Below are 144,179 nucleotides of genomic sequence, written 5' to 3' on the forward strand. Positions count from 1 at the left end.
ACATAATTTTGCCTGTCTTCCAGCAGAGGGCCAGTTTCTTGGTCTTAATTTACTTCTCAGGATACCGTAGAATCACTTTACAGGACAAGAGTAGAAACCATGGCAATTGTTAAAACCATAAATGGAAGTCTGAAATTTGGAGAATCTAGAATTGGTACAAAAGCTTAGAGACAGTGGAAAGGCTTCAAATTTTTCATTCCTGGTGTGCCACACAGAATTGTCAATGTTGGTCATAATGCCTCAGGGTCTCAAGAGGGCTGCACTCTGTCTAAGCCTCAAGTATTTTTCTAACTGTTTCAGGAAAATTCAAGCAAATCTTTTCACCTGCCCTATTTTGAAATCTTTCCTAGCGCTTGTCCATCTTGATTTCTCCTGTATCTGACTTCTCAGATGGTCTCATTGCCCTGAAAATCCCTTCTCCTGCCCTGGGTTACAAGAGGCTCATGTGTGCTTTCCAAGCACAGCAGGTCAGAGTTGGTGCTTAATCAAATAAAAGAAAGAGGAGATGGCTGTTGTAAACACATTTAGTATTTAAAAGGCCCTTTTTACAGTTTCCCTGTGCCTCTACCTTATATTGAATGGAGAAGAGAGGGGCTGGGGATTTAGCTCAGCTGCAAAGCGCCTGCCTGGCAAGTGCAAGGTCGTGAGTTTGGTTCCCAGTACCGGAGAAAAACAAAAAAACAAAAAATCAAAAAAACAAAACAAAACAAAAAAATGAGTGGAGAAGAGAGATCTGAAGGAAAATTTTATCTGCTGGTGTTGGAACAAGCAGGACCAAGATGAGAACGAAGAAAAATCTACTTATCCAAGTGGCAATGGTGGTTTTAGAAAGTGTGGAAAGGGGGCCTAGGAATTCAAAGCCAGGAGAGCTTCCAGCCTGGAATGACATGGAGAGGTTTTCAAACAGGGTTTTCAAATAAGGGCTGACGTCAGCGCTGCTGTGCTGAGCGTGCTGGGCTCTCGCCCTGGCTGTGGGGAGCCAGCAGGGATCAGGGACCCTGCCCATGGCACTTGCCTCAATTCCAGAGTCTTGACTCACTCAGCATTTGTTCTGCTTAGAAAGATGAAGAGCATGTGTTGCACAAATAAATATGTAAATCTGATGGTTTATGTCTGCATGTCCCCCCAAATCCTCATGCAGTCATATGTCAGGCTTCTAGACTTTTCATTCATCCATAGTCCACTGCTGGGATTATGGGTGTGAGTGCTACACCTGCCCTAGGGCGAGTAGTTTGCATACAATATAAAGGAAGGAAAGAGGCTGCTTGTGCCAGTCCTCTCTTTGCATTGCTGCTTTTGCTGTCTTCTGCCACCATGAACTGTTGCTCTGTGCCATGTGCCACTCTGCCTTGGAGCCAGCCAAGTATGTACTGAAATCTCTACCAACTGTGAGCTAAATAAACCTTTCCTTCCTTAATTTTGGGCCTCAGGTATTTTGTCTCAGCAATGAGAGAAAAGTAACTAAGACACATACTTCTCTCCAATGCTTATTGCTCTATTAGACTTTCTCTTCATGAGTCAATTTTTTACTTGATTTCCTGGAGAGGTGGCCCAGGTTTTCAGGGGGTCATTTTAGCTTGAGAAGAAGACAGATACTGTAAATGCTTACCTGTACTTTTTCCAGATTTTGGATGCCCCAGAAGTATAATCGTAACAGGCATGGTAGGGTTAGGTTTGGGTTGACAGATATATGTTTTGAGTTCTTCAAAAGTTTGTGTTCAGTTTTCTTACTAGATAACAAATAAATATCCTGACAGTGAACTACAGGATAAGTTGTGTTCTCCACATTTCTGGCCAGCTGAAATGTTTCCACTTCACTTAGGCATACACATGGGATGTGTTCCAAATAATTCTTTGCATATAGAAAATTTTATATAGGGTATAACATCTTATTAAAAATAAAATTAATCAGAAGAATACTTTCCAAGATTCCAGCTGGAAAATAACCTTTTGGTACTAAATTTACCTTCATTTACCAAAGTGCTGGGCACATGTACATCTGAGCTTGTGCCACAGGCTTTAATCATGGTAGTGCTCTGAGCAGCCTCTGGGCTGCCAGCAGGTGCCCTAACGTGAGCTTTGACTTCTACTTTTGGAGGATCAAATCAAGCCTCAAAACCTTCCTCAGCCCCACACTTTCTGAACCCCTGCTGCTGAACACTAGAGTTCAATAACTGCATCATTGCTCTAATCATTTGGATGCCCCAGAAGTATAATCGTAACAGGCATGGTAGGGTTAGGTTTGGGTTGACAGATATAGGTTTTGAGTTCTTCAAAAGTTTGTGTTCAGTTTTCTTACTAGATAACAAATAAATATCCTGACAGTGATCATTGTTTAATGATCACTGTTTAATGATTTAATAAACAATGATTCTCTAATCATTGTTTATCATCCCCATGACTGCTGCAAACGCATAGCAAAATAAAATGGGAACAGCATGGACCCGACCTTCCAATACCAGTACTCTAAACATACAATGTCCCGCTCAGCCTTCAGCCACATGCCTGGCACAAACCAAGCTCACCTAAAGTACCATATGCATATGGACACCGGCACTCTACACACACATTTGCATGCACCCACAAACACACACTTAAATCACACACACTCACACTTACTTTCACACATACACTTTCTCACTCCCATACAGATACACAGGGACTCTCACCTCCTTTCTTTGGGTTCCTGAGGAGGTTCTGCAGGAGATGTGGCAATGGACCTATGCTCCTTGGTGAGGTGCTGTCGCAAACTCAAAACAGAGCCCTAAGGAGCATGCCTCAAGCTCCAGCTCCCTGACTTGGGACATTCAGAGGTCACTGCTGGGCTTCCTATCTCTGCAATGGTCTGCAGGGCTGAGAAAGCTTCTACCCCAGGCCCTGGCTTCTTGCTGGTTCCAGGGTCTAGAGCTGTGTCTTTGGGGCTATTCCCTCCAAATGGGGAGCAATGACTGATTCTACTGCAGGCGTAGAGAGTGGGGCAAGCTGAAGTTGGAGAGACTACCAGGGAGCATGTGGGGCCCGTGGACAGGCCAGAATCCAAGGCTTTCCTGTGTCTTGCTGCTTCCATTTCTCCCATCAAATTCACTTCTCCATCACCTCATTGGCCCTGAGCTCTCGGACCATTTCCCACTGCTACCTGCAGAACTCAGTGTTGACTGAGGGCACAGATTGTTCTAGGATTGGCCCCAAGCTCTGGATTGAGCAATAGGGCAGCTGTCTTAGCAAGTGGGCAATTGAGTCTTTTCTTTCTTTTATTTACGTTTCCTTAAAAATCCAAGCTCAATGCCCCCACATGGAGAAATCCTGCTGAAATCCCACTGCCTGAAACTCAGGTTCCATTCTAAGTCCAAAGAGCTGGATCAAGAGTAGCTTGATCCACACCAGTGCTGGTACAAACCAGTCTGGTCAGTCCAGGTGGGCTGTCCTCTGGAGAGAGGGCAGCTCAGAACAGGGAGAGAAACAAGGCCTATCCTTAGGGCATGTCTTAGTTACTTTTTTCTCCTTGCTGAGACAAAATACCCAACGCCCAAAATGAAGGAAGGAAAGGTTTATTTAGCTTACAGTTTGTGGAGGTTTCAGTCCATACTTGGCTGGCTCTGAGGCAGAAGCAAAGCAACAAGGGCAAAGGGGGGAATGGCAGCGAACAGTAAACAGCCAGAGCAAAAGGGAGAATGCCCCCAAGCAGCTTCTTTCCCTGCCTTACATTGTAAACAGGCTACCCCCACCTAAGGGGTGTGTAGCTCTCACATAATCTCCATGCCCTCCTCTTCCACAGGCTCAGGATGTATACAAAGTAAGCACCCAGGCTTCCTGCTGAGTTAATTAGCCAAACCTTTAGACTCCCAAGTTGACACAATGTATCAACCATAACACTCCAACCCTTGGCAACTTGGCAACCAGATACATTTCTTTAAACCAGACACAGATACATTTCTTTTCCAGACACAAAGACATGCTATTACATTAGAACCATACATTTCACCCCTCCAAAGACTCATGCACATCCCTTTACGCAAAAGGCATTTAGTCCATCTGCAAGAGTTGCCAAAGTCCTAACAGTTGCAGCATTGCTGAAGAGTCCAAGTCCCAAATCTCCGAGATGAAGGCAAACTCTTAGCTGTGACCCCCTGTACAAATGAAAAGTTAAACACTCCCAACATTCAGTGGGACAAAATAAGCAGTATCATTCCAAAAGGTACAAACAGGGGGATACAGAGCATTGGGACCAAACCAAGTCCAAAATCCAGCAGGGCTAACATTATGTCCTGTAATTCCACATGCAGCATCTGAAGCAACTTGTGGCACATTGTGAGCTCCAAAGGGCTTGCATGAGTCCACCCCTATGGCACTTCTGGTGGTTACAGCTTCCACGGCTTCTCTCTTAGGCCTGCTTTGCTCCCTCCTTGCAGCTTTTCTCAGCTGATCCACGGTCCTGGCTTTTCTAAACTTCTGAGGTCTCCAGGGCACCTTTTGCTTCACACTCACAGCCTCACACATTGCCCTCTCAGGGGCACACTGCTTGGCCTCCCAGGCCTTCTGAAATCTGGGTGGAAGCCTCTTAAATCTCAGAACTCCTGCATTCTCCATGTACCTAAAGCCAGGGCTATGGGGATGATGCCAAGATCTGCTGCCACCTGGAGCAGTAGCCAAGTTTTCTTCTCTCTTGGCCACAGGGGCCGAGTGCCTGGATAGCTGGGCACTCTGAATCCAATTCTGAGCAAAAAAATTTTCTATGCTGCCGCCATTCTGGAACCTGGTGCGGCCTCCGCCGCCATTCTGGAACATGGCGCTCAGCAGCTTTCTTCTCAAGACAAGGTCTTTCACCTTTGCAGTTTTGAGGCTGCAAAGGGTGGAGACTTGCTGCTTCCTGTGATGCCCTCAGGCCATCTTTTCTATTCTGTTCCTTCTCAGCAATGGAGATCTCCTCAGCTCCACCTTTGCAGTCCACAGCTTTAGTGGAGCCAAACTCACAACATTTTAAATCATCCTGCTGGGCTCTTTGCTCTTGATTTTTAATATAAATCTGGCTAAAAGCCCCCAACAATAGCCATGCCACTTCCCCAACATTCGACTGCCTTGATATTTCTTTTGCCAGATTAATCAGTCCATTGCTGCCATCCTTAATCTCAGTCTTAGGCAAAGTCTCTGGACAAGAGCAAAATGCGGACAAACTTTCTGCCAAGCCATAACATGCATTATCTGGAGTCCAACGACCAATGCAGTCCTTCTTCCCAACAGAAACCTCCTGAACCTGGTCTTTACCGGCACAATTTTTGTCGGCCTTCAGGGCTTCTGAGCTCTGACCAGAATCTCCCAGACAGAACAGCTGAAGCTGTTCTAGTGCTTCTCTTTCAGGCGACATCTCTGAACCTTTCCGAACACTTCCCACAAGCCATTTCCAAAGACTGTTGAACCACATGGTCAGATATAGTCACAGCAACGACCCCACTCCTGGTACCAAATTCTGTCTTAATTACCTTTCTCTCATTGCTGAGACAAAATACCCAAAGCCCAAAATGAAGGAAGGAAAGGTTTATTTAGCTTACAGTTTGTGGAGGTTTCAGTCCATACTTGGCTGGCTCCGAGGCAGAAGATAGCAAAGCAACAAGAGCAAAGGGGGAATGGCAACCGAACAGCAAACAGCCAAAGCAAAACAGGAGGAATGGCAGCAAGCAGCTTTTTTCCCTGCCTTACATTGTAAACAGGCTACCCCCACCTAAGGGGTGTGTAGCTCTCACATAATCTCCATGCCCTCCTCTTCCACAGGCTCAGGATGTATACAAAGTAAGCACCCAGGCTTCCTGCTGAGCTAATTAGCCAAACCTCTAGACTCCCCAAGTTGACACAATGTATCAACCATAACAGGGCAAGAACCAAAATTTGGTACAGCTGACTAAAGCTGAAGTATGAGATTGTAGCTACAGAGACTTCAAGCTCTAGGTCCTAGTACTGCATGTGAGATGCTGGGGAGGTGATCTCTTTTCTCTTGCCCCTTTTTTCTATTTGACTGAATGAAAAGATTGATCAGTTCCTGGCAGCCATGCATTCCTGGACTCCCTGAGAGTGTTTTGGGAAAGAACTATACTTGTGGAATGAGAGTGGGGAGATTGAGGAAACTTCCAGTGGGACCTGAGTCCAAGTAGATAAGGGACATCTCACCTGTCCATTCATGAAACACCCCAGGCTGAAACATTGCCACACCTAAGCACATGGTAGGGGGGAAAGCCGAACCTGGCATGGTGAATGTCACACTGGCTACCTCCTAAGTGTTCCTTGTGTTCATTGCTCACCACATCATCAATCCCAAGCACCTCGTCATCCTTGCATAGGCGACTCAAGTAGGGCAGAAGGCAATTAAGGCTCACACTCACCTGGATGTGCTTCCCCACCCTGGCTTGGGGTCCTTACCTGCTGGATCTCCCAGGAGTTCTGTGGGAGCTGGGTCATGGAGCCACAGCAAGGCACCAACCCATGCCTACATTGTACCTCTGCACATGGACACACTGTCCCTACAACCACCCATTTCACCAGATCAGTTGATTTGGTTTCTCTCTTTTATAAAGCTGAATCCATATCTGTCAGGTGGTAGCTCTCTCTGTCCCAGCTCAGAGGGCATTAAGTCCCCCCCGCCAGCTGACCATCTGTGAAGAGACAGTGCTGGCCTTCTGAAGAGCTGGTCCCAGGCAGGACCACAGTCAAGGCACAGCAGATCCAATCAGTCACAGTCCTGTGGTCAAGTTTGCAGTCATCTGGAATGAGCTCAGGTCCTCAGAATTGGCCGCAGCCTGTGTTAACCCTCTTGCTCCCTGTCACAATGTAGGTGGAGGAAACTTTGGACATACAGAGCTCCAGCAGAGCATCACAGATGCAACCCTGTGATTACACAGCATCATGGTGATTACATAGCAGGAAGTTAGCATGAATCTGGGTGTCTAAAAAATACACAAGTGCTGCAGAGAGTGAGACATAAATCCTATGTGAATGCATGGAACTGTGCCATTGGGGAAGATGTCAGTTTCAGAAGTCTGAGGCAAGCTGGCTCATCCTCTTTAGAAGGACAAGTAGTAGCACTTTGCACCTCCGAATAATGAGAAGCAAGTGCCATGTCAGGTGGGGCTTTGCAGGGTACTGGTAGGACACTTAGCACACCCTGGCAAACTGCATCTCACTTTACATCATTTATAAAAATCAACTAAAGTGCATGAAATATCTAAATAGAAGACATAACATTATAAAATACTTTTAAGAAAGCTTTAAATAAGACATTAATTACTTTAAAATTTGGAAATTTCTGCATAGATATGCACAAAATCAGACAACAGAATAAAAAGTAGTCAAATTGGACTTTATTAAAATTTGGTACTTTGCTGCATTAAAGAATGCTATTAAGAAAGTTAACAGACATAAAACTACTGCATGGCCTAAAATATTATAAAATCATATATCCAAGAAGTAGTTCCTATCCAGAATATACAAATAATTCCTGAAGCTGAAGACCAAAAAAATATAGGTTATGGACTTCAGTATACCTTTTTCCAAAAAAATCTCCAATGTAACCCAGCAAGGACAATGCATCTAAAAGTGTACTTTGACTTAGTACAATTTTCTTAGACCTTTTCTATGTTCTATGGCCTGTTCATCTGGTTTTCAATCTGTATAAATGGTAATTAACTTTATAAGGTCTCATGAATGAATGAATCTGATGCTGGAAAATAAAAGGGGGGGGGAGTGGGGAGTTGAGATGTGTTATGTGCGTGTACCAGTCCCCGACAGTGGATGCGATCCTTATGTACTGCAAATGTATACTAATGAAAGGAAAAAGAGAAAGAAGATATAAAAAGTGTCCATCAGCAAATAAAAAGAAGTTCAATCTAGCTACTCATTAAGGAAATGAAAGTCAAAGCCACAACGAAACAGTACTCCACACCTAACAGTAAGGCTACAGTTAGAAAATCAGCAGTGTGACTGAAGCTCAAGAGAAATTGCAAACATGTGCATTATTAGTGGGAAAGGAAAATAATGTGGTTTCTATGAAGGACATTCTGGAGTTAAATTGTTAAATATAAAACTACCGGGGCTAGGGGCTGGGGATTTAGCTCAGCGGCAAAAGCGCCTGCCTGGCAAGCGCAAGGTCATGAGTTCGGTTCCCGGTACCGGAGAAAAACCAAAAATAAATAAATAAATAAATAAATAAAAAATAAAACTACCATACAGCTTTAGAAATTCCACTCCTCCTCAGTATATACTCACAAGAAGAGAAAGCAAGGATTGAAAGCAGTGTGGATATTTGCATACTTGTGTTCATATCGTCATTATTTAGAGTGTCTAAAAGGAGATAAAAATCAGTGTGTGTGTTTTCTGCATGAGAACTTTAAAAGAGGCTATACCTCCTTGATCCATTGGTTATACTAAAGAGACAGTGTTTGGAGAAAGAAATGTCACTTTCATATGGGGATGAAGATTACCAGTAAATGAAGATATGCGGGGCACTGTCACCAAGGAGGACAATTCTGAAGGGACATTATTGTGTGAATAGTACTTCTCCATTTCAATGGCACAGCAACCTACAGGGCACCTTGCAAAACAGCAGGACTCTCCACAAAGTCATCCCTCCTGCAGTACGCCAGCACTGTGCGTTTATTAACACGCTTGAAGACCCGGGGCTTCAAGATCACACGGGTTTCACTTTGCACTCAAAAATGACCACAACTTTACCCCCCAACAGGATTACTTCCTCTCCTTCAAAGCTTTGAAACCTGGCATTGACTTGGCATCTTTTTGTGTAAAAGTCATTTAGGAATCTCTTTCCAGAATATCGAGGTTTTGCTCTGGCAAATAACAGATCTCTACAGTCAGCATCTCTGGAGCTTCCAAATGTCATTCATCTGCCTTCACATCAGCTCTCACAGACTCACCACTCACTTACACACAATGTAATGAGCAGTGATTGTTTAATCCTTAGAATCATTCAGAGTGATCCTCCTATTGAAGTCCGTCCTTTTCTCTGAAAATCACAAACACACTTTGGGCTTTGACCATGATTGTCGTGGCAGTGACAGGGATACAGTTCTGAGGCTGGCCTTCAATCTAAGTCCTTAGCAGCTTCTCCATATCTGAGACTGGCACATCTCAGTGCATTTTTGGTCTTGGTGCTTTCAGTTTCTGTTCCTAAAGGTCATAGCTCTGGTGGAATGGGACAGGCCTGACCAGCAATCAACAACTGTCAGTGATTTTCAACCTCTGTGGTACTTAATCACTTTTAACTTTGTTTCCACGTCAGTCTCCTGACCTAGCTTCTTACTACCAGCACTTGCAGTGGATTTTGTATTCTTAGTAGCCGTGACAAAGAAAATAGTATGAATTATACTTCAACGACGAGAGAAAATGACACAGTCAGTGTGAAGTAAAGAAGAGATGTGTGGGGCTGCTGCTGGAGTAACACAGCATGTTATTTACAGTGAGCTTTTAAATAAGTATAAAGATCACTATGTATAATAATGACCTGATGTATAGTATAAAAATACATAAACCAGTAACATAATCATTTTATGATCATTGTCAAGTACTATATGCTATGGGTAATGATATGACTGCCAGTGGTACATTTGATTATTCCAGTATCACTACAAATACATGAGTTATGCACTGTTCTATGACACTGACTACAGTATTGCTAGGTGATACGAGTTAAATGGCTACCTTGCGATCCCATGGAACCACAATTCTGGATGTGATCTGTCATTGACCAAAACATTATGCAGCACAGGACTATAGCCTACAATATATTTTCACCTTAAAAACTATCCTTCATAGATTATTCCACTGAAGAAAACACATTCTGTGACTCACTTATATTAGATTCCTAGAATACAAAAAATCCTGTGAAACAAGAAGTAGAATAGGTGACAGTAGGGAATGGAGAGAGGGGAAAGTGGAAGATACAGAGCATGAAAAGAGAGTTAAAAAGTACTTTCCTCCTTTCAGTGATCAGAAAAACAATTGTATAAATATGGGTGTAATTGTACCTTTGGTCCCAAATGATGGAGAAATATAACACATTTGACAATCACAGCGCACACAGAGTTGCACTGCAGTAAGGAGAAGACACCAGACAGTAACTCAGTTCTACATAAACAAATAAGAAGAACCATAAAGGATAAATTTGAATGTTGATAGAATTAACTAAATGAACTACACAAACGTATGCTTATTCTTTTATTTCTCAATTTCTTTATACATATAAAGTATTTTAGGCAGAAATTCTATTGTGAAGCTTCTATAACAGGTATAGCTGTAGACCCATGAAAACACAAAATTAAGGTAGAAGAAACTGAACAAGAATAACATTTCTATGTCTCATTGCAAATAAAACAGTATAAATTTGAATTATCCTCTTATGTTTGATATGGTAAACCATAGGTGGAAACACTATGAAAATAACTTCTACAGTGAAAATGAATACATTTGTCATAAATAAATTGCATCTAATACATTGAAGCAGCACAAAATACAAGACAATGAAGAGATTAAAAGACTAAAGGAAAAAACACCTCCCTGTTCAAGGATGTAGAGTCACAGCCAACTCTGTAACAGCAACTATCAAATAATAAATGGCTGGGCTGGGGATTTAGCTCAGCAGCAAAGCGCCTGCCTGGAAAGTGCAAGGTCATGAGTTCATCTCCGTACCGGAGAAAAACCAAAAAATAATAATAATAATAATAATAATAATAATAATAATAATAATAATAAATGGCTGTTTCACAAGTGCTGCTGCTTCTAATGTACTTTATACTAACAACATTTTTTCCAAGGCTCCTCTATATGTGTTTTCAGATTAACACAAACAAACCTAATCAAAACCCAGCAATAGTGCCACATGTCTGTAATTCCAGCACTTGGGAGGCTGCGGCAGGAGGATCATTGTGAGTTCAAGACCAGCCTGGGCTACAAAAAGAGCTCTAGGCCAGCCTGAACTGTATAGCAAGTCCCTGTCTCAACAAAGACAAAAAAATAATAATAACCTAATCAAAATAGGTGAGACTATCAACAGATCCTCTCATTGGATAATTTCTCAAATTATCAGAAGGATTATAATTGACAAGAAGTCTTCTCCACTGCTTTTAAGAAGAGAACGGCTCTCTCCCTCTCTCCATATATTATCTCTTGTATTGGCTGCCGTGCACACAGCAGAAGCAGAGATGTAGGAGGAGAGAGGGAAGTTAAGGGCAATGGGCGACAGAACTGTCTGTTTACCCAACGACCTCATAGAGAAGAATGCTTTGCCCTACCACGAGCACCTGCTTCCTTGTGGGCTGTTCTCTCAGAGACAGCAGAGTATCATTATCTTTAATTCGCTGAATTCTAAGGTTTCTTTGTAGCAAGCAATGTGATGATCATTTGAGTCTCCCGTGTATCCCCTTTCAGTTGTATGGAATCACTCATTTTTCACGTTTTTGTCTTCCTTTCAGAAGTAAGCATCTTGTAGATGTTCTACTACTGCACCTCACCAGCTTAACTCTTAATCTCATGTCATGCATCGCAGCAGAAACTTGAGGTCAGCTTTACACCATCCATCTTTCTTTTGTCCTTCTAAATTTCAAGCCCCAATTTAAAATTGTAAGAACCCCTCTTTCAACCAGCAAACAGTAACTGAGACAAATCAAACATGCTGGCATTAGAATCTTCTACCTATAATGAATTTATAAAACTCCATCTGAACATTCAAAAGGGAAATGGCATTACTAATTATCCACAGCATATTCTTCCTTAAGATAGGATGCTGCCTCAGAGATTTTAATAAGAGAATAAATAGTAAAACAGGTTATGGAACTCAGAAAGTGGAAAATATATTATTAAACATACTCCTATAAAAAATATACCCCACATGTGGAATTTTCGACATCTATTTAACTTCTGCAGCGTCAGTCTGCAGCAATTCTCTGGTTCTTATGCTGTTTCCATGACAGCTGTGGGCAGACAGGGAAGACCAGGATGAGCTGTTAGTTCGTTCTCCCTGTCATCATGGCTTGTTACTCACAGGGCACTTTTATTACCTCGCTGTCCCTCCTGCTTCAGGCACCCAGTGTGGTTGGAGGTGATGAGTCAGAGCATTCAGGGGCCTCTCGAAGTCTTCCACACCATCTCCCTGCATCGCTGTCAGTCTCCACCAGAGCAGGTGTGTCCATGCTCCTTGTGGAACTTCCCTCACTCTCTAACCTCACGTGCCCCATCCTGGAAGACAAAACCTGCTCATCTCACATGGGGACAAAACACATATGTGCAGCAGCTGGGCCCCAGAGCTCACCCCACTCACTGAACCTACTTCCTTATCTCCCTCTGTCCTTACTAGGGATCCAGAGCCATAACAGCCTCACGAGCTGAGTAGGGTCCCTGATTTTGAGAAGCTGAACTGAATAGTCTGAATAAATACAGCAAGATTATAACAGTTTTTACTTCAATCTTGCAGGGAAAGTCCTCCCTAGTGAGCACTATGCAAATCCTCTGCTGGGTGCAACAGTGTGTGAAGACCCAAGGGGATGTGGCAGCTCTCTGGCGAGCAATGTGACCGAAGGATCTTGCTCTTCCCTCCACCCTGCTCAAGTCCACCCCTTTGGCAAGAAGATGTTACAGTTTCCTCCACTTTGAGGTTCGTAACACTACAGTTCTTGTACACTGAGCTGAGACTGGAAGTGCCTAATTCCAACAAAGAAGCACAGTTTTCCTAACCCTATCCAAGGCCCCAGTACTTTTACAAGAATAAACACATCTAAGCTTGTTTCAGGCCTTTAGCAATTGTCACAGTTGCATGGAGTGAGGGTCTGAAGCACGAGCTCAGGGTGAGCGACAGTACTGCTGGAGCCCGTGGCATGGCTTGGCCCACAGGAGAGGTGGCTCCCACGTCTGAGTTTCTCTGCTACACGAGGCTGTGTAGCTTTAAAGGGGACCTGGTGATATGGGAACCAGACCCAGCCCCAGATGGCATGATTGTGACTTCTCTTGTTGTAGGCGGTGGTTATAGCAGTGTCTCTGTCTCTCTGTCTCTCTCTAGCTCTATCTCTGCCTCTGTCTCCCTCTTATTCTCTCTCCTCCACCCACCCCATGCAGATGCATGTGTGACAGCAGAAAGGAAAACTTTAGCTCTATTAAGGTTTAGATCTAAAATGTGCCCCTGAAATCTCATGTGTTCTCAGAGGGAGCTTTGGCAGGTGAGGGAAATGTGAGGTCTCTAACTCTACCCAATGATTCATCCCCTGATGAGATAGTAATTTGATAGAATTATTGGAAGATTATAAAAATTTAGGAGCTGAGGCCTACCTGATGAAGGAATCACCCTGGGTACTATATCTTGTCCCTTTCACTCTTCTCTGGCTCTTATCTTTTCTCTCTGCTCCCTGGCTGCTAGGAAGTGAGTGTCTTTCCTTTGCCATGCTATACGCTTACAGCAGTAGAGCTAGCTGACCCTAGTCTGACATCTTGAAACTTTAAAGTAAAATAAATTTTTCATTCTTTAAGTTATTTTTTAAGTATTTTTGTAAGAGGGACAAAAAGCCAAATAACACTGAATTCCAGTGGATTTTTGTTGAAATTGGAAAGATATTTCTAACATATTTTTTCAAGCATCCAATAATAGTCATCATATTCCTCCATACAATGTTTATAACTGGAGAACTAACATGTAAATAGCTACTGATGCTCTTTGACTAAGTGGATGGCCTTGAGCAACCAGTGGATGGCCTTGAGTTCACCTTTGTCTGAAGTGTATTCATTTAATCCCTACTGAATGGGGCGACAAGAATGACTAGGTGTACACTTTTTCTTTTTTTGCTTTTGTTTCACCTTTTGGGGAGTAAAGCTGTCAATGTCTTCAATATATTCATAGAGATAAAAAAGATTTTGAGGAAAATTGTGCTTATTCTATGAATACCACATAGTTTCTTTCTTTTTTTCTTTTTTTTTTTTCCAATACCAGGAATCAAACTCAAAACCCCACATTTGCCAGGTAGGTACTGCCCCACTAAACTAAATCCCCAGCTCCCCATGGTTTGTTTCTTATCTTTAGATTGAAAGGGAAGCACTGTTATAGTACAATGTACTTTGAATAGTTTGGAATTCAAATACTTTCTGGGAGAAAAACAGCCATGGTGACTCTCTCGTCCATGAGGTCACTAAGAATGCATGAAATTGTAAACCTTCAGAATGCTTACATTTAGTGATATTACATATATATATAATTTTTATTATTTTGTTATTATTATTATATGTAACTTGATGAAATTAAAAATTTGGTACAGTAAATCTCATACATGTATAATATAATTCATTTCTTTGGTTGTATTACCTTATTGTACTGGACATAAAATGTATATCTCATATGAGTCTGAACTGATACCAATAGCAGGGAAATGGTTCCTGAACATGGCTATGCAACTGGGTCTGAAGAAAATTCCAGCATTCAGTTGAAATCTTATTAGTTAGTTACTTTTCATAATCAAAAGATTTTCAGATTGAGGCAGAAATGTTACTATTCAGCAGATGCCACAGCAGCTGTCCATAAAGGAAACAGCTGGTATGAGCAAAACAATGACCATTGTCTTCTGGAGGTTTTTGTTTCACGTTGAATCACTGTGGGAACCCACTGTAATACTGGTAACAGTAATAAGTTGCAATATCTTCAGGCTCCAGGTTGCTGATGGTGAGAGTGAAGTCTGTCCCTGACCCACTGCCACTGAACCGGGCTGGGATGCCAGGGGCCCTGCTGGAGGCAGCATAGATGAGAAGCCTGGGAGCCTGGCCAGGTTTCTGCTGGTACCAATCTAGCCAGTTGCTAACACCCTGACTGGCCTTGCATCTGAGAGTGGCTGTTTCTCCTGGAGACAAAGCCAGGGAGGCTGGAGACTGAGTTAACAGGGTTTGTCCAGTGGAATCTGAGATTGAAAAATAAAACAGAAATGTCACCCATGTGACCTAGGTCATACCAATTGCCTTCTCAATCGAGCCAAACTCATTGATCTACATTGAACTTTAATGACTGTTCTTATTGAACAGAGATGCTACTGCTGTGCATAGAAGCCAACATTCAGTTTTCGCAGATATGCAAAACTATCCCACATAGCCCTCACCTTGGACCCAGAGTAACAGAAGACAGAGGAGTTGAGCTAGAGCTTCCATGGTGCACACTAGGTCCTCCCTGGTACAGATCTTCCCCGGAGCTCTGGCACAGGCAATGATATGGGCTCTGAAGAGCAGTGGGTGTTGGGAGGAGCATGCAAAGCAGCAGGAACCAGGTGAACTGAGCTTGCAGCTGCAGAAACACTGACCCCTCGTTGTCCACACTTGAGCAAGCCATGCCCAGGTGGTCAGAAGGCCCTTGGCTCAACCTGAGCATAGCATTTTTCCTCTGTGGTCACAGAACTTGCTATTGTTGTCTTCCTATCTTACCAAACCTGTAGACTCAGCCAGATGGTGTTCAACACCAACCTATTCAGAACAAGATAGAAGCCTATAGGGCTGTTTCTCTCCACCACTAATGTGTCTCATCATCTCCCTAGGTACATAATTGTGTCTGGGTGAAACAAGACTTTTTATGAAATTTGTTTTGCAGACATTCTTCTCCTTTGCAGTTTTGCAGTCTTTCCCAGGGCCTTAATGCAGCCTTACCTTTCTGAGAATTTGCAAAGGGCAGCAATCCTTTAGACTCAGTAGTGTAGGTCAGTGGACAACCACAACCACGCAGATGAGCAATACCGGGTCTCTCTTTCTTCAGCATAGTGATACCATTTCACTGAAATCAGAAGTAGAACTTTTGGTGCAGGCAACAAACGATTCCTTGGGTGATTCTCCATATTGTTTTATTACAATACATCAGTTAGCCCGAACCCTGGCCCTTTCACTTTAACAATCTTGGAGAACTCGGTTTGCACTAGTAATAAAGTCTCTAAAGGCAGCATATTCACCAATCAAATTTGAGTATTTTATCTTCAGAAAAGGAAAAATAAAGGCATGTCCACATTTATAACTTTTATTCAAAATTATACTGAAGGTGCTCAGAAATACAATAGAAGACAAAGTAATAAAATTCACAGATTGAGGGCGTTGACAGGAGATCCTTACTCAGAAGGCCGATGAACTGCTCTCATGTGTGGGCCCTCTCTGTGTGCGCCCAGCACAAAGTGAGCTACTGGACCTGGGGCGCTGGGAGCTGTGGCACCACGGCTCATGTTTGGGCTTTGCCTGTGCCTCAACCTCCTGGGCATCGCAGACACAAGCAGGCTCTGAGCACTGTTGGTGCGGCTCACATCTGGCCCCCCTGCGTGTTCTGAACTGACTGGAGATGCAGATTCAGGCAAGCTGTGACCCGCTGACAGAACAGTTCCCAGCCAAAAGCAACCAAGAGAGCCAGGTATTTCCCATCTACTTCCTGGAGGCAGAGAAGCTGATGCAGGACCCGCCACCATTACAGACTGAGACTCCACCCTCTGTGTGCCTGGTGCAGACCAGAGATCCTCACTCAGAAGGCCCGCAAACTGCTCTCAGTGAGGTTTGTGTGTGAGCCCTATCTGTATGCACTCAGCATGAAGTGAGGTACTAGATCTGGGGCACCAAGAGCTGTGGCACCATGGTTCATGTTTGGGCTTTGCCTGCACCCTGATCTCCTCAAGGTGGCAGACACAGACAGCCTGTGAGCGCTGTTGGTGTGGTGCACATCTAGCCTCTGTGCTGACTGGAGACACAGAATCAGGTGGGCCACAAACTGTCAACCCTGCAGTTCATGTCTGGGTTTGCCTGTACCCTGAACTACCTGGGGACACTGGTCCACTGGTCTGGTATTGTGCCACCAGTGCAACCTGATCCTGGGTTATACAAGTGCCCTGAACTACAAGAGGACACTGGATCAGATGGACCATCATCAGCTGGCATCATGGTCCACATCTGAGACCTGAGAGAACTAGATACACTTCACCATCTGCAGAAAAATCCTAGAATAAGTACTGCATCTCAGCAGACACTGAGAGGCAAACTTCACCACCAGGAAAAACTAGGGACACTAGCAGCCTTTTTTGAGCTGCCAGGGAAGAGGGAGACTGAGCTTTCTGCATCCAGTATCAAACACGACAAGAGGAAGGACTAAAACACAATCTCAGAACTGCACCCCACACAGAACAAGTCCAGGAGACATCAACATAGGAGAGCTTGGTAAACACACATCTGCAATTGCTGAAATGATTACAATGGAAGTGAAGAAACAACTTCATCAGTTCATAGAAGAGATCAGATCAGAAATAATCTCTCAGGCAAAAAATGAAATGACAATAATAATGAAAGAACCACTCAGCACATCTAAAGAAGAAACATAAAAGAAAATAGAACATAGACAATGGACAGAAACTTTAAATGAAAAATATAGAAATGAATTGGAAGATGTGAACCAGATTCAAAGAGACATCCAGGAAATCAAAGCTTCCATTGAAGGCTGCAAAAACTGCTTGAATGAAGCCAAAGATAGAATTTCAGATTTTGAAGACAGCATGGCAGCAAGCAAACTTGAAGCAAAGGATCTCTTAAACCTACAAGGAATCAGGAAAAATCAATTCAACAGCTGCAAGATGAGGCAAAGAGGAATAATGTATGACTAATAGGAGTCAACAAAACAGTAGGAGGCAACACAAACCACATAAAAAGAATATTTGCAAAATAATCACAGAAAATTTCCCTAGTATGGAAATGGAAACCGAAATACAGGTAAATGAGGTCTATTGAACTCCAACTAACCATAACCAAAATAAAACTACACCCAGACATACAATAGTCAAGTTCCCAGATATACAGCAAAAGAACAGAATATTAAAAGCTGCTAGAGAAAAGAAACAGATTACCTGTAAAGGAAAGCCTATCAGAATTATGGCAGACTTCTCAGCACAAACCATCCCATTGAGAAAAGCTTGAAGTGAAGTATTACAGGTCTTGAGACAAAACAGCTTCCAACCAAGACTGATGTACCCTGCCAAACTATCCTTAAAATTCAATGGAGAAATAAAATATTTCCATGAAAAAACAACAACTGAAGAACTTCATGAGTGCCAAACCATCATTGCAAAGAGTACTAAAAGATATTCTACATAGAGAAAAAAGTGACCACAAGTCCAAGAACAAAAATAGAAAGGAACCATCAAGAAGAACAAGCAATTAAACAGGTAGGAAAAGTAGGAAACCAACAGCAAGTAAATAACATGACAATGATAAGGCAACACATAACAGTTATAACCATAAATGTAAATGGCCTCAATTCACCAGTCAAAAGAAACAGACTGGCAGAGTGGATTAAGAAACAAAATCCAACAATATGCTGTATACAGGAAACACATTTTACTCAAAAAGAAATCCGTAGACTGAAAGTCAAAGGATGGAAAACAATTCTTCATGCAACAGGAACCCAGAAAAAATCAGGTGTAGCTATTATGTTTACAGACAATGTAAACTTCAAACCAAGAACAATCAAAAGAGATAAAGAAGGTTACCACATTCTTGTCAGGGGAAAACTGCAAGAGAAAGAGATAACAATCATAAATACGTATGCACCAAATATCAGAGCTCCAAACTATATAAGACAAATCATAACAGACATGAAAACTCATATAATTAATAACACTATAATTGTAATTGGGAACCTCAACACCCCTTTGACATGAAGAGATAGGTCAACTAGAAAAAAAAATAAGTAAGAAAATAACAGATCTGAACCAAATCTGTGAACAAATGGACTTAATAGATACATACAGAGTGTCCCACCCCACCACATCAGAATACACATTTTTCTCAGCTGCTCACTAAGATAGATCACATCCTAGCCCATAGAGCATACTTACCTAAATGCAAAAGAAGTGAAATTATCCCATGCATATTATCAGACCACAGTGCAATGAAATTGCAAATTAATGAAAAAAAGAATTCCAAAAACTCCATAAACACTTGGAAATTAAGCAACAACCTACTGAATAACCAATGGGTCACAGAAGAAATTAAAGAAGAAATTAAAATATACCTACAAATAAATGAAAATGTAAATACAACTTACCAGAATCTGTCAGATGCAATGAAAGCAGTCCTCAGCAGAAAATTTATAGCAATAAATTCACACATAAAGAAAACAGAAAGAGAACAAATAAATAGCCTAATGTTGTGCCTCAAACATTTAGAAAAGGAAGAACAAACCAAGCCCAAAGCCCAAGGAAGAGAGGAGATCATAAAGATCTGAGCAGAAATTAAAGCAATTGAGATGAAAAAAACCCTGCAAAAAAATAAATGAATCAAAGAGTTGGTTCTTTGAAAGAATAAATTAAATTAATAAATCCCTAGCCAACTTTATAAAAAAAAGAAAGAACTCAAATTCATGCAACAAGGAATGAAAAAGATGAAATTACTACAGATTCTACAGAAATTGAGAAGATCGTCAATACCTACTTTGAAAATCTTTACTCCCATAGGATAGAAGACTTGGAACAAATGGATAGATTCATAAATATGCACAAATTACCAAAGTTGAGTCCAGAAGATATAAAAGCCCTGAACAACCCAATATCAATTAATGAGATTGAAACTGTGATTAAAAACTTACCAACAAAGAAAAGCCCAGGCCCTGATGGATTCACAACAGAATTTTACAAGAAATTAGAGAAGATTTAATACCAAAACTCCTCAAACTCTTCCATGAAATTGAAAAAGAAGCAATTCTCCCTAACTCCTTTCTGGAGGCAAGTATTATACTCATACCAAAACCAAAGAAAGACCCAACAAAGAAAGAGAACTACAGACCAATCTCCCTAATGAATATAGATGCAAAGATACTCAATAAAATACTAGCAAATAGAATGCAGCAAATCATCAAGAAAATCATACACTGCGACCAAGTTGGACTCATTCCAGAATTGCAGGGATGGTTCAATATTCACAAATCAGTTAATGTTATACACCATCTCAATAGAGCCAAAGACAAAAACCATATGATCATTTCAAGAGATGCACAAAAAGCATTCGACAAAGTCCAACATGCATTCATGTTAAAAACTCTACAGAAAATAGGAATAGATGGTCTTTACCTCAACCTGATCAAAGCCATCTATGACAAATTAACAGCCAACATCATACTAAGTGGACAAAAACTGAAAGCTTTTACTTTAAAATCAGGAACAAGACAAGGATGTCCACTGGCACCACTCCTGTTCAACATAGTCCTGGAATCATTAGCCAGAACAATTAGACAAGAGAGAGAAATGAAAGGAATAAGGATAGGAAAGGAAGAAGTAAAACTATCACTATTTGCAGATGACATGATACTTTACATGGAAGACCCCAAAAACTCCATAAGAAGACTCCTTGAATTCATCAACAAATTCAGCAGTGTAGCTGGATACAAAGACAACACTCAAAAATCAATAGCATTCCTATCCACAAACAACACATAGACTGAGAGAGAAATTAAGGAAACCATACCTTTCACAATAGCATCCAAGAAATTGAAATATTTAGGAATCAATCTAACAAATGAAGTAAAAGATCTATTCATTGAAAACTACAGTGCTTCGAAAAAAGAGATTGAAGAGAATCTAAATAAATGGAAAAATATTCCTTGCTCATGGATGGGAAGAACCAACATTGTGAAAATGGCCATACTCCCAAAATTGTTGTAGAGATTCAATGCAATTCCCATTAAACTATCGTCAACATACCTCACAGATCTAGAGAAAACGTTCCTTAAATTTATATGGAACCAGAAGAGACCCACAACAACAAAAACAATCCTGGGAAACAAGGACAGGTCAAGTGGAATTACAATTCCTGACCTGAAATTATACTACATAGCTACTGTGATAAAATCAACATGGTACTGGCTTAAATACAGACTGGACAATCAATGGAACAGACTGGAGGACACAGCCACAACCACAAACACATTCAGCCACCTAATCTTTGATAGAGGGGCCAAAGAAACTCACTGGAAGAAAAATAGCCTCTTTAATAAATGGTGCTGGAAAAATTGATTTCCCACCTGCCAAAGACTGAAAATAGACCCAAGCCTATCACCATGCACCAAACTCAAGTCAAAATGGATCATGGATCTCGGTATTAAAACAGAAACACTAAATATTTTGGAAGAGAAACTAGGAAAAAAATCTTCAAGACATAGGGGTAGGCAGAGAGTTCATGAACAAAAACCAAACCACCCGTGAAATACTTCAAAGAATCAACAAATGGAATCTCATCCTACTGAAAAGTTTCTACATATCTAAAGAAATCACCAGCACAGTAAAAAGAAAACCCACAAACTGAGAAAAAATTTTAGCTGACTGTTCCTTGGACAAAGGTCTTCTATCTAGAACATATAAAAAATAAAAAAACATCAGCCCCCCCAAATTCAAAGACCCAATCCAAAAATGGACAGCTGAGATGAACACATACTTCTCAGATAAAGAAATACAAGTGGCAAATAAATACATGAGAAAATGTTCAACATCATTAGTCATTCGAGAAAAGCAAATTGAATGGACATTGAGATTTCGTCTCACCCCTGTAAGAATGGCTAGCATTAAGAAATCAACCAATAACAAATGTTTGCGAGGCTGTGGAGAAATAGGAAATCTCCTCCACTGCTGGTGGGAATGCAGACTGGCGAAACCACTGTGGAAATCAGTTTGGAGATTCCTCAGAAAACTAGGTCTAGAGGTCCCATTCAACCCAGCTATTCCCCTTCTGGGTATTTTCCCAGAATATCTGAAAACATCATATCACAGCTATATATGTGCACCCATGTTCATAGCAGCACAATTTGTAATTGCTAAATTGTGGAAGCAAAGCAAATGTCCATCCACTGAAGATTGGATTTAAAAACTGTGGTATTTTATATAATGGAATATTACTGAGCTATAAAGAAGGATAAACTCAAGGCTTTTATATGTAAATGGTCAAAACTAGAGACCATACTCACAAGTGAAATAAACCAGACCTGCATGTGTAAGCATCGTACTGTCTCACTAGTATAAGACCTGAAATAGTGAATAAAAACTAGGAGGCATAGATATTGTGAAATGAAAGGAAAATGCTCAAAAATAAAGGGCAACTGGGGTGTGGGAAAAGAGAAAAGAAAGCGGGGGAAATTATGTATGTATGTATATGTACAGGATAGCTAGAATAGTTGTACTGCTGTCATCTATTGCTCTACAGAAAGGAGCAGTTAAAAATTACTTGTTTGATCAATCTTGTATGTCTCTATTTGTTTTCCTGAGAAACCACTTTGAAGATATCAATAAGTAATACAACAACCATTGTTAATTTCCTACAGCTTTGTCTGTAACTCTGTTTTGTATGTATTGCTCTTATGCTTTTTTGTAAATGGATGTCTGTTTGTTAATATGCTTTCCTTCTTTTATTTTTTAAAATAAAAAAAATTTGCAGATTGAAAGAAAAAAGGGACATCTTCACATACTTAAAGCAGCATTTTTACATAAACTCCTAAAGACAGAACCAAAACTCACTAGATAAATAATTTCATTAAGGCTCTGGGTTCACTGTCCATACACTCAATATGTCTTGTCATTGAAAAGAGATTAAGATAAATAGAGATTTTTGTCCATGTTTATCAAGTAGAAAACTTGGTATTATTAAAATGTAATTTACTCAAAAGGTGTATGTATACAAATATACTTCATGCAATGAAATCCAGTCAATCTACAAATGATTTGTTTATATCTGGTGGACTGAGCAAGTTCACGGAAGATAAAAGTGTGTAATGTAGCAAACTTTGTTCATTTCTATCATTTTGTTTTGAGGCCAGATATTATTTTTGTTGTTTTAGTGTTGTTTTGATTTTGTCTTCATTGTTGTTTTGTTAGTTTTTTTAATCTTTAAAATAAAAAAAAAATAAAATTGATGAGCAGTTTTTTGAATATATAAGAAAAATCGAAGAACCTAGGATAGGCACAAAAATGTTAATGAATAAAAAAAAAATATGAGGGGCTGGGGATTTAGCTCAGCAGCACAGAGCCTGCCTGGCAAGCCCAAGGTCATGAGTTCTATTCCTGGTACCAGAAAAAAATGAAAAAATAAATAAATAAATAAATATAGAATATGAGGGCAGGGGATAGGGGTCAGTATCACAAGTGCCTGCCAGGCAAGTACAAGGTCCAGTACCAAAAAAAAAAAAAAAATAGAATATGAATCAAATTATATGTTAAGAATTTTATAGGGAATGGGAATACAGCTCAATATGCATCATAAAACCCTAGGTTCAACCTCCAGCATTGCAAAAGTGGGTGGGGGATTATCAAACAACTTCAGTAAGACAGTGTTCTGCACCATACGGTCAAAGATAAATAAACTGAACAAGCATAAAAGGAAGAATCAAGGACAAAAAGAGCCACATATACACATTTCTACAAAGATAGTAAAGTTAATTATACATTCATTTGCCATCTTTTTCCAGTAAATGAGGAGAAGCAATGGGAAATGAAAACTAAATTAAGTACATATTGGAAAAATTTTGATCCATATGACGTCAGGTAAGAATATGAATTAATGGAATATCATAGCCTACAGGTATGAGTTGGGAAGCTTTAGGAAAAAGGACAAGAGAATAACTTGAGGCCTTAAAAGTAGGCAAAAATTTAAATAGAACACAAACCTGCACACAATCACAGGAGAGAAATACTGGTAAGTTAGACTCCACTAAAAGTTATGAAAGAAATTACAGAAAACACAAATAAATGGAAAGATACCCCATGTTCCAGCACTGGAGGAATTAACACTGCTAAAATGTTCATACCATCCAAGGTGAATTACAGAGTCAGTGTAAACTCCATCAAAAATACACTGGGAAAATTCCACTGGAATAACAATTTATCCTGCAAAACCAAATCTTTTTCCTGCCTTTTTTTTTTAACCAATTTCCTCTCGACCCCCTGGACTCATCAAATTCAGTTCTATCCATTGCCACTAATATTAGATTTTCCTTCTCTAGAATTTCATACAAGAGAAATTATATAGTTTCTATTCCCTCGTGGCTTCCTACTTGTGCACAAACACATAGTTGTTTTTAGGTCAATTCAAGTTGTTCAGGTACCAATAATGTGACCTTCTTCTCTTCTGAGTACTATTTAAAGGATGGTGATGTCATAACTTATTGCTTCATGCTCTGCTGATGATTTCGGTGGTTTTCACTTCAGGCTATTATGAACAAAGCTAGTTTTAATAGTCTTACACAAGATGTTGAGTGAACAGTGTTTTCAAGCACATTTGTCAAAGGCCTGAAAGTTCTACTGTTGGATGTAACACTATAACAATAACTTTTAAAGACTCTGCCAAGATATTCTCCTAGGAAGTCATTTGGTCATCATTTCCACCAGGAATGGATGAGCATTTAAGGTGTTCACACTGACAGGTTTTTATAATTCCTTTAGAGTTGCTCTGGCACCACCTACGGGGGACTATATGCCATGGCCAATATGGCACTGGCCCTCAGAGGCCATATGCTAATGCCCACCCTTCTTCCCAGAGTCAAATTAGGACTTCCTACATCCCTTTATGTAATATCCTGTTTCATTTTCCCATGCTCCTACCCAATGCTAGCCTGCCACATCAGCTAGCCCTGCCCCTAAAGCTCGCCTCTACCCTGACCATATTTAACCATTGTTCCCATGACCAAGCCCCCAGAAGATCCTCTTTCTCTGTCATCTTTTCCGAGCCCTCCCAATAAAGGCATTTTATCGCTTTATTACTCTCTGTGTAGCAGGCCAAAATCTATTACTCGCCACGTTGCTTTTTAAGATTTTTTAAAATTGATACGCAATAGTAACTAGATGAGGTAGAGGTCATTAAGGCATGTGTTAATTACATTTTTCTGTGTATGGCATGCTTTAGAATACTAAGAGCTAATCTTAGTTAATACATTCTATTGAAAAGGCAAAAATTAGTAAAGAAAAAACTGGAGAGTAGGGATAAATAAAAACATCCCGTTAGTGAAATGAGGAAGTAGAGAATGGGCTATATAGAGAGAATGCTTTCTACTGCTGAATCTGAGATTTTTCTGGTAAAAAAAAAATTAGTATGAGGCTTGAAGACTGAGTCCCTGCAATGACTGCAACCTCCTCTGCTGTCACCATTTTGATTAGAAAAATAAAAGGCATGCTAGTGGCCCTATGTTAACCATGCCACATCCTGTTGTCTTCCCAAAGAATTAAGTCTTTTTTTCACACTGGGCTAAAATGTTGTTTATGGAAGGTGTTCAAGTGCCACAGTCCTAAAAATCACATATGCAGATGTGAAAATAAGGCAAGGCATTTTTTTTTGCAATACACAATGAAACCACCTCTTTTTTTCTTCACTTCTCAGAACACAGATCAGCAAGATCAAAGGGGACTTTCCTGACTGGTAGAGGAAGACACTGAGCTAGGTTCAGTGAACCACTGAAAGGATCTGAATGATATACAAAAGAACAGTGAGAGTTCCTATGTTCTACCTGTAAATCCAATTGATTGTATGGGCATCAGGATTTATATCAGGGATGCATCAATAAAATCAACTGGAAAGAAAAAAAGAATTTAAAAATTCCTCTGCATGTTTTAAAATTACAATAGACTCCTAACATTCAGGGCAAGTAATCTGTACCCTTCTGGTGACCTCTGAGATACAACCAATACTATGAAAGCACTGTCATATTGCATAGAAAGTATCTAATACCTTTACCAAGCCGGGATATGGGAGATAATAATAGATGCTATAAAGGGAGTCTTCGTAGTAGCCAAATGTTTTATTCATTATTTTATATTTCTGTGTTCCATAGCAGTATATTTTGAGATTAGCTTTTGAAAATCTTCCATACTGTAAATTCCACGATTTTATCTTTCCAGAAAAGGAAAAACTATAGGCATGGTAAGACATGATTGACTTAGAGAATTTGGAGGAAAAAGAAGATGCACAGGCAGAAGAAAAGGGTATTTAGGGCAGTGAAACAGCATTGGGTTATGTTGGATACATGACGTTATACAACTGTTTTCTGGTGAAATGTTCATCAAAAGTCAACCTTAATGTGAACTATGGATCTTTACTGGCTGCAATAGTGGTGCAATTTATTATGATGACATACTCTGTAGAGTAAGGGCAGGGATATAAAAGACATCTCTGCACTTTAAATATTTTTGTGACTATAAATCTCTAAAAGTGATGGAAGTCTTTAAAAATTATTGCTTGGAATCATAGCAGAGCTTCTCTGTTGCAAGAAGACTACAGAATAATACCACAATCCACATTGCTTCAGTGTACTTTGGATGGGTGTCTTTCATTAAAGCAGGACTGAGAAACCAAATAGAAAGTTATAGAATAGAGGAGCTCTCTTCAACACTTCACCAAATCCTTGCAGTGACCTTCAAAGCCTGGATGCATCTGAAGAACTTGCCCTGTTGTTGGAAACACCAAGAGGAGCAGCTGGGGCAGCCCAGCCTCACACTTCTGCTTCCCTGGGAGGTTTATGTCAGGGCTTGTATCACTGTGGGAGGGGTACTATTATCTTGTTGACAGTAATAAGTTGCAACATCTTCAGGCTGCAGGCTGCTGATGGTGAGAGTGAAATCTGTCCCAGACCTACTGCCGCTGAACCTCGATGGGACCCCAGAGGCCAAATTGGTTGCACCATAGATAAGGAGTTTAGGAGCTTGCCCTGGTTTCTGCTGATACCAGTTTAAGTATTTGTTAACACTCTGACTGGCCTGACAAGAGATGGTGACTGTGTCTCCTTCAGATGCAGGTAAGGATGGAGGCTGTGTCAACTGGATGTCACATCTGGCACCTGAAATTGTAAATGTAACAATACCATCACAGTTATTCATGATAAAACAAGACCTCCCTGAAACCTCAGGCAACTCTGACCAAGTGAGCTCAGGAAATTCCTGGTGCTGTCCTTCCTCACCTGGGACCCAGAGCAGCAAGAGGCCCAGAAACGGAGCGGAGACCCTCATGTCCACGCTGTGTCCTGACTGGGACTGACTCCTGCACAGGATGACAGCTGCAGCCTATTAAGAAGTCCTCAAGCAGCTGGCTGTGCTCCAGGGATATGCAAATGAGCAGGGCTGAGAGGGGTGTGGCCCAGCTGCAGGGCGGGCTCATCTCAGGACAGGCTCAGTGTTCTCTGGGGTCCCTGTCCAGACCAGGGCAGCACAGACTCTCGTTCCCAAACACCCTTTACTTGAGGACCACAGTGCTGTGTTATGATCCCTCTGAGAAGGAGGAATTAAGGGAAACAAATGGGCTGTTTCAAGCTTAGGCTATAAAATGAAAAGTAAAGACAGGAAGAGAGGTTAATTAATAAACTCTTTGAACTTGTCTGGGTTCCTCTACTTATCAGATGGCAGGGGAGGACCTATGTATACAATTATGCTTTCTAGCCCCAGGCTTCCCGTAGCAGACACACAAGCACATGCTTCTGCCTGTCTTCCACCAAAGGCAGGTCTACGGCCCGGCCAGGTTCTTGCTTTCCATTTACTTTTCAGAATAAATTAGAATTATTTCAGAAGCAATGCAAGAAATGGGATGTATTTAAAACTATAAACAGAAGTCTGGGTGTTGGAATATTTAAGAATAGAGCAGCAGCTTGGACCCAAATCCTTTCTGCCAGCTTTGACAATATGAACACATGGTCTTTACATGGTTGGGCCTAAGGCTTCATGATCTCAAGAGGGCTGCAGTGCTCTGTACCTCAAGGACTCTTAAAACAGTTTCTGAAAGAAATCCAAGCAAAATATTTCACCTCCTCCTCCCATCTCAGGTGTATGAAAATCTTCCCCAGCACCTGTGCACCGTCTTCTTTCCTCTCACATCTAACTTCTGAGATGCTCAGAAAAGCCTCCCAATCCCTGCTCCTGCTGAGGCTGCAAGAGGTTCATCTGTGTCTGCCATGCACAGCAGGTCCGAGCTGTTCCTGAATAAAGTGAAGAAAACAGAGATGATTGCTGGGAAAGGGATCAGTTTCTAATAGGCCCTTTAAAAATAAATAACCCTGTGCTTCTAACTTATATTGGATGGAGAGGAAAGATCTGAAGAAAAACTATGTGCTGTGTTAGGAACAAGCAGGACTCTAGGATAACAGGGAAAACAAATCCTCCTTCTCCAGATGCTGAGGGTGCGTCAGGAACTGAAGAGACATGGGCAGTGAATTAAGGGTCTTCATAGATTTTCAAGCACTGCAGGGAAAGGGAGAGGTTTGGAACAGGGGTCTGAACCCGGGCTGAGGTCAGACTTGCAGTGCTGAGAGCTGCTGAGCTGTATCTTGGGCTATGGAGGAAGCAGCTGCCCCCCTGACCCATGGGGCTGAGCACTTGCAAGACCAGAGGCACTGCTCATGGTGCCACCTGGCAGGGGATCTAGGGAAGAAAAGTACTCAGCACTCGGGGTGCTGACCAAGTTGAGAGTCCCAAGGAGGAACAACACCATAAGAGACCAGGACTTCAGAGCTGCCCTAGTTCTGTGAGCTGAAGGTTCTCCTGAGGCAGAACCTGAGCAGCTGATCTCACTGCTCCTGAGGGTCAGAGGCCAAGAAGAGGGTCAGCAAATATCTCCATCCTGGAGTCTTGAATCATTCAGCTTCTGATCTGCATAGAAAGATGAAGAGCATGTGTTACACAAATAAATATGTAAACTGCTTATCTGCTGTGTGCATGTAATACATTTACTGTTAATATCATGTGGTAAGAAATGATCACTTAATTGCTTATGTAACGTAGTATTTTAAATTCTGGCAAGTTGGACCTGAACAGTGAGACCCCAGCGTCAGCACGTTACTACCCGATTGTTCCCCACTGCATAGCTGAGCAGCACGAAGCTCAGAGCCCACCCTCAGCCCCTGTGGACTGAGCAGTGACCTATGCTCACTGCTGAGGACTCTGGAGGACAGCAGGGGACAGGTCTGCAGTCACAGCCCCTCTCCCCACCCCCCTTCCCCTCCTCTCAGGGATCCTGCAGTGCATCTCCTCTGCATCTCCGAATGGAGTTGAGTTCTGCAGGTTCTGTCACCTCCACCTCTGAATTCATGAGGCCACTTTATTCTTGCTTCACTCACAGCTGGCCACATTCACAGCTGTGGCCCTTGTTCTCGAACCCATTTTGCTTCATTGCTGACTAGAGGCCTCCTGGGAAGGTAGTCATAGTCAGGTGTACTGCCAATCACAAAGTAAAACAGGAAACACTAAGGAACTGCCAGATAGCGAAGACATGGTATTGTCCTCAGAGACCCCACAGCCACGTGAGTCCTATAAGCTGGGCAGAGAACTCCCTGCCTTAGTGGTTCCCTATCGGGAGAATATCACTTCTACTATCCCAGTGTTTCTAGGATGAGGCCTCAGAGCTTGTTTATTGTGGGGTTGTTCGCCATCTACTGGAAGTCCTGTAACATAGCACCCTCTTCATTTTGGTACCCTCAGGCCTTGACTGATATTTTCACTTGTATTCATGAAACTGATTCTATTCCATCAATTACCAGGAGAGATTCTGTAGAAAATTCAAGTAATTCCTCTTAATAAATCTCCCACCTACTAAGGACAAAAGTGTCAGATTAATAATCCATTTCTGTCCCGGGTGAGCTGGTCCAAAGAACAAGGTACCCATGGATGAATAGAAAAGTAAGAGAAATAAGAAAAACAAGAGAGGCATAATTCTGGGACCAGGGGGCTTACAGCCTCTTGGACTGCAGCCGGATTATCATTTTCAGTAACCTTTTGTTGAGAAAGAACAAAGGAGGCAGAAGAGGAATGGGAGTATATCAACTGTTTTAGCAAGGACAATACAACTCAATTATCATGGGAATGAGACTAGACTAGTTAGCCATCATGTTATCATTCCTTTGCTCATATCTCAGCAAAGCATTTAGTGCTGACCCCAGGGCTTTCCACAAGGACATAGGTACTGCACTCTTTTCCTTTCCACCAATGTTTTTGCTACACTTCCTCCAGAACCCAACAATCATGGCTTGGTCAGGCCTGAGGCAATACATTGAAAGAGTAACTAAAGAATGTCCTTCTCCACACAAAAGACTAACAGTTCACCTAGAATTCTAAAAAGATACTGGTCACAGGATAGTGAGCACGAGTTGTGTAACCCTCATGATATGACCACGATGTAGTTTTGGCAAAGACCACGAGCCCTTAAGACCTTGCAGGAGTTATTTGTAGATTGAAGAGTCATGGTATAGATCTGTAAGCCCAGCCCATCCCTCCTCTCCCAGGACCCCTTCCAGAGCAGCCTATGAGAACCCTAGCAGTTCCTGTTGCACACTCAGCAGTTGGCAAGTGGTTGCAGCTGTGGCAGCTAAAATGTGAGAAAGTCCCAGAAGTGCTAGGTTCCTGCACAGCACTCTCTAGCTCTCTCCCCAGTCTCTGTGCAGGGTGTGAGGAAGGGATCACAGCTAGCCTTGGGGCCCAGGCACATCCCTGCTTCCACCAACACCTCCTTCTTTTAAGGGCCTCCAGGATCACCAGATTTGTGTGTGACACTTTAACATCTCTCAGGTAACAATTGCTTTGACTTTTTATTGAAAACAATGAACATGAAGGATAGGAATATAATATTGCCACTGTGGGAGCCCCATTATTCATACACTGGTGACTCCGCTATGGCAGGTGTTGTTCACAGTATCACAAACATTAAGTCATTCCAGAAAACTTATGAAGGGACTGATGGCATCTTAACCGAAGGAGGAGGTGATAATACATAAAGCTCAAAACCAAAGGAACACTCTCAGAGTAGCACACATCTTGCCACAGATATTGCTGCTCCAGTTGAAGATGGTAATAAAACTAAGTATTATTCATGTTTATCCCTTCTTTTTAGCATATTTAAATGTTTATCCCTTCTTTTTAGCATATTTAAATGTTGATTCTTTAAAGGTTTATACTTGGGTTAATTAATTAGGCATATAAATCTGTATCATTTTATTCATTCGTGATAGTTCTATGTTTCTATTACAATTATACTTTGATCTGTCATGATATAAATTTTTGTATTTTTAAATATCCAAGTTTTAGTTGTTTTGTTGCATCTAGTCAGAGCTTTGTCACTGATGTAACATGTATTTCCCTTAAAATACTATGAACAAAAGAAACTAGGAATACATTCTTTTCATATTTACTGCTTATTCTCTCTAAGGTAATAAACACAATTGTAGATATATTGCTTGCAGGAAGAAAACTGAGTCACAGCTCAGGAACCACCTCCTGAGCTTAAGTTGTAACCAGTAGTTAACACAGTATCAAGATGAGAATAAAGCAAAGTAACCTCATACTTTCTCATTTACTCATTGCCAGAAAACTCTTGGTTAGGATAATATTTCCCTCTCTCCCCTCTGCCTCCTCTTTTTAATCACCATCACTTTGTAATATGCAAGCAGCGTTTGGATGATGGATTAAATGGAGAAATGCTATCAGGTAACCCTCATCCCACACATCTCTAAGGTGTACTCCAAGAAGAGATGGTGTTGTAAGCTATTTTTTTAACAGAACATCACTGCTAAAGGGAAGGGTTGACTCCTTAGATTTATTATGACACAGCACCTCCTGAGGTAAATATTGACTCAGTATGGGGGAGGAAGGAAGCAAAACAGCTGAACAACCAAGAGAATATCTGCGGCCACCAGACCTATTGGAGTGAATGTTGGTGAGGTTTCTGCTCTGGCTGTAACAGTGTGCATGACATAGGTAATTTGAACATCACTGACCAAAGTGATTTTCTAACATGTGGAAATGTGTGTATTTGTCTTGATCTACAGCCTGGCCCTGAGCCACACAAGTCTGTTCAGCACTAGAAATATACACAGGTAATCAAGGAACTAAGCTTTTATTTCTAATTTAGTTGTATCTAGCAATGTACTTCCTGCATTTATCACATGAGACAGCACAGATTTAGATGGGGTATTCATTAATATCTCCAGGAACAACAGGCTGGTAGACTTTATGAAAGGGTCTGTCCCTTACACTGCATCAGGCCGGGATGTACTACAGCCAAGGTACACATAACACATGGCTGGATCTAGTTTAAAAAACAGGGCAAATATTTAAAAATTCTTGCATGGAATATATGCATGCAAGGGCCTCTCTGCTGCTGTCAGAATCCAAAAGCTTGCCATAAACTGAGCTGTTTGGGGATGCTCACGTGTGCCTGCATTATGTCAAGACAAGTATCATGTCTGCATTGCTGGAAATGAGAAGGAGGAGAAACAGACTGCAGGGGAGCCTCGCTCCACCCTTCCACCCCAACCTCCCAGTGCCTGGCAGAGCTTGGCTGCATATGAGAAATGTGCTTAGCAGGTGGAGACACCAGGAGGAGCAGCGGGGCCACCCAGCCTCACACTTCTGCTTCCTTGGCTGGTTTATGTTATGGATGTATCACTGTGGGAGGATAACTGTTACTCAGTAGACAGTCATAAGTCACAACATCTTCAGGCTCCAGGCTCCTGATAGTGAGAGAAAAATCTGTCCCATATCCACTGCCGCTGAACCTTGATGGGACCCCAGGTTGTAAACTGGATGCATCATAGATCAGGAGTTGAGGAGCTTTCCCCTGATTTCTACTGATACCAATGTAACCATTTCTCAACATCCTCACTGGCCCGACAACTGATGGTGACTGTGTCTCCCTTAGATGCAGGTGAGGAGGATGGAGGCTGGGTCATTGGGTGTCACATCTGGCACCTGATAATAGAATCATAACAAATATCAGCACAGTTAATCATGATATAACACCTCCTTGAAAGGCCAGGCAGCACTAACCACACGGTGCTGAGTAAGTCCCCAGGCTGTCTCTTACCTGGCAACCAGAGCAGCAGGAACCCCAGGAGCTGAGCGGGGACCCTCATGTCCATGCTGTGTCCCGACTGGGACTGGGTCCTGCACAGGGTGTGACAGCCTATGAAGAAGTCCTCAGGGCCTGGGCTGTGCTCTGGGACATGCAAATCAGCAGGGTGAGCAAGGCTCTGGGCAGCTGCTGGGCTGCCTCATCTCTGTAGAGTCCTAGTGTCCCCTGGTGTCCCTGTTCACACATGAGCAGCACAGATTTGCCTTCAGAACATGTTTCTTCCTTGGGGCACAGGGGAGAATCAGGCTGTTCTCCCATGGATAGAGTAAACTATTGTTCTTTACACATTTTGGAACACACTTGGCTTGAGTTCCTTAACTAGTGCTCTATGTGACAGACTCTTGAGAAGGAGGAATTTAGCAAAACAAGGGGCTGCTTCAGGAATAGGATATTTTAAAGAAAATGGAGACAGGAAGTCACTAGAATCTATAAATCATTGAACTTGTCTGGGTTCCTGTACTTGTGATCACATCAGAACTAGATGGCAGGAGAAGACACGACCAAATGTGGTTTCTAGTCCTTCATATTTGAAACTCCCACAAAATACAGAGGAGGAGCACATAACTTTGCCTGTCTTCCAGTAAAGAGCCAGGTTCTTGGTCTTAATTTGCTTCTCTAGAAACCTTAGAATAGCTTTAGAGGACAAGAGCAGAAACCATGGCAATTGTTCAAACCATAAACAGAAGTCTCTGAACACAATTCAGAGTCTCTGAATTTTAGAGACTCTAGAATTGGTACAAAACCTTAGAGACAATAGCAAGGAATCAAATTCTTTACTCCTGGTGTGCCACACAGAATTGTCAGTGTTGGTCATAATGCCTCAGGGTCTCAAGAGGGCTGCACTGTGTCTAAGCCTCAAGTATTTTTCTAATTGTTTCAGGAAAATTCAGGCAAATCTTTTCACTTGCCCTATTTTGAAATCTTCCCTAGTACTTGTCCATCGTTTTGATGTCTCCTGCACCTCACTTCTGAGATGGTTGCATCATTGTGCAAATCCCTGCTCCTGCCCTGGGCTGCAAGAGGCTCATCTGTGCTTACCAAGCACAGCAGGTCAGAGCCTGTGCTTAATCAAATAAAGGAAAGAGGAGACGGCTGCTGTGAACACGTTACATTTTTAAAAGGCCCATTTTAAAGTTTCCCTGTGCCTCTAACTTATACTGAATGGAGAAGAGAGATCTGAAGGAAAACTTTATCTGCTGGCATTGGAACCAGCAGGACCAGGACAAAAATGAAGATAAATCTACTTATCCAAGTGGCAACGCTGGTTTTACAACGTGTGGGAAGGGGGCCTAGGAATTCAAAACCAGGAGAGCTTCCAGCCTGGAACAAAATGGAGAGATTTGCAAACCAGTTTTTGAAATCAGGGCTAAGGTCAACATTGCTGTGCTGAGAGCTGTTGGGCTCTCGCCCTGGCTGTGGGGAGGCAGCATGGGTCAGGGACCCTGCCCATGGCGCTTACTCCATTCCCAGAGTCTTGACTCACTCAGCATTTGTTCTGCTTAGAAGGACGAAGAGCATGTGTTACACAAATAAATATGTAAATCTGATGGTTTGTCTGCATGTCCCCCCAAATCCTCATGCAGTCATATGTCAGGCTTCTAGACTTTTCATTGATCCATAGTCCACTGCTGGGATTATGGGTGTGAGTGCTACACCTGCCCTGGGGCGAGTAGTTTGCATACAATATAAGGGAGGGAAAGAGGCTGCTTGTCTCCATTCCTCCCTTTTGCCCTTGCTGCTTTTGCTGTCTTCTGCCACCATGAACTGTTGCCCTCTGCCATGTGCCACTCTGCCTTGGAGCCAGCCAAGTATGGACTGAAACCTCCACCAACTGTGGGCTAAATAAACCTTTCTTTCCTTAATTTTGGGCATCAGGTATTTTGTCTCAGCAACGAGAGAAAAGGAAGACACATACTTCTCTCCAATGCTTATTGCTTTATTTAGACTTTCTCTTCTTAAGTCACTTTCTTTAGTTGGTTTCCTAAAGAGGTATCCCTGGGTTTCAGGGGGTCCTTTTAGCCTGAGAAGAAGACAGACACAGTAAATGCTTGCCTGTACTTTTTCCAGATATTGGAGGCTCCAGAAATATAATCCTAACACACATTGTAGGCTTAGGTTTGTGTTGACAGATATACTTTTTGGGTTCTTCATAATTTTTTATTGAGTTTACTTACTAGATAACAAATAAATATCCTGATAATGAACTACAGCGTAAGTTGTGTTCTCCACATTTTTGACCAGCTGAAATGTTTTCACTTCACTTAGGCATACACATGGATTGTATTCCAAATAAATTTTTGCATATAGAAAATGTTATATAGGGTATAACATCTTATTAAAAATAAAATTAATCAGAAGAATACTTTCCAAGATTCCAGGCCAAGTGGAAAATCACCTTTTAGTACTAAATTTACCTTCATTTTCCATACTGCTCGGGCACACATACATCTGAGCATGTGCCACAGGCTTTAATCATGGTAACGCTCTGGCCTCTGGGCTGCCAGCAGGTGCCCTAATATGAGTTTTGCCTTCTACTTTTGGGGGATCAACTCAAGCCTCAAAGCCTTCCTCAGCCCCACACTTTCTGAACCCCTGCTGCTGAACACTGGAGTTCAATAACTTCCTCATTACTTTAATCATTGTTTACGATCCCCACGACTGCTGTGACCACATCGCAAAATAAAATGGGAGTAGTATGGCACCTGCCCTTCCAAAACCACCACTTGAAACATACAATGTCCCCCTCTACCTTTTGCCACACGCCTGGCACAAACCAAGCACAGCTACGGTGCTATGTGCCTATGTACACCAGCACTCTGCTCACACATTCACATGCACCCACAGACACATGCTTGAATCACACACACTCACACTTACTTTCACACATACACTAGGTCACTCCCATTCAGATTCACAGGGACTCTCACCTCCTTTCTTTGGGTTCCAGAGGAGGTTCTGCAGGAGGTGTGGGCCGTGAGGTGCTGTGGTGAGGTGCTATGGTGAGTTGCTGTGGCCGTGCTCAAGACAGAGACCTAAGGAGCAGGCCTGAAGCCCCAACTCCATGACTTGGGATATTCAGAAGTCTCTGGGCCTCCTACTTCCACAATGGTCTGCATGGCTGAGACGGCCTGTGGCCTCTTGCTGGTTCCAGGGTCTTGAGCTGTGTTCTCAGGGCTATTCCCTCCAAATGGGGAGCAATGACCGATTCTGCCTGCAGAGGTAGAGACTGGGGGAACCTGGAGTCTGAGAGACTGGGGGAACCTGGAGTCTGAGAGACTCCTCTGGAGCATATAGGGACTACGGACAGGCCAGAGTCCAAGGCCTTCCTGTACCTGGCTGCCTTCCTCCTCCAAATTCACTTCTCCCATCTCTTTACTGGCCCTGAGCTCTCAGACCATTTCCCACTGCTACCTGCAGAACTCACTGTTGACTGAGGGCACAGCCTGGTCTAGGATTGGCCCCAAGCTCTGGATTGAGCAATAGGATCGCTGTCTTAGTAAGTGGGCAATTGAGTCTTTTCTTTCTTTTCTATGTTTCCTTAAAAATCCAAGCTCAATGCCCCCACATGGAGAAAGCCTGCTGAAATCCCATTGCCTAAAACTCAGGTTCCATTCTAACTCCAAAAATCTGGATCAAGAGTAGCTTGATCCACACCAGTGCTGGTCCACAATGGTGCTGGTCAACCCAGGCAGGCTGACCTCAGGAGAGAGCGCAGCTCAGAACAGGGAGAGAAACAAGGCTTTTCCTTAGGGCAAGAACCCAAATTCTGTACAGCTGACTAAAGTTGAAGTGTGAGACTGTAGCTACAGAGACATTGAGCTCTAGGTCCTGTGTTATAATTCTGACACCATCCCTAGTACTGCGTGTGAGATGCTGGGGAGGTGATCTCCTTTCTCTCACCCCTATTTCTATTTGACTGAATGACGAGATTGATAAGTTCCTGGGAGCCGTACATTCCTGGACTCCCTGATACTCTTTTGGGAAAGACCTGAAATTGTAAAATGAGAGTGGTAGGTTTAGGAAGCTCCCTGTGGGAGCTGAGACCAAGTAGATAAGGGACATCTCACCTGTCCATTCATGAAACCCCACATGCTGAGTTACTGCAACACCTAAGCACATGGTAAGAGGGAAAACAGACACCTGGCATGGTGAATCTACTGCTAACTGCCTCCTAAGTGTTGCTTGTGCATGTTGCTCACCACGTTATCAAACCCAAGCACCTCATCATCCTTTCATAGAGGACTCAAGCAGGGCAGAAGGCAATTAAGGTTCACACCCACCTGGGCATGCTTCCCTACCCTGGCCTGGGGTTCTGGCCTGCTGGATCTCCCAGGGTGTCCTGTGGGATCTGGGTAATGGAGCCCAAGCAAGCCTACCATCTCTTGCCTAGATTGTAACTATGCACATGGACACACTGTCCCTATGGCCACTCATTTCAACAGAGCAGTTGATTTGGGTTCCTGCTTTTATAAAGTTGAATCTACATCTGTCAGGTGGTAACTCTCCCTGTCCCAGCTCAGAGGGCATTAGGTCCCCCCAGCTGACCATCTGTGGAGGGGTGGTGCTGGCCTTCTGAAGAGCTGCCCCAGGTGGGACCAGAGTCAGGGCACAGTAGCAGAGCAGATCCAATCAGTCACAGTCCTGTGGTCGAGTCTGCTGTCATCTGGAATGAGCTCAGGTCCTCAGAATTGGCCACAGCCTGCGTTAACCCTCTTGCTCTCTGTCACAATGTAGCTGGAAGAAACTTTGGTCATGCAGACTTCCCACAGAGCATCACAGATGCAACCCTATATGGATGACATCATGCTGGTTACATAACAGGATATTAGCATGAATCTGGGCATCTAATGAATACACAACTGCTGCAGAGAGTGAGACTTACATCCTATGCGAACGCATGAACCTGTACATTGGAGAAGATGTCAGTTTCAGAAGTCTGAGGCATGCTGGCTCATCCTCTTCAGGAGAAGGACAACTAGTTGCACTTTGCACCTCAAATACTGAGAAGGAAGAACCATGTTAGGTGGAGTCTCTATTGCACTGGTGGGACACTTTTCACACCTGGGCCAACTGCATCTCACTTTACATCATCTGTAAAAATCAACTAAAGTGCATGAAATATCTAAATAGAAGACATAAAATTATAAAATACTTTTAAGAAAGCCTTGAGTAAGACCTTCATTACATTAGATTTAGAAAGTTTTGCACAGATATGCACAAAATCAGACAACAGATTAAAAAGTAGACAAATTTGACTTTATTAAAATTCAGTACTTTAGTGCATCAAAGCATGCCATTAAGAAAATTAACAGACATACAAGTACTGCACTGAATAAAGTATTATAAAATCGTATATCCAAGAAGTAGTTCCTAACCAGAATATATAAATAATTCCTGAAGTTCAACAACAAATGTATATGGGTTATGGACTTCAGTATTCATTTTTCCAAAGAGCGTTGTAATCCAGCATGGACAATGCATCTAAAAGTGTACTTTGACTTAGTACAATTGTCTTAGATGTTTTGTATGTTCTATGGCCTATTTGTCTGGTTTTCAATCTGTATAAATGTTAATTAACTTTATAAGGTCTCATGAATGAATGAATCTGATGCTGGAAAATAAAAGGGTGGTAGAGAGGGGGAAAAATGAGGAGTTGAAATGTGTTATGTGCATGTACCAGTCCCCGACACGGATGAGATCATTATGTACTGCAAAGGTGTACTAACAAAAGGAAAAAAAGAAAGAAGATATAAAAAGTGTTCATCAGCAAATAAAAAATGTTCAGTCTAACAACTCATTAAGGAAATAAAATTCAAAACCACAATGAAACAGTACTCCACACCTAACACTAACTCTACAGTTACAAAATCAGCAGTGCGACTGAAGCTCGAGAGAAATTGCAAACATGTGCATTCCTAGTGGGAAAGGAAAACAATGTGGTTTCTATGAAGGACATTCTGCCAGTTAATCAAGTTGTTAAATGTAAAACTACCATAAGGCTGAGCAATTTTACTCCTCCTAGGTATACACTCAAAAGAAGTGAAAGCAGGGACTGAGAGCAGTGTGGATGGTTGCATACTTGTGTTCATACCACCATTACTTAGAGTATCTAAATGGGGATTGAGAATCAGTATGTGTATTTTCAGCCAGAGAACTGTAAAAGCTCCTATACCTCCTTGATCCATTGGTTGCACTAAAGAGACAGTGTTTGGAGAAAGAATTGCCACTTTCATATGGGGATGAAGAGTACCAGTAAACGAAGATGTGCAGGGCACAGTCACCAAGGAGGACAATTCTGAAGGGACATTATTGTGAGAACAGCACTTCTCCATTTCAATAGCATAGCTACCCAGCAGGCACCTTGGAAGAGAGCAGGACTCTCCACAACATTATCATGCCTGTAGTACGCCGGCACTGTGTGCTTATTAACACACTTGAAGATCCAGGGTTTCAAGATCACAAGGGTTTCAGTTTTGCCCTCAAAACTGACCACAACCTTGCCCCAAACAAGATTACTTGTCTCTCCTTTAAAGCACTGAAATCTGGCATGGACTTGCATCTTTATGTGTGAAAGTCATTTTAAGAATCTCTTCAGAACACTGAGAATTTGCTCTGGCAAATAATGGTTCTCTACAGTCAGCATCTCTGCAGCTTCCAAAAGTCATTCAGCTGCCTTCACCTAATCCTTAGAATCCTTCAGAGTGATCATCCTACTGAAGTCCATCCTTTCCTCTGAAAACTGCAAACACACTTTGGGATTTGACCACGATTGTTGTGGCAGTGAGAGGGATACAATTCTGAGGCTGGCCTTCAATCTAAGTCCTTAGCGGCTTCTCAGTATCTGAGACTGGCCCTTATCAAACTTTTGCGGCTCCAGGTGTTTTCAGTGACACAGCTTCTGTCACTTGTCTTCTGTTCCAAAAGGTCATAGCTCTGGTGGGATGGGACAGGCCTGACCAGCAATTAACAACTCTCAGTGACCTCTGTGGTACTTAATCACTTTTAACTTTGTTTCCACGTCAGTCTCCTGACATAGCTTCTTACTACCAACACTTGCAGTGGATTTTGCATTCTTAGGAGTCGTGACAAAGAAAATAGTATGAATTATACATCAAGGATGAGAGAAAATGATACAGTCAGTGTGAGGTAAAGAAGAGATGTGTGGGGTTGCTGCTGGAGTAACACAGCATGTTATTTACAGGGAGCTTTTAAATAAGTATAAAGATCACTATCTATAATAATGACCTGATGTATAGTATAAAAACACATAAACCAGTAACATAATCATTTTATGATAATTATTAAGTACTATATGCTATAGGTAATGATATGACTGCCAGTGGTAGGTTTGATTATCCCACTATCACCACAAATGCATGAATAGTGCACTGTCTTGTGGCACTGACTACAGTATCCCTAGGTGATATGAATTTTCTGGCTCCCTTGTGATCCCATGGAACCACGGTCATAGATGTGATCTGTCATTGGCTAAAACATTAAGCAGCACATGACTATATCCTACAATATGTTTTCACCTTATAAATTATCCTTGATAGAATATTTCACAGAAGAAAGCACATTGTGTGACTCACTTATCTTAGATTCCTAGAACACAGGAAAAACTGTGAAGAAAGAAGTGGAATAGGTGACAGTAGGGAATGGAGAGAGGGGAAAGCGGAAGATACAGAGCATGAAGGAGAGTTAAAGAGTACTTTCCTCCTCTCAGTGATCTGAGAAGCAATTGTATAAAATATGCGTGTAATTGTACCTTGGCCCCATAACATGGAGAAATAGAACACATTTGTCAATCAGAACACAGACAGAGTTGTATTGGAGGAAGGAGAAGACACCAGACAGTAACTCAGTTCTGCGTAAAAAAATAAGAACCATAAAGGATAAATTAGAATGTTGATAGGATTAACTAAAAGAACTACATAAACATATGCTTATTTCTTTTATTTGTCAATTTCTTTATACATATAAAATTATATTAGACAGAAATTCTATTGTGAGGTTTCTATAACATACATAGCTATATATAGCCACAATAATACAAAATTAAAGTAGAAGAAACTGAACAAGAATAACATTTCTATGTCTGATTCCAAATAGAACAGCATAAATATGAATTATCCTCTTATGTTTGATATGGTAAATCATAGGTGGCAATTCTAAGAAAATAACTTCTATAGTGAAAATGAATACATTTATCATAAATAAATTGCATCTCATACATTGAGCAGTACAAAACCCAAGACAATGAAGAGACGAAAAGACTAAAGGAAAAAGCACCTCCCTGTTCAAGGATGTAGAGTCACAGCCAATTTTGGAACAGCAGCCATCAAATAATAAATGGCTGTTTCACAAGTGCTGCTCCTTCTAATGTACTTTATACTCACAACATTTTTTTCCGAGGCTCCTGTAAATACATTTTCAGATTAGCACAAAGAAATCTAATCAAAGGCAAGCATAGTGGCAGAGGTCTGTAATCCCAGCACTGGGGAGGCTGAGGCAGGAGGATCATTGCAAGTTCAAGACCAGCCTGGGCTACAAAGTGAACTCAAGGCCAGCCTGAACTGCATTGCAAGACCCTGTCTCAACAAGGACAAAAAAAACAAACAAACACACACAAAAAACCCTAATCAAAATTGGTGAGTCTAGGGGCTGGGGATTTAGCTCAGCCGCAAAAAGCGCCTGCCTGGCAAGTGCAAGGTTGTGAGTTCAGTTCCCGGTACCGGAGAAAAACCAAAAAAAAAAAAAATTGGTGAGTCTATCAACAGATCCTCTCAGTGGATAATTTCTCAAATTATCAGGAGGATTAAAACTGATAAGAAGCCTGAGTTTCACTAATTTTAAGAAGAGGGTGATTGTCATACTTTTATCTCTTGTGCTGGCAGAGGAGTGGATGCAGCAGGAGCAGTGATGTAGGAGGAGAGAGGGAAGTTAAGGGCCGTGGGCGACAGAACCATCTGTTCACCCAGTGACCTCATAGAGAACGCCTTGTCCTACAGCAGACACCTGCTTCCTTGGGGGCTGTTCTCTCGGAGACAGCGGAGTCTCATCATCTTTAATTCGCTGAACTTTAAGGTTTCTTTGTAGCGAGCAGTGTGATGATCCTCTGAGTCTCCCGTGTATCCCCTTTCAGTTGTATGGAATCCCTCGTTTTTCATGATTTTGACCCCCTTTGAGAACTGAGCACCTTGTATGTGTTCTGCTACTGCACCTCACCAGCTTAAGTCTTAATCTCACATCAGGTATCATAGCAGAAGCTTGAGGTAAACTTTATGCTGTCCATCTTTCCTTTTGTCCTTCTAAATTTCAAAGCCCATATTTGAAATTGCAAAAACTCCCCTTTCAGTCAGCAAACAGCGTTTGAAACATATCAGACATTCTTGGCATTAAAATCTTCTAGCTATAAGGGATTTATAAATGTCCATCTGAACATTCAAAGGGGAAAGGGCATTACTAATTATTCACAGAATATTCCTCATAAAGATAGAATGCTAAACCGGGCGTGATGGCGCACACCTGTAATTCCAGCACTCGGGAAGCTAAGGCAGGAGGATCACTTCGAGTTCGAGGCCAGCCTGGGCTACAAACTGAGTTCAAGGCCAGCCTGAAATGAATAGTAAGACCATGTCTCAAAAAAAAAAGAAAAAAAATAGGTGCTGTCTCAAAGATGTTAATAAAAGAATAGATAGTAAAGCAGGTTTTAGAACTTGGATAAGTGGAAAATACAAATATCTCAAAATTACCAAACCTAGTTCTATAAAAAATATATGCCACATGTGAAATTTTCAATATCTAACTTTTGCAGCATCAGTCTGCATAAATTCTCTGGTTCTGACACTGTTTTCATGACAACTGTGGGCAGACAGGGAGGACCAGGATGAGCTGTTAGTCCACTCTCTCTGTCATCATGGCTGGCTGCTCACAGGGCACTTGTATTACCTCGCTGTCCCTCCTGCTTCTGGCACCCAGTGTGGCTAGAGGTGATGAGAAAAAGCATTCAGGGGCCTCTCGAAGTCTTCCACATCATATCCCTGCATCGCTGTCAGTCTCCACCAGAGCAGGCACGTCCATCCTCCCTCTGGAACTTCCCTCACTCTCTAACCTCATGTGCCCCATCCTGGAGGACAAAACCTGCTCATCTCACATGGGGACAGAACACACATGTGCAGCAGCTAGGCCCCAGAGCTCACCCCAGTCATCACACCTCCTTCCTCATCTGTCCCTGTCCTTACCAGGGATCCAGAGCAGTAACAGCCTCAGGAGCTGAGTGGGGTCCCTCATTTAGAGAAGCTGAACTGAATAGTCTGAATAAATACAGCAAGATTATAACTGAGCTTTTACTTCAGACTTGTAGGGAAAGTCCTCCCTAGTGAGCACTATGCAAATCCCCTGGTGGGTGCAACAGTGTGTGAAGACCCAAGGGGACATGGCAACTGTCTGGTGAGCAATGTGACTGAGGGATCTTGCTCTTCTCTCCACCCTGCTCAAGTCCACCCCTTGGCAAGAAAATGCTGCAGTTTCTTCCACCTTGAGGTTAGTGACAGACACTACAGTTCTTGCACACTGAGCTGAGACTGGAAGTGCCTAGTTCCAACAAAGAACCACAGTTTTCCTGACCCTATCCAAGGCCCCAGTACTTTTACAAGAATAAACATATCTAGTTTGTTTAATTCCTTTAGCAAGGTTATAGCAGTGTCTCTTGTCTCTCTGTCTGTCTCTAGCTCTGTCTCTAGCTCTGTCTCTCTTGCATTCTCTCTCCCCTATCCACCCCATGTGGATGCGTATGTGACAACAGAGAGTATAACTCAAGCTCTATTATGGTCTAGATCTAATGTGTCCCCCTGAAATCTCATGTGTTCTCAGAGGGAGCTTTGACAGGTGAGGGAAACATGAGGTCTCTAACTCTACCCGAGGATTCATCCCCTGATGAGATAGTAATTTGATAGAATTATTGGGAGATTATAAAAAATTAGGAGCTGGGGCCTACCTGATGGAGGCATCACCCTGGGTACTATACTTCTGCCTTTCGCCCTTCTCTGGCTCTTGTCCTTTCTCTCCGCTCCCCGGCTGCTAGGAAGTGAGCAGCTTTCCTCTGCCGTGCTATAGGCTTAACAGCAATGGAGCCAGCTGACCCTAGACTGAAATCTTCAAACTTTAAACGGAAATAAATTTTTCATCCTTTAAGTTATTTTTTAGGTATTTGTAAAAGAGACAAAAATCCAAATAACATTGAATTCCAGAGGATTTTTGTTGAAGTTGGAAAGATATTTCTAACATATTTTTTCAAGCAACCAATAGCAGTCATCGTATTCCTCTAGACAATGAATAAAGCTGGAGTACTAACATGTAAACATCTATTGATGCCCTTAGACTAAGTGGATGGCCTTGAGCAACATTCAGCCTCTGTCTGAATTTTATACATCTCATCCCCACTGAATGGGCTGGTGAGAAGGACTAGATGTACGCTTTTTTTCTTTGCTTTTGTTTCACCTTTTAGGGAGTAAAACTGTCAACGTCTTCAATATATTCATAGAGATAAAAAAGACTTTGAGGAAAATTGTCCTTATTCTATGAATACTGCATGATTTGTTCCTTATCTTTAGATTGAAAGGGAACCACTATTATAGTACAATGTACTTTGAATAGTTTGGAACTTAAATACTTTCTGGGACAAACAAGGCCAGGGTGACTCAGGCATCCACGAGGTCACTAAGAATGCATGAACTTGTAAACTCTCAGACTGCTTACATTTAGTGACATTACACATATATATATAATTTATTATTATTGTTATTATTATTATTATGTATAATTTGATGAAACTAAAAATTTGGTAGGGTAAATCTCACATATGTGTAATGTAATTCATTTTCTTGGCTATTGTATTACCTTATTGTACTGGACATAAAATGTATATCTTATATGAGTCTGATGTGAAATCAATGGCAGGGAAATTGTTCCTGAAGATGGCTATGCAACTGACTCAGAAGAAAAGTCTGTCTTCAGTTGAAATCTTATCAGCAAGTTACTTTTCAGAATCATAAGATTTTCAGATTGAGGCAGAAATGTTAGGATTCAGCAGATACCACAGCAGCTGTCCATAAAGGAAACAGCTGGTATGAGCAAAACAATGACCAATGTCTCGGGGAGGTTTTTGTTTCACATTGAATCACTGTGGGAACCCACTACCATACTGTTGACAGTAATAAGTTGCAACATCTTCAGGCTCCAGGCTGCTGATGGTGAGAGTGAAGCCTGTCCCTGACCCACTGCCACTGAACCGGGCTGGGATGCCAGTGGCCCTGCTGGAGGCATCGTAGATGAGGAGCCTGGGAGCCTGGCCAGGTTTCTGCTGGTACCAGGCTAGGTAGCTGTAGACATTCTGACTGGCTGTGCAGCTGAGAGTGGCTGTTTCTCCTAGAGACAAAGCCAGGGAGGTTGGAGACTGGGTCAACAGGATTTGTCCAGTGGAATCTGAGATTGAAAAATAAAACAGAAATGTCATCCATGGACTCTAGGTCATACCAATTGCCTTCTCAGTAGAGCTAAACTCATTGATCTACATTACTGTGCTTATTGAACAGAGATGCTAGTACTGTACATAGGAGCCAACATTCAGTTTTCACAGTTATGCAAATCTATCCCACACAGCCCTCACCTTGGACCCAGAGTAACAGGAGACAGACGAGTTGAGCCAGAGCTTTCATGGTGCACGCTAGGTCCTCCCTGGTACAGATCTTCCCCAGAGCTCTGGCGCAGACAATGATATGGGCTCTGAAGAGCAGTGGGTGTTGGGAGGAGCATGCAAAGCAGCAGGAGCCAGATGAGCTGAGCTTGCAGCTGCGGAAACGCTGGCCTGTCCTTGTCCACACTTGAGCAAGCCATGCCCAGGTGGTCAGGCCAGAAGGCCCTTGGCTCAGCCTGAGCACAGTATTTCTCCTCTGTGGTCACAGAACTTGACATTGTTGTCTTCCTGTCTTACCAAACCTCTAGACTCAGCCAGATGGTGTTCAGTACAAACCTATGAAGAACAAGATAGAAGCCTATAGGGTTGTTTCTCTCCACCTCTAATGTGTCTCATCATCTCCCTATGTACCTAATTGTGTCTGGTTGAAACAGGGTTTTGGATGAAATTTGTCTTCCAGACATGCTTCTCCTTTGCAATTCTGCCGTATTTCCCAGGGTCCACAATGCAGCCTTACCCTCTGAGAATATGTGAAGGGCAGCATTCATTTAGGCTCAGTAGTGTGGGTCAGTGGACAAACACAACTGCACAGATGACCAGCAATGCATCAATCTTGCAGAACTCTGTTTACACTTTTAATAAAGTCTCTAAAAACATCATGTTCACCAATAAAATTTTGAGTACTTATTCTTCAGAAAAGGAAGAATAAAGGTATGTCCACTTTTGTCACTTTTATTCAAAATTATACTGAGGTGCTAGGAATTACAGTAAGAAGGCAAAGTAATACAATTCAAAAATAGAAGGAAAAAAGGGATATCTTCACATATTTACAACAAAATTTTTACATAAATTCCTAAAGACTGAAAAATCACTGGAAAAATAATTTCATAAAGGCTCTGGGTTCACTGTCAATATACTCACTGTCTTGTAAATTAAAAAATATTGAGATAGAGATTTTTTTTCCATGTTCATCAAATAGAAAACTTGGTATTATTTAAGTTTAATTTTCTCAAAAGATGTATGTATACAAAATATACTTCATGCAATGAAATCCAGTCAATCTACAAATGATTTATTTATGTCTGGTGGACTGAGCAACTTCATGGAAGAGAACAGTATGTAATGTAGCAATCACTGTTAATTCCTATCATTTTGTTTTGAAGTCATGTATCGTTTTTCTTCTTTTAGTGTTATTTTGATTTTGTCTCCATTGTTGTTTTGTTGGTTTTTTTAATCTTTAAAATAAAGAAATAAAAAAATAAATTGATGAGAAGCTTCTAGAATATAGAAGAAATGTCAAAGAAGCTAGAATAGGCACAAAAATTTTAAGGAATAAAAATATAATATGAGGGCAGGGGATATAGGTCAGTGGCACAAGCACCGGCCTGGAAAGCACAAGGTCCTGAGTTTGATTCCTGGTACAAAAAAAAAAAAAAAAAATAGAATATGAATAAAATTATATATTAAAACTTTTATAGGGAATGGGGATATAGCTCAACAGTATAGCATAATACTGTGTTCGACCTCCAACATTGCAAAAGTGGGTGGGGATTAACATAGAACTCCAGTAAGACAGTGGTGTGTACCATAGGAACAAAGATAAATAAACTGAACAAGCAAAAAAAGGAAGAGTTCAGGAAAAAAGAGCTGGATATGCACATTTCTACAAAGATAGTAAAGTTAATTATACATTCATGTGCCATTATTTTGCAATAAATGATGAGGAGCAATGGGAAATGAAAATGAAATCAAGCACATATTGGAAAAATTTTGATCCATCTGACATCAGGTAAAAATATGAATTTATGGAATATCATAGTCTACAAGTATAAGTTGGGAAGCTTTGGGAGAAAGCACAAGAAAGTAACTTTAGGCCTTAAAAGTAGGCAAACATTTAAACAGAACACAAACATGCACACACAATCACAGGAAAGAAATACTGGTAAGTTAGACTCCACTAAAAGTCATGGCAGAAATTACGGAAAACACAAATAAATGGAAAGATACTCCATGTTCATGCATTGGAGGAATTACACTGCTAAATTGTTCATACCATCCAAAGTGAATTACAGAGTCAGTGTAAACTCTATCAAGTTTACCCTGGGAAAATTCCAGTGGTATAAGCAAAGCAAAGCTTTAATAATAATAAACAAAGCTTTTTCCTTCTTTTTTTTTAAAGAAATTTCCTCTAGACCTCATGGACTTACCAAACTCAGGTCTATCAGTTATCACTATATATTAGATTTTCCTTCTCGAGAATTTCATTCAAGAGAAATTATATAGCTTCTTTTCCCTACTGGCTTCCAACTTGTACATAACATAGCTATTTTTAGGTCAATTCATGTTGTTCAGGTATCAATAATGTGATGTTCTTTATTTCTAAGTATTATTTAATGGGTGGAGATGTCATAATTTATTGCTCATGCACTGATGACGATTTATGTGGTCTTCACTTGAGGCTCTTATGAGCAAAGCTAGTTTCAATAGTCTTACACAAGATGTTGAGTGAACAGGTGTTTTCAAGCACATTAGCCAAAGGCCTGAAAGTTCTACTGTTCGGTGTGACACGATGACAATAAGTTTTTAAGACGCTGCCAAGCTATTCTCCTAGGAAGTCATATGGTCATCGTTTCCACCAGGAATCAATGAGCATTTAAGATGTTCACACCACTTGCTTTTTAAGATTTTGTTTGATTGATACACAGTAGTAACTAGAGGAGGTAGAGGTCATTTGCTATTTTTCTGTGTTTGGCATGCTTTAGAATACTAAGAACTAATCTTAATTGATACATTCTATTGAAAAAGCAAAAATTAGTAGAGAAAAAACTGGAGAGTAGGGATAAATAAAAACATCCTCTCAGTGAAATGAGGAAGTAGGGAACACACTATACAGATAGAATGCTTTCTACTGGTGAATCTGAGATTTTTCTGGAGAAAACATTAGTATAATGCTTGAAGACTGAGTCCCTACAATGACTGCAACCACCTCTGCTGCCACCATCTTGACTAGAGAAATAAAAAGCATGCTAGTGATCCTGTGTTAACCGTGCCACATCCTGTTGTCTTCCCAAAGAACTAAGTCTATTTTTCGCATTGGGCTGCAATGCTGTGTTTATGGAAAGTGTTCAAGTGCCACAGTCCTAAAAGTCGCATGTACAGATGTAAAAGTAAGGACAGGAGATATATTTCCAGTACACAGTGAAACCACCTCTTTTTTTCTTCACTTCTCAGAAAACAGATCAACAAGAGCAAAGGCACTTCCCTGACTGGTAGAGGAAGACACTGTACTAGGTTCAGTGAAAAAGTGAATACATCTGCATGATATAAAAAAAAAAAAAACAGCAAGAGTTCCGGTGTTCAGCCTGTCAATCCAAATGACTGCATGGGCATCATAATTTGTATCAGGGGTGCATCAATAAAATCAACTGGAAAGAAAAAAGAATTTAAAAATTCCTCTGCAACTTTTAAAATTACAGTAGACACAACATTCAGTGCAAGTAATCTGTACACTTCTGGTGACCTCTGAGATACAATCAATACTATGAAAGCACTGTCATATTGCATAATAAAGTATCTAACACCTTTACTAAGCCCAGATATTTGAGATAATAATAGATGCTATAAAAGGAGTGTTGGTAGTAGCAATATATATTATTCATTATTTTTTATTTCTGTGTTCCTTTTCAGTGTATTTTGAGATTAGCTTTTGAAAATCTTCCATACTGTAAATTTCAAGTTTTCATCTTTCTAGAAAAGGAAAAACTACAGGCATGGTAAGGGATGATGGACTTACACCAATTGGAGGGAGAAAAAGATGCACAGGGAGAAGATAGTGGTATTTAGGGCAGTGAAACAACATTGGGTCATGTTGGATACACGTCATTATACATGCATTTTCTGGTGAAATGTTCAACATCAAGAGGCATCCTTAATGTGAACTATGGATCTTGACTGATTGCAACAGAATTGTAATTTATTGTGATGATATACTGAATAGATGTAGGGGCTGAGATATAAAAGACACCTCTGTACTTTAAATATTTTTGTGACTATAGATCTCTAAAAGTGATGAAAGTCTTTAAAAATTATTCTTTGGAATCCATAGAAGAGCTTCTTTGTTGCCTTGTGAATACAAAATGATGCCACAATCCACATGACTCCAGTGTACTTTGGATTGGTGTCCTTCATTAAACCAGGACTGAGAAAAAAAAAGAAATTTATGGAATAGAGGTGCTTTCTTGAACCCTTCTACCAAATCCTTGCATTGACCTTCAAAGCCTGGATGCATCTAAAGAATGTGCTCTGATGTTGCAGACACCAAGAGGAGCAGCTGGGGCCGCCCAGCCTCACACTTCTGCTTCCCTGGGAGGTTTATGTTATGGCTTGTATCACTGTGGGAGGCCAACTGCTACTCTGTTGACAGTAGTAAGTTGCAACATCTTCAGGCTGCAGGCTGCTGATGGTGAGAGTGAAATCTGTCCCAGACCCACTGCCGCTGAACCTGGATGGGACCCCAGAGGCCAAATTGGTTGCATCATAGATAAGGAGTTTAGGAGCTTGCCCTGGTTTCTGCTGATACCAGTTTAAGTATTTATTAACACTCTGACTGGTCTGACAAGAGATGGTGACTCTGTCTCCTACAGATGCAGGTAAGGATGGAGGCTGTGTCAACTGGATGTCACATCTGGCACCTGAAATTGGAAACATACCAAATATCATCACAGTTATTCATGATAAAACAAGACCTCCCTGAAACCTCAGGCAACTCTGACCAAGTGAGCTGAGGAAATTCCTGGTGCTGTCCTTCCTTACCTGGGACCCAGAGCAGCAAGAGGCCCAGAAACGGAGTGGAGACCCTGGTGTCCATGCTGTGTCCTCACTGGGACTGACTCCCATGCAGGATGAGACCAGCAGCTTATTAAGAAGTCCTCAAGCAGCTGGCTGTGCTCTTGGGATATGCAAATGAGCAGGGCTGAGAGGGGTGTGGCCCAGCTGCAGGGCGGGCTCATCTCAGGACAGGCTCAGTGTTCTCTGGGGTCCCTGTCCAGACCAGGGCAGCACAGATTTCACGCAGAGAATGTGTTTCTCCATTGGGCCACAGGACGGAATCCAGCTGCTCTCCCACGAGCGCAGTGAACTTGTTCTCACATTTCAGAATGCACTTTTCCTGAGGACCACAGTTATATATTATGATCCCTCTGAGAAGGAGGAATCAAGGGAAACAAATGGGCTGTCTCAATCTTAGGTATAGAATGAGAAGTAAAGACAGGAGAAGAACAGAATGAATAAACTCTTTCAACTCGTCTAGGTTCCACTACTCATTATCCAGCATGACTCAGAGGGCAGGGGAGGACCTAGGCAGTTATGCTTTCTAGCCCCAGGCTTCCCCAGGCAGACACAGGAGCACCTGCTTCTGCCTGTCATCCACCAAAGCAGTTCTAAGGCCCAGCCACGTTCTTGCTCTCCATTTTCCTTTCAGGACAAGTTAGAAGTATTTCAGAAGCAATGCAAGAAACGGGATGTATTTAAAATCATAAACACACGTCTGGGTGTGGGAATATTTAAGAATGGAGCAGCAGCCTGGATACAGTAGAAAGGACCAACATCCTTTTTTCCTGCTTTGACAGTATCAACACCTGGACTTTTCATGATTGGGCCTAAGGCCTCATGATCACAAGAGACCTGAAGTGTTTCTATGCCGCAAGGACTCTTAAAACAGTTTCTGGAAGAAATCCGAGCAAAAGCTTTCACCTCCTCCTCCCATCTCAGGTGTATGAAAGTCTTCCCCAGCACCTGTGCACCTTCTTCATTCCTCTCACATCTCACTTCTGAGATGCTCACAGGAGCCTCCCAATCCCGGCCGTTGCCAAAGCTGCAAGAGGCTCATCTGTGTCTGCCATGCACAGCAGGTCCGAGCTGCTGCTGAATAAACTGAAGGAACCAGAGATGACTGCTGGGAAAGGGATCAGTTTCTACTAGGTCCTTTAAAAATAAATAACCCTGTGCTTCTAACTTATATTGGATGGAGAAGAAAGATCTGAAGAAACACTGTATCTGCTCTGTGAGGAACAAGCAGGGCTCCAGAATAGCAGGAAAAACAAATCCTCCTTATCCAGGTGCTAAGGGTGCTTTTCGAAACGGTGGAGATGGGGGCAGTGAATTAAGGGTCTTAACAGATGTTCAAGCACTGGAGGGAAAGGGAGAGGTTTGGAACAGGGACCTGAACCCAGGGAGAGTTCAGGCTTGCAGTGCTGAGAGCTGCTCCCCTGACCCATGTGGCAGAGGGCTTGCAAGACAGGAGACACTGCCCATGGTGCCACCTGGTAAGGGGTCCAGGGACAGAAAGTACTCAACACTCTGGGTGCTGACCAAGCTGAGAGCCCCAGGAGGAGAAACACCGTGAGAGACCAGAACCACAGAGCTGCCCTGGTTCTGTGAGCTGAAGGTTTTCCTGAGTGAGAACCTGAGCAGCTGATCCTCCTGATCCTCATGAACAGAGGCCAAGAAGAGGATCAGCAAATATCCCCATCCTGAGTCTCAGATCATTCAGCTTCTGATCTGCTTAGAAAGATGAAGAGCATGTGTTACACAAATAAATATGTAAATTGTTTATCTGCTGTGTGCATGCAATACATTAACTATTAATCTCATGTGGTTATAAATGATCCTTTAATTGCTTGTGTAACATACTATTTTCAATTCTGGCAAGTTGCACCTGAACAGTGAGACCCCAGCGTCAGCATGTTACTTACTGATCCTTCCCCACTGCAGAGTCTGAGCAGCACGAAGCTCAGAACCCACCCTCAGCCCACCCTGTGAAACAAGCAGTGACCTGCACTCACTGCTGAGGACTCTGGAGGACAGCAGGGGCAGGTCTGCAGTCACAGCCCCTCTCCCAGCCCCCCTTCCCCTCCTCTCAGGGATTATCCAGTGCGTCTCTGAATGGAGTTGAGTTCTGTGGGTTCTGTCACCTCCACTTCTGAATTCATGAGGCCATTTTATTCTTACTTCACTCACAGCTGGCCACATTCACAGCTGTGGCCCTTGTTCTTGAACCCATCCAGTGTCATTGCTGACAGAGGCCTCGTGGGAAGGTCATCATAATCAGGTGTACTGCCAATCAAAAAGTAAAACAGGAAACACTAAGGACGGCAGATGGGGAAGACATGGTCATGGTCCTCAGAGACCCCACAGCCACGTAAGTCCTAAAGGCTGGGCAGAGAGCTACCTGCCTTAGTGACTTCCTAAAGGGAGATATCACTTCTACTAGCCCAGTGTTTCTAAGATGAGGCCTCAGTGTTTGTTTATTGTGCGGCTGTTCGCCCTCTACTGGAAGTCCTGTAACATAGCACCCTATTCATTTTGGTACCCTAAGGCCTTCACTGATAGCTTCAGTTGCATTCATGAAACTGATCCTATTCTATCAATTACCAGGCAAGTTTCTATACAAAATTCAAGTAATTCCTCTTAATAAATCTCCCAACTACCAAGGACAAAAGGCTAACAGTTCATCTAGAGTTCTATAAAGATAATGGTCACAGGACAGTGAACATAACATGTAACCCACACGATATGACCAGCATGTGGTTTTGGCAAACACCACAGGCCCTTAAGACCCTGCAGGAGATGGTGGTAGATGGAAGAATCATGGTAGAGATCTATAAGCCCATCCCATCCCTCCTCTCCCAGGACACCTTCCAGAGCAGCCTGTGAGAACCCCAGCAGTTCCTTGTTGCACACTCAGCAGTTGGCAAATGGTTGCAGCTGTGAAAGCTGAAATGTGAGAAGGTCCCAGAAGTGCTAGACTCCTGTGCAATACTCTCTACCTCTCTCCCCAGTCTCTGCACAGGGTGTGAGGAAGGGATCACAGCTAGCGTTTGGACCCAGGCACATCCCTGCTTCCACCAACACCTCCTTCCCTGAAAGGCCTCCAGGATCAGCAAATTCGAGTCTGACAGTTTAACATCTCTCAGGTAACAACTTCTTTGACTTTTCATTGTAAACAATGAACTTGAAGGATAGGAATATAATATTGCCACTGTAGAAGCCCCATGCTGGTACATTGGTGACTCTGCTATTGCAGGTATTGTTCATTGTATCACAAATATTAACTCATTCCAGAAAGCTTATAAGAGGATTGATCATGTCTAAACCAAAGAAGGAGGTGATAATAAATAAAGCTCAAAACCAAAGGAACACTCTCGGAATAGCAAATGTCTTGCCACAGACATTTCTGTTCAAGTTGAAGATGGTACTAAAACTAAACATTCTTCAGGTTTATCCGTATTTTTAGCATATTTAAATGTTGGTTCTTTAAGGGTATATAGTTGGGTTGATTAATTAGACATATAAATCTGTGTCATTTGGTTCGTTTGTGATAGTTTTATATTTCAATTGCAATTATACTTTTATCTGTAATGATATAAATTTTTGTACTTTTAAATATTCAAATTTTTTTATTTTTTATCGCATCTAGTCAGAGCTTTGTCACTGTTGTAACATGTATTTCCCTTAAAATGCTATGAACAAAAGAAACTAGGAATACTTTCTTTTCATATTTACTGCTTATTCTCTCTAAGGTAATAAACACAATTGTAGATATATTGCTTGCAGGAAGAAAACTGAGTCACAGCTCAGGAACCACCTCCTGAGCTTAAGTTGTAACCAGTGGTTAACACAGTACCAAGATGAGAAGAAAGCAAAGTAACCTCACACTTTTTCATTTACTCATTGCCAGAAAACTCTTGGTTAGGATACTATTTCCCTCTCTTCCTCTTGCTTGCTCTTTTTAGTCACCATCACTTTCTAATATGCAAACAACGCTTGGATTATGGATTGAATAGACAAATGCTATGAGTAACTCTCATCCCACGCATCTCTAAGGTGTACTCCAAAAAGGATGGCGTTGTAAACTGTTTTTATAACACAGTAACAGTGCTAAAGAGAAGGGTTGACTCCTTAAATTTATTATGACACAGCACTTCCTGAGATAAATATTGACTCAGTATGGGGGAGAAAGGAAACAAAACAGCTGAACAGCCAAGAGAATATCTGGGGCCACCAGACCTACTGGAGTAAATGTCAGTGAGATTTTTGCTTTGGCTGTAACAGTGTGCATGACATAGGGTAATTTTAACAGTGCTGAACAAAATGATTTTCTAACATGCCATAAATATGTGTATTTGTATTGATCAACAACCTGGCCCTGAGCCACGCAAGTCTGTTCAACACTAGAAATATATAGAGTATGATCAAGGAACTAAGCTTTTACTTCTAATTGACTTTTATCTACTAATGTACTTTTTGCATTTATCATGTGTGACAGCACAGATTTAGATGGAGTATTCAGTAATATCTCTAGGAACAAGTAGACTTTATGCAAGAGTCTGTCCTTCACACTGCACCTGGCTGGGATATACAACAGCCAAGGTACACATAGCACATGGCTGGATCTAGTCTAAAACACGTTGTAGACATTTTAAAATTCTTGTGTAGAATACATGCAAGGGCTTCTCTGTTGCTGTCTGAATCCAAAAGTCTGCCATAACCAGAGCTGTTTAGGGATGCTCACGTGTGCCTGCATTAAACCAAGACAGGCATTGTGATGTCTGCATTGCTGGAAATGAAAAGGAGGAGAGATGGTTAGGGTGCAGAGGAGTCTCCCTCCGTCCTTCTACCTCAACCTCCCAGTGCCCAGCAAAGCCTGGCTGCATCTGAGAAATGTGCTTAGCAGGTGGAGACACCAGGAGGAGCAGCTGGAGCCACCCAGCCTCACACTTCTGCTTCCCTGGCTGGTTGAAGTTATGGATGTATCACTGTGGGAGGTTCATCCCGTCTGTAGACAGTGATAATTCCCAACATCTTCAGGCTCTGGGCTGCTGATGGTGAGAGTGAAATCCGTCCTGGATTCACTGCCACAGAAGAACCTGGTTGGGACCCCAGGCTGTAAACTGGGTGCATCATAGATCCAGAGTTTAGGAGCTTTCCCTGGTTTCTGCTGAACCAGTGTAACCATTTCTCAGCATCCTCACTGGCCCAACAACTGACGATTGTCCTATAGACAACTGATGGATCCCCTATGGATGCAGATGAGGAGGATGGAGACTGGGTCATCTGGGTGTCACATCTGGCACCTGATAATGCAGACATAACAAATATCAGCACAGATAATCATGATAAAACACCTCCTTGAAGGGCCAGGCCACACTGACACACTGTGCTGAATAGAAGTGGCAGAGAGAGCAGCAGGAGCCCCAGGAGCTGAGCGGGGACCCTCATGTCCGTGCTGTGTCCTGACTGGGACTGACTCCTGCACAGGGTGTGAGCAGCCTATAAAGAAGTCCTCAGGGCCTGGGCTGTGTTCTGGGTACGTGCAAATCCAGAGGAGGGGACATCGGCACAGCTGCCGGGCTGCCCCATCTCAGTATAGTCCTAATGTCTCCTGGTGTCCTTGTTCAGACCAGAGCAGCACAGATTTCCCTTCAGAATATGTGTCTCCCTTGGGGCACAGGAGAGAATCAGGCTGCTCTCCCGTGGGCAGACTGAACTGTTGTTCTTTACACGGTTGAGAACACACTTTGCTTGAGTTCCTTCACCACTGCTCTCTGTTATGGACCCTTGAGAAGGAGGAATTTAGCAAAGCAAGGGGCTACTTCATAGGATATTTTGAAAAAGAAATGAAGACAGGAAGTGAGTAGAATCTATAAACCATTTGAACTTGTCTTGGTCCTCTACACATGATCACAGCCTGACTGAGATGACAGGAGAAGACATGACCAATTATGGTTTCCAGTCCTCCAGATCTGAGACTCCAACAAAATACACAAGGAGCATATAATGTTGCCTGTCTTCCAGCAAAGAGCCAGGTTCTTTGTGTTAATTTGCTTCTCAGAATACCTTAGAATTGCTTTAGAGGACAAGAGTAGAAACTATGGTAATTGTTAAAACCATAAATGGAAGTCTGAATTCTGGAGAATCTAAAATTGGTACAAAAGCTTTGAGACAATGGAAAGGCTTCAAATTCTTTATTCCTGGTGTGCCACAGAATTGTCAGTGTTGTTAATAAGGCCTCAGGGTCTCAAGAAGGCTGCAGTGTCTCTAAGCCTCAAGTATTCCTATAACTGTTTCAGGAAGAAATTCAGGCAAAGCTTTTCACCTGCCCTATTTTGAAACCTTTCCGAGTACTTGTCCATCTTCTTGATTTCTCCTGTATCTAATTTCTGAGATGGTTGCATCATTGTGCAAATCCCTGCTCCTGTCCTGGGCTGCAAGAGGCTCATCTGTGTTTACCAGGCACAGCAGGTCAGGGCCAGTGCTTAATCAAATAAAGGAAAGAGGAGATGGAGGTTGTGAATACATTAAATTTTTATAAGTCTCTTTTTAAACTTTCCCAATGCCTCTAACTTATACTGAATCTTCAAGAGAGCTCTGAAGGAAACCTTCATCTACTGGCATTGGAGCAAGCAGGACTAGGATGGTAATTAAGATAAATCTACTTACCCAAGTGGCAATGCTGGTTTTAGAAAGTGTGGAAACGAGGCCTAGGAATTCAAAGCCAGGAGAGCTTTCAGCCTGGAATGAAATGCAGAGGTTTGCAAACAGGGATTTCAAATCAGGGCTGAGGTCAGGTTTGCTGTGCTGAGAGCTGCTGGGCTCTCGCCTGGGCTGTGGGGAACCAGCAGGGATCAGGGACCCTGCCCATCGCACGGCTTGGCAGGGGATCCAGGGAGCAAAGTTGCTCGGCACCTCTGGGTGCAAAAGCAAGCTGAGAGTCCCTGAAAGGAGAAGGACCGTGAGAGGCCAGAACATCAGAGCTGGGCCTGGCTCTGTGGACTGACTGTTCTCAGTATGAGTGGAGGCCAAGAAGTCAAATTTTTAAAATGCCCCATTCCCAGAGTCTTGACTCACTCAGCATTTGTTCTGCTTAGAAAGACAAACAGCATATGTTACACAAATAAATATGTAAATCTGTTGTGTGCATGTGATACCTTAGCTATTAGTTTAATGTAGTAACGATTTTTATTATTTGTTGACATAGTAGTATAAATTCTGGCAAATTGAACAGGAACACAAGAACTCTCAGTGGGTGCATCACCATCTGGTCCTGCCCCAGTGTAGAGTCTGCACAGCATGAAGCTCAAGATCCATGCTCAGCCCCTGTGGACCAAGCACTGACCTGCGCTCACTGCTGAGGACTCCAGGGAATGGCAAGGGATCAGGCCTGAAATCACCGCCTCTCTCCCTGCCTAGAGTCCTCTCTGCTATGGGACACCACTAGCGCACCCGATCTGCATCTGTGAATGGAGATAGCTTCTGTGGACTCTGCTTCCCACATCAGTTATGGGACGTATTTTCTCACTGACTCTGGGCCTCTGCTCACACATAGTTTAGCCTGAGAAGCTCCCTGGAAAGGTTATCATAGCCAGTTGCATTACCAATCACAAAGTAAAACAGGAAATATTAAGAACTGGCAGATGGGGAAGACCTGGCCATTACCCCTAGAGACCCCAAACCTTGTGAGCTTAGAGAGCTGGGCAGAGAGCTCCCTGCCTTAGTGGCTCCCTAATGGGAAAGTATCACTTCTACAGTCCCAGCGTTTCTAGCATGAGGCCTCTGGGCTTTGTTTATTGTGGGCTTTGTTTGCCATCTCATAGACTATTTATAACATAACAAGCCTTATGGTTTGGGGCCCTTATGTCTTGAAACAATCTTTTCACCCATGTTCATGAAGCTGATCCTATACTACTAACTACCAGGTAAGAATCTGGAGAAAATTGAAATGATTCTTCTAAAAAGGTCATGCAACAGTTAAGGACAAAAGACTAACAGTTTACCTGATGTTCTGAAAAGACAGTGAGCAAGCACAGTTAGCTCTAGGCATCTGACCCACATGAAATGATGAAGATGTAATTTTGGCAAAGGGGATGGACTCAAACACCCTGCAGGGGGGGGTGCTAGGAAGGGTTGGGAGTCTGAGGGCTCCTGATTCAGATCTGTGAGACCAGCCCCATGATTTCCATCCTAAAACCCTTCCAAAGCAGCCTGTGAGAACCCCAGCAGCTCCCTTGTTGCACACTCAGCAGTTGGTGAGTGGTTGCAGCTGTGGCAGCTGAGCTATGAAAAGGTCCCAGAAGCGCTGGGCACACCACCTGCACACCACCGTCCACTCTGTCTCCACAGTCTCTGCACAGGGTGTGAGGAAGGAATCACAGCTAGCCCAGGAATGCCTAGGTGCATGCCTGCTTCCACCAACACCTCCTTCCCCTAAGGCAGTGATGGCAAACCCTTTAGAGACAAGTACACAAACTGCAACCCCCAAACCACTTATTTATCAAAAGTGCCAGTACTGCAGTTAAACCTGACTACTGAGGCTTTAGTGTAGAAAACATACAAAACATAATAACACAAATAACACCAATGCCACAGGTTCCCTACCACTGCCCTAAGCGCATCCTGGGTCACCAGATTCATGTCTAATAGTTTTAAAATCTCTCAGCCAACAACTGAATTTACTTTTTGAAAGAAAATAATGAACCAGACAATTGCTAATACGGAGCACAGCAGTCTTCGCTTGGACAGGAGCTTACCTGCTAATAAAATGGTGATTCCTTGGTGGCAGGATTGAGTGATAACTCACACCAGGAAATGACCAAGAGGATTGATGGGGCCCACACAGAAAGAGGAGATGATAATACATAAAGCTCACAAAGACAGCGACCTTCTCAGAATAGCAAATACTTTGCTCCAGACATTGGAGGTCAAGCTTAAGATAGCAAAAAATCCTAAATATTATTTAAGATAAGCCCTCATATTTTAGAATTTTTAAATGTTGGGTTTTTAAGTCTATATCTTTTGGTGAGTTTGTAACTTACATCTGTATAATTTGGTTCATTTGTGACTTAGCTTTAATTTAACCTACAAGTATTCTATTATCCATAGTGATGTATATTTTTTGGCTTTTTTGTCAAATTTTTAAGCCTGAGGTGTTTCTCTGCTTCTACTTAGAGCTTTGTAACTTAGGTATAAGTAGTTCCCTTAAAATATTGTCAACAAAATAAACTAGCTGTGCATCCTTTTAATATTTGTTAGTTATTCTGGGATTACTCTCCAAGATAATAAACAAAATTATATTGTTGGCAGGAGGAAAATTTCTGAGTTACAGCACAGGAAAAGCTTCTTAAATTTACATTTGATGCAGTAGCTAACACTATTAAGATGAAAAGAGAAACAAAACTAACCTCGTATTTCCTCCTCTCCTCATTCCAAGAAAACTCCCTTTTTTTTTTTTTTTTTTTTTTTTTTTGTATCGAGAATCAAACTCATGACCTCAGGCTTGCCAGGCAAGCATTTATGCTGCTGAGCTATATTCCCGGTTCCCCAAGAAAACTCCTAATTGGAATAACATTATTTCACCTTTTCCACTTCCTCTTTTCCTACTCAGTTGCACCTTGCAATAGTCAAATGTCAGGTTATAGATTTCAATAGAGAAACGCTATCAGATAATCCCCATTCCACAAAACTCTAAGTTATATTCACAGAAGGAATGGAACATAATAGCACTGTCATAGAAAAGAATTGAGTCCTTGACAAGGCACATTCTGAAACAAATACTAATTCAGTATAGAGGGAAAATGAACAAAATGAACACAGCCAAGAAAACATCTGGGGCTACTGGACCTAAGGAATTATGGTTGGGGAAGTTATTGCTCTGGCTATAGCACTGTGAGTGACATATGCAATTTGAACTGTGATGCCAAAATGATGTAAAGGTATGTATTTGTGTTGATCAATCACCTAGCCTTGAGCTACATATTTTTATTAACTGCTGGAACTGAGTCTAGTATAATTGAGGAACTATGCTTCTAATTTTAGTTTAGTTTAGGTACTTTGAGCATGAAATCTGTGTCCAAAGCACAATTTACACAGAACCAAGCCAAGGCAGACACGGCACATTGCTGAATCTTTGGAAACTTCCCTGGATTCTGCTGCTGCAAGGAAAGTGATGGAGACCATTTCCCTTAGCGACAATGAAAGGGAAGCTGGACCCTAGAACCTACAACATTATGACTAGAATGTAAATGTAGAAATAAGACACAAATATGCCCCACAATTGGTGATGTCCCACACCATGGTCTTCGCAGTAAGAGTGATGCTGGCTGACCAAGTGGACAGTGCATAGTGGGCACGATGAACATGGTCTCAACCTCAGACTCCCGGGTCCTATGGACCCTGTCACACAAGCCTCTCTACATGCTGCTGTCTCACCTGGACCCAGAGCACCAGCACTCAGAGGGCCATAACTCCATGTCTGCAGTTCACTGTTACACCTGCTTCAGGTTGATCCTTGTCCTGAGATAGCGACCAAATTCTTTTAAGAGCTTGTGACAGGCAGGAGCTCTGGAGAACATGCAGAGCAGCAGCAAAGGGTGCACAGCAAGGCCTCCAAATTCTGAACAGAGGGCAAAGTCTGTGCCATGCATGTGGCCCAGGACATGTTTGCTGAAATATATGATGATAATTTCCACCCTTAAGCAAGTAAAATCTCCCAAGGATCTGATTCTTATATTGCTGGTTCATTTTTGTGTTGCCTATGAGACAAAAAATATTTTTTCAGTAAATACTTCATGGATTCGGTGTAATCTTCTAATGTTTGCAGGTCCTGTGATTGTTCCCTTGGTCCTTGCAGGTTGACTTCAACTATGTGGCCACAGAGCGCATGTTGAGGGATCACAGAGACCTTCCCTGGTCTCACATCTCCAGATATTGTATCCAGTGCTTGAAGTTTTTGCTAGTTAACAATTTCAGACTCCACTCTATTAAATATCATTTATGCCGATATTGTATCCTGCATTGGTCCCTCAATTACTACTACAATAATAGGTCCGGCCACTGAAAATTGTCCTTTTTATTCGTATAAACTTATCACTCACATGATGGCTGTAACTCTCTTTTAGAAATCTTAACACTCAATGAAAAACTGTTAAATGCAAAACTAGTACATTTCTTTTTTAATTGGAAAAATTATGGCCCATTTCACTTCAGTGAAGGCACTTCTTTCAGGTTGAAAATGTTTCATGGGGCAATTAAAAATAAGTTTATAAAAATAAGAAGTTCTAGAAAATTAAGTATATATTGGTTCTACAAAATACAAACATGATGTTTTATTGTATTGAAGGGAGGGAAAGACCTCACAAGGGGTGGTGCTTGATGCAGAGGGAAGAGCTTGTGATTGGACATGGATCGCAGTTTTGTGAAGGAGGGGCTGTGTCCCAACACTTCCTACAGCACTACAGTTAAAAATGGTGAAGACTCTCAAGATTGAAAATCCCACCAGGTGGCATATGCCATCCTGCCCCAGAGGAAATTGAAACCATGGCAATGCCAGGAGGGGGTATAAAAGAAAGGGAGAATAAAATATGCAAAGCACAATACAAAAATGGATAAAGGTTAAACATTAGAAAACCAATGAAGTCAGCAAACAAAAGAAGTAATTATAAAAATTGTTTAGAGCAATTCATTTTGTATAGATAATGTGATCTTAATTTCTGAGTACTATTTAACAATGGTAATACTATAATTTATTCCTGAATGTGCTGATGGGGATTTGGGTATTTTCCACTTCTGGCTGTTATGAATAAAGTTAATTTGACTAGTCTGACACAACCTGCTGTGTGAACTGTTGTTTTCAAGGACCTTACTCAGAGGCCTGGAGGGCATCTGTTAGGTAGGATAGTAAATTTCTAAACCTGTGCAAAACAGTTCCGCTAAGAGGTCATAAGTTCTTCATTTTCATCAGGAATTGATAGTTTTAGGTGCTCCTGGTATTTTATTTGTTTGTTTATTTGTTTATTTGTTTAAGATTTCCCTTAATTGACATTTGACACTAACCAAAAGAGATAGAGTTCATTAAGTTATGCATTGTCACTTATTAATTACCATTTTCTTGCAATGTTTCTGTACTTGACATGTTTAGAATTTATCTTCATTAATTCAGCCCTTTGAAAAGGCAAAAGTGAATAGAGAAGAAATGAACAATTACTGCAAAGTAGGAGATAAATAAGAACACCATATGCCTGGGATGAGGAAGCGGGAAATGGGGTAAGAGAGGGGATGCATTCTATGTCTGAATCTGAGTTTTTCTCTGGAAAAAAAATAGTACAGAACTTGAACACTGTGTCTGTGAAGTGGTTGACACCTCCACTGCTGCAACCATCTTTGATGGAAAAATAAACAGCATCCTGGGGATCCTGTGTTAGGTCACCTCCATGGTCTTCCAGAAGATTTAACTATTGTTCACACTGAGCTGAGATACTGTGTTTATGGGAGATGTTCAGATGGTGCAGTCATAAGAATCACATGGGAAGATTGACAATGAGGATAGGAGGTATTTTTCACCATGAAATGAAGCTGCCTCCTTTCCTTTAAAATGCTCAAGACCAAAGGTAGCCTGCTGGAGACTCTCCTGAGTGATAGAGAAAGACCCCAAGCTAGATTTAGAGAAATACTGAATGGCTCTAAATGATACAAAAGAAGAACAGTGAGAGTTCTAAATTTCCACCTGAAAATCCAGTTAAAGATAGGAACAAAAGATTGTGAAAATTCTTCCTCATGTTTTGAAAATAGCAGTAGACTCTCCATCCAATCAAATCTGTGTATTTCTGGCGGCATCTGAGACACAACCAATACATTGAAAGTTTCTGTTTCAAAGCCATCACTAAGCCATGATATCAGGCTAATCATAGAAGGTATAAAGGGAGTCTTGTCAGTAGTAAGATGTTATTCAATATTTTTAAATTATTGTATTTCTTAATACAGTGTGTTCTGAGATTACCTTTCTAAAAGCTTCTATACTGTAAAAGCAAGACTGTCACTCTGGAAAAGGAAAAACTACAGTAACAGTAACACACAAATGACTTACAGGAAATGAGGGAAAAGACAATGAACGGGGAGAATGCAGAGGATTTTTAGGGCAGTGACACGATATTACATCAGATCAAAATGCTGTGTATGTGTTACTACATGTTTCTAAGACTGAACCTCCGTATTTATGTGTTATTACACCTTTGTAAGAGTGAACCTTCATGTGAACGATGAACTTTGCATGTCTATAGATCTTGATGGTTTGCAACAAAACTGTAATTGGATGCTAATACTAGACTGCATAGCCATGTAGGCAGAGCCACCTGTGTATTTTAAATTTTTCTGTGGCCTTAAATCTACTCTAAAAAATGAAGCAAGCTTTTAAAAATTCTTGCTCAGAATGCATAGAAGGGCTTCTCTGTTATTGTCTGAATCCAAAATGATGCCATCACCCACCCTGCTCAGAGGTACTGGTCTGTGTCCTTCATTAAATCAGGACAGGTGCTGCAATGTCTATGCTGCTGGAGCTGAAGCAAAGGAAAGAGAGGGTGTAAAGGAGAATCTCTGGCCCCTTCTGCCAAAGCCTCCAAGTGAACTTCCAAGCCTGGATGCATCTGAGAACTGCTCTCAGCAGTTGGACACAGCAGAGGTGGCAGCTGGGGCAGCCCAAACTCACACTTCTGCTTCCTTGGGTGTTTGTGTCATGGCTTGTATCACTGTGGGCGGGAAACTGTTACTCTGGTGACAGTAATAAGTCGCAACATCTTCAGGCTCCAGGCTGCTGATGGTGACAGTGAAATCTGTCCCAAATCCACTGCCGCTGAACCTCTGTGGGACCCCAGATTCCAAATAAGATGCACCATAGATCAGGGGTTTAGGAGGCTTCCCTGGTTTCTGTTGATACCAGTTTAAACCATTACTAATATCCTCACTGGTCCTGCAAGTGAGAGTGACTGTGTCTCCTACGGATGCAGACAAGGAGGATGGAGTCTGAGTCATCTGGACGTCACATCTGGCACCTGAGATTAGAAACATAACAAATATGAGCACAACCATGGGGAAGCAGAACCTCCCTGAAAAGCCAGGAAACTCTGACCAGACATCTCTAAATAGACTAAATTGCAAGATCAATCTTTCCTCACCTGCGAGCCAGAGTAGCAGGAGCCCCAGGAGCTGAGCGGGGACCCTCATGTCCATGCTGTGTCCTGACTGGGACTGAGTCCTGCACAGCGTGTGACAGCCTGTGAAGAAGTCCTCAGGGCCTGGGCTGTGCTCTGGGGACATGCAAATCAGCAGGGGAGGGCCGGGGCTGGGCGGGGCTGGGCACAGCTGCAGGGCGGGCTCATCTCAGCCCTGGCCCAGTGTTCTCTGGGGTCCCTTTCCAAACCAGGGCAGCACAGATTTCCTGCAGAGAACATGTTTCTCCCTTGGGCCACAAGGCAGAATCAGGCTGCTCTCCCATGAGTAGAGTGAACTATTGTTCTCTTTATGGTTCTGAACACACTGTGCCTCTCTGAATAAAGATAGGTTCTATAAATTCTGTCCTTCATATCTCTGAATTCTCAGTGTCTTCATCTCTGTTTCTCTCTTGGCTGCCCACATTCATAGTTGTGCATCTTATTCTCTCACTCCCTCCCGCCCTGCTTCAGTGCTGACCCAGAGTTTGGACTCTTAAGAATCCTCCTGGAAGAGGCATCAGAGTTAGGTGTATCACCAGTCACAAAGTAAAACAGAAAATACTGAGGAATCAGCAGATGAGTGAGACATGGTCCAGTGTGTCCAGAGTCCCTGCAGCCATGTGAGCTTAGAGAGCTGGGCAGAGAGCTTCTGCCTTAATGGCTACTGAATGGGAAAATTTCAGTTCAACATTCCCACTGTTTCTAGCATGAGGCCTCTGTGCTTTGCTTAATGTAACATAGCAACCTTTTTGGTTGGGGGCCCCAGTGTCTTCACTGAATCCCCCCTCCCAGCCCCATATTCAAGAATCTGATCTTATTCCACCATGAGCAGGCAAGATTGTGTAGAAAATTTAAGTGATTCCCCTTCTTAATAAATCATGCAACTATTAAAGACAAAAGACTAACAGTTCACCTGGAATTCTGAAAAGACAATGGTCACAGGTCAGTTAAAGTTTAGGTATTTGACCACAGGAAATGACAAAGATGAAGTTTTGGGAAAGAGTAAGAGGCCCAGAATACCCTGCAGGGTGCAGTTCTAGGAAATGTTTCGAGGCTGAGGACTCCTGGGCCAGATCTGTGAGCCCAGCCGCATGCTTCCTACCCCAGGACCCTTGCTAGAACAGGCCCTGAGAACCCCAGCAGCTCCCATGGCTTGCACACTCAGCAGTAGGCCAGTGGTTGCAGCTGTGGCACCTGAGACACAGAAAGGCCCCAGAAGAGCCCCATCTCTCTTTCCCCAGTCTCTCCACAGAGTGTGAGGAAGGGAACCCAGGCGCATCCCTGCTTCCACCAACACCTCCTTCCTCTAAGACCATCTTGATCACTAGATTCATGTATGACAATTTCAACATCTGGCAGGCAACAACTGCCCTGAATTTTTAATGAAAACAGTGAACTTAGGGGATAGAAGAATACCATTGCAGCTATGGGACACAGCAGTCCTAGATTTGTCAGGAGCTTGATTGCTGGTACCCTGGTGATGTTGCTGCTTCAGGCATTATTAATTCACATGTAACTCCTTCAGAACACATCCAAGAGAATTGATTTATGATATCCCCAAAAATGAGGAGGTGATAATATATAAAATTTGTGAATAAAGGAATCCTCTTAAACTAGCAAATACTTTGCTCCAGATATTTGAGGTCAAGGTGAAGATGAAAGTAATCTTCAATATTGTGTAGATTTATCCCCCGTTTTTTAGTATTTTTTAAACTTGGGCCTTCGAGGCTTGATAGTTTGGTTAGTTAAGTAGGGATTTATATCTGTATCATTTGGTTCATTGATGTTTAACTTTATATTTAACCTACAAATATTCTTTTATCTCTAGTGATATAATTTCTGGCCTTTTTCCTAGTTTTCAATTTTAGGTACTTTGTCCATCTGTTGAGTGCTTCATTACTAATGTGTATTTCTCTTAGAATATGGTGAATAAAATAAACCACAGATTCATTCTTTTCATATTTACTATTATTATGAGATTTCTTCCTACGTCATGCATCAAAATCTCAATATTCAGCACCTCCTGAATTCTCAGGCACATGTTCCAATGGTGAAAGGAAGCCCTGATGCTAATCTATCTTGATAAATATCTAGTGTAAGAGATCTGCTCAGGCAGTGGGACCCATTTCATTTCTTTAAAGTCATGTTGATGAAACCTGAATCAATGGTCCCTTCTGTCCCCACAGCTCCAGGGAAATGCTTGGTCATTTCACAATATTCTCCCTTTAAGATAATTGTGCCTTACTGACTAATTGGAGCCCCAAAAGAAATCTCCAAAATTTGACCAATTTGTAAAGGACAAGTTAGGAAAATCCTTAGATGGATAAAAAGAGAGTTTATCTTTAACAGCTGTTCATTTATTTTGAAAAATTCCTGCAAATGAAATTGCAACTGATATATGAAGCAGTGGCTCTGAGGTTTTAACTCTGCTTGGTTGACCAAACCTCATGGCATTGGTGAGGTCAATGATCCATCTGCACCTGCAAAGATCACAAGAGCATGGTAGCACCCAATCTCTCCGCTCATCCAGGCTGAACTAGTTTTTGTTCTGGTTTGCAGCATAGTGTGAAGAAAACAATACCCTTGCTGACAATAATAAGTTGCTGCATCTTCAGGCTGCAGGTTGGTGATGGTAAGGATGAAAGATCCACTGCCACTGAACCTCGAAGGGATCCCAGATATGGACTGGAAGGCCCACTTAATGAGGATCTTTGGAGCCTAATTTGATTTCTTCTGGTACCAGTATGGGTTGGTGGCAATGTTTTGACTGGCCTGGCAGGTGATAGTAGCTGTCCCCCCTAGCATCATAGACAGGACAGCTGGAGACTGGGTCAGCTTCTGGAAGCTGAAACCACACATCAGCAGAACATGACCATGTGCATCTGAAAATCACCACTAACATAGTTTAAAAAGAAAATAGAGTATTCCTTTTTTAAAAATCAGATTCAAAAGATCATATACACATTTGTTTCAGGGCTACCAAAAAGAAAGAAAGAGAGACAGAGATGAAAGAAAGAAAAAGAAGGAAAGAAAGAAAGAAAGAAAGAAAGAAAGAAAAAAAGAAAGAAAGAAAGAAAGAAAGACAGAGAGAGAGAGAGAGAGAAAGAAAAAAGAGAGAAAGAAAGAAAATTAGGGAGTTAAGTAACACTGCCATTTTTAGCTTTGTCCAAGTAGTCTCACCTGGGACCCACAAGAGTAAGAACCCAAGGAGCCGTAATAAGGACATCATCTTGCTTTTGGCATATCTATTTTGCCCAGGCCACATCACAGAGAAGAATGTTCTTACAAGATCCCAAAATTAAAGATACTTCAGATGTAAGAGGAAAGATAAATCCAAATCAAGGGGATTTCCTATTGGTTTAAACATTAGAATTTATATGTCTCTGCTGAGTGTTTTATGTCTTCCCCTGCTGGTCACTGCTGAGCACTCTTGAGTTTTGAAAGAGCTGCAAGATCCCTTGCAAGATCAGAGGCAGGGATCAGCAGCAGAATGGAGACACAATCTGTTCGTGTACTCTGGTACAGTTCTCAGTCATCTGGAATGAACAGTTGCTCAGGTCTTCAACTTGGTCCTAGGATATGTTAACTCTCTTGCTCATTGTCACAAAGTTGGCTGAAAAACATGTATCACGTGAACTTTCCACAGAACATTTTCCCATTCAACATAATTGTCATGGTTACTTTTTTCTCATGGATGAGACAAAGTAAGTACCCGATGCCCAAAATTAAGAAAGGAAAGATTTATTCAGCTCACAGTGTGTGGAGGTTTCAGCCTACAATCAGCTGGCTCCAAGGCAGGGTGGCGTGGCACAGGGGCAACATTTCAAGGTTGCAGAAGACAGCAAAAGCAACAAGAGCAAAAAGGGGGAGAGCAAGATTCTTTTCCTCCCTTATGTTGTATACTGGCTGTCTGTCCATGCTCACACCATCTCTGTGCCCTCTTCTTCCACAAGCTGAGGATGTTACAAAATAAGGCCCCTGGCCCTCTGCTGAATCACTTAGTTGAACATTTAAAGTTCACAGGTTGACGCAGTGAACAACATCTTAGAGTGAAAAGCCATGTCCTTTTCAACCAGGATGTAAGACTGCTGAGTTACTTAGTGAAGCATCTAGGCTCCTCAAGTTGACACAATATATCAACCATAACAATGATATTGGTGGCAGCAGGTTAATTAGACATGATGGACAGGGAATTATAACAATCTTGTGTGTCTAATGAAAGCACATGCCCTTCAAAGGATGGAATGCAAAGTCTACAAAAATTCATGGAGTTCTCACATTGGTGAAGGTCTCAAATGTCATGATGTCTAAAATAAGCTGGTTCACCCTCTTCCAAGGAATGACAAGTAATTGCACCTTGCCATATGCTTCAATGTTGTGGGTGATTTGCTTTACACCATAGTATCCAACTAATAGAATGCCAACTAATGATTATAGCAAGATACGGAAGTAGAATGTCATGTACTGATGGTAAGTAAACATAAGTAAAGGGTCTGTATTCCTTACAGTATCTTTTCACTTTTATCTCTGACAGTATACTAAAATAAAAAGTTAGCATAAATTATGTGTAAATGTACAAAATGCCATTGACAAGGAAGAAAGAGATCTCCAGGAAATTATAGAGTATACCACAGTGATATATGAAGTAACTTAATATTCTAATACAACTTTCTCCAAATTAATTCAATAAAGTGACAATCAGAATTTGTTATGGTTTAGATCTAAATGTCCTCTGAAAGTCACAGTGCACACAGGTGGAATTTTCAGAAAATGACTGGCTCATAAATTCTCTGACTTCATCTGTGGATTAATCCATTACTGAAATCATAACTTGATGGAATTATTAGGAGGTCGTGGAATCTTAGGAGATGTGGCCCGGTTACAGGAGGTGGGTGATGGGAGTGTGACTGTGTGAACTATGTCATATTTCTGGATCCTCTGGCTCCCTGTGTCTCTGTCTCTGTCTCTCTCTTTCCTCTCTCTCTGTCTCTCTTTCTCTGTCTGTCTCTCTCTCTGTCTCTGTCTCTCTGTCTGTCTCTCTGTCTAGATAGATGGATAGATAGATAGATAGATAGATAGATAGATAAATAGATAGATAGATAGATATAGATATATCTCACTCTCTGTGTCTGCTTCCTGGCTATGCTGAGATAAGTAGAATCTTTTTTCCAATCCTTCCTTCTATCATGGCATTTTTATATCATCACAGGCAAAAAAGCATTGAAGCCAGCTCACCATGGACAGAAATCTCTGAAACCTTGAGCTGTTTGTCTCAAGTATTTTGCCACAGCAGTGGAAAGCTAAATAACACAGAGTCCCAGAGAATTTTCATTGAAATTGAAAAGATGTTTCAAATATATTCAAGGTGTAATTGACAAATGGGGTGAATGTTTAAATTTTTAAAAAAATTATCACAGTAAAAGACACATTTCCACTGATCCCCCTCAAAGTACTCCCCATTGCTTTGTTAGATGGTCAAAGGTGTGGTCAAAAATCAGTGAATGCTTCTGTCAAGAGCCATCTAACAAAAAGACACACTCTTGCATATATTATGATCTTTCCTAATCTACCTGATTTTTTTTTCAGACAGGGTCTCACTATGTAGTGCAACCTGATCTCAAATTCATGGTGATCTTCCTGCCTCAGCCCCCTGAGTGCTGTGATTACTAGCATGCACCACCATGGCCAGCTCACAGTGTAACTTCTGGCTGTTCCCCAAAGTCAAAAATGACCATGAAAAGTAAACATTTTGAACTGATTCAGGACATCAAGGAAGCCACAATAGCACAAAGACACCCACGAAAGAGGACTTCCGGAACTGCTTCAGAAAATGGCAAGGACAATAGGATGAGTATGTTTAAAGCAAGGGGGAATATTGTGAGGGAAAGTAATGGCAAGGTGTCCTCTATTGTAATTTTTTTAAGTGTAAGTATTTACCACATTTTAGACCACACCTCACATACATCGTTCATATGATTTCCTTTTCAGAAAGCTCTAAACACACACATCTTAAAATATTGGCCTGGGATGTAGCTATTGGCACAGTGCTTGCCTGGCAAGTGCTAGATCCTGAGTTCAATTCCTGGTACATAAATAAATAAATAAATAAATAAATAAATAAATAAATAAATAAATATTATGTGGTGAATACATATACAAGAAATAAGCTCCTGAGAAAAGGTCACATTATACAGAATATAATATTCATAATTGAAGGGCTGGGGATTTAGCTCAGCGGCAAAAGCGCCTGCCTGGCAAGCGCAGGTCGTGAGTTCGGTTCCTGGTACCGGAGAAAAACCAAAAAAAAAAAAAATATATATATATTCATAATTGAGATTGACTATGTAGGGGAAGGTAGGCATATGGAACTGTGAAGATCATCAAGCCAGATAAATGTTATTGTCCTTGCATTGTGCTTGCTGGAGTCACAGAAGCTGATTATCTCACTGAAATTAATAGATGAATGAGTGAGTATGTTAATAAATTAGTAAATAAGATACAGTCATCATTGCTGATTTTTATTATAATTGTTGCAATCATTTTACTGAGTTTAAGGCTATTTTAAAAAGAAAGGGAGGGAAAAGGGAAAGATAAAAAGGAAGAAAGAAAAGTAGCCATGAGAACAAAACCTCATGCAGATTTGTATAGCCAGCTGAATGATGGGAAAGAAATACCAGGATGCACATGAAAATGGGACAAACATGTAGTAAGTGAAAATGTAAGTATAGTTCTAACAGCTGTGCTGACATATAAGAAAAACTTGATCTTCGCCAAAACACTGAGAAGTGATGAGAAAAACAAAACCATAAATGTACCATTTTTTTAAAAAGCTATTTAAGGTAATAGCAACAAGAATTGGCACTGCAGTGAATCAAATTAATACTATAAAAATTGGAGAAATTACTTCTGTTCAGAAAGCAGAAGTGTAACAAGTTAATCTTACACATGTATGTCATAATTTTGTTCTTGGCTGTTGTATTGCCTTATTTTATTGGCAATGTAAATAGATAGCCACTCAGAGACATTTAAACTGAGCCTGATCTGACGTCATTAGCTGGCAAACTATTCCTAAACATGGCTGTGCAACTGACTCTGAGGAAGGATCCAGGATTCAGTCAAAATCTTATCAGTAAGTTACTTTTCAGAAGGACGAGACTGCCAGATTGAGGCAGAGACATTTAAACTGAGCAGCTGTCCATTAAGGAAGCTGCTGCTATGAGCAAAATAATGACAACAGTTTTGGGACGGTTTTTGTTTCACGTTGAATTACTGTGCGATACCAGCTATAACACTGGTAACAGTGATAAACTGCAACATCTTCAGGCTCCAGCCTGCTGATGGTGAGAGTGAAGCCTGTCCCTGACCCACTGCCGCTGAACTGGCCTGGGTGGCCCGTGGTCCTGCTGGAGGCACCATGGATGAGGAGCCTGGGAGCCTGGCCAGGTTTCTGCTGGTACCAGGCTAGGGAGCTGCTGACAGCCTGACTGGCCTTGCAGCTGAGAGTGGCTGTTTCTCCTGGAGACAAAGCCAGGGAGGCTGGTGTCTGGGTCAACAGGGTTTGCCCAGTGGAATCTGAAATTAAAATATAGAAAAGAAATGTCACCCATGTAATTCAGATAATACCCATGGTCTTCTCAATAGACCCCAGCTCACTGATTAACACAGAAGTTTAATTACTGTGCTTGCTGATCAGAGGAGCCAGGACACAAGACCCAACAACATTGAAAGTGTTTCCACAGATGTGCCGAGCCATCTCGTAGTCCCCTCACCTGGGAGCCACAGTACCAGCAGGCAGAGAAGCTGAGCTGTGGCTTCCATGGTGCACTCTGCGTCCTACAGCAGCAGACCGCGCAGCAGAAGGGGGCATTGATATGGGCACTGGGCCACTGGGTAGGCTGGGAGGAGCATGCAAAGCAGCCAGAGCTGAGGGAGCTGGACTCCAGCAGCAGAGACATTGGTCTGCTCTTCTACACACTTGAGCAACTTCTCCCCAGGTGCTCATGTCAGAAAAGATCCTTTGTTCAGCCTGAATATAGACTTTCCTTTTTGTGTTTACAGAATTTAATCTTTGTGACACGCTGTCTCACCGAACACTGAGACTCAGCCTGGTGGCATTCAGTACAAACCTATTAGGAGCAAGACTGAAGCCTATCGGGACATTGCTTCTCTCTTCCTCTACTGTGTCTAATTACCTTCCTAGGTGCATGACTGTGTCTGTGTGAAATAAGTCCTTGTATGAAATTTGTCTTCCAGACATTCTTCCCTTCACAGTTTTGCAGTCTTACCCAAGGTCCCTGATTCGGCCTTACCCTTGCAAGAATTTGCAAAGGGCAACATTCAATTAGGCTCTGTAGTGTAGGTCAGTGGACAATCACAACTTCACAGATGAGCAGCGCTGGGTTTCTCTTCTTTTCCTGTACTGATACCATTTTCCGGAAGACAGATAACAAAATTTTCCCCGCAGGTCAATGAATGGTAGACAAAGGCTCCAAAAACACACAGTAGGGAAAGGAAAGTATTTTCAATAAATAGTGTTGCAGGAAAATGGATACACTAGCAAAACTATCGGTAAATATTTTTCCCACACTATCTAAAAAAATTAATTCAAAGTTTATTAAAGACTTACATATAAAATCTCAAACTATAATATAAAAAATGGGGAACTGACATTGGGGAATCCTTGGCATTGGTCTGGGTAGTAAATTTTCAGATATAACACAAAAGTCACAGGTAACAAAAACAAAACTAAAGAAGTGGGACAAAAAGCCTTCTGCAAAACAAAGAACGTATTCAACAAAAGGAAAAGGAAAAGAAAATCTACAGAATGGGAGAAATTATTTATAAGTCAAACATCTAATAGATAGTTAATATCTAAGATGTATGTCCGCACAACTCAATAGCAAAAGCAAAAAGTAAACACAGAATAACAAAATTTAAAAATGAACCAGAATACAAATATTTCCAAAGGAGAAATAGAAAGATCAATAGATATTTAAAAAGGTGCTCGTGTTGTTAATCATGCTAATCATCATGGAAATACAAATGGAAACCATAATGAATATCACATTTTGTCTATATGGATGATTATTTCAAAAAGATGAATACTAGCTATTGTTGAGGGTGTGGAGAACAAGGAAACCATGGGCTACTATTGGTGGAAATGTAAACTGATACAACTATTATGGAAAACAGTTATGGAGGTTTCTCAAAATTTAACAATAGGAGCACTATATAATCCCATCTGTGGGAGTATCTCCAAAGGAAATGAAGTTAGAATCTTGGAGCAATATCTGCACTCTTATGTTCAGTAAGCATAATTCACAGTAGCCAAGATGTGGAAGCAGCCTATATGATGGAATATTATTCAGTTATAAAATAAAATGAAAAACCTACCATTCCTGACAACATGGATGAACCGAGTGGATCACATGCTAAGTGAAATGACCCAGGCGCTGTTGGTTAAATACTGTATGATCTCACTTATATGTAGATTCTAAAATGTCCATACTCATAGAGGCCTGGGGAAGTCCCACCCTGAATAAAAATGTAGAAGGAGAAAGATATTCGTTTCTCTTTTGCTCTTCCTTCTGAAGTGGGTGCATTTTAGGATTCTGTTGCCTGTGGATACCAGAGTCTGCTTTTCAGCATTTGAATGTGGATTTGTACCAGTGAACCTATCTCAGGAATTCTTCAAGATTTTGTTATGAATTAGGGTGGTGTACTGGTTCCTTTCATTCTGAGGTTTCCAGATCCTTGGACAGAATAGGTACAAACTTTCCTGACCCTCCAGCTTGCAGCCATTGTGGACCATTTCAACTTCTATGATCATGTGAACCAATCTAACAAGTCCATATTTATTATAGATATAAATGATTGATAGATAATAGACAGATAACTCTACTAATTCTATCTTTCTGGAGAACCCTAATCAATACACTGGTAAAATTTATTTCAAGATGTATAAAAACTACCCAACAAAGTAAAAAACTATGTATTAATTTGTGTGTGTGTTATTTTCTTTGATCACAAGTCATCCCTGCCAAATAATACCCAAATGACTAAAAAAAATAAAAGATATAGATAGTTAATATCTAAATATCTATTGAGCACCACTACTCATCAAAGAAATGTAAATTTTAACCACAATACCACTTCAAGGCCTACTAACATAGCTATAATTTTGAAAAGTCAAACAATACCAAAAATTAGAAAGGCTTTAGAGCAACGGACATTTTTATGCATGGCTGGTATAGTGTAAATTTGTTCTTAGTTTTACAGAACTATCTGGCAGCATTTACTAAAGATAAACTAGTCCTAACCATCTCTATAATCCAGTGCTCCCAGTACAAAGAATATAGTCAGAAGAAGAGAATGAACAAGTCTATAAAAGAAGTGAAAAACCCTAAAACTTAATAACAACTTCAAACCTAAAACAGCTCATGAATCCAAGAATGAATACATTCATTGGCATGTTCATATAACAGAAAACTATTCAACAATAAAAAGAACAAATGACTACCCAGGCAAACACATAGATAAATTTTAAAAATCATGTTGATCAAAAGAAGCAATAAGCCAAAGACGTACAAGGATTGCGTTGATATGAATTTGAGGAAATATGGCTCACACTGAGAGCAAATGGAGACTTGGGAGCCTCAGGTGATGGTGGATGAGATAGGATGTCACTAGCAAGAAACATAAGCGGGTGTGTGAGCTGCTAGAGAGGGGCTGTATCTTACTCTGAGTAGCGGTACAAGGCAAAGTGTGTATAAGGTCACCAGTGTGTATAAGTAGGTATAGGTTGAAATGGTCCACAGTGACTGCAAGCTGGACAGTGAGGAAAGTTTATACCCATTCTGTCCAAGGAGCTGGAAACCTTAGAATGAAAGAGACCAGTGCACCCTAGTTCATAACAAAATCTTGAAAGATCCCAGATACCAGCTGTACACTTTGCATTGTTTATTTACAATAGATAGACTTTATTGCACTTAATTGTATCTAATCTCAGTGAATGAATGAATTAATGAGTAGAAGTTATGGGGTCAGAGGAGCAGAATGTGTTCCCATCTTCTGGCCTATAATCACTGGTACCCTCAGCAAGAGATGCTGCAAGAACCTCTGATTTCTTACCTGTAGAGGATTCACATGGGATTAAGTGGACCAACGGAATACACATTCAGCGCAGAGTTCAATATATAGCAAGCTTTCAAGACTTCAGCAATTGGCAGCTGCCACAGGAGTAGTTTTGCTCTTTATTATTATTACTAGACTTGTGGTACTAGAAATATCTCCCATATTTCATTGGGAATGGCTTCTTATTGTACATCAATTCTCTGCCTTTAAAACACATTTTTCAGAATGTGTCTCAGAGAAAGGATTCCACAGAAAAGTCCTTTGCAGGCCTGACACGGAGATCTCATTTTTAGACTTCACTGAGGGTTTGGGAGGGTTGTGCTATTGAGAACATATATTTTAAAAGACGGAAGTCCTTCCAACCCTTACCATTGAACCATGCAGCACCGCCCCCCACCCCCGCACGACCACAGAGGCTGCAGTTGTGAATGTGGCACAGGGGAATGGCAGCTACCACAGACCCTCCCCACACAGCCAGCCTGGGAGGATGGTTTATGTACGGGACTGTAACACCGTGAGAGGGACTGCATAGTCCTGCTGGCAGTAATAAGTGCCAGAGTCACCCACCTCTACACTGCTGATTTTGAAAGTGAATTCTGTCCCATCCTGTGTGCCAGTGAAGCGGTTAGAGACACCGGGATATCGGTTATCAGCATCATAGATGAGAATCCTAGGAACCTGGCCTGGCTTCTGCTGATACCAGGTTAAATAATCACTAACACTCTCATTGGCCCTGCAGATGATGGAGATGCTCTCTCCTGGAGTTGCCCTCAGGAAGCCTGGAGACTGTGTCAGTGCAGCACTCCCACTGGTGACTGAGAAGGAAGGAAAACACACAATCACTGTTATTAAGTGGGTCCCAGTCTGTTTTCCTCCAGCAGACCTTGGCTCTTCTGGTCACTTAACCTAAGAGTACCTAGGTCTCTGAATAAGCACATGGGCCAGAGAGTCATAGATATGCGGGGAGGATCTCACCACAAGACAAAGGGAACTCCTATCATCTTGGGTGTATTCCCTGCAGCCGGCCTCCCTCACCTGGGCACCAGGGCAGCAGAAGACAGAAAAGCAGAGGCAGGACACCCATGTTCAGTCTAAGCCCTGCTGAGACTCTTTGTGCAAGGATCCACCAAGCACCCTTTCATGAGCACTCTGAGGGGCAGAAACAGCGTCTAGGGAAAACATGCAAATCAGTGAGGCACTGGGCAGATCTGGGTGGAGCTGGAGACCCTGAAGGGCTCAGTTCCTTCTGGTGACCACATTCAGTCCCAGAGGAATTTCTCCTTAGTGTTTGTAAGACAAAACCATCTATCTTTTCTGATCTTCGCTTGTCCTTGGTGTCTAGGCAGTTAGAATAAGGTATCCTTCTTCCAAGAATAAGGAAACAAAGAACTTGGGTGATTACCTACCCAGCCCCCAAAGACTTGCACTTTAATATGAGTACATAGAATTGCATGAGATATCATCTTCTGGAGCTGAAATGATGGTTCTGTGCTGATAAGTTGCTTAGATTAGATACTCTGGGCCATGGTGGGTCACGGAGAAGAAAATGTCTTTCAGCAAATCTATGTCACACCTCTTGGAACACCGTGTAGTAGAGAAGAATCTCAGTTTATTAGAATATATTTCTATGGCCAGAGTAACTCTCTATTTTGAAGATTAGTGCATGTATCAACTTTTTCATTTGCTATAGTGACTTTATTCTCATTTTTCTCATTAACATTCTCTCATTACATTGTCGTATCTGAGGATGACTATGTTTCCCTTCTTTGCCTGGTAGAATTCCAGCATGATCATTAATAGCATTCTCTTTTCTTTCTCACAAATGATTCAGTTTCCATGGAAACTTTGTAATCACCTTATACTCTGGGTTTTTTCTCTTCCTAGTACACTGAGGTATTTAACTAAAAATTTGTAACATATGTAAAAATGTAGGAAACTACAAGTGTTTTAAATCTTCTGTCAACACAATGGATCTTGTCTCCTTCTGGAATCCAGTTTTTATTATGTTCAATCACATTACAACCATTCTACCTGCTATGGTTGATACATTGTGTCAACTTGAGGAGTCTAGAGGTTTGGCTAAGTGACCCAGCAGTTCTGCATCTTGGGGTGAAAAGGACATGCCCTTACTCTTCTGGGATATTGTTCATTGTGTTAATTTCAGAAATTTAGAAGGTTAACTATGTGATTCAGCAGGGAGCCAGGTGCTTACTTTGTATTCATCCTGAGCCTGTGCAGGAAGAGGGCATGGAGATTATGTGAGAGTCACATGCCCCTTAGGTAGAGGTAGCCTGTTTACAATATAAGGGAGAAAAAAAAAGCTTGTCATTCCCCCCTTTTACTCTTGTTTTTTGCTGTGTTCTGCCACCATGAACTATTGCCCTCTGCCATGTGCCATTCTGCCTCAGAGCCAGCCAAGTTTGGGTTGAAACCTCCACAAACTGTGAGCTAAATAAACCTTTCCTTCCTTAATTTTGGGCACTGGCTATTTTGTCTCAGCAATGAGAGAAAAGTAACCAAGACTCTGCCATCACTGAGGCTTCTGGGTGTCATCTACTACAGTTAAGCACACACAACCCTGTAGCTACTCTCCTTAGAAGACAGTTTATAAAGATGTTTCCTATTCAGAGAGCAACTTGATTGGAGGTCACTTCATTAGCAGACATTTTAATACCTTACTTGAGCCCTGTTAGTAAAACCTATAGGTTTTTGTTTTGTTTTGTTTTTTACTTTGTTTGTTGTTTGATGGGGCAGGGATGCATTTTTCCCCATTTTTTTCCTTAGGTAAAATCTATACCACTTCCTCTGTATCGTCTCCCTAGCGGCAATCTCAAGGGATGCTCATTAGTTTCCACACAATTTCTCAGTACGTGGCTGCTATTCTTCAAGCTGTCTTGCCACAGCTATTAAGGGGAATTTCAATTGCATCATACAATCAGTGCTTTAAAATAGACGTGTGAGCTGAAAGAGATCAGCCGTCTGTGCTGACTGTAATGATTTATCTTTTTTTTTTTCTTTTTTTGGTTTTTTTTTGTTTTGTTTTGTTTTGTTTTTGGTTTTTCTCTGGTACCGGGAACCGAACTCACGACCTTGTGCTTGCCAGGCAGGCGCTTTGCCGCTGAGCTAAATCCCCAGCCCCTGTAATGATTTATCTTGATTGGCAGCTTGACTGGACTGAGAAGTCGCTAGGTAATTAGTACAGCACAGCTCTGGGTGAGTCTGTAAGTGTTTACAGAAATGACTTGGCAAATGGGACAGCAGCATGAAAGGAGACCTACCCGGCAGGTGCGTGGCACCATCTAATGGGCCTGGGACATGATGCCTGGTTCAGAAGACCAAACTATTAAAAGTAACTACAGCTACAATAATTTGTTAAAGATAGCAAATATACCAAGTATAAAAGGTGGTAAATTATTGACATCAAAAGTATAAAGTATGGCGGGGAGAAGGGTAAAAAACGTGTTCAGTTTTTGCATGTGATCAAAGTTTGAAATAGCCTGCTATGACTAGATGTTTTACATAGGTCCCATGAAAAACATGAAGCAAAAGCCCATAGTAAATACACAAAAGATGAAGAGAATGGAATCAAACCATGATGTCACAGAAAATCATCAAATCACAGAATATACCAAAAAAGAGAAAAGAAAGGGATGAGCAATTACAAACCAGAAAATTAATAAAATCGCAATAGCCAAGTCTTTATCTAGTAATAATTACCTTTAATGTAAATGGATTAAAATCTCTAATCAAATCACATGAAATAGAGTGGCCTGAATTTGTTAAAAAGCAAGAACCAATTATATACTGCCTACAAGAGACTCACCTAGGATTTGAGGGTGCACATAGACTGTAAATGAAGATATTCCATGCAAACTGAAACCAAAAGAAAGCAGTCATTGCTACAAGTATAACAGAGAAAATAAATTTTAAGACAAAGACTGAATAAAGACATGAAAATAGTCACTGAATAATGATAAAGGGGTCAATTCAACAAGAGGATGTAAGAGTTATAAATATATATGTACCCAATGTTGGCACACCTACATATGTAAAGCAGATACTGTAGTAAGAATCCTGAAGGGAAATATAAAAACAGAAATATCATAATAGCAGCAGATGGCCATGTCTGTATAGATCATCCAGACAGAAAATCTATAAGGGCATATTGGATTTAAACTACATTAGATCAAATAGCCTGAACCCACATATGCAGAGCCTTCTTTCCAACAGCAGCAGAATAGATTTTTCTCAAGCACCCACGGACTATTCTCTAAGACAGGTCCTATGTTAGGTGACCAAAATAAACCTTGAAATTTAAGGAGACTGAAATCATACCAAGTATCTCCTCAAACCACAATGGTATGAAACTATAGCTCTGTAACAGGAGAAATTTTATAAATTTCACAATATAGCAATTTATACCACTTTCAAAACATGCCCCTGAACTAACAAAGTGTCATATAAAAAAATCAAAAGAAAATTATCTCATTTTGGGACAAATTAAGATGGAAACACAAAACCCCAAAACTTTTGAGGTTGAGCAAAAAAGATTTTCTGAAGAAAGACTTTATAGAAACAAGTGTGTACATTAAAAGACAAAAATTTCAAATAAAAAATATTAGACCTATAGAGACTAAAAAAAGAAGTGAAAATGAATGAAGCAGTGTGCAGAAGCAATGGGCCTGGTCATTCCAGTAGGATGGAGTATTTTATTTCTGTTATGGTTCAGACTTGGTAGAAATTTGTTTGGAATTGTTAGTGCTAGTGTCTCCTTGTACTACAAAAAATCATTTCATTATTTTAAAATGTATACCGAGAATATACCATGAATGCCTGAGGCCAAAGTGGAACATTCTCAACACCCCTCCAACTAGCATATCAGTAAGAGGAAAACCAAGGCAGCCCAGCTGATAGTCAACTCCAGCTGTCAGGTGGGCAAATGATACAGCTGTACTGGTGACACAAGTGGTCCAGTTGCCTGCAGTTGCATGAAGCAGCCCATGCAAAGCAGTAGAGAAGCTACTCAGACAATTCACAAAATCACAAGAAACAATAATAAATCATTCTTTTGGTCCTCTAAAGTTTAAGGTGCTGCATTATTCTGCCATGAATAATGGAAGTGTCAATAAATGGACCAATTTAAAGCACCTGTCTAGACCACAACATGGCTCTAATTCACCTCCCTATCCACTTTTCCTCTGCATAGATCTGGTCTACATGAGAGGCAACAACTCCACCTGCCTCTGCTTCATCAGATCATAAAACACAGGCTCTGAGAATGTGGAGACTTAAGATAGGGGCTGATTACACCTCTCATGTTGTCCCTCCTGCAGGGAAAGGTCTACAGCTGAAAAAAGGGTATTTTGGTTTGGGGAGCAGTCACTGTGCAAGGCTGGCTGTTGTGCTACTAGCGGTAAATCACTACGTCTTCAGTTTCCACTCCATGGGTAATGTGGTAGAAGCCATAGCCAGAGCTACTTCCCTAGAACCAAGAAAGGGCTCCCAAAGAACCCCTTTGGTGCAGAAGCCCAGTAGATGAGCAGCCCAGGAGACTCTTTGGGTTTCTGTTTGTCCCAGGATGTGGAGGTTCCTACTGCCATGCTGCTTACACAGGTGATGGAGACAAAGTTGTCTGGAGATGCTGCCAGGGTCCCTGAAGGCTGAGCCAGGGTAACCTGTCCTCTGCAGCCTGCGAAGACACCACATCCAGGGAGCACAGCATATTGCTTGACTCAGAGGATTAGAAGGAAAACAGCACCCCATGGTGAAGACAGGGGCAGGTTTAAAGCTGCTTGCACCCCTGCCTCCTTGTTTGCCTTTGACTCTCAATTCCTAATAAGAGCTGAGACAAAACAACTCTTCATGTCACTCTGCCATTTCCAAAGCATATTTAGAGCATCTTATCTCTGCACCGAGGACTAAATCTCCTTGAGAATGGCAGAGAAAATGTGCTTACCCTGAATACCTATCATCAGGAGGTAGAGAAGCTGGACCAGGAATCTCAACCTCGGGCTGGGGATTTAGCTCAGCGGCAAAGCGCCTGCCTGGCAAGCGCAAGGTCGTGAGTTCGGTTCCCGGTACCGGAGAAAAACCAAAAAAAAAGGAATCTCAACCTCAAGTGTCCACGGAATGCTCTGCTCCTGGACATAAGGACAAGGGGAGTGGGATGGGGCAAAGGTTACCTGTCAGGACTTCCAGGAATTAGAGCCTTTGTTGAGGGAGTTAAATAAGCACAGGTTGTTTTGGAGACTGCATGTGTGATGGCCTGAACCAGAGCTCTTCTCTAAGGGTCCCTCAGGTCAGATAGGCTCACCTCACGGCAGCTTAAGGAGGTGGTGAAGGTGATGGAGACACCTGGATCCTGTGGAGCCTGGGCTTAGAGAAAGAGAGAGACAGAGAGAAGGAGAGAGATAGACAGACAGACAGACAGAGATAGAGAGACAGTGATGCTGCCATATCCCCATGACTCCTCTTGAGAAGATACAACTGCGGTCTCCCTGCAGCCAGCCACCTTTCAGCAGAGGGGTCTCTGTGAGTTCTGTTTTCACGCAGATGTGGAGTAGCTCTACTTCTACTCCAGCTAGAAGCCAAGTTAGTTGTTGATCAGCCAACAGGTTTCACGGGAGTGGCCAGCTAACCTGTGAGTCCAAGAAGCCTACTGGCTCTGCAGACCTTCTTCATCGCTAAATTCAGTTAGGAGACAACTCCACAAATCCTGAAACTTTCCCTGGTGAGGACAATGTGAGAAGCAGGTGGAAAAGTGGATCTCCCTAACAATCCCAACAATAAGAGAGATAAAGGCCAAAAGAGAGACAGACAGGCAAACACTCAGAGGGTTTTTGGTTTAAATCATAGACACAGTTGAGCATTTACATTCCTAAATCAGAGTTTCCTCTCTTCCGCTGAGTCAAGTCAGTCCTAAAAAATTGATTCCCATACGGTATGTTGCAAAACATTTCAAAATGCCTCAAAAACTTAACTAAGAAAAAAAATTAAATTCATTTCCATACTTTGATAAATTTAGTCCCTACAATCAGCCCATAGTACATGGACTTTCCACAGTAGGAGGAAAGGGGAGGCAGAGATAGATCCTATTGAGCCAGAGCCACCCACACCCTCCAAGAAGGTGAAGATCAAGCATCCCTGAAAACAATCACAGCTTCAGAGACTAATAGCTCATGACTCTCTGTGGAGGCAGTTTCTCCCCGTGTGGGTAACAGCCACGTGTGTGCTTCCTTCTGTGTGATGATAGGGGACAGAGCAGGTCTTTAAGCAAAACCCAACCAAGGCCTCCCTATGTGAGCCTTTGCAGGGGAACTGAATACATTTAAGGAAGAGAAATGGTTTATAATCATGAGGAGAAAGAAAGAGAAAGGGTGAGGGAGACACAGAGAAAGATGGTTGTGTGTGTGTACAGAGGAAGAGTTGACACGATAATGTTTAGTAGACCAAGTATGGTCACCATGACATCAGGTCCTATTCTGTGGAAGGTAGGAATTACGTTGTGGGGGTAGGAGCCCTTGTGGGTAAATTAAGCATAGTTAGAAGGGGAGATTCTGAAGGACGTACTAAGTGTGATCTCCAGGGTCCTTATGATGTGAGGGTCATCATGGATAGAAAAGGGAGAGGCCATGTGAACACAGAGAAGAGACTGGTGCGATGTGGCCATGGCCAAGGGGAGAAGCAGCTGCCAGAAGCTGGGAAGGACAAGGAGCAGAGGCTCCCCCAAAACTTCTGCACACCGCACCCCTGCCCACACCCTCATCTTGGCTCACTGAAGCTGATTCCAGACTTCTCTACCCCCAAACTGTAGTAAAATAAGTTTCTGTTATTTTAAACCAACAAATTTTGGGTAATTTTTGACAGCGGCCTTGGAAGCTGGCACAAATGTGTCTCAGGGGAAACTGAGACTAAAGGTGCTACAGTCCTTTGGAATCTTATTCATCTTTCTAATGCTTCTAAGGCTACACGTCTTTCTAATGCAAATGTGAATGGGTTGCCGGAGTGCTTTATGGTAGAAAACATGCACAGAAAATCCCACAATGTGTGATAGTGAGCGAGAGTTCACGGCCTGACACACAGAAGCCAATATTATGGCACCAACTTTTTTGCAAAAAGAAAGAATTTTATCGCAGGTTAATTGACAAGAAGCCTCAAATCTGGGCCCCCAGTCAGCTCAGCCAATGAAGGATTTTAAGGGCTCTGAAGAGTTGACAAGTCTGGTCATGTCTTGGATCTTGATTGCGTGTAGTTGTATCTTTCAAAGTTTTCACTTTTTCCATCCTGTATTGTAAGTTCATAGTCAGCAGCCCTGCTCCTATTGTAGTCTGGGAAGCTCCCAGTCCTGAACCTAAGCTTCTGTAGATTTGAGTCTGTTAGGTCCCTCCAGCTTGGATTGCCCTTAGGTCCAAATTCAAGGTAACTCCCAGGATGCACTCTATAAAACATCTTACAGTACAGTTGGGAATAAAGATATTTTTTTAAATGCCTAGTAGTATGGAAACAGCTTAGCTCCATTCCAGTCTGGGTGATTTTGTCATTGGAGGCTGGTGCATGGCTGGGACAGTTGGGCATTACCCACCAGCTGAAGAGAGACACTGACCATGGATACAGAATGGCAGCACCCAAGCCTGACAAGATTGAGCTGAGCCCTGCACCAGGTACCAGTCATCTGAAGAGCTCACCAAATCTGGCACCTGATGTCAGCCTTCCAGCCACAAGATCAAGTGGGACCACGGGGATCCACTACTGAAGAAGACATAAAAAGACAGCAGCGGCTGATGTTGGGGCCACCATCCTCCTGCTCTTGCACTGGTCCTTCCTTCTGTTTTCCTTTGAAGCACCCTTGTCTCCTTGAGCATTTCTTTTCCTTGAGCTTCTTTTCCTTTTTCTCTTTGCTTTTCTTATTTCTTTCATAAAATAACAGTAAACTTTCACATCTACCAGTTGTCCTGACCAACTCACTGAAAGGGACAATAAGAACCTGGGAAACACTGTTGGTCCCCACCCTGTCCCATGACAGTGTGGAGCCAGAGGGAGTGGGGGCTGGGTACAGTCCAGGAAGTAAAAGCACAAAGGAGCAGTTAGTGTGCATGACATGGGCCTGGCCATGTTTGAGGGCAGCTCATTCCCAAACTCTAAAGATCGTGTCCTCTCATAGAGCCCTGGTGACAGAAGTCTCAGTTTCTGATCATTTGATTCTTGGAAATGGCTCTAGGGTCCATAAGAGGTGATTCTGAGTTAAAAGAGGTACATATTCAAAGCTCCCAGCCCATTTTAGTAAATGCCTAGAAAGGAGACGTTCTGGCCTGTTCAGCAGAGGCTGAGTCACATACAGTGAGGAACCACTCACTGAATAATAATTATTGGTGACCTTTAGTTTAAAATGACATCTGGCCAGCCAAACTTCACACAGCATCCATTCTAAGATATTCAAGGGTGCATAAAGCAGAACATGGGGGACCCTTCTCCAAAGAAAAACTGTACTTCTTGGCCCATCATGTGGGAGAGTCCCCCATCCCCAGGACACCCCTTGGACCCATAGGGCTCCGTTTCACACAGGATCAAACCTTTCACACCTTGCATGATTTTCCCAAGGTCACATGGGCAAATCAGTGAGGGCTGGGGCTGGGATTTGAACCCAGGTCTGTCTGACATCAACTTTTCCTTCCAAGTAGGCATTTTTACCTACGTAAAGAAGAAAAACCAGGAGGATGGTGCGAGAGTCACAGACCCTTGCTGCCTCTCCTCCATACCATGATGACCTTAACATTAAACTGAGCCTTTTTTAATCCAAGCTCAGTCTTTACTCATCCAAAGGACAGTACTTTGGGTTTCTTGCATTGCTTCCGCTTTTTCCTCCTTGCTTCTGTCTGTTCCTGTGTCTCTGACTCGGTCTTTCCTCTCAGATAGTATCTGTCAGTCTAACTGTCCTGCTACTGTGAAATCTACGCTTTTCTCCAGGGCTTGAGCTCTGAGCCCTGGACTCTTGGACATCTCCCACATAAAGAGCAAAGGAAAGCGCCTCACCAGGAGACTCTCATCCTAAGAGGAATTCTGTTTTCTTTCCAGTAACTGTTTCTTGTCAAAACTGACCAAAAGATCACTATGTGGAAAGGGTTAGGAGAACAACCATCCACTCAAGGAGGGAAAAGACATTCTCTACCCTGTGTGGCTTTCCTGTGGCTGCTTAACAAATCCTGCACCTCACTGGCATCAAACCACATAAACACATCACCTTTCAGTTCAGAGAGGAGAAGTCTGACCCCAGCTCACACGGAGGTTTCCTTGGGAACGCTGCAGGGGACAACTGGTTTCCTTGCCTTGTTCAGCTTTAGACACTACCATCCTCCTTTCTTGGCCCACAGCTCCTTCTTTACATCACCCCAGCCTCTTTCTCCACTACCACATCGCCGTTCTAAATCTGACCACTTTGCTCTCCTACCCTAAGGACACTTGTGATTCGATGGGGCCACCCCGGGAACCCAAGCTCATCTTCCAACTCAAGGTCCTCAGTGGAACCACAGCTGCCAAGTTACTTTTGCCATATGAGGTATCATGGGCTCCAGAGACTAGGGTATGGATGTCTTTGGAGAGAGCCACATTATCTAACTTTCCAACCCCTCTTACCATCCCCCTGTCCTCCCCTACAAAAGAGTCCAAAATCACATGGCTGGGAGAGAGAGAGGACAGGGGAAAGTAAACAGATTCATGAAGACTCGGGAAGTGAGAGCTGGATGTGAGACTCAGGGCAGCTGGCCTTCAGGTGTTAGAGGCTGGGGGAATCTTCATCTACCACTGCCCCTGTTGTGGATCCATGGGGATAGCTGTGTAGTGGTTCCTCGATTCTGTGACCCAGACGAAAAAGGAAACACTGCTTAAACTTAATCCAAGAGGGACTGGTAAAGGAAATTAATCCAAGAGAGACTGTCACGCAGCACAGGCTGGTTGTAGCAGGTTGCAGGCCTAGAGTACAGCAAGGAAGGGCTGGCTTTGAGCGTAGGCAACTCTCCAAAAGCAAGATGTGAAGGAAGAGAAAGAGATACGTGGTGGCCAGAAAGAATTGCAAGCCAAAGGGCGGAGGGCTGATATTTGATACTGAAGTCAAAGTGTGGGTGTGGAAATCACTGCAGGAAAGCCCTCCCCAAAAAAATACAGGAATTGCAAAAATTCAGTATATGTGCTGCTAAAGCCAGCACAGAAATTGCAAAAATTCAGATGAAAATTACCCTCCAAGAATAAAGATTCATTTACTCTCTTAAGTTGGGTCCCCAAGCAACAAGATTCCCATGCAGGAAGCATGTTTGTGAGCTGAAGAGAACCCTGGGAGGAAAAGAGGAAAGTGAAACAGGGAGAAAAGATGGATGGTAAAAGGCACCACAGCAGATAAACTAAAAATGAGAACAAGCGGAGTTCCCACTCCACTTGGAAATACAGGGAAAATGCCTCTGGTTACCGCAGCTGAAGCAAGAGAGCTGGGTTGTGAATGCACCTCCTCCTGCCCTCATCCTCTGAGGCTGACCTGGGAAATGCTCGGTCCAGGCTCTGTGATCTTCCAAGTTTGCAGGGAAAGCTGCCATCCGCAGCTCTAGAGAGCCTGGTACAGGGCAGACATGGCCATTAGAATTCAATAGAAATACAGTAAACGGGGAAGATACAGAGGAAACACAGAGACTGCTGTCTGCTCAAAAAAGAAGAGCTCCTGAATAAGGTGCATATCTCTGGAAGAGGATCCAGGTCAGCCAGGTGCAGCCTGGCAACTAGCAATTTAGTCTCTGGGACGCACAGCAGGAGATTCGTGCATAGCCGGCACCACTGTGGGTGGCCACCCGCAGTCATGCATGCAGTAATATTCCCCAGAGTGCCCTGGCTCCACAGGGCTGATGCGCAAGACATAGCTGGTTCCACTTCCTTTGCTACTGAACCTGGCTCGGACACCGGGAGCCAAAGTGGTGACATGAGATATAAGGGGTTCAAGTCTTTGGCCAAGTTTAATTCGGATCCAAGACATCTCGCTGTGTACATCAGCGCTGGCTTGACAGGAGATGGAGATGGTCTCCCCTGGAGATGCAGACAAGGAGGCTGGGGTCTGGGTCAGGATGATGTCTGCATTCACAGCTAAAGAGTAAAGAAAAAAGACTTGGCATTTACAGTGCACGGCATTGGGCATTGTTATGCACCAAGCAGCAGCTGTCTTCAACTAGGACCCAGGGCTTGCTGAACTGGCCTCTCCCGGGGGCCGCCCTCCTCACCTGCTCTCCAGAAAGCCACACTCCAAAGAAGCCACACCGGAGCCACCGGGGACATGCTGGCAGGGCGTGGTCAGAGCCTGGGTAGTGCACAAGGCGCCAGACCTTTATAGGGATGGCTTGGGGGTTGTGTGAGGAGGAGACATGCAAAACAGAGGCCCCAAGAGAAAGGCTGACAGTCTTATGAGTCTTCATCCAGTTTGGTCCATTCAACCTCCTCCAAGGAACCTGACAGCCATGGCTTTGGAGGCCATGCGGACCCACCATCAAAGGTGAGCACTACTTTGTATGGCAGACAGGGGTGGTGCTGATGCCAGAGGACTTCCTGGGAATGCGGTGCAGGTCCTCAAGACTCTGACTCAGGGTCCTAAGACAGCAGCCCTGTATGAAGCCAGGGTGAATTTGTCCCTGAATTCAGAGTAAGAGGGGGACAAAGCCTACTGATAGTGTCATCCAGACATTAGTGCGAGTGTTGAAATATCACTACATCCCATTAATATATGCAATTATAACATGTTAATAAAGCATAATTTAAAGGAAGAAATTGTCAGTCCTTTTTGCCCTTTCTTGCTGGAGTTCACCCCAGCTTGGTCGGATCATTTGGAGCTCAGAGGATCCAATGAGCTGCCCGGACAGAGCCTGGGGAATCCAGGAGGTGAAGATGTGTCCCCTGTTACTCACCCCTACCATTTTCCTCTCACAGAAGACTCTCTCCCTACCCCTGCTACCTATCACCCCCTGCCTGCAGCATCTTCAACGCCCACCACTGACTTCACTATCAAAATCGGCCCTCCTTCCTTTGCCTGGCAATTCCTTCTGGCCTCTGCACCTTTCTCTCCCTTCACGTTTTGCCTTCAAAGAGTTGCCTACACTTGAACCCCGCTTCCTTGCGTCCTTTGCTCTTCCATCCACTACAACCAGCCTTCTGCCTTCACCACATGATGGAAATGGTAAATTATCACCGCCAGATCAGCCGGACGAAGCAGTCACCAGCTCCAGCATCTTAACCTTCTCTTAAGGGCCAGACACTATCGCTCACTGCCCTCCTAAAATGTTCCCCTTTTGTTTGTGTGAACCTGTCCTCAGTTCTTCTACCTGCCCAATTGCTCTTTCTTTTACTGTCTAGGATTTTTCTGTCTGCCCTGTGAATGTTGGAGAAGTCCCAGCAATCTCACATCCATCCTCTTCTCATTCTTCTTTGCCTCAAGTGGCTGACACATGTGAAGAGTCACTTGCTGGTAATCATGGTTATGAGCTGGACAAGGGTCTGCGAGGGGCTCTGTGTGGGAAGCTGAGTCTGTGATCCTTGGAAATTAACCTCAACTGAGCCTGAGGAAAGTCTCTCACTGTGATTCATTAATATTTCATGGATATACAGATGCTTCATGACTTCTACCTCAATAAATCCACTATACTTTGAACATACCATAAGTGGGAAAATGCATGGAATCTTGTACATCTAATCTACTGGACACTGTGACTTAGCTTCACCTGTCTTACATGTGCTCAGAATACCTACATCAGCCTACACTTGGGCAAAGTCATCTAACACCCACCTGTTTCATAACGAAGTGTTATCTCATGTGCACACACCAGGGGGGTTTATGGACATGACAGGATGCAAAAATACAAAGCATGATGTCCAAGCACTGCGGGCAATGCTGTGGTGGTTGCTTCCCCTTTTGATCATGTGGCTACCTGGTAGCTGCTGCTGCCCAGCATAGCAGAGAGTATCCCACGGAACAGTGTCTGGCCAGGAAAAGACCAAAAGTCAAACTCCGAAGTATGGTTTCTACTGACCGCATACTGTTTCCACACCAGCAATAAGTCAGAAATCATAATTTGACCCACTGAAGCTGGGGACTCTGCAATCTTTGTTAAGTACAAGATCATTGGGTGAACTGCTGCTTCCATTTGATGCCATCTAAAAGACGTGGATCCAGAACTCAGTCCAGAGGTCCAGGGAACACATGCAACCCTCCTCCTGAGGGCCCTGCCTCTGAGAGCTGCTCTGCAGCCATGGCAGAGACAGGACGGCAGGAACGACCCACTGAGTGACCTCAGCCACCCTCAGTGTCACTGTCCACAGGAATGCAGGACAGTCGCTGTCACATTGTGAGGGTGACAGTCCCAGGAAACATCAAGAGGAGGAGTCTGGGACAGGTTGGGGTGTGAGTGTAGAAAGGAAAACTGCAGGTGCGCATGTGGTGCGGGGAGTTAGAGAGGAAGGACTCCTTTGTTCATGGGCTTTATACACACCGACTCACGCACGCACGCACGCACGCACGCACGCATGCACGCATGCATGCACATACACCCTGGATTCAGGGACCGTTGGAGGGGAAAGCAGAGACATACTTGGAATACTTGCATCTTCCAGGGTGGAGCTGGGCCTGCAGGAAACATTAATCAGCGCAGCCAGAAACCAGAGATCTTTTCTAAGCTCAGTTTGTAAAGTCTTGGGCAAGTCACTTCCCTATTCTAAACTTAGGTGCTTTTTTTTTCCTTTGATAATGAGGAAATCGAACCTCTTGGTCTCGCAGACTCCTCCCAGTTCCTCATCCCCTGAGACTGTAAATTAAGCAACATCAGTTTCCATTGGAAACGCTGCACGTACCCATTTTAGCCACAAGAGGGAGACACGTGATCGCTCCATGGCTGAGATTTTAATTTAGTTCTTTATTGTAGATTTGGCCGCTAGAGGACACTCCTGTTCCGCATGTACAGCTGACTAAAGCAGCAAAAAGGAATACCTGAATTTTTAGATTTTCCAAACCTGTGATTGTCAGAGACAGGCAGGGGCAAGACGCCCTTGCCGTTTTAACAATAATTTATTAAAAACTTTAAGAGTAAAAAGTGTATATCATCTAATTCCTATAGAACATATACTGTATAAGGAAAAGTACTTAAAAAATAATCTCTAATTATTTCAGAGATTAAATAAGAGAACGCACCTCCCATCCCCCCATAGAGAGGTCTGGTCAGGCCCACCCCACCCTGCACGCTGCGAGGACAAAGACTGCTTCATTAAAAATGTTTTCTTCCTCCCTCCGACCACCCTAAAGACCCAGCCCAGAGCACGGGACAAGCATCATGGCGAAGTCCCCTTGGGTGGGGAAGTAGGTGACACCCACACCATCTGAGGAGTGCTGAGTAGAGCAGAAACACCGCCCAGCTCCGTTTAGACAGGAGTCTCCGCTTCTCTTTCGGCCTCAGCAGTGAAGCCAGGACTCAGCGAGGCTTCCATCTTCAAGGCGCCATGTAAAACGCAGCCGCCCACCCTCGCTCCTGGGAGCCCTCCATTGCCCATGACGTCATCACTCGGCGTCATTGGCCCATGATGCAGTTCTTCAGCTACCGGTCTTTACTTCTGTGTTCATCAACTCAATTATTTGCACAGGGAAATGGAAAGTGTGGTGTAAAATCGATCCCAGACCCCCAGCCTTTTGTCTTTGCCGTTAGATGCTATCTGCTGCAGTGTGAAGGTGCCCGCCCACCAGTTCAGGTGCTGCCAGCCTAGTGGTATTAAGAGGCAGGCCCCTCAGGAGATGATTACGCCAGGAGGTCTCTGCCTTGGAGAATAAGATCAGGAGCCGCATACCCGGGCCCCTCTTGCCTTCCACCTTCCGCCACATGAAGACATAGCACTTACGTATAGCACTGGAAGATGTAGCCTTCACATCACCATCTTAGAAAAAGACAAAGGATCCTCCCAGATACCAATGCTGCCAGTGCCTTGACCTTGGACTTCTTAGCCTCCAGAACTGTAAGAAATAAATTCTCAGCTCAAATGCCCAGGAAAAGGGAGATGTGGGTTTTTATACAATGGAATGCTACTGTGCCATAGAGAAGGATAAGCTTGAGACAGTTCTAGCTAAAGAGAGACACTTTAGGACCACACTCTTAAATGAAATAAATCAGACACACACATGTAAACACCACTTTGTTTCTTTGGTGTGAGAAACCAAAAGTGAAAATAAGGATGGAAATGCACAATAGATACTGTAAGATAGAAAGAAAGAAAATGTTCAAATGGGAAGAGGAACTATGGAGAGAGGAGGGGAAAAGAAAAAAAAGGAAAAAAAATGGAACAAAGTTTTTATAAATAAGGAGAGGGGGAAGTTGAAGGGAGGGTAGAGGAATGGATAAAAAAGAATCAGTTACATCATGCACGGGTACAAATTCCCTATGATGAGTGTAATCACTATGTACACCTAACATGCACCCGAAAACTTAATGAAAAAAAAAGAAATTCTGTAATTCTGTTCTTTACCAAGTGTGCTGTCTGTGGTATCGGGTTGGAGCAGCGCAGATAGGACGCTGTCCTCTGGAGATGCTGCAGCCCGTGCAAGCGTGTGCGGCGCACTTTTTCCTGCAGGTCGGAGCAGGCATGTGTGCCCGCCCGGAACTCGAAACAGTCGGGAGGGAATAGACGGACTGCAAGCTCTGAGCACAGAGGCAGTTCCCGCACAGGTAAGCACCGTGCACGGGGGAGTCCATGCAGCCAGCCAGGGGCGGTGAGCTGCATCTCGGTAGGATCCTGGCAACTGTGGGAGAGGCAGAGGTTTGCATCTTGATGGGCACCGGGGGTTCTGGTTCTGTGCACAGCACAGATGATCTGTGCAGCCTCCCAGGAGTTTTTCACAAACTAGGCACGCGGGGTAAGGAAAGGCGGCCCAGGGGTCGCTCTTGCAAATTCCTTCTAGTCTGACTGCAGGTGCCAAGTTGCACAACGCCTGCAGAGAATCCACCACCAGTGAACTGGGAAAGACAGATGGAAATATCTTACGTTTAATTTCAAAAATTTAAATGTACACTAATGTAAATAAGGAAAAACCCAGTAAATATCTAAATACCTTAACTAACCAGGAACTTGATATATAACCACAGTGTGGCGTGGTTGTAGGCTAAATCCATAAACATTTCATGAGAGACATTATCTAATCCCCATAACTCTGCTGGATGTGTTTCAAGCCACAAATTTCCATGTGCGCTGTGCTTTCAGGAGGGTGAAAAGCTTGTTTGCCTTGTCATATAAAGGCCAGTATTACCAGCTGCAGATGCTTAAACAGAAGACTAAGCTGAAAGAGAAACATGATATTGGGCTTCAGCTGGTGGGAAGGGCATTCAGCAGGATGTATGATTTATTTGACATTATTCCAAATGATAGCACTAGTTGAAAGGATGAAATTTACTGGGCATTATGGCTTGAATGTGTGCCCCAAAATTTATGTGTTAAGAACTTCATCCCTAATAAGCAGTCTTAGGAAGGGGAGCATTGGGGGAGATGTTTAGGCCACAGGGACTCTGTCATTATAAATGCATTAATACCACTACTTTTCTGCGGACTTGTTAGGGCTTGTGGGATTGGGTTCGCTCCCTCTGCTCCTCTGTTCTTCTGCCACGTGAAGAACAATGTTCCTCCCTTCTGGGGGACGCAGTGCTCACGGCCCCATCTTGGGAAAGGAATCTGACCCCCATCAGACCCCAAATCTGTCTCCCTGATCTTGGACTCCCAGCGCCCAGAACTGTGAGGCATAAATTTCAATTTATAAATTGCTCAGTCTAAAGGGGCCAGGATTTAGCTCAGTGACACAGTGCCTGCCTGGCACACGTATGGTCCTGAGTTTGATTCCCAGTACCCCCAAAAAAAGTCTTTAAATAAATTTTTCAGTCTATAGCATTTATGATATAACAGTATAGAACAGACAAACAGCCTGGTAAACAGTTTTTTATTCTACACACTGATAAAATTCCTTATAAGTAGAACCATCCAGTCACTGACAAGGGACCCATGAGCAGAGGACCCATGAGCAGGTGGTTTGAGGAACAGACTATGATGGGGCATACAGGATCCTACTGGAAGGAGATAATTCCATAACCACATGTCAGGAACTGTATGAGTTTCTCATTGTGTTTTTCCTTTCCCCTCCCTTTATTAAATCAAGAACCTGACTATTCTGATACCTGGAGAAGGTGTGCATTAAGGCCAAAAAAAGAAAAACTTTCTCTCCAAAAGCACAAACTGAAAGAAAAAAGAACTTGCAGGACTACAGAAAAGGAAAAAAAAAAAAAAAAAAAGCAGAAAGGCGGGTTTATTTACTGTGTTACCTGGCAGGAGAGGAGACACTTTCAGTACTCAAAGAAGCAGCACAGCAGAATTTCCCTCCCGCAGTACTAATGAAATTAGTAGCAAGTAAAATGTAAAATCAAAACAAACTGACTGAGCAATCAAACAAGGAAAGGGCCATAACCCATACAACAGAGTCCAAAACAAAACAAAAAGGCAACAAAGAACTGGTGGCCAAAGGTGAGGAAATAAAATTCAGGGGGAAAAAGAAAAACAGAGCAGGACAGCAGTGCTCAGTAACCCACTTCCGGCCCCACCATCCACACCAGCTCCAAATCCTGTGCATCCTTCCTGATGTACTAAAATACGGGGCTCAGCAAACCAGATGAGGTCTCCTCTCACCGATGACTGTGGGAATGGACGCTGAGGAGGGACATGAGGAACAAGGTCAATGTGGGCAGTGTGCAAAGCCCACTGGGGTGGACTCTTTCTGTAACAGTCACAGCTACATATGGAATCAGGAAAATGAGCCAGAGCCAGGGACATCTTGTGGCACTCACATCTAGAGGAGTGAGATGCATGCAAGACTCCTACCCATACTCGGGCCTCCTCGGCTGGCCATGCAGTCTGTAGACTCCCCATCCCACTAGGCAACCAGCTGAAAGAATGATGCCAATGTGCTCCAATCAAAGATCCCCAGGGAGACATCCACCCCTGAGCAAGGTGGGTGCATTACCAGTGAGCGAGGGAGAGTGCACAGTGAGGTAACTAAGAGAATGAGGGAGAAGACTTCACAGACTCGAGGTTGTGTAGGTGATGATTTCAGAAGACGGTTTAGGGAAATGGGATTTATTATGGATTGGACATTGTCAGAAAGCAAGGATAAGTCTAAAACGGGGTGTCTTCACAAATCTTATCCAGAAGGACATAACACGATAGTAAAGTTGCAATGGGTTGAAGCTGCAATTGCTGAAGAAGGAAAAAGCTATCACTGGTCAAGAAGGAGAGGTCACTCATTTGCCAGATGGGGAGACACATGGTCCCTCTAGGGATCTGAATGATATGCCTGCCTTATTTGAGCTCTGGCATGACCATGGAGCAGTCTTTGGTCAAGATAGGTCTGGGCACAAAGTGGCCTTGTCCAGTGTTGACATTCTGTGAAATTGTTTGTATACAACAAGAGAACACCGTGGTCCAATTATGGGTGGGTGGCAGTCAGCTCCCATCCACACGAAGGCCCAGTGCACACAGCAGGGCCAGCTCTGCTTGTCAGTTCTTCTGTTTCTCAAGGAAATTCAAATGATACTCAGTCCAGCGTCACTCAGCAGAACACACAGTTCTCAGGTGTGCTGGAAAAGAGTCAAGACATCACCCCATAATGACACAAAATCCAGACACAATTTTAAAAGACTGGTAAATATAACTGCGTTAGAGAGAAAAATGGAACAGAAACAAATAATTCTTCACGTGTAAGAAAAAAATGACTATAGTCACTGTCAAAAGACAGATGGGAAAGTGGGAAAATACATTTGCAGCTTACAATACAGAAAAGGCTACGATCTCTAGGATACAAACAGCCCACACATTTAGGAAAGAATGGATGAAACCTTGAAAAAAAGTCTTAATGTACAAAGAGTTCATTGAAAAGATTGTAAACCGAAGAAAATTTCTCAATGTGGCTCATAACAAGGTCAGCACAGATTAAAAAAAAATACACCTAGATGTCACCCCTTACCTATTACACGTTGACAATACAGTGTCAGTGAGTCCGTTGGAAGACAGGAGCTCATATACATTCCTAGAAGTAACACACAGAGTGTAAGCCTTGTGCAGGGGAAATTTCAGTGTGTCTGAAAACGTGTGCACTTACTTTTTTATTCTTAGTCTCTGTTTCATCTCTCTATCTCTGTCTCTGTCTCTCTCTCTCCCTCCCTCACTCTCTACAGTAAGCTCTTAGATTTCATATAGTCAATTTGTTTTAATCAATTGTTTTCATTATTCTTTTTTGATGTCCATGTTGTCAGCTTCTTAATATGAAAAGTATTCCAAGATCATCGTGTTTCCTGCCCAGACCTGTAATCAACAAGTGTTTTAATTGTTTAATTGATTTCTTATCCTGTAAAATATGTTGATTTCCTTTTTTGGAGACTAGAATGAAACGGGCCACTTAATGGACCTGAGCACATTTGTCATTGCACATGGATCCTTGCTGCTTCTGGGCTTTACAACAGAGAGAAGAACAAGGAAACAATTCACTGGATCTCAAAGAAAGCAATCAGCTCACTAATGACTTACTATGAAATTGGTGGTTTGAAGAGGAACAGCAAGCATTCATCCCAACTTTTCTGTGTAGACTATAAGAACAAAATAGCTCCAGATGTTGAGGAGAACAAAACAAGAATGAGCAAATTAGAAAATACTCAGTATTTTTAAAGTCTAATGAAGTAAAGTATTTTCCAGGCAACAATATTAAGCATGTAATCATTATCTGCCAGCACCAGACTGTAGTTGCTAAGTTCGGCACCAATAAAATGTGAGGCGACAGACATTGGGGGCCTGTTTAGCGATGAAACACAGCACAATTTTCAGAAAGCATCTTCCCACTCGTAGAAGCTAGCATGAATTTATTAAGTCTGGAGCGCTAATAAGCCAACTTCCTTTCCAAAAACGATATGAAATGGAGAAAGAAGTTAATGACACTAGAAAGAAGCACACAAATACATCAGGTAGTAAAACAACCACCCTGGTTAGGACAATTAACCTGATGTCCAGAGCAGGTCAGCGGTGTGGGGGCAAAGAGGGCAGACAGGCCACCCTAGATCAGAGGCTCAGTGTTTGTGATGGCCAGATTTAATGTCTTGTCCCATGTTAGACCTTTAAGCTCACAAACCAACTCTAATAATACTTTTGATGTAGTGAGGGGAGTTCAGTTATGATCAAGTTCATTAACGATACCAAGGAATTAATGTTACTTTTATTCAGCAGACTAACCAAGATCACAGTAGGATTTTTGTGGTCTCTAGGACTTATTGTCTTCGCAGGACCCTTTCTCCATAAAAATAATACAAAAGTACATATATATTATGATCATATTGGCATAAATGTTGATATGGTCTAATGTAGATTTATAATATATATTTAATAGTAAGTGTTTTTCTGACTCTAAAAGTGATAAAAATGTGAGCTACTTTTCCCAGGTTCTAATACTATGATGGGCCATAGGGACTGTGTCTACACATGTGTGGACCAGCCCTGATGATAATGCCACAAAGAACTGGAGAAAACCCTTCACAACTGTCCTATACTCTGGAATAAATTAATAAGAATCTAGTGTACAAAGATGGGAGCTCAAAGATAAGAACATAAGACAGAATAAGACCAAAAAGGAGATTACCAACCTAAGGGGACCACGGAGAATCCACATAATTCTTATACAAGTTAAAAGTAAAAAGAAAAAATAAGCATCATAATAATTATTTTGCTGACAGAATAAACAAGGGTGACAATCACAGAGAACTTATAAAAAAAGGCTAAAATGAAAGAAATGAGTCTAATAGCTACAATTTTGTCTTCTGATCCACAGTGAAGTGGAGGACCTACAGGATCTGAGCCATTCTTCTCTGGATGAGCTCTGGATGGCCTGTATCTTCTCATAAAATATGAGACTAGACTGAAGTACAATCTCCCTGTTACCATCAGACCCACAGGCAGTAGCACTCTGATGGTCCTTATTCCAAGTAGGATAAACCAATGCTGATAACTGGTATAGCTAGATCAATCAAGGAGATGAACTCCAGCTGGGAATCTCAAAGAAGGCCTTGCTATTCAGGCATTCTGCTTATAGTATGGTGGCTGGAAAAGCAGTATCAAGAACATAATCTTGCACAAGAGCATTTCCATACAGATGAATATCAAATGCCATTTGCACCAGGCACATCTTTTCCAATACAGCAAAACCTCATCCAAGTTTGTTTACTCATTTACGTTACTTTCTTAACTTCTCTAAGAGATAAACAAGTGAAATTTTCATCCTCTTTATGAAATAATTTCTGTAAATACATGATAAAAGAAGGAAGCCAGTCATAGTGCAGGTAAAGGTATCAAATATACCCCTCCTAATCTGATCAATTACAAAACTGAGCAACCTACATAAAACAAGAATTTTGCAGGTGATGGACAACAGACAAGTAGTGCTTTGATCCATGAAAGAAAAAACACTCAATGTAAATCCTAAATCTACCTCAGCTTCCTATGCAGGATAAATTTCCAAAATGCAGACCAAGGAAGTAAAGCCCAGAGAATAAGGAACAGAGATCAGCAATGAAAGCAGCTAAAGTAGCTGGAGTTTGACAATCAGAATAACAGAGAGAAGGAAGAAAAGAGGCCCTAGAAATCTGCATTAGGTTACCTTGAAACTTTGGCCAAGTACTAAAACCTACACAGAGAATATCCATTGGGGTTGAGGGAGGAGGTATTTACTGTGAGCTGAATAGAGACTCCAGAGAAAACAGGTATTGTGAGACTTTAGTGTTCTGACCACCTGGAATGAAAATATCTTCCCGAACACTCTGGGCACTCAATTTAGATCCAAGCAAAGACCTTAGGAGTAGGTTTTCTCTGATATACTAAAGCTCACTTTAAGGAAGTCTAAAGCCAAGTCTTAATATGATCAAGCCTATGAGTATCCACCAGTAAATTATTAAAGTCCATTTCTCTTTAAAGGAAAATAGTAAAATCCAGACCCCCAAAACAGTGCTACAGTTTGGATGAGCGTCTGAAAAGAGCTATGTATTAAAGGTTTAGTCCCCAAGGTGGTGCTCTTGAGAGGTGGTAGAACTTTTGGAGGTGGGGCTAGGGGAGGCTTTTAGGTCATTGGAGCATGTCCTTGAAGGTGATGAAGAGACCCCAGTCTTTTCCTCTTCCTTGCTCTGCTTCCTAGCTTATGCAGTAAGTAGTGTGTTCTGCCACACTCTCCTGCCAAAATATGCCCTCACCAGAGGCCCAAAGCAATATAGTCATTCAACCTTGGATTTGAACCTCCACAGCTGTGAGCCAAAATAAACCCTTTCTCTTTGTAAGTTAATTACCTGCACTATTCATTGTATGATACACATGATATTTACAGAGTCCACCATGAAACATAAAATTACTAGACATGTGAGGAAGCAGGTGAATGAGGCCCATAACTGAGAGAAAGGTGTCTAAGAGAAACAGATTCAAAGATGATGTTAGAAATAAAAAACAGGGATGTTAAAGCAGTATAATCAGTGTGATGGAGGCCTTAAAAGAAAGAGCAATTGTAATGATTAATTCACTAAATCTCTATAGAAACACAATAACTCTAAAAAAGAATCAAGTAGAAATTCTATAACTGAAAAACACAGTGTCCAAAATGTTAATTTGAATATTTGTTTATTTTTGACTCTTTACTTCTCTGATTGTCAAAACAGACAAATGCACCAACCAAAAAGTAACTGAAGTCAAAACAGCGAGACAAAAATTTAGGCCTAAAAGAGCCCTGCCTGTTCTCCTTCCTCAAAGAAACTTTCACACAAGACAAAGTGATCTGTTGTTCCCAAGCAATGTGCTGGATTTTCCCAGCTTCAGCATGAGGAGCTGAGACCTCTGGAACCCAGGGAAGACCACAGATGGAAAGCAGCCTTGTGAAAGTGGAGTCACCACTGAGCCACCCTCCCTCAGAGAGTGGAACCTGGGATACTAGCTATGGGACAGGAAGGGGTAGCCATCAAGTGGACGGCAACAAAGGTCCTGTGATTCCCCAGACCCCAGGGCCCCTGCCTTGTGTGACCTCCAAGTTTGGGCAGCATAAATCTTCCTTATCACCCAAGGGCTGGGCTTTCTGAAAGTCTGGATTCTCAAGTGGTTTAATTTAATTTGCACAGTAATTAATAGCAGTTACAGCTACATGCACGGGCATATAGCATTGAGAAAAATATGGTTTTTTCTATGATGATAATTACCTTTTTAAATGATGATAATTACCATTTTAAAACAAGTTAATAACCTCATAATATTCTTTCTCTTTTGTTGGTTGGTCAAGCCAGACTATTTAAATCATACTTTTAAATAAAGAATCAAATCTTGCTTCCCATTCTTGGGCTAATATTTCTTTATGTTTCAATTTTTCAGATTTTTTTACAGTTGCAATTACTTTTCTGCAAGGGCTGACTGATTTGTTGATTTCCTAACTCTTTTAATTACGTGGTTAGGTGTTCCATGTAAGATTTTATTTTTCTTTTTTGGAGTAATGCTATGTATTTTAGACTTGTGACTGCTTCTCTTGCATCCTCTCTGGTTACCTGTTTTATCTCTGGTCAGTCTATCATCTCCAGATAGTTAAGTGCCTTATTCTATTTATTCGTGAGGAAGTCGTAGAATATCCATGTTCTGCCTTGGTATGCTCATTTTTTGTGCTAACATTTTATATCGGATTATGACCACATCAAAAACAAGCAAGCAAACCAACAAAAGCAGTCACCCTCCCTTCTGCCTATGGAACTTCTCTGTAGGGGTTCTCAGTAGGAGGTAGGACAGACTGTTTCTCAGTCCACCAGGTTGAGACACCTTTTGACATAATATGGGCAAATGGCATAGGTCAAAGAGGTATCTGTACTCCAGTGTTTGCTATGGCACTATTCACAATAGCCAAGACATGGAGCAGACCTAGGCAACCACAGACAGATGAACAGACAAAGGAAGCTTTTAGTGATAAAGAGAATAAGACCCTATCACTTGTGGCGGTATGGATGAAAGTGAGACCATTATGTTAAATGTGCCAGGCACAGAAAGACAAATAGTATAAAATCTCACTGACATGTAGAAGCAAAAATGTTGCTATCTGAGAAGGAAAAACTAGAACAGTGGTTATGAGAGCCTGGGAAGGATGGGGATGGAGATGGAGAGTGGGAGGTTAATAGGCACAGGAGTGCAGTTGGAATGTGGAGCCCTGGAAGGAATAACTTGTAACACCTATTGCACTGTAGCACAGGGGGGTGACTATGGTGGACAACCACTAATCAAATGTTTCCAAGTAGCTAGTAAAGAGTTTGAATGTACCCAACACCGAGAAAGGATAAATGTCTGAGGCGATAGATACGTCAATTACTCTGAGTAATTACCTATTAGGTACATGGATTGAAATGTCACGCAGTACCCTATAAGTTTTATATAACTGCTATGTGTCATTAAGAATAAAAACATATTTTTTTAAAAGTGAGGAAGAACGTGCATCCTCACATATAGTTTAACAAAGCCCTCACACAAAACTGCACCAATGCTCCTGAACTTTACAACAGTGAATTATAAAGATTAAACCCCTCAGGGGGCCAGAGAGGTTCTAACCCTCAGGGCACATCAGAATCACCTGTGGGCTTCAGGAAGGTCAACACCTGAGTTTTACCATGGATGCCATCTCTAGGGGTGAGCTCAGCTTTCCAGGTGATTCTACCCCGCTGCAAGACTTGGGCACCAACTGGCAAAACAAGGCAAGATCAACTTGGAGAAAAATTGCTGATGAAATCCTTTCTAACACCTAAAATCATGAGGCAGGTAGAGTTGGCACCAATGGAAAATAAACAGTGGGAATGGACAAACAGGAGAAACTTCTGAAAGAAAAGTAGGGAGGATGACCACAGAGAATCTTCTGGAAGAATAGGAAGAGTGAGGAAGGACTACAGAGAACCTTCTGGAAGGATAGAAAGAATGGGGAGGGTGTGATGCCAAAATTTGGCTCTACTTTATAACCCTTCTTATTAGAGAAGGAACAGAGAATAATTTGTCACACATACATATGGCAAATTGGCAATGACAATAGATGTACATGAACCTGATTATTTTGAAAAACATACTGGTTATTTATTGAACCCAGGACCTTCCAATTGCCAGGAAGGTGCTTGTGCTGCCGAGTTATACCTCCGGCCCTGCTTTAGGAGTTCTTATAACTTGAGGCTTACTTCTCCTTGACAAACTTTCAAGGCTGTCAATATGGTTGTTACTTGCATGTCAGTCACCTGCCTTCTGCTTGCCTCTTTTCCCTGATTCCCTAGATCTGTATGTTGTTACCTTTATTCAGCTGCTAATGACTTCTAATTTGTCTGAGGTTTCAATTATATCCTATGGAACAGCTTTATCACTCTGTAAGGTTTTTAGGTAGAAGAGGCACAAATGCCCTGAGCTTATTGGGTGATCTTGGTCAAACTCCCTTCTCTATGGGCCTCTGTCCCCCTCAGGCAATGGGTTGGGTGGACAGTTGATGCTACCCCAGGGCAGGGCAGGGAGCATGTAAGGAGAAGAGCCGTAAGTGTCCTGCTAAACTTGGCTTCTTCAATTTAATTCTGTGTTTCTGCTGTGCTGGGGACGGAACCCAGGGCCTCAGCATGCTGGGCAAGCACTCCACCACTGCACCCTAGCCCACTGTCTTCAGTTTTAAGTCAGACACTTCCATGTGTGGAAAACCTGCAATGACAGCGTCTCTTCACTTTCTCTTTCCATGCTTGCTTATTTTCCTCCCTGTCACCTGTTTCTTTTTTACTTTCTTTCTGCTTTTTCTTTTTCTCTTTTTCTGCCTTCTCTATTGAGTTTGAAACACTGAAGTAAGGAATCTGGCTGCTTGTCTGAACCACTGGCTGCTCTAGTGAAAATCTCTTAATGTTCTTTTTCCTTTTCTTTTTTTTCTCCTGATCTCTGAGTACATATCTGGACTCATAAACATTATCTGGAGGAAAATCCAGGTATTTTCTTTCCTATTTGGCCTGGGCCAAAGCATTTCAGAGCGATGCCAGCAGTAAGGAATCCATCAGTAATGACAGTTTAAGCCCCTGCTGTGTAACAAGCGTTATCTCAGTGTTCTGCATTAATCCGGGTCCTGCCCCAGGCCACAGGCACAATGCAGCCACCTCCAGAAGCTATTTCCTGCTCCTGACCTTGAGAACACTCTTTAAATCTAAATAATTGTAATTGCTGGTATTAAACTGAGCCTTGCTGCCTCTTCTCATTAGCTCTGCATAACCTTCATCATTACTAAATCTAGTCCCAGGGTGCTCAGTCTATGCTTCCATCATACCCTGTTTGCTCCAGCCCTAGCAGCAAAGATTTAGAGTATTTCTGGTGGAGGAAAAGACATTCAAATATTCAGCGTACATCAAGAGATGTAAATTGTGTTGTATGCATCAAGAGAATGAAGAAACAAGCCACAGACTGGGAGGAAATGTTTGCAAAAAGAAAAAAAAAATCTCTAATGAAGAATTGTTGGGGCTGGGGATTTAGCTCAGCGGCAAAGCGCCTGCCTGGCAAGCGCAAGGTCGTGAGTTCGGTTCCGGGTACCGGAGAAAAACCAAAAAAAAAAAAAGAATTGTTACCTAAAATGCACAAAGAATTTTTAAAATTAACTCAGTAGGAAAACAATCTGACTGTAAAACTGAGCCAAAGATCTGAATAGGTATCTCACTAAAAATAGTAAATAAGCATATTAATAGATGCTCCACATCATATATCCCCAGAGCACTGCCAATGAAAACAACAATGGGAAATAAACACATCCTTATTAGAATGACTTGAATCCAGAATTATAAAATAATGGTGAGGCTATGGAGCAACAAGAGCTCTCATTAATAGGTGGCTTGGCAGCTTCACACAAAACCAAATATGCTCTTGCTCTACAGTCCAGCAGCTGTGCTCCTTAGTACTTACCCAAAGAGGTTTAAAAAGTATACCTACACAAAACCCTTCAAGTGATGCTGGTAGCAACTTTCTTCATAACTGTTAAAATTTGAAAGTAACCAAGATGTCATTCAGGAGGTGAATGTATAAATAAATTTTACATCATATCCAGGAACTAAAATATAACTTAGCATTAAACATGTATTATCAGTCTATGAAAAGAGATGGAGGAAGCTTAAGTGTATATTATCAAGTGAAAGAAGCCAACCTGAAGACTATAAACTGTATGATCTCAGCTAAAAGGCAAGACTATGGAGACAATAAAGAAGGCTTAGCGATTGCTGGAGGGAGGAGGATGGGAGGATGAATAGTCGGACACAGGGAAGGATTAGGGTAGTGACAGCACTCTTACAAGGCTGCAGTGGTGATGCATGTCACCATACATGTATTCAAACTCACAGCCTGGACAACACCAGGATTGAACTCTAATGTAAACAACAGACCCTGAGTGACAATGGTAGACAATGTCAATGTAAGTTAATCGGTTTTGTCACCTGTACCACTCTGGTAAGTTGTGTTAACACTGACAGAGGTTGTAGGGCAGAGCTAGGGAGTACATGGGAATCTGCAGCTTAATTTTGCTGTGAGTGCAAAACTACTCTTTTAAAATGAAGTATATTTAAACCAGGTATGGTGTTACATGCCTGTAATCCCAGCACTCAGGAGGTTGAAGCAGGAGGATCTCTAAAAGTTCAAGGCCAGCCTAGGCTACAAAGTGAGTTTAAGGCCAGGTTGAGTTACATAATGAGACCCTGTTTCAAAAACAAAAACAAAAACAAAAAAACAAACAAAAAAAAAAGTGAAGTATATTTAGAGGGAAAAACATGCGTACAGGTCACCCTAACCATGGAGTGGAGTAGGGGGTTAATCCTTCAGTCCACTCCTCAGTACCATGGATGGCATATCTTTTCCCCAGAGAATCACTCTATTTATGGGGTAGAGGCTGCATGGGGAAGGCAAGCAAAACAGCCATTCTCCAATATGTATCTGTCACTGGAGGACAGTCAGGTCATCTGGTGCTTGGACAAGGGCCATTTACCATCCCTCAACCAACATGAGGCTATGGCCTCAGCACTCCTCAAAATCTTCAAGCTCAGCCAACAGCTATACACGCTGGAAGATTACAAACTTCATACTCTTCCTCCGTATTATGGAACTGCTCCCATTGGTCCAGCATAACTCAGGCTTGACCCATCAGAGCCCTGTATTCCCACTACCGTGATTGGTTCCAGGGACCAAACAGCTAAAACTACAGCCTTAAATTCTTCTGTCATTTGAGCCTATACATTGCCTCTTTGCTGAAGCAGCTTTGAGTTAGGCTTGCTACCACCTGCCACCGTAAGAGGACTGAAGATTCATCCACATGGTATTTTGACTGGAAGCTTCTGGGAAGAGAAGATGTGATAGATTGACAGCTGGTGGTCAATTTGTAACACCTAGGTGAACTGAACCAGTGTGATGCTGGGTGTGGGAGGCCCACCTGAGGGCTATTGCTGCAGTAGAAGAGGCAGAACTGGAGAAGAAGCGAAGCTGTTGGGAGCTGCTGGAACTGTTGATTTTCCTGGGGTTGCTGTTGGTTCTTTTGTTGCTGTCTCTCTTTGTCATGCGGCTTTCCTGATAAACTCATCTATTCTTATCATCAGAGGAGCTCAGGACCCTGGTGTTGCTGGGAATGGCTACAGTTCATTTTGGTGGGGGGCTCTGGTCCTTGCTTTGAGCAGCACTTCTGGCTCCAGAAAGACGGTGCAATGCTGTGTCTCCTGGAGAAGCTTGTTGCGCTGGCTTTCCTGATAGGATCTCAACTGTTCTCATCCTCGGAGGAGCTCAGGACCTCACTGTTGTTGAGGATAGCTGTGGTCCTTTTTGGAGGAGCTCTGGTTCTTACTTTGAGTGCCACTTTCTGGCTCCAGTGCAGATCCCTCAGCCTGCTAGCCCTGAGCCTTTATCCCACTGGCACAGACTTTTTAGCTTCCACCACTGACCTTTGGGCCTTTCCAGCACAGATCCATGAAACAGGAGTACATGAGACATTGTCATGGGCTCTTGGCCTCCAGTCGGACTCATGGGGGGCATTGTTATGGGCTCTAGGTCCTCAGCTGGATTCATGTAGGTCATTATGCTGGGATCCAGGCCCTCAGCTGGATGCTTTGGTTTTCAGTGTGTGGACAGATTTCCTTCACTCTTTTTGTGTATGACTCTCTGGGTGACTATTATAATGTTATAATTAAGTGTCCTGTATTGTATTGTTCCCCTTGCAAAATCCCAAACTCCGACAGAAGAAATAGCTAAGAAACAAGGTAGAGTGTAGATAGGGCAGGTCCACAAGTGGCCCCCATGCTGAGCCCCAGAGCTACCTGCCTGCCCCTGCAGGACTCTGCCCTGACTCCTTTCCAATCTGGGCATTTTCTGGACCTCTTTTCCCTCCAGTGCAATAAAAAACAAGCATGTTGCCATGTGCGTCACTTTCACATCCAGCCCAGACACAAGCCTGGGGCTTTCTCATGAATACTCGGGGCTTTGCAATCCGCATTCTACTTTTCCCTTCACAGCCCACAAGTGCGATGACCAGCCCACTCACACCCCAATCCACCACCCCAGAACCCCTCAAGCCTACGGAGCCCTCACACTCACAGGCAGGTTCTCACTGGGCGCCCTGGGCTGAGGCCGAGTTACCCGCTGCCTGGCAGTTCTCAGCTGTACCGTGCACTGGAACCACACACAGCTACTGCCCGTCTGCCCGTGCCTGGGCCATCTCCAGCTCTTCCGATTTAACTGCTTGTGGGTGGGGCCCAGGCATCAGCATTTTGTAAAATTCTAAAGGGTTCAGGGTGAGTCACTGTTTAGGCTGTCAGAAGGTGCGACGGGCATGGCTGCTTCTGGAGTTTAATGGAAAGTCGCGGCACAAACACAAAGCATCTCACAGGACCTCTCCGACTCACTCACCCTTTTTCTTAAAGCTTTTCAGAGCTTTTCGCTGTTCATGGGGTGTTCTAGAAAGCTCTGCTTGATGTGACCCCCGCATGCCTCTCAACCATCGTCTGAAGCTTTCTGCCATTTCGGCCTCTGAGACCTGAGGTCCCTATTCTACTCCCCTCCCCCTCTGAGAAGACAAAAAATTGTATCCTTCTTTCACCTGTGTTGCCAACTGGTGAGCACAACTGGCGCTGAATCCTTGCGTTTCCTCCTAGCGGAAAAAAGACCCGAAGATACTAAGTTTTACCGCAAGAGGGCAGCATACGCACAGTCAATGGCGCACTCTGGGCGTCTCAGAACAGGGAGAGAAATTATTAGCCACCGTCTGGCCTGTAAGTGTAAAGTCCTTTGATTTATTTTATAGATTTGTCCCATGTGTTTGGGAAAAAGAAATGAGTATCTGAAACGTGCAAAAGTGCTAGAATGTGGTGGTTTGCGTGGGCCAGCAGTGCAGCTTGATCCTTAGCCAACAGTTTAACCAGGAGGACCTGGTTTGGGTGCCCAGTTACCTGGCCCACACAAACTTTACTTTCACAGTAGTTAGCACTACCTACTCCGGACGAGTTTGTCCAGTAAATGAATCTATGGGGGGATGATAATAATAATGCTCTGCCGTTGGGAGGATTATATGAGATAATGAATTCAAACAGGCTTAGCAATTCATAAAAGGCTGTGCTATAGAGTGTATTATTAAGGCTAATTGTGTAACTGGCAGCAAGACAGCTGAGGTAGGAGTGGAGGGTCACTCTGCACTGGCCACCCTGGGAAGGCTTCTGGGAGCTGGAAAATGGGAGGGGACACAAAGCTTCAAAGCATTCTTCTCTGTCATTACCAGCTGTGTCTAGGAGACACTCTCGAGGCACCAGGAGCCTACCTGGCTTCTCACGGGGGGACACGCGTTCTTCTCTGAGAACATGTCCAGTTTGAGGGCCAGAAACACATGCCTCCTGGCTAGGTCCTCTCCACACAGCCGAGAGTTGTTCCCAGCCAATTGGATTGCATCCTTTCTGCAGGGCCCCTCCCACCCCCACCTCTCACATGTTAGAAGAAAGGCTCTCAATCCTCGCCGAATCATATTATTGCCTCTGTAATTATTATGGTTATTACTATGACCATCATTAGGAAGAAAATAATACAAATGTAGGAAAGCAGAAGAACGTGGGGATTCTACGGCTCTGTGCGAAGTTAAAAGGCCAACACACACAGAAGCACCAGCACCCCTCCTGCCAGGCTATATCAGTGGGAAGGGGGCTGTGTGGACAGGGCTTGGGCCAGTGAGGCCATGGTCAGGGAACACTTTCCCGTCTCCCACTGCCCATGACGGGTCCATTCCCCTCTGCTGATGTTGTTAGTGCCCCACACTTCCTCTCCACCTCCTCTGCCAGGACCCTGGGCCAGGCCAGCCTCACCTGGCACCTGGATTCTTATAACACCCCCGTTCGCACCTCTGGGCCTTCCCAGTCCCTCCAGGGCACCCTGCCAAGATCTTCCCCAAATAGGTGGTGTCACGGCGTCACGACAGCCATGTAGACAGGGGAAGTAGGCCACTTGCCAGCTCAAAACTAGCAGCGTTTCTGTTGAAGTCTTCGTTGTGGCTCAAACCCTACAAGGACAGGTGCTGAGATCTGAATATCTGTGTCTCCCTCACACACACATGCACACACATTCACCTCTGACCCCCCAAGATGATGGCATTAGAGGAGAGGGCCCTTGGGAGGTGATTTATGTCCTAGGGGTGGAGCCTTCATGACCGGACTTAGTGACCTTAGAAAAAAGGCCCTAGAATGACCTAATCCCTTCCACCGTGTGAGGATGCTGCAAGAAGGTGCTGAAGCAGAAAGCTGGTCCTCACCGCACAGCCTGGGGGTTTCCCAGACACTCCAGAGTGTAAGAATACATTTGTTGCCTAGAAGCTTCCCACTCCAATGTATTTTATTATGTAGCTCAAGCACACTATCATCTGGCCACAGCTGCTTCTAACAAGCTCCTTGCAGACATACGCTAGCACCTGCACCACACCGCACATTAGGTCCACAGTCAGTTTATTCTCATAGGCTGATTAGCAGTGGAACCTCACCACCCTACCATCTGACTGGCAAAGTCTTCCCAAGCCAGGCTCATACCTCCTCTTCCAAATATTTCCCAGTGTTGGATTTCTCTTCTCCTTCACCTCTCCTGGGTATTCATATCCAGAATCCCTTTTCTCAGCCTTGGGCTCCTCAGTCGACACTGCTAGTTTCCTGAGTCTACAACCCCTGTCAAGATCTGTACCTGGTCACTGGTCCCGCCAATACTCAGCATCAGAAAATGATTGGGGCTGAATGACTGTCCTTTGATTTGTTCTTGCAATGGCCCTGCAAAGTGAAAACCTCCCTGAACTGGCCACATGAACAAAAAAACCAAATACCAGAGGGACAGAGCATGTAGAGTCTAGATCTGTACAAAAGAAGCCACAGGAGGCTCACCCAGAATGGCACTCTCTGCTGAGAACATGCCCTGGGCCGCTCCAGGAGTCATGAATAGTAACATAGTGAGTAAGATTACAGATCTTGTATCTGGATCCTGGTTTCATTTCCACGTGTACAATCCCAGGAAGATGTCTTCCTTTCTCTGAATGTCCATTCCCTCAATTGTAAAATGGAGGTAATCAACTCCCTCAGAGGATGGCAAAGGGTAAAATGGGATATTAACACTGAATCAGGCACATACTGATACAGAGATGGAGCTCTGTAGGATGAGATTAGCACTAAGCATTGAAAGCCAAGACTTCAATTTCTCTTTAGTGCCTGGGAATAATGGTAAAGTCCAAAGTAACATCCCAGGAATGAGGAGGATAAGGAGAGGTTGGAAAAACATCCCCTGGTTGTTCAAGCACATTCCCAAGATACCAGGCCACCCATCAGCATTTCCCAAGCAACAAGTCACTGTCTTTTCCTCCCCCACTCCCTGGGAAAGTGTACAAATTGAGCTCATTCCACAGGCCACTCTCTCCTGGTTCTCAGTCCCAGTCGTGACCCTCACGTGCTATTTGATACTGAAAGAGCCAGGTATCAGCCATGTTGGATGTGGCCTGTGGACATACTTAGGCACCCAGGAAGTGAAAGCGGCTTACCCGGAAGGAATAGGGATCATGCACAGAAGAGACGCCACTGTACTTCCTTGTACCCAGGAAAGTATTACCTAATAGAGAATCTAGTCTTCTAGGTAGAATGGAGAAGACAGTGAAAACAAAAAAGGAAGTACAGAGGCAACTGAGAACAAGGGTGGACCTGCTGCCCAAGTAGTAGTAAGGGAATCTGAAGAGTTCACATTAGGAGCCAGCTTGCTGGGTCTAGATGTCTGCCTCATTACTGCCTAACTGGGAAAGTTACTTGAGAATTGTCCAGTTCACGTCTTTATCTACAAGGCACAAGTACCACCAGTGTCTGTATCACAGAAATATTTCGAGGACTCCAATTGGGTACTTCATGTAAAATGCTTAGTACATTGTATGTGATAAACGCCCACTGGGTGAAGAGGATTAGCAGTGATGATGATGGCGGTGATGGTAGTTTGGTCCTGATGCAGACTGGGTGAGTATTTTTATCCTCATTTCATGGTTGACTAAAATCAGGTCCAAGAAGTTAAGCGTCTTGCTCAAGGTCGCATAGTCGGTACAGGGAACACCTAACTCAAGTTCGGTTTTGGTGCTACCAGGAACTCAACGAGCAATCCAGATGCCCGAAGGAGGAGGACTGGCACCAGAATGGACATGCTTTTTGGGGAATCAGAGCACAAGGATTATCCAAACTGAAACCAAGTTGTATCTGACAGCTAATTCCAAATCATTACGTGGAACTTGAGAAGAGCACACTGAGACAGTCTCTGCCATCTTTCTCTGAAGTGGCCACAACACCTGCAAGATTTTATCATTCTTCCTGGTCCCAATATTTGTCTACATCTGGGGTCATTTAATTCATGGGGAGTCTTATTACAAGCACAAGGAATCTCTTAAAAGGAAGCTAAGTCAGTGGGTTTTAGCAGCAAAGGAAGAGAGGCCCCAGGGCTATTTCAAGAGGACCTGGGCTGTGGGAAAGCCTACTTGTCTAGCGCCCTTCCTATAGGCTATTGTTTTACTGCAGGTGAAACCTGCTCAACAGCAGCATTTAGAGCCAACTTACTCAAGGGCCAAAGTTCCAAACTCCAGCTCGCGTTTGACTGAGAGGAGGGAGGACCTGGGCAATTACAAGCTATGGCACCCCTCACTCTTTGCTTATTATGATGTTGCTGAGATCTCACCTTTGACTTGTCTTTGGTGTGACCCCAGCACTCGTGTAATGGTACAGCAGGTGCTTCATAGATACCTGCTGAATGAATAAATAGAAGTCACTATCGTTTGCGTGGAGCAGAGTGACGCCCCCTCAGCAGCCAGACCTCTTTGCTGCTCCTGTCATCTGTGCATCTGCCTCAGCAGGTATTTCCATACACAGGAGGCCCTGGGGGCCTCTCAATAACAAGCAGCAGCCACTGGGCTCTTGAGACTGCATCCTGTGAGTTTCCCATCATGCCACACTGGGAGGTACAGGACATGCTGCCTAGTGCGTTCTGAAGCAAGGACCAGCCCTCTGCTTCCTTCCCCCCTTTCTCCTGCACCAACTTTAGGGAGTACCAGCTATTTGGGCAATCTGTGGCCTCCTGTCCTAGATTGTTCTGCCTGTCACTCTCTCTGACCTCTCTAATCACCAAGAACCCAAGGAGACATTTTTCAAACAGTATCAGCTTTTGAGTAGGAAGATCTTGACTCTATGACCAAGCAGCTCAGCTCCTTGCTGGCCATGGGTCCCTGGCAAGTGTCAAAACACTTAGTTTTTGCTCCTTAGTTTCCGCCTCCATCCTCCAGGCTGCGATGAGGTGGATTAAGTGAAATGGGAATGTTAAAAGACTTGGAGATGCTTCCCGGCATTAAATAGGTTTGGGAAAAATTGTGAGGAGGGACAAAGGGGAAAGTACTTGCCAAACAGGCTTCCTAGGCCTGAGTGCATACACAGTGCATACAGTCACTGTTTCTGGTCTGTGGTAGTCCTGGTCGGGCTGGCATCCTCACACTGGAGGCTGCCCTCCCTGACCGCCTCCTTCCCAGCTCCCAGATGACCACCTCCTCGCTTCCTGCCCTCACCAGACTCCTGCGTCTCTGTGGGCCTCCCATTCCCCAGGGAACCAAGCTTGCATCGTGTCAGGCCGGATTTGGGGTCAGGACCCCCACCATCCTCACTGGACTACTGCAGCCCCTGTCTCTTCAAATTCCACCCAGTTATGGCAAAGCCCCAGGCCAGGCAAAGTTTGGATCATTTCACAGCCATTTGGACACTCCCTCTCTTGTTGACCAAAAGCTCGCCCAGCTGTCTGGAGCCCGATTCCATGCTCATCTTCCTCTCCAGAGAGGGACTTAGCATCCTTGTCCTGATAACCCAGGCCCTGGGCATGAATCCACCACACGGCCCGTCTATGTGGGGGCAATGGAGACAGCACAGGAGAAATGGGGAAGGTAAAGACGCACGACGTCACACGAGGGGAGATGTGCAGTACAGTGATCCCAGGGACTCACTGGCCACAGCCCTTGAGGGCAGAGGCGAGGCCTGGCCCTGCGTCTGGCTCGTCGCAGCTCCTCAGTAAATATCCAATTACGCAGGCCCAGGGTTGACACGTAATAAATATTTTTTATTGTTTCAAAAGTATCCCACGAATGTTGGTATCCAGGATCAAGTTGCCCACACCTCTGCCTTTGTTTTGTTTTGTTTTCGGACTACATGTTTAAACAGGAATCAGAGAAGGGCAATGCTACCCAGCTCCGACACCCGCAGCTAATAGGTCAGGGATGCCCCACGGCACCTTGGTGAGGCTACCGGTCTACTTGGTGCAAGGGAGACTTTGGCCTCACTCCTTTGAATGAATTTTTCCTGGAGAGAAAGATCAGAGGTGCAGGCAGGTGCAGGTAGGAGGGTGTGGTGTGTTCCCAGTTTCAGCCATCATTTGTCCTCAGAGGATGGTGACTTCCATAACCATGTGCCACCCAAGACACGTAGGTCACGTACCAGAAAGCACTAGCCCCCACTGCTGTGGGGAACACTGGCCGTGGCCTTGACTCATCTGCAGCCTCACACGTGGAGTGGACAGCAGATACAGGGCCCAGAAGTCAGCAGAGGGAGCCTGGGATCTGGCTGTACACTTGGCCTCCGTGGCTGGCTGTATATGTGACATGACCCTTATGCCCAGGGACCTCAGTTTGAAATTTGGGTGCTGGTCCAGATCACTGGTTCTCAAACTCAGGTGTGGAGCAGAATCATCTGTGGGGCCTGTTAGAACATGGATGCCTGGACTCAGCCCCTGACCTCTCATCAGCCAGGCAGAGGTGCGGCTGAGACACTGGCACAAATTCCGGGATGCCAACCCAGGGGCTACACTTTGAGAGCCTCTGGCCTAACTGATGACTTCAGCTTCTTCTCCCTCTGAGATTTTAGAGTTTCACTTCCATGAAATAGCACAATAAAGGGAGAAGAAACTTTATAAAAGAGAGAGAGAGGAAATTTTAGAAGCAAGAGAAGTTTCTAAACCCTCCACCTCAAGGTGGCAACGAGCAGATACCTAATCACTGCCCAGCCTGTGGGGCCAGGGACCTAACAGAGCTGCTCTTCCTCCCTTCTGCTCTCGGGGTTTCTTTTCATTTGGTTTTCATGGATTGTGCATCTGAGGCCATATTTTATGACAGCAGCTGCTTGAGTCTGTAATGAAATACTTTATGTGAAAGCACGTTAAAAATATGACGTACAAGGCAGGGGGTTTATTTTTAACGTATGTTTCTATTTCCTGCTTTACCTCCTTCAAAAAAAGCAAATGATGATTGCAATAAAAGACAGAGATGTAGTTGATGGGAGACAGTTGAGCAGGAGGGAATTGAACTGATTTGAATTAAATAAGAGTTTCATTATCCATCATAGTTACCAAGCCCTGAAGGAGTACAGAGGGGAAGCTGGACTAGCTCCCAAGATGAGCAAGACACCGTCTCCCCTAGGACTGGGGAGGGGACAGCGATGGAGCCGAGCGTGTGGATGCATGGGTGCTATGGGACCTGCTTTCAGAGGTCCTGGGGCCACAGGGAGGCATATTCTTTCATTCTTTCCTATCCTTTCATGACCATAACTCTAGCTGCTCCAAAGTGCCGTAAGGCCCATGGTCAGAACATTGAGTGACCAGGTCCCAGAATGAGAATTCAGGCTCTCTGGCCCCTGGCCAGTGTCTTCCCTGCCTTCTCAACTCCTTCAAGGCCTTGAGGTTTCTTGCCTTTAGGTACAGCACAGTACTTAGACTGGGACTCGGCCACTCAGTACTCGGGTCTCCTGTCCGTGGGGTTTTAGCTGCTCCTTCTAAATATCTGCCCTCACTTCTGCCCACCTGGCTGAAGCAGGAGGATTAACATGCATTCAAGAGCAGAAACTCAGAGATCTACAGACCAAAAAAAGGCTGATTTAACAGTTTGACTATGAGCAATGTCCTTTTAGACCCTGGGACAGCCAGGGGCCCCGCCCTAGGCCATGTGCCTTCAAAGGCTCTGCTCTGGCCTCTGCTCTGCTTCCTTGTCCACCATTCTTCCTGTGAGGTGAGGAGTTTGGAGGGAGGGGACAAAGCCCCCAGAACCCCACTCCATCAAGCCTGCTTCTATATACACACCTATGCCATGGGGTGCCCAGGGGTGGCTGCTGGGGGGATCTATGGAAGGGGAAGAGATGTACAAACCTCTGTGCACAAAACCTCTCAGAGTTCAGAGCTGGGGCTGAGGGTTTGGGGAGGCCTCAAGCTTCGATTTATATACTTGCTACCGGCCCTGCTAACACTCAGACTTGCCTATAAAACTATGCTAAGTGCCCGCTTCACGAAGGAATTGCCTTCTATTTGTATAGGGAAGAGAGGCAGAGCAAGCCAGATCCTGGCTGTCTCCACACCCGCCTCTGAGTCTGGCTAGAGGAGCCCAGCAGGCAGGGACATGGTCTGAGAGTGCAGAGCCCCCCCACGCTGGGGGACTGTCCAGCGTCACATGGGAGTCCTTCTCAGAGGGCGCAGCCACACTCTTCTCCAGAGTTGTTTCAAGCCAAGATCCCAGTTACTCTTGAGAACATCTGTAAGTGGATGGTCAGCCCCGGTGGCGCCAGGCAGTCCAGGCCTCGACAACCCTGTGACCTTCCCCCAACCTCTGCACGGGGACAGGCTGGGCCAAAACCCCAGTAGAGACCCCTGGGCAATGTGGTGTGGTAACACCTGAGGCAGCAAGGACTGGTTTTCCAGGGATATCTCTGGTTTTCAAACAACCTGAGAGCCAGGTAAAATGGTACACAACTGTAATCCCAGTACTCTGGGAAGCTGATGCAGGAGGATCATGTGTTTGAGCCCCACTCAGGCAATTTAAGGACTTAGCAAGACCCTATCTCAAAATAAGAAATAAAAAAGGGATGGGGAGGTAGCTCTGCACAAAGGCCCTGGGTTCAATCCCCAATATCACTTCTCCCACTCCCAAATGGGGCCAGCCTCAAAAACTCAGCTCCATAAGTACCAAATGGAAGAAATTCTAATTAACCAGAGTACAAGACCTCAGAGGGTCAGCACACCACCAGCTTATATGACCACTGGCAGCTCAAACCAAAGCAGAAAACTGCTGTAATCCTAGGTCACATTTACAAAAGTCTAGGTCTCAAAATAAGAGTGGCAAAAATGGCCAGGCCACACTTGGTACATTGCATTTTGTTCTAAGTAACATATTTTTAAAATCATAACAACAAACCAGGATATTCTCTAATACTAGCACAGCAAGGAGCTTGGAAAGTAGCTTTTGGAGAATTTTAAAGAAATGGCTATGGAGCCAAGCATGGTGGTGCACGCCTGTAATCAAAGCACTTGAGAGGGTGAAGCAGGAAGATTGCCATGAGTTCAAGACCAGTCTGGGCTGGTCAAAGCCAGACTGAAGTACAAATAAATGGTTGTTTCGGCTAGAGGTGGGGTGGAGCCTTGGGTATTTGTGAGCTACCTTCTAATACCTGTTGGGTTGGTTATATATGAGACTTCTTATCTCAACCTGAGTATTACAAGATGGGTACAGACAAACACAATCTATCCATAGAAATTCCAGACAAAGCATGGTCCTACGTATAAAGGCCCACAAAAATTCCCACACCATTGGGCCAGGGCTTCTATTTTCAGGAACTTATCTCAAAGAAGTAATTAGAACATGGCAAAGACTTTCCTACAGTGTTATTTCTGCCGTGTTCTTTCTAGTATTGAAACATTGACCTAAGCGTCTAATACTAAGGATAACATCCACACATTGTGATACATCCATGTCATAGCAAATTCGGCAACCATTAAAAATGTCTTTAAAGATGCTTTAGTGATAGGAGAAATGTTCACAACCTCAGTGAAAAGAAGAAACTACACACAAAATCTACAGCCAATGGGATTCAAATTTTGAAAAATGCATGCTTGCCCACACATGCACAAACAGGGAGAAAGATACTAAAATGCTAATGGTATGCTTACCACTGCAAATTACATTGATCAGTGACTCCTCCATATTAATTTTTATATGCTTTTAAGATCTTCTGCAATGCATATGTATCACGTTTATCATCAGAAAAAAGTTTTAATAATATGTAAAGAGCAGTTATACAGTACGTGCAATCGGTGGTCAATTCTGAGATTTAACAGGTAAAGCAGCTCCCCAGTGAGGTGTGGCCTCACTGATATTGGGCCCAGATTTGCCCAGGGTGGGAGGTTGAACACAAGAGGGCTGCCGGGTGAAAGTGCTGATGAGATGAAAAGGAATTCAGCTGTGCTCCTGCTATAGCTAGTCTCTGTGCTCCCAATTGGAGATGTAGAGTCGAATAACTTCTACCGTGAACTAAAGCTGGTAGGAGCTGGGGTGGGAGTGGCATCCCACACTTTCTGCATCTTAAACTCACTTTGGAAGCAGCCTTTTCCCACAGCAGGAGCCAGGCTGGTTTTTATGTCTAGCAGCCTGCAAACCGTTTGGGATCAGGACAGAGGTAGGAGATCTTGTGATCTGTCTTCAAGAATTGTCTCCTGATGGATTCATATGGCAAAGATGAGCTGCTTGAGGAGCAGCCAGAACGCCTCTGACTTCTGAGGCACCAGTGTCCATTTTGACCAAACTTCCTCGGGGCCAGTTAAACGGATCAAGCTCCAGCCAGTAGGCTCCTTTTTAAGTCTGTAGAGCAGAGTCCCTTATGTCTAGGAAGTGAGATGCTACTTCCAGCGGCAAATCACCCTCCCATTTAAAATAGTGAGAGCTCTCCCCTCTCACCTTTGCTCTCTGCCTCACCTGCAGCCATCTCTAAGGTGTCAAAGAGCAGACAGCGCAGCTCCCTTTCACAGATGAGAATGTTGAATATGCTCAGGACACGGAGAGCCAGGGGTCGAGCCAGGGGCCAAGCCAGGGGTCGAGCCAGGGGGACCATAGAGAGCTCCCGATCCCAAATGTGGAATAATACAATGTTCGACTTCTTGAGGGTTACTTGAGTGAGTTCTTATTTTCATGAGGGATCGTCACTGAGTACCAGCAAATAAACAAGCCACAGACATAATAGTTCTTAGAATACTTGACGTACTTAAGCATTCTTAAGCTCCCCTTGCCCCAGCTACTAGCTACACACATAAAAACACACATCACACACATAAATCTCCCCCATAAGGAGGACTCTGAGCACCAACTGACTTGAGCTATTCTTGGCTTTAGCCAACATAGTAGAGGAGGTAGGTATTGTTTTCAGCAAAGTTTTGCTCAAATATGAGACTAACGTTCTGCACAGGATGGGCCTGCTGGGAAGCCCCTCCTTGCCTGGGTGAGGTAGATGTGCAGCCTGCTTTAGCAGACTCCAGGCTCTCAGTGTCCAAGTTACTTTCACAGGCCATCAAGAGAGAAAGTTTTCTCCTCTCTCAGAATGAGGGGTCCTGGTGAAAAGGCTTGAGGGGAGTGGTATATTCCTTGTTTTCTAATTTCCAGGAAATTTTAAATATCCTTTAGTTTTCTTAAAGTGAGCTGTATTTCCAAATCCTTCCCTGCCTGAAATATTTTGTAAGAGAAGGAAGTCTTTGGCCATCAGTATATAGTTAAAAGAGTCAGAATGCCCAGTGTAGGAACACTTTGTTGCCATGCCCCATAACCAACTTTTGAAGATCTAAATATGCCTCCCTATACCCTCAACAGCCCACTACGGGTCTCCAGCTCTGTGACCTTAGCATGTAGATTTGGCATCTCTTGATGTCACTGTCCTCTATAATTTGAGGGTGTGATCATCAAGATGCCTCCCAATTTTAAATAATATGATTCAAAACAACCCTGATTAGCAAACTACAGCTTGCTGGTCAAATATGTTATTCTCTGCCTGTTTTTTTAAATAAAGTTTTATTGGAACACAGCTATGCATGTTCACATTGTAACAGCAAAGTTAGCAGGGGTAAGAGTTGGCGCACAGAGAGTCAAAAGCATGTATAGTCTGATCTTTTGCAGGAAAAGTTTGCTAACTTCTGATTTTGACCATTAGAAACCTAAAGAGCTTGAATTAGACAATGAAAAACCAGACACTCTGTAGGCAGCATGCAGTGAAGCATTCATACGCCGAGAATCTATTTATATTTTCAGCCTGCTTCACCTCTCGAGATTGCACAGCAGGCAGCAAACTTATGGAACGTGTTAAGTAGAACTTTCTTGTCATTGCCCTGAAATGGCTGCTTCTAGGCTTCAGTAGGTGCCCCCTTGGCAGTCACATGGTCTCTCCCCCTCTGGTGCTTCCCCAGGCCACAGACTTCATCAGGTCTCACTGGACCAGCCTCTTCCTGACTTTACTGCTGTTTATTTTTAAATCTGTCCTCGAACAGAAGTCTCTCCCTCCCCTCAAGTGTTTTAATTGCTCTTCTCTGGACCATGTCCAGGTTCATTATGTCTTCACAAGAATTGCGCATTTTCAGGAACAGGCAGACCAATTCCAAGCCAGGAAAGCAATTCTGGTGGTGAGGCTCTGGGGTGGAGCCTAGGCTTTATGGTCAGACATGGGTTGGAAGCCTGACTCTCTCACCTTCTGCCTACGTGACCTTGGTTGATGATGGCCACAGCCAAGGCGGCTGTGCACAGTGGGTTGGGGAGTTGGTGAGACGTGGTATTCAGCGTGCACCTGCATATACACACACCACCGCAAGGGGAAAAGTTTCCTGCTGGTGATGCTCTGTGTGTGGACTCCTACCCTTAGAGATGCCAAGTGTGAGTTCACGATGTGTGTGCATATGTGTGTGTACATACATATAACAAAAGACAGACATCCATAAATGTCTATAATGACATGCATATACATAGGCAGTTGCATAGTATGTGTATGTATATGCATGCCTTATACATGTACATGCATACATATGTACATTTACTTTGTTTATTTATATAACATTTTAAAAATTAATAATATGTATCTCACCAAATGAGTGCTAAGCTCCTGGCAGAGACGCAAACCTACCATCTTTCTGCATGTCTGGAGACCAACATAATATGTGCCACATCAGAATGCCTGAGGAGCAGGGTGTGGTTGTGCATGCCTGTAATCCCAGCACTCAGGAGGCTGAGGCAGGAGGATCATTGTGGGTTCAAGACCAGCCTGGGCTACAAAGTGAGCTCAAGGCCAGCCTGAACTGCATAGCGAGACCCTGTCTCAAAAAGACAAAACCCCCTCCAAAAAAAACCAAAGAATGCCTGAGTGAAGGGACCCTAAAGGCCACCTTGTACACCAGGGGACAGAACTGAAAGCTATAATTGCTCAACAAATGCTTGTGTATTCACAGGTTAAACTGAACAGCTCACAGAACCCTTGCTTCAAAAATTATTTAGCAAACATTTAGCAATCACCTCATATGAGGCAAACCTCTTCCAGGAGGGCGTGTCCCCTGCATTCCTAAGTATCAGTTTCCAGCTCACCAGCCACTTGATAGAGTAGCTGGAAGGGCAGGGGTTGAAGAGAAGGGTACCCTGGAGTGTCCGGAGCCATTGTCCCCTGGAGATAATGTACCTCTGTGATGTTAGGGGAAGCCACGGGAATGTGCATTTCCATTCACAAGCCCCTAACGCATACTCTACCATTTAGGAAATGCAAAATACCTCGACCCTTTCTGGGTTCTCCCTGAATACCCAGCATCTGTGACGACATTTTTTGGTGATTTTTTTTCCCTAAACAGGTTACCTGAGACAGGTTCTCAGGTAGCTCACCTGCCCCTTAGCAGCTTGAGCAAGTGACCCTGTGGTCTGGGGGCTACAACAACAGAAATTAACATGTAAAGTTCATTCTCTAACCTAAGAGTTGACCGTGTCAAACCCAGAGGGCCCAAAGAGCAGCATCTGAGGGCCCAGGGAGCCCCACATCTCTCTGACTTAACCCAGAGTCGGAGTCGCCCTGCGTAATTCTGGGTGTTTTTGAAAAGCAAAAAAGTTGCCAAAGGCCTGTGCCGGCAGCTCCCATTACCCTTGAGCAGACCCTATCTCTAATCAGGGATCATGCATTAATGACAGAGACAAGTCCTCGGGGAAGATGAAAGGCCTTGTATAATTAAAAAGATAAGAGCCGGCCTGGGAGAAGGAAATTGGGATTCAATTAACAGAAGGCTTCTCCCCCAGCCACTCACTCCTCTCCGCTATCAAGTGTTCCACTCAGAAGTGCTCCCTCCACTCTCAGACAGTGAAAGGCTGAAGGACTCTTATTTATGGCCTGTTTGGAGTTGGGCCTGAGGCCTCCCTTGGCTGGGCGTTTGTTTACTTAGAGCCCAGGAGGGGGGGACAAGCAACACAAACCCTGCAGGAGGAGGCCACAAGGCGCTTTTCACTCCTTTTCTTTCCCGTCTCAGCTCCTCTGATCTTCATGACAGGGGAAGAAAAATACTCAATAGAAGGTCTATTTCCTTCCTCCCTCAGCCTGAGGCTGACACAGCAGGCTAAGGGTCAGTGCTGAGAAAGCTCTGTGGGGTTATTTGTGTTGGGAAACCATGCCACTTCCCCCTTTCTGTCTTTCTCAGGTTTCTGTGGAGGCAGAAGGAAGATAAGGTTGGAGAGGCAGCTGCCCAAATGGCCAGTGGGACCGGATGTACAGGTGACCAGCCAGCCCTGAGGGAACCCCACTTCTGGTGCTCTCCCAAAAGGTAGTGAAGCTGGGGCTGAGTGTAGCTCACATGGGGCTGTGGGCTAAGCTGGTGTCGGCAGGATGGGGACAGCATGGTGGGTTCCAGTGAACCCCGGGTCTGTTGGGTTGGTTCCAAGGGGCCTTTCCCATCAGCCACATTACCCCACAGCTAGCTGGCAAGGGCAGCTGGACCCCTTTAGAAATAGAACGTGGAAGCTTCTTTCGACAGACAGGTTGTGTCCTGACTCTGCCCTTCCCAGAGGATGTTGAGGTAGACTCCACTGCAGCTTCCCAGCCTCTCTTTTAGGGACTCACAGAAGCTGTCAGAACCCGCCCTGCTAGGCAACAGCTCCCGGTCCATTTTTGGCACTAGAAGATGATGCAGTTGTGAGACTAAGAAGGACGGCCTTGAGCAAACCAACCCAGGATATCTGGACCCAGGGCGCAAAACAGAATACAATAGCTGGAAAAAGCAGAGAAGTGAACAGATAAAAGAAATAAAAATCTAGGTCTTAGTTCTTGTTCTGTGCCTCCCTAGTAATCTGGAAGCTGTATTCAAGGCTGCACAGGAGCTTCATTTAATATACCTTAGACACATCAAGCTAGAAAGGGCTTAAGCTAAACTCTGCATTTTAACCACTCAATATCTTTTCCATGTCCCCTACTCCAGCAAATAAATGCCTCGGTTGGGATGTCCTGAGCACTGCCCTTGACCCTCCTCTGCCACAGTAGCAGTGACCTCCCTACTGACTCTCAAAGGGAAGGCTCTGGCCCATGTGACACGAGCGCCGATGGCTCTGTGTAAGCCACAGTGGGCTGCACCTGCAAGAGGATGGCCAGCCAGTGCAGCGCACACAGAGACCTCGCTCAGATGCGCTGCGCGGCCGCTTCTGCAGAGCTCTGTTATAGAATAAGCTGAATTGTTGACATAGATCAAGAGATTGACAATGATAGCAGGGATTTTTCAGCTAGATGCGATGGGGAGGGGCTGAGGGAAGGAGCTATTTGGAGCAAACAGTGATGTGGTTACAGAGTGAAGACTTCGGAGATAATCAGCTGTATTCCCCATTTCCCAGAGAAGCCCTTTAAAAATAAAGGGTGTGGCTGTCAGTCTCCACCAAGACCTCCAGTGACCCCTACTTCCTGGAACTTATACCTTTGTGTAGTCAGTTCCTCCACCCCAAATTGAGTAGGGGTGACCTGTGTAGCCAACAGGCTGCTGAAGGAATCCCAGTGTGTGACTTCTGAGCCCAAGCCATAGCGCCCATGGGGTCTTCTGTCTTGGATCACTCTCTGTGTGGAAGGCCCACTGCCATGGCATGATGACACTGAAGCAACCTTACGGTGAGGCCAGTGAGGTGAGTACTGTAGCATCCTGACAGCAGCTAGCAAGAAACAGAGGCCTCCTGCCAACAGCCATGTGAGTGACCATCTTGGAAGAAGACTCTCCAGCCCCAGTCCACCTATCAGATGAGAGCATCCCCACTCCCCCTATCAGATGGGCGCAGCCCCAGCCAATGACTGAGAGCCTGTGATCAGAACCTTCCAGTCATGACCCCGCAAAACTGGGAGATCAAAAATGCTGTTGTTTCAATTTACTAAGGTTGGGAGTTATTTGCAATATAGCAACAGGTGAGCAATATGAGGGTGTGTGCTAGTGGTGGCGAACCAGTGACACATGTATCATATCCTTTTAAGACACTAAAAGCTCTATATTCTAAACTAAAACCTCAGTATTCAAATTTAATTGCAGGGTGGCATTTTGCAGTAAATGAGTGGGTTTTGGGTTACAGTTTGGGTGCTTGTCTCTAAAAGGTTCACCATCACTGGATACCATTTCCAGTTACACTGTGAATCTTCACAATGTATTCACATGGCTACCTCATTTTATTCACTTGGTTATCTCCTGTTTCTGGCTGAAAAGTCAAGAAGCTGTGATTTGGAGAGGTCAAGGTGCCTTCTCATGTTCCAAAGATGTGAAGTGACAGATAAAGAAGCCAAGCGTCCTGGCTTCTAGAACTTTCTCTTCACACACAGTCCATTTGCCAAAATCATCCTCTGTGGCCTGTTACATCCTTGGCCATTGTTTAGAGTTTGCTGTACCTCACTTCTGGGTACAGAACGAGTCCCAGGACACAGGAGAGGCAAGGTGGATTAAGGAGTTACCTCCTTTTCAGCAGCATCTGCTAACCGAGCCTACATATACCCGGCCACCGCCTGACAAGCCACAACTGAGTGCCTGCTGTCTGACAAGTGTCAAAGAAGCCACGTCCACAGGATGCATTTCTTAGAGGCATAGTTCAAAAGGGAGCCAGGAGGCAAAAAAAAAAGAGAAAAGAAAAAATAAGAAAGCTATAACATTTGAGCTTGAAATGTCACAGGGAGCTAAGGAAGTTGTCTGATGGATTGCCTTGTCATCTCCAAGCCAAAAGAAAAAAAATCTCAGATCCATCAATTTGTTCCTGCCCTTTTAATCCACACAATATTTTACAGCATGAGAATGCAAAGAAATTATTTTCCTAGACATTCAGCTCTGTATGTGGATTGCTCAGCACTTAACCAGAAAGTAACAAGTAAGAACTGTAGATTGTTCAAGCATCCACATGACTCAATGACCCAGGTTATGTGTGTAATATACTATCACATATATTAGTGCCTACATGGTAACACATGTTCTTTCACATTCATTCTTTCATTCATTTATTCATGGGGAACCTGTTGTTTATATAGCTCTACCCCGGACCACAAACACAAGGATACCTATGTGCATATATTCAGATTGCCCAGGCTGCCTTTCTGGACATGCACCTCCCTCTGGCTGACTTACTGGTCAGTAGACGTGTTCTCCAGTTCATTTAATCTCCTCTCAATACACTCTGAGCCTCCACCATCATCCTTTCTGCCTTGGATCAAATGCCCGGCTTTGCAGCTCAGGCCCTATTAGGATGCAGCTTTATTACAGAGTAAGCTGAAAGATCCTCTTCCTGACAAGATGCCCAGCAGCGTGAGGTATGCACTGCAGAAGTCTCAAGAAGGATAAGTACTGATGATGGCTTCACAGGAAAGATCCCCACATGAAGTAGAATTAATGTGCAAATGTGCCAGCCCTCAACTGTCTTCTCCCATCCACAGGTCTTTACTCCTCCTTCTTCTGGTTCTTCTAAGCAATCTTTCCTGATCCCCAGTCAGTGTGACTTCTTCCCTTCTCATAATATTTGCTTTCTCTAAGTCAGTTATCTGATTCATCTTTTAATTAACCAAGTCCACATCTACCCCTTGAACTAGGTGGTACTCTCCATTGACCATGACTATGTCTGGCTTAGGAAATGGTACATATGTATTACCATGATTTAAATGAGAAGAGAATAGGAATTTCCTGGATCAGTTGTGGGATGAATATAGTCACAGAGCTCAGAAATCATGAAGAATGAACAGTAAACAAAGAAAGAAAAATCATCGTATTGATGCAAGCAATTCAGCAAATAAAAAAGAATCACAGATTCTGATGATGGTGACTAAATGGATACATGTTTCAGTCTACATCCTAGGGGATGGTAAAGGGGCCAGCTTAGCTATTATAAGCCAAGACAAAAGAAGGAAGTGAAGTGAAAGGGGGTTACATAGTTCCTTCAGAAGTTCAACATTTTCCACATCAGCCAACAGTTTCACTTCTAGATGCCTACCTATAATAAGTGAAAATATGGAGCGGAGTGTGGCAGCACTCACTTGTAATTCCAGCCCTCGGGAGGCTGAGGCAGGAGGATTGCTGCAAGTTCAATGCCAGCCTGGATTACATAGTGAGTTCAAGTCCAACCTAAACTACATAGTGAGACATTGTCTCAAAAAAACCCAAAAATATTAAAATTTTAAATTAAAAATAAATAAATAAAGGAAAATATGTTTGTACAAATATGTATATATAACTATTCATGGAAATCTTACTTATAATAGCTCCAAAGTGCAAATAACCCAAATGTCCACATCAATATGAAGGAATACTACTACTGACTAACAAAAAGGGATGAACTATTGTTACATGCAAATTCATGGATGAATCTCAAAGACATTGTGCTAAGCAAAAGAAACCAGTTGTAAATGACTATATAGTCTGATTCCATTTGCATGAAATTCTAGAAAATGCAAAACTCTGGAGGCAGAGATTAGTGACTGTATGAAACCACAGGTTGGTAGGGGATAGGTTGAAGGTCACGAATGTCTTCAGGACAAAAGGGAGCTTTGTTAAGTAGTGTAAATGTACTAACCTTGATTGTGGCAATTGTTGCACAGCTAAATAAATATTCTAAAATTCACCAACAGTATATTTAAAGTGGATAAATGCTGTTGTATGGAACAAGAAAATGTAAGAAACTTGACCCTAATATGGAGAACTTGGGGTGCACCTTAAGGTGTCTGGGCTTTCTATTGCTGTCAGTGGAAGTACTAAGGAAGCTTGAGAAATGGGGGATGGATAGTATCAGAGAGAAGAAATTGGGTATAGGCGTTTTCTCTAAGGAGTTATGTAATGAAGGAGCAGTTATGGCATAGATTGGGCAGTAAACAAAGAAAGAAAAATCATCATATGGGTGCAAGCCATTCAGCAAAGAAGAAAGAATCACAGATTCTGATGATGGTGACTCAATGGATACATGTTTCAGTCTACGTCCTAGTCTGGTAATCTTGGTGAGAAATATAGGTGCTGTTTGAAGTCGAAACAGGGCATGAGTTGCGGCCAGCTTGAGGAGAAGGTGATTGGAACCAAGGACTCAAATTCTACCATGGGAGGTGTTATGGTTTGTGTCTAGATGTCCCCCAAAGCCTCATGTGGGTATAGGGCCTTTTCAGAGGTGGCTGAATATAGAGTGTGAGGCAGGGATTAAGGATGTGTGATTAGTAAATCTGTTCAGTGATTGGTTTGGCATCACTCTGGCTAGGATTATGGGTGCACATGCTATACCTACACTATAGTGGGTAGCCTGCATTCAACATAAGGGACAGAAAAAGTCACGTCTCTCCTCCCTTGTTGCTTTTGCTAACTTGCGGGTACCATAATCTGTTCTCCTCTGCCATGTGCTACCCTAACTTGGAACCAGCTGATTATGGACTTACACCTCTACAAAATGTGAGCTAAAATAATTCTTTCTTCTTTTGACTTTGGATGTCGGGTATTTTGTCTCAGCAACAAGAGAAGTTACTAAGACAGGAGGATTGATAGAAATTTGGTTAATATTATATGCCAAGATGATTCTACAAGCAATGTGAAATCTTAGGACAAAAGATAAAGATTCTGGCACTAGTGATGAGAGGGGGCATAAGGCCCAGTGAGGGAATAGAGGCTTGTAGACATTGATTTGCAAGGGCCGGGGCTCAGAAAACCTCATGTTTGCAATGTGCAGTACATGAGACAGAGCCACAGAACTGGGGGAATGACTTAGGCCTAAGTGCCAGAGAGTACTAAGCCACCATCATGGCCCCAGGAACCCAGAAGGGGAACTCAAGGACTATGGAGTTGAAGAGTAGATACTAAAAGGTATCTCTGATATCATCTAATTGTACTGACCTCACACGATGGAAGTTTCTGCCATGTCCACAATACAATGTGGCTTGAAAGTTCCTCTAGAAACAAGAAGTCCACTGTGGAGAGGTGTTTCCATTGCTGAACAGCTCCATATGATTATGGCAGTTCCAATAATGGTGATGATGGTGATGATAACCATGATAATGTGATGATGGAGAAGGGACAGCTAATATGTACTGAGCAGTCCTCTTGCACTGGGAACTCTCTGAGGCACTCTAACTACATTAATTGTCTCATTTAATCTTCAAAGGAACATTATGAGATGGGTGCTGTCACTATACACCCTCATTTAACACATGAGGAAACCAAGGCACAGAGAAATGAAATAACTTAAGTAGGATAGTGCAGCTAAGCAGTTGCAGTACCCGACTTCAACCCATGCTATCTGGCTGCACAACCTTGCATTGCAAGACTAGAAGTTGTTGCTGCCTAGTGATTCCATATCTGCTTATCTGTTTCCACCAAATTCTGTTTTAGGGAGCAACCAGTAGTTGGAAATGTTTTTACATCATTTCAAATGTATTGACAGAGCAATGACTGTATTTCTTCTGAATTTTCTCTCCTGTAGGTTAAATATATCCATTCTCTGAAGTGTTCCATAAGATATTTTTAGCTCTCTCGCGCTCTTGGTCACCCTTTATTGAATATCCTTGGGTTCGTAATAATTCTCACTGAAAGCGAAACCTAGAAGTAAACAATACTTCAGGTTTGGCTCCAGTAGCATGAGTAAAATGAGATGATATTTCCTAATCTGGGGTGGAACAAACAGAAAACTGGGCCTGGGGAAAGGCCCTCAAAGAAGGAAATGAGAGTGATACTAGGTCAGAGAAGGGACAGGACACAATGCGTTCATAAGAGCCAGAGAGGCTAGAGGGAGGCTACACTACAGCAGCAGTGTGAGCGCTGTCAAAACTGAGAGAACAGGGAATTTCAGGAGCAAGGTTTGCAGAGTTGGGTTTTGCAGACGGGTTAAGAAAAATAAGAACTGAGAAGGCAGAAAAATCTCTGCCTGGGGAAGAGGAGCTGAGAAGTGCAGGAGTTATGGAAAGGGTAGACAGCTGGGGTGACCACTTGCTGCCCTCTCTGGTTACCAAAGGAAAGGGAAGAGGCAGTGCCTGGGGGAAGCAGGGTTGGGGGGAGCAGGTGGCTGGGGTAAGTAAAATGTTGATGTGCTGTAGCAGTGGGGTCTGTCCATAGAGAGGAAAAACTGAAGTTGCTGTGATCAGGGGAAAATGGAGAGCAGGTGAGAGGCAACACAGAGAAAGCACTGTAGAGATAAAGATAGAAATATCTGAGGATCTTTATCTGAGAAGGGTGTATTCATCTCAGCCTCCCATTTTTGGATTGGGTCTTTGAATTTGGGGGGCTGATGCTTTTTAATTCTTTATAGGTTCTAGATAGAAGACCTTTGTCTGAGGGACAGTCAGCAAAAATTTTTTCCCAGTTTGTGGGTTTTCTTTTTACTCTGCTGGTGATTTCTTTAGAAACTTTTCAGTAGGATGAGATCCCAGTTGTTGATTCTTTGAAGTATTTCATGGGTGGTTTGGTTTTTGTTCATGAACTCTCTGCTACCCCTATATCTTCACGGTTTTTACCTACTTTCTCTTCCAGTAGATTTAGTGTTTCTGTTTTAATATTGAGATCTGTGATCCACTTTGACTTGAGTTTGGTACGTGATGATAGACTTGGGTCTATTTTCAGTCTTTGGCAGGTGGCAAGGCAGTTTTTCCAGCACCACTTATTAAAGAGGCCATCGTTCTTCCAGGGAGTTTAATTGGCCCCTTTATCAAAGATTAGGTGGCTGAGTGTGGTTGTGGTTGTATCTGTCATCCAGTCAATTCCATTGATCCTCTGGTCTGTTTTTTACCCAGTACCATGTTGATTTTATTACAGTGGCTTTGTAGTATAATTTCAGGTCAGGGATTGTAATTCCACCTGACTTGTCCTTGGTGTCCAGGATTGCTTTTGCTATTCTGAGTCTCTTCTGGTTCCAGATGAATTTAAGGAATGTTTTCTCTAGATTTGTGACAACCATGGTTAATTTCCTACAACTTTGTTTGTAACTCTGTTTTGTTTGTATTGTTCTTATGTTATTTTGTAAATGGATGTCTGTCTGTTAATATGTTTTCCTTCTTTTATTTTTTGAAATAAAAAAGGAAATATCTGAGGATCTGATGGTGCTGTGAAGAGGTCTGACGATAAACCTCAACTTACTGCTTTATGCTTTGAAAGGATTTTTTAAGTTCATTATCTCATTGGCTCAGTTACGAAAAGGAAGGTGTTACTATTTCAAGCTTACGTGTGAGATAATCTCATACAGTGTATGAAAAGGTAACTGACTTTTCCAAGGCTACAAGTGACTATAAAATTTTCTGACTTTGTCCCCTTTTTCTGAATGTAAAACAAAAGTTTACTGCGCCATTACTCGGAGAGTTCAGTAAAGAGTGAACTGAGGCCACGCCTCAAAAGAGAACCAAGAGAAGTGGATCATTGAGAAGGGTTAGAAGCTAAGAAGAGCTGAAAAGATAGAGCATACAGCTGTGGAAAAGAGGTCAATGAGGAATGAATTGAAAGTTTGTCTGGTAGAATTAAGAGTATCAAGGAACACAGCCTAAGATTGTACTGACCCAAAGGGAGCCCGGCACCAACCTTCTCCTGCATTCTGAGAAGCAACAATCCATCTGTCAATTTCACTAAACATGTCAAAGAAATAGTATGTGCCATTATGTGTCAAAGAAACAGTACGTGACTCAAAGTAGGGCTTTTACTGTGGCCAGAGACAAGAAAGAAGGTACAAAATATACATAAATCAGGGCAGTGGCTATGCAAGCCAGATGCAACCAAAGACTGAAATGCCTGGATAGAGATGCATAGAAAATGGAAGAAACTCCATGGTGGGTGGTCTGAGAAGGTCACCAGGGAGGGTTATGCTCAGAATTTCACGTGTACATGAGCACAATGGTAAAAATCACTGCAGAGACTACTCAGAAACCTTAGTGCTGGTGAATGTGTTGGGATAATGTCAAACCCCATCACTCGAAGCACAGGAAAAGTCCTCCAGAGTGATAGAAGAGGAAGGTTTCATAAAATCTGACACGAGGAAGAGAAATGATGAGTGGAGAACCTTAAAATTACCCAGGAGAAAATAAGCCAGAAGGGTACTAGAACATGGTTTCAGAAACCTCGGCCAGGATGTTGGCAATAAAGATAGAAAGAGCTCTGATGAAGGGAAGAGGGGACACGATTTGACTCCTGGAAGACTTCAAGAATGAGGAGAGGGGAGATGTCAGAGGTAATTCCTGATCACCAGTAAAATGGTCAACACTGATGGATAAGGAAAAATTGGAAGAATCACAGTTTATGCAGTCAAGCGAGCTTAGGAGAAAGCAGAAAGCTGTGGCCAGGTATTTGGAGAAGAGGACTGAAATTCTCAATCATCAGGTCTAAGTAATGAGGACTCAGAGATTATCTCCACGGAGGAGATGGGCTACAGGGGGCAAAAGCAGGGGCCCTAAGTCTTAAGTCACAAGCAGAGCATGTGAGCCATAGAACTATCTTCTAGGCTCATAGCAAGAAGCATGTCAATTAAAAATGGGACGATAATGACAGATGGTGAAGAAAGAGGCAGAAGGTACTGACATTTCAAGATGATAAGAAAGTCCTTGGTGTGCTAGAGCAAGTGCCTGGTATTGGGACATAGAGAGCAACACTCTGTGTTTGTGTGTGTGTGTGTGTGTGGTGTGTGGTGTGTGTGTGTAGTCTAGGGCAGGCAAAGGGGCTCAGAAACATTATTCTTTCAGGTAACTGCCAAATTCCCTTTACTGCCAAGACTGCAGCTCTCAACATGCTTCCAGAGCAGGACCAAGTGCCAAGGCCACATCTCTGAGGTCACTACACCCAGCCTGGATTTCCTGGTGCCATGGACATGTGAGCAAGTTTCTTACTAGTCTTCCCATTGCACAGAGACCAGCATGCCGCCAGAGCGCCGTGGTGCTAACTTGAAATTTCCAGCAAACCCATAAGAGGAACCCAACCAAAAGCATTTCCATCTCTATACAAACAATATTTAAAGACCTGCTTGCATTTCAGGGAGTTCTGAGAGTTTGGCAGTTCTGGGAAATTGCCCAACCCCAGTTCTACTAGAAATCTTGGCTCAGTTACTGACAGTGTTTTCTGAACCTCAGCCTGAACTGTGCAATCTGACCTACAAAAATACATAAGAGAATGATGAGACAACATATTTGAAACTATCCCAACACATCCAGGTAGAGTCGTATTTGTGTAGTAAAGAGAGATTTTTGAATTGCCCAACCTGTGTCTAAGTCCTGGTACTATTCGGTCTCTTGCTCTGCAAAACTTGAACCTGTCTCAGACTCCTGCAGCTGACCTCTGATTTCAGACCACCTCATAGAGTGAAGAGAAGAAAATGGACCAGTCTATTAAAATGGGCCAAATTATACAGGAACACATCATCCATTATAGAATGTTGACTTTGCACTACGCCTTTGCCAGTACATGAAGAGATCTTTTCTTTAAATTAAACTTAACAGCCTGGAGTTCAAGTGGTGATGACGACTTGCCTTGCATGGTTCTCTTCTTCACCTGCCATTCCAATTCTGTAACACATAGCAAGTTTCCCTTACCAATTATTCTCGATAATTTCTAGCAGGAAACATCACAGTCCTATCAGTTCTATCCCTTTAGAATGAGTTTGAAACAAAGTATAGCAAGAGCATTTAGTGAGCTGAAACAAGTCATTCACTTGGGATCTATGCCTCACTTTCTTGCAGGATAATTCCAAGACTGAGCCTGCTCTAGACCAGAGCTATTAGAAAATTTCCATGTGGCCTTGGGTTAAGAGTGTCACAAAGAACATCCTTAGACTCAGTCTAATGTTGGGCATTTTCACATCCTTTAAAATACAAAATTTAATATAATTCTCTATGCAGCATTTGGGGTTGAAGTCACTGTTCTACTTAACAGATGAAGAGATGTGGGCCTAGAAATACTGAAAAAAATCTGTGCCCAAAGTTACATAAAGTAGCTGGGATCTTAATCTTTTCCTTTAAGTACAGTATTCTTTCCAATGGTAAAATGCCTCATAAAAGAAAGTCACTGTGAACCAAATGAATTATAGTGGCTCCTTCACACAGTATTTTGACTCAAGAGCTTCCTTGCATCTACTGGTCCATTAACAGAGATGAGTCAGATGAGTTATCCTGTAGAATGAATTAGAGAAAGCAGAGCTGCATGTGTAGGGACACGACTTAATAAAAACACAAGAACACTGCAGATCAATGAGGAAAGAATAGACTATTCAACAAATCTTGCTGGAACAACTGTTTAACCATAAAGAAAAACTAAATTGGAATTCTACTTCACTGCATGCACAAAATCAATCCTAGATGCCTTACTAACTTAAATGTAAAGGGTAAAATCTAAAACTTTAGAGGAAAATATGGGGGAACATCTTTATGATCTTGAGATAGGAAATATATTTATTTTAAAACACGATGAATAAAATAAAGCTCATAAAGAAAAGATTGTTAACTTTGACTATGTTGAAATTAAAAACATGGATTCATCAAAAAATACTGTAAAGAAAATGCAAAGACAAGCCACACAAAGTAGGAAAAAATATTTGCTACCCATGTAATCAACTACAGATTTTTCAAAACAGAATTTCTACAAATAGGCAAGAAAAAGATAAATAGCCTCACAAAAGAGGCCAAAAAAAGGCATTTTCATCATCTCATCATAGAGGAAACACAAATTATCAATAAACATACAAAAGCCCACTTAAACTTCATGGGTAACCTAGAAAATCAAAATTAATATCATAAAGGAAAACACCCCAGAATTTAAAACTCTAATACCAAGTGTCGGTGAAGTGGAGCAGGAAAATATTGCTGGTGGGACTGTAAGTTGACACAACCACAATTTAAAAACTCAGCATTACCTAATACATTTGAAGTCGTGCATAGCCTGTGGTTCCCAAGTTACAATGTTACAATCTTACAAGCCTGCCTCTCTCTCTCTCTCTCTCTCTCTGCCTCTCTCTCTCTCTCTCTCTCTCTCTCTCTCTCTCTCACACACACACACACACACACACACACACACACAGAGTCACTTGACCTATACAGCAAGAAACACTGAAAAAACATTCTAGAAAATAGTGCTGTAACAGAAATATACTGGAAAAAAATAAGCAAACCAAATGTTCATTAACAGAAAAGTGGATACCTATGGCATATTCCTACATTGGAATAGCACGGCCATGAAAGGAATGTACAGACGCACACCTCAGCACAGAGGAACCTCAAAAACATACTGTTGAACAAAACAAGGTCATACTAAGCTGCCCAAGAATACAAATACATATTTCATGACATCATTTAAATAAAATGCAAAAGAAAAAAATGTTTGAAATATGTAGCTATAAGGCTAATCTATAAAGACAAGTAAAGGCATAATAAGTCCAGATTGCAAAACAGTGGTCAGCCCTGCTGGGGGAAAGGAACCTGGTGCCTCCAATGATTCTACAGGTGATGTTTGATCTCTTAAATTGTGTGGTGTTTGTATTTTTGCTTATTAGATCAGTCTTTGCACCTTATGTATGCCATAGAGGCTGTTTTGCGAATATGAGTTTTGTAGGGGAATCAGACAGGGAAAATTAAAATTATAACTCAGGATGAACTTTCTAGCACTGTCTGCACATCCAGACCTAGTAGCATGAACACTCTAAGCCCCTCCTACTGGACTCTATAGCCAGTGCCCGGTACATTTGCTAGGATATTTTAGATGCATAAGAATAACTTGATGAGGGAACAGATGGTGGAAGATTGGTTGAGGGGATGAGTGAGTGCATAGTGAGTGAATAGAGCAGCTAGCTCAAAGCCTAAGTAATATTAAAGTGTTTAATAGAAACCCTCAGCAACTGAGAGGACAAATTAGAGGCTAAGATGTGAGGTTCATGATGAGGATGCCTGTTCTCCTGTCTCCTGATTGTACTCTAAAAAGATAATATTAGGGCCATGTAATTTAGCATAAATCTAAGTAAATCCACCTTTCTTAAATGGAAAGATGAGTATGTGCATGTTAATCCTGAGTGGTGCTTCCCTGCCCACCCCCAGGCTGTCCACAGAATGGCCTCTCCTTTCTGGACTCCTCCTGCCCTGTGCTGATCCCTGTTCTCCAACCAGCCCCAAGTCAATCCCTTGCGTGCCCTTTGACTGTGGAGACTGTTTACTGGTTTGCCAGTTTAGTGTTCTTCCAGGACCTTCTAGGCTGTAAACTTGATGAAGGGAAATGTGTCTTATTCATCGGCTAATCCTGCACCTATTACAGCACTTGGCAGATCACGTGTGCCGGACAAGGCATAGCTCTTTTGAAACTAACAGACGCTGAGATACAGACCATGAAAGTACTGAATCTAAACTCAATGACTCAAAACACAGAATTAATAGATTAGCAGAGTGAGGATCTCAAAATCAGAAGAAAGGGCGAAAATACAAAGTAGGCTCTAGGCTGATTATGGCTAAGACATAAAAAAGCAATTTATACCAAGCCCCAAAGTGTTGCTGAGTCCTGTGCTAAGCCAAGCCCTGCTGCACTTAAGATACCTAGCGGGCCGCACATAGCCCAAGCAGAAAGTGGCTCCATAAAGTTTGAGTTGTGATGTCTTTGGGAAATGAAATAAAAGTCAGCTTTGTAAAAATGCAGCATTCCAAATGAAAATTCTCTTTCTGCATTTAGCTGTAAGAAACACTCACAGGAGTGTACCCTGGAAGGATAGAAGGTGCCAAGGCCAGGAGGAGGTGGAGGAACACAGGCAGACGAGTGTGGAGGGTGGAGAGGTCACCCACAGATGTAAATACCGGGGTTAGTGATGGTTCTCATCCCTCAGGCCACACTGATCCTGCGCTACTTTCTGGGCTGGTTCCCAAACCCAGTTGAAATTCTCCTAGCAGAAATGGCTGGAAACTCTAAAAATAATCCAAATTTTTTTAGTTTTGTTACTCAGTACACACTTCCTTGTATCCAAATGTTAAGCGTAGAACTTGGGGAAGAAATTAAGTTGGAATGCATAGTTGATTCCGATGACTTATTTTCTTCTTCCTTCTGGGATTATTCCCAAATCTTGGCTAGTTGGGCCTGGTTAGTGATAACAACCGTCCAGTTCCCAAATACTGTCCCTAACATTACACAAAGCAGCTACAACTGGCTGACATCTCGTTATACGCAAGCCCCAACTGAATCAACAAATAAACACTCTCCTTATGGTAGTTACAGTAGTATCTGCAGGTACTACTTAATTAGAGTATGTTTACAATGCATAATAGCTATGTTCATTTTGGAGGACTTGGTGAATTTACATAGTACATTGTGATCATTTTTTTATATATTTACCGTTCTTTATCCCCTGTCTTGGTCACGTTGGCATTTCCAAAATTCTTCTTTCTTATTTCCTACCATCTCTCCTTTTTAGTATTCATTCATTTATTTAACTTATTTATATTACAGATTTCTTAGAAGACTTGTGATGTTTAACTCTCTGTATCTAACTTATTTCACTTAGTATGTACATTCCCATTTTTCATAGGAGAAAACCAAGACTTTGAGGGATCAAATAGCACATCCATGTGATGGGATTATTCTCTAGGATTATCTGACTTAGTCTGCTCTTAGTTGATATTTTTAAAGAGCCATCTCTAAGGAACAATGGGCTTTTGGGAAGTGTTGTCAGTTATCTCTATCTACTATGAGAGGAAACAATGTCAGCTACCCATACCCACACAGAACCTGTGGGCAGGCATCAGCCCAGAGCTGGACATCATACAATTCAGTACACGTGCTGAGGGAGTTTTGTTGGAAGTCACACAGGGCATCAGGACCGTGAGGTTGTTAACTAAAGGGGACTACCACTTCCGGAGACTTTCTTCTTTGCTTTTCCTCCCCTTTCCCATCCCTTGTTCTTTCCTTCCTTTCTTTCTTTTCTTTTCTTGCAATATAAAATGTCTTTATTTGTTTAAAAAAGTAGTTAACTATATCTTTGTTTATAGTAAACTTTCACTGACAAGCTTACAACAGTTCTTTTCAAACCCAAAAATTAGAACAAGTCAGATAAGAGACTAAACCAGATGGAATGCAAACATATTTAGTGAAAACAAATCTTCATCAAGTAATTGGAAATAATGCTAATTCTTAATTCAGTATTTATATATTGATTTTACATTATTATATAGGGGCTTTTATTTTTAATTTACCCTTTTAAGCCTTTGGGCAGATAACTCTTCTGTTTTGAGCTTTGAGCTCTTTCACTTATGGCCTTGCCTTTCCTTCCTTCCTCTCTTTCTCCCTTCCTCCCTTCCTTCAGCCTTCCCTCTGTCTCTCTCTTCCTTTCCTTCTTTCCTCTCTCTCTTCCCTTCTGCATCACTGACAATCATCTCCCTGTATCAACCTTTGTGCTGGGAGCTGTGATACAGAGATATAAATGACATGGGCCCACACTCAGGCACTTGGCTTCTACACCTTGTGAGACTACATCACAGCGCAGTGGAGGACAGACTACTTCCACCCCAAGGCAAATAGTGGCCCCATTCCTTTCCTCTTTTGTTGCCCAGAGGGGAGGGACTTGGGTGCATCTGTCTGGCTGTGAGGCCAGTGAGCCAACCCACGCTGCCCAGAGGAAAGGCAGTGCAGTTACAAGAAGAAAGAGCCACAGAACCAAGGAAAGAAGCAGAGCAAAGGGCCAGAGTCAGGCAGGCAGAGGTGAGGGGAAGGAGGAAAGGGCTTCTGGCCTGGGAAGAACTTGGTGAGCGGCGAAATTCCTTCTGACTAGTGGCACACAGACTCCCACACTCAGCTCCACCATCCCCCAAGAAGGACTTTGACTTCTCTCCTCTTCATCCTTAATCTTGTAAATAAGATTGGAAAATGTAAATCGTACCAACACCACAGAGGATGACAGAGCTGGAGCCTGCCTGTCGAGTGGAGTGGAAGATTCATTCAGATATTTATTTATTATTATTATTTCGAGAAGAGAGAAAAAAAGCCAGAAATATTTCCAAAATGTCAACACTATTAAGGAAATCTGAACACCTTAATCCATTTAAATGTCAGCTAGAACCAAGCATGGGTTTGGGAGTAAGGAGGGGTAGAGGGAATTAATGCCAGATTCCACATAATCTATCAAAGTTTCTTTCTTTTCTTAATATATTAAATATTAAATGCTTCTTTGCATCTGAGTGAGAGAGGAGAGAGAGAGGGACCAGGGTGGAACTCATAAATGCCTAGATAATTGGTTTTGAGGGTTTTTTTTCTTCTTTCTTTCTTTCTTCTTGGCGGATTCTCAATTTCCCTATAAAAGAGAAAATTCATTTCCAGCCGCTAATGTAATGTCAGCGTGCTGTTTACTAAGCATGGATGATGTATAGGGGGACACTACTTTCAGAGGACTACTTAATGATGCATAGAATTAAATCCTGAGCTCCTCAGCTGAGCCTCCTCCCTCCCTCCTGGTTCCCAGGCTCCCAGTGCATCCTGGGAAGAGCCGGGGTGGCAGAACCTGCCTCCATTGTTGCTAGAATTCTAGGGTCCCTGTAGAGAAAGCCTGGAAATAGCCCCTTAACCTCAGCAGAGGCATTTGCCCTTGGTGTCCCTGGAATGAACTCGTAAGCTGTGAAAAGCTGACACACAAGCAGACAGACGAGCACTGTGGGCCCAAGGAAATAAGATCAGGGAAGGGATCCGGGATGCTGGGATGCTGGGGTGCTGGAGTGGGTGGGAAGGGGGCTGGGCAAGTTGGACAGCCCAAGCAGGGAAAGGGCAGGCCAGGAAGAGACAGAGGGGGAGCTTCTCCAGGCTTGCTCTCTGCCTCTGGAAACCACAGCGCTGTCAAGAATAATAGATGTGGGCATTCAGCTCCCTGTCCGGGGACCTGTGAAGCTGCCCTGCCAGAGCAGCACCCTCATGCCCCTGCATGGGCCGGGCAGGCGAACTGTCTGTTCGCTCTCCCTTCACAGCAGGGTGGGCAGCCAGAGTCACCCAGCCTCCCTCAGGAGCTGCACCCTGCTGAGAGGCGGTCCCAGCTTCCCCTTTGGGAAGGTGACCTAGCCATACCACCAAGCAGAGCACTAGCTCTGGTTGGCTGGCTCTGCCATTGGGGAATGCGGAGCTAAGGTAGAAAGGCAGATAATGAGGTGGGGGAGGATAACTGCAGCCCTCCTGGTGTGGGGTGTGGGGTGTGGAGTGTAGGGTGTGGGTTGTAGGGAGTGGGGTATGAGGTGTGGAGTGTGGGGTGTGAAGCATGGGGCATGGGGAGGGTTTTCCAGACGCACAGCCCCTTCTAAACACCCTCTGTTGCTATGGCCTCCACAAATGTACTGAGCTGATCTCACCATTGGCCCATCCAGTGACCTTGTTTTCTTTGTCCTCTGCGTGTCATTGACCACAGTCTTTTGGGATCCTCGCACTCCTTGGGCATCCCTCATGCTGCTGCCTTAGAACAGCTTGTTGTCCGCCTCCCCCATGAGTCTCTTTGGTTTCCAGTCTGCACACTGTAGACCTTCCCCAGGAGCCTTCCTTGATGGTTTGTGCCTTCTCTGTGTATTTCCATTCCCTCTACAGGCTCCTTCCTGTCACGACTCAGAGCTCATGTTAGGAGGATCCACATCTTGAGCACTACATTGCCTTAGACACCTTCAGCCTCATACTCTACAGTCAGCTGCCTTTCCCCACCTCCTTATTTCTGCCCATGCTGCTGTCATTTTTCCAGGCTCTCAGATCAGGAAATTTAGGCTCATCACTGTCTTTCTCCTTCATCAAAGTGTTGACATGGCCCCCAGCCTCATTCTTTCCTGCTCACTCCTTACCCTGTGTCCCTCTGATCCAGATCTCAGTCCTGGACCGTTGCCAACAACTCTCCAACTTTCACTGCCTCATGTCTCACCATCACAATCCATCCTGGACTCCGAGACCTACTTCATTTTCACAAGAGACCACTTCCGACAGGTCATTTCACTGAGGTTGGTCCCCACCTATTGAACTGTGTCCAGACTGCACAACTTTGAGCAGATCCCACTTCAAAGGAGAATCAAGCCCAGGGGAGTGTCTTCAAATAGCAGCCAATATTAGAAGGAAACCCAAGGACACCGATTCCTTAAGCAGGTGGAGAAATTGAAAGTTTCCAACCTAGAAAAAAAAGGAAGTTAAATATTTGCAGAGCTTAATTTGAAAATTGGAAGAGTAGTTTGGCAGCAGAAGGGGGGAAATGATGACAGATATGATGAAATGCCTCCAGGACCAAGAGACCCAAAATAACATAAGCTGGAACCTAGCAGAAATTTCCAACAGGCCAAGACATCTCATGGAAAAATGACCTGCTACCATCTCTATCTGTGTTCCAACAAAGACTGATAATCATGTGTACCGATATTGTAGAAGACACTCTCATGTAGCATTGATGAGCCAGGGTGAAGTTTCCTAGGAGGGCTTTAAAGTTCCTTCCCACTTAGGGGTCCTGTGATGCTGCATCTGACTTCAAGGCCCTCCTTCCTCCGACCTGACCTCCACATCAAAGTTCTTTCTCAGCATCCCAGTGTGTGTCTAGGCAGGCCAGATTCCACACATGCTCAACACAAGACTATTCGTGATGCTTCCCAGTGGAGAACAGCCTCCCACTGAGCCCTCAGAGCCCTCCTCCAAGAAGCCCAATCAGGTTACTCCTCTCTCTCCCATCTTAACTCACAGCCATTCAGTGACACAGTGTTGCACTGCTCCCTCCTTCAGACCCAACTTTCTCTAAATGTGAATGACTCTGACCTCCTATACTACATGCATTATGATACCTGTGTTACGTACAGTATCGCTGTAACTAACACAGACCCTGGTGTACACTGGCCATTAATAAAAGAAGTAATCAGTTGGTTGATTAAACACTGCACACTACACATTTTCACAACCCAACTTTAGTATCACTGTTAGCCTTGCCAGCAAAGAAATGTTGCCCAAAGAATAATTCTGGGCACAGTTCTCCATCAAACAAAATGCCTACTCCTAATCACGGCGTTCATAACCCATCTAATTCCAGTCCTATGTTACCTTTCCAAATGTCCCTGTGGGCCTTGCTCTGCACTCTCACCAAAGCGGACTCCATGCCATGTTCTGTTCCCACTATTGCCCTGCCTGCAATGCCCCTCCCATCTTTGTTCACCTGGAAAATTCCTATTTGCTCTTCCAGGGCAGCTCAGAAATCACCTTCTCTGTGGAGCTTTTCCTGATGACCTCTAAGGCAGCTCCTTGGCTCCCTCCTCTGCACTCCCATGACACTTTGGGCAGATCTCCATTATATCGCTCACCATATTTTATTATAGTTAATTGTGTACACATCTGCCTTCCTCACTGTGTGATGTGCTTGCCCTTCAAGGGCAAGGACAAAGACTTACCATCCCTCATCCCTCTGGTACCCAGCAGAGTGTGAGGCATACAGCAAGTAGTTAATAGGGAAGGAAAGAAAGAGGAAAGAGAAAGAAAGGAAGGAAGAAATGGAGGGAAAGGAAGGAAAGAAAAGAGAACAAATGTCAGGGAAGTGGGGGGTGTTATTGTCCTGAGGAGATCTCATGGAGCACATATTACTGCCTGGCCCATGGGTAATAAGTGAACAACAAGAAGGCGTTGCATGAATCTTCATGGGTCTGAAATAAAGGAATCTCGGCTTCTCTCTTTAACACCACTCTGATCTAAGCAGACTTGTACATGGTGGTGGCTTCCGTGCATTATAGTCTGGATATTAAGGCAAGTCTCTCTCTCCTGTATGTCTGGTATCCCTATGGCATCAAACAAAAAAAGGTACCATTTCCAGGAATACTGGAGTTCTTTGAGGGTGAAATATCTTGGGGCAGGAAATTGGGAGCATGCCTTGTCCCAGAGATGTGGTTTCTTCAGTGGTCCTAGAATTCATGACAGCATCAGGACAAGTTCAATAAAACTCATTAGTTCCACTTCTCAGCAGACTTCAGGAAAGCTCTGGCGTGGGCTCCCTGGCTCGTAAATACTGGTAATTGGAATAATAGGGTGTCCTAACTGGGCCAGAGAAGAGCTAAAGTACAGTCTGGTATACAGATCTGAAAAATGCCTCTGTCTCAAAAATCTATTTGAATCCTGGGGCTATGGTAGAACTGAAATGCCTCCCAGAATAATCATGAATTGAGTTTCCTGGCATTCGCACATAAACGGATTTGGCTGGTGCTGATTCCTCACAGAAGTCCATTTGCAAAGAAGAATGACAGGGAACTGTAGAATAATTCATCCTAAGGAAAAAGTCTTTCAAGATGAACCACACTCAGCAGCAGGGCGGAGGCTTAGAGGTCACGGTGGTTCTAGGTGCAGGACGGGTTACATTAGAGACTTGTCCCTTCAACTATCCTGAAGATACAAGGGGAGAAATTGTTCCTTGTATTTGCAAATGGGAAGAGGTTTTTTTGTAGTAAATTTTGACTCTCTGGGATACAGGCAAGCCTCCTTTGAGAGCCCCTCCAATGGGACACCAAGGGTTCAATAAGCTTATTTCTAAAAAGTCAGTAGTCAAGCCAAGCAACACTGGTTTCAGAGGGCAGAGCTCCTGGTGACAGCATGAAGAGTAAAGTCTCTTACTGAGCCGTGGAAGTGACACCCCAAAATAACAGAAGCCAGCACAGAATGGTAGCCTTGACTAAACATTCTCCAACATCCACCTCCTGGATAGTCCAAGAATGTCCGGAGAGAACACGGTAAGAAATTCATGAGCAAGTAGCAGCTCAAAGATAGCAAAGCTTGAAGTCATGATTCAAGTACCATCATCTGAACCCACAGACTGAGGAGCCTTGAGATACTGAGAAGATGCTGTTTTGGGAGGTTGTTGCTTTACCTTGCTATATTTGTTTAAATGTAGAGTAATCACTCACGCCAGAAGAAGAGAAAATAAATAAAAGTGGCAGAGTTTATACATTGGGCCAAGTCACAGCCCCCTACATGGGTGCTCTTTCAGCTTAGTCTATGTGGGGGTTATGAACCCACAAAGGTTAGAGGTGCTACCTGGAAGCCTGGCATTAGCCCTGGGAGTTGGAGAAGCCAGAGGTTGTACCAGTGATCCATGGTGAGAGGAGAGGCAGAGCTCAAGGCTTGCCTTAAGGAAGTGAGAACAAATTCCCTTACAGGCTTCTTTGCATCAAAAAGGGGAGGAGGGGCTTTTCAAAAGACCGTGTGCTTATAAATACTGAGTGTGCTTCGGCACAGCCTACATTTCTTTGTCTTGTGCTCTTTTCTAGATCTCTTTATTTTCCCCATTAAATCCTACCACCAGTTTTTACTCCCTAACACATTGCACTATATCTGATAGCCTGAATTCTCTCCCTTTTCATCTCCATAATCCAGCTGACCTCTATTGCCAGACCCACTGTTCCCCGCCCCCTGCAGCCCCAGGGGAAAGTGAAGAGCAGACACAATGGGCCCCTCGCATTGTCTGTGTTTCCTCTGCTCAGCATCCCTACCTGCTAACGGTCAAGTCACCAGTGCCTTCAGCCTGGCCCATGGGGCTCAGGCCTCTCTTACCTCTGCCTCGTCCTTTCCCAGATCTGATGTTCTGCATCCCATACATTCAGAGCTAATGGGATAAGCACCTTTGGGTGTGAGTGTTAATGACTGTTATAAATAAATGAGCTGCATTACCCTGGGCTCTGCTCAAGTCGCGACGGCAGGAGATTTCCATTAAAAACTTTCATGTTAGGAAGCTCCAAGACACCCACATTTCAGTTCTGTAGTCAGTGATGTGATCAAGCTGCTGCGAGCTCTGTGACCAGGCACCCCCCCACACACAACTCATTGCATACTTCCTTCCACACTCAAGTCAGGTCAACGTCCATCTCAGTGCTCCGGGGCAGTCTCCACATTGGGACTGGTCCCAGCCCAGGGGGACACTGCCTCAGATCCACAGGGTCATTTAGCCTAATCTTTCTTTAACACAGTGTGTGTACCAGCTTACCACAGTAAATGCAATCATTATGTACTATGAATGTGTATTAATAAAAAAAATTTAAATGAAACAGCCCTATGATTTTGCTTCCAAAGTTATAGATTACCAAAAAACTTTTTAAAATCTTATCTTACTACTGTGACAAGTAAGGGAAATTTCATCACCACGTTTGGCCGAACGATTGAATTATTCTCCACTGTTATTCTCCGAAGAAGGGAAACAAGCCCTGCTCAAAGGGGGTGGGCAGAGAGATGGCAAGGAGGGGCACTGAGAAAAGTGAGGAGTTCAGTAAACCTGCCAGACAGGGAAATGAGGAAGCAGGCCTCCAGTCGCTGCTGAGGACGGGAAGACTCACTCGCTGAGCCCTACAACAAAGGCATGCCCAGCCTCCTGCAAATGACAGAAGGGCTCCAGGGAGCTGGGCCCCAGCAGGAGGGACAGTCTGAACTCTGAGACTGTCAGTCCAAAATCCACTGAGAAATCACTCTCTTGGGTTAGGATTTGGAAAAATGTGCCTATTTCTCCATTTATCAACCATAATAGCCAAGACACAGTTCCTGAGTCCGTGCTGTGACAGACACTACAATGTTTTTTTCTATGTACTCACTTGTTTGTCCCTCACCACAACCCCGTGAGACAGGTCCAATAATTGGTCGCATTATACAGAAGAAGAAACTAAGGCTGGGCGAGATTGGGTAACCAAAGACCGTAGAGTATGTCTGCAATGCGAACACAAATCTGCCTATTTCTCGGGACTGCTTGTCTGGAGGCATCTGTAACAGCCTGTTACGGCTTGTGTCTAGATGTCCCCCAAAGCCTCATGCGGTCATAGGTGGGGCTTTTTAAGAGGGGGTTGGATCTAGAATGTGTGATGTTGGGATTAAAGGTGTGTGATAACTAAATCAGTCCACTGATTGGTTTGGTGCCACTCTAATCCTGGTACCCTAAATAGAGTATAAAAGGGCAGAAAAAGCTGATGTTTCTCCTCTGTGAGTCTTGTCTGCCACAACACCCTGCCTTGCAGCCAGGCCTACTGTGGACTGAAACCTCTACAAATTGGGAACCAAATAGTGTCAGGTATTTTGCCTCAGCAACAGGAGAAAAGTGACTAAGATACAACCCTTGTATCTCACCCCTTTGCAATGCAGAAATCCTCCTGGGACTTCTCACTTCTCCTGGTCAACAAGCAAGGGGCAGAAAGAGGGAGAGCAAATTCCCCTGGGTACTAAATTGTCCCATAGTTCAAATGGAAAGTTAGCCACTGGTGACAACTCAGGCATGTGGACAGCTCCTCTTGGTTTGTATGATTTTCTTCTGCACTCTGTATTGGCTTTCATAGCAGCCTTAACCTATGAACAGAGCAATGTTCCCTCATCTATAAAATGAGGGTAAAATTGGTGCCTTGCATGGTTGGTAAGAAGATGAAATGATTATAGGAAACCCCTAGGACAATGCCACGCACAGGAGCTACACTTCCTCCAAACTTAAAGGTCCTTCCAGCTCTTGGAAGATGATTGCACCAATAAGGAGACTGGCAACAGAATAGCTAATTTGTGAAATTATTTGAACTTCTCCCTCCTTCCTATTTATCCATTTTCCACTTTGCTCTTTATTTGTAAGTATTCTT

The 144,179-nt window shown here is 43.2% G+C and overlaps 1 protein-coding gene, 1 long non-coding RNA gene, 1 pseudogene and 7 gene segments (V, D, J or C); all 10 read right to left on the reverse strand.

Annotated features, from left to right (window-relative positions):
* Positions 1 to 14,619: 14,619 nt before the first annotated feature.
* Positions 14,620 to 15,204, reverse strand: LOC102021332. The segment is given in 2 exon segments: positions 14,620 to 14,924; positions 15,120 to 15,204. Coding segments are annotated over 2 exon segments (354 nt in total).
* An 11,286-nt stretch (positions 15,205 to 26,490) lies between these two features.
* Positions 26,491 to 27,039, reverse strand: LOC102011645. The segment is given in 2 exon segments: positions 26,491 to 26,830; positions 26,951 to 27,039. Coding segments are annotated over 2 exon segments (369 nt in total).
* Positions 27,040 to 32,378: 5,339 nt separating this feature from the next.
* On the reverse strand, positions 32,379 to 32,881 carry LOC102018079 (annotated as a pseudogene).
* A 4,405-nt stretch (positions 32,882 to 37,286) lies between these two features.
* LOC102018379 lies at positions 37,287 to 40,741 on the reverse strand. The gene is made up of 3 exons (XR_263455.2): positions 40,649 to 40,741; positions 37,763 to 37,880; positions 37,287 to 37,667 (listed from the first exon to the last, which is right to left on the reverse strand). It is a non-coding gene; the product is annotated as an uncharacterized LOC102018379 (long non-coding RNA).
* Positions 40,742 to 45,061: 4,320 nt separating this feature from the next.
* LOC102021650 lies at positions 45,062 to 45,655 on the reverse strand. The segment is given in 2 exon segments: positions 45,062 to 45,366; positions 45,551 to 45,655. Coding segments are annotated over 2 exon segments (354 nt in total).
* A 4,280-nt stretch (positions 45,656 to 49,935) lies between these two features.
* LOC102018590 lies at positions 49,936 to 50,480 on the reverse strand. The segment is given in 2 exon segments: positions 49,936 to 50,268; positions 50,390 to 50,480. Coding segments are annotated over 2 exon segments (375 nt in total).
* Positions 50,481 to 55,378: 4,898 nt separating this feature from the next.
* Positions 55,379 to 64,682, reverse strand: LOC102021963. The gene is made up of 6 exons (XM_005400823.1): positions 64,579 to 64,682; positions 64,113 to 64,455; positions 58,411 to 58,418; positions 57,077 to 57,351; positions 56,733 to 56,856; positions 55,379 to 55,710 (listed from the first exon to the last, which is right to left on the reverse strand). Exons 1-6 carry the CDS (start codon positions 64,631 to 64,633, stop codon positions 55,379 to 55,381), a joined length of 1,137 nt encoding a protein of 378 aa, XP_005400880.1. The 5' UTR covers positions 64,634 to 64,682.
* Positions 64,683 to 67,332: 2,650 nt separating this feature from the next.
* On the reverse strand, positions 67,333 to 72,432 carry LOC102022277. The segment is given in 3 exon segments: positions 67,333 to 67,459; positions 71,895 to 72,186; positions 72,384 to 72,432. Coding segments are annotated over 3 exon segments (468 nt in total).
* A 3,807-nt stretch (positions 72,433 to 76,239) lies between these two features.
* Positions 76,240 to 76,869, reverse strand: LOC102022589. The segment is given in 2 exon segments: positions 76,240 to 76,562; positions 76,783 to 76,869. Coding segments are annotated over 2 exon segments (372 nt in total).
* Positions 76,870 to 87,514: 10,645 nt separating this feature from the next.
* LOC102022910 lies at positions 87,515 to 88,053 on the reverse strand. The segment is given in 2 exon segments: positions 87,515 to 87,864; positions 87,999 to 88,053. Coding segments are annotated over 2 exon segments (405 nt in total).
* Between the last annotated feature and the right edge of the window lie 56,126 nt (positions 88,054 to 144,179).

This window comes from Chinchilla lanigera, unplaced genomic scaffold (assembly GCF_000276665.1).
Source record: "Chinchilla lanigera isolate Chin_1 unplaced genomic scaffold, ChiLan1.0 scaffold00069, whole genome shotgun sequence".
In the NCBI taxonomy this organism is placed as follows: Eukaryota; Metazoa; Chordata; class Mammalia; order Rodentia; family Chinchillidae; genus Chinchilla; species Chinchilla lanigera.

Excerpts from the sequence above, each read along its gene's own strand:
- LOC102021963 (XM_005400823.1), bottom strand. The coding sequence starts at position 64,633 with ATGGACATGAGGGTCCCCGCTCAGCTCCTGGGGCTCCTGCTACTCTGG. Across the intron at positions 56,857-57,076 it reads AAACCAGCATTGCCACTTGG|ATGAGCCTCTTGCAGCCCAG; the intron begins GTAAGTAGATTT and ends TGGTAAACACAG. Across the intron at positions 55,711-56,732 it reads AAGGTTTCAAAATAGGGCAG|GTGCCAGATGTGACACCCAG; the intron begins GTGAAAAGCTTT and ends CTGCATTATCAG.